At 45.6% G+C, this 134,289-nt stretch overlaps 6 protein-coding genes across 9 annotated transcripts; 3 read left to right on the top strand and 3 right to left on the bottom strand.

Annotated features, from left to right (window-relative positions):
• The first annotated feature begins 1,365 nt into the window (after positions 1 to 1,365).
• Positions 1,366 to 25,794, top strand: MFSD2B (MFSD2 lysolipid transporter B, sphingolipid). 2 transcript variants are annotated; one of them, XR_010751663.1, is made up of 16 exons: positions 1,366 to 1,452; positions 6,419 to 6,544; positions 11,231 to 11,355; positions 11,899 to 12,022; positions 12,247 to 12,325; positions 12,420 to 12,550; positions 14,699 to 14,789; positions 14,904 to 15,025; positions 15,489 to 15,572; positions 15,879 to 15,959; positions 16,172 to 16,281; positions 16,642 to 16,785; positions 17,186 to 17,362; positions 18,487 to 19,451; positions 20,709 to 25,281; positions 25,672 to 25,794. XR_010751663.1 is itself a non-coding variant. In XM_066386314.1 (14 exons), the coding sequence occupies exons 1-14, from the start codon at positions 1,366 to 1,368 to the stop codon at positions 18,509 to 18,511; spliced, it is 1,506 nt and encodes a 501-aa protein (XP_066242411.1). In that variant the 3' UTR covers positions 18,512 to 19,808. The 2 variants fall into 2 exon arrangements, 1 of the variants encoding a protein (XP_066242411.1); XM_066386314.1 differs by lacking the exons at positions 20,709 to 25,281; positions 25,672 to 25,794 and having other exon boundaries at positions 18,487 to 19,808.
• Positions 25,673 to 42,645, bottom strand: WDCP (WD repeat and coiled coil containing). 2 transcript variants are annotated; one of them, XM_066386312.1, is made up of 4 exons: positions 42,575 to 42,645; positions 33,484 to 35,344; positions 29,175 to 29,292; positions 25,673 to 27,295 (listed from the first exon to the last, which is right to left on the bottom strand). In XM_066386312.1, the coding sequence occupies exons 2-4, from the start codon at positions 35,323 to 35,325 to the stop codon at positions 27,168 to 27,170; spliced, it is 2,088 nt and encodes a 695-aa protein (XP_066242409.1). In that variant the 5' UTR covers positions 35,326 to 35,344; positions 42,575 to 42,645; the 3' UTR covers positions 25,673 to 27,167. The 2 variants fall into 2 exon arrangements, with proteins under 2 accessions (XP_066242409.1, XP_066242410.1); XM_066386313.1 differs by lacking the exon at positions 29,175 to 29,292 and having other exon boundaries at positions 27,169 to 27,295.
• A 1,845-nt stretch (positions 42,646 to 44,490) lies between these two features.
• On the top strand, positions 44,491 to 58,027 carry FKBP1B (FKBP prolyl isomerase 1B). 2 transcript variants are annotated; one of them, XM_066386318.1, is made up of 4 exons: positions 44,491 to 44,652; positions 48,482 to 48,529; positions 52,754 to 52,866; positions 54,015 to 58,027. In XM_066386318.1, the coding sequence occupies exons 1-4, from the start codon at positions 44,616 to 44,618 to the stop codon at positions 54,057 to 54,059; spliced, it is 243 nt and encodes an 80-aa protein (XP_066242415.1). In that variant the 5' UTR covers positions 44,491 to 44,615; the 3' UTR covers positions 54,060 to 58,027. The 2 variants fall into 2 exon arrangements, with proteins under 2 accessions (XP_066242415.1, XP_066242414.1); XM_066386317.1 differs by having other exon boundaries at positions 44,496 to 44,652; positions 54,060 to 58,027.
• A 144-nt stretch (positions 58,028 to 58,171) lies between these two features.
• Positions 58,172 to 65,578, bottom strand: SF3B6 (splicing factor 3b subunit 6). Its single transcript, XM_066386316.1, has 4 exons — positions 65,407 to 65,578; positions 62,816 to 62,934; positions 58,614 to 58,752; positions 58,172 to 58,437 (listed from the first exon to the last, which is right to left on the bottom strand). Exons 1-4 carry the CDS (start codon positions 65,434 to 65,436, stop codon positions 58,348 to 58,350), a joined length of 378 nt encoding a protein of 125 aa, XP_066242413.1. The 5' UTR covers positions 65,437 to 65,578; the 3' UTR covers positions 58,172 to 58,347.
• A 514-nt stretch (positions 65,579 to 66,092) lies between these two features.
• Positions 66,093 to 73,816, bottom strand: TP53I3 (tumor protein p53 inducible protein 3). The gene is made up of 6 exons (XM_066386315.1): positions 73,671 to 73,816; positions 71,371 to 71,596; positions 70,055 to 70,322; positions 68,261 to 68,473; positions 67,177 to 67,373; positions 66,093 to 66,463 (listed from the first exon to the last, which is right to left on the bottom strand). The coding sequence occupies exons 2-6, from the start codon at positions 71,506 to 71,508 to the stop codon at positions 66,281 to 66,283; spliced, it is 999 nt and encodes a 332-aa protein (XP_066242412.1). The 5' UTR covers positions 71,509 to 71,596; positions 73,671 to 73,816; the 3' UTR covers positions 66,093 to 66,280.
• Positions 73,817 to 79,835: 6,019 nt separating this feature from the next.
• On the top strand, positions 79,836 to 133,946 carry FAM228B (family with sequence similarity 228 member B). The gene is made up of 10 exons (XM_066386575.1): positions 79,836 to 80,444; positions 80,666 to 81,168; positions 87,586 to 87,654; positions 90,699 to 90,890; positions 92,130 to 92,210; positions 94,006 to 94,093; positions 94,188 to 94,344; positions 96,904 to 97,011; positions 99,565 to 99,694; positions 133,743 to 133,946. The coding sequence occupies exons 2-10, from the start codon at positions 81,073 to 81,075 to the stop codon at positions 133,944 to 133,946; spliced, it is 1,125 nt and encodes a 374-aa protein (XP_066242672.1). The 5' UTR covers positions 79,836 to 80,444; positions 80,666 to 81,072.
• Positions 133,947 to 134,289: the final 343 nt, after the last annotated feature.

Below are 134,289 nucleotides of genomic sequence, written 5' to 3' on the forward strand. Positions count from 1 at the left end.
CAGTTCTAGGCAACCACAAATCTACCTATTTCTAGATCTTTTCTGGACATTTCACAGGAATAGTACAGCATGTCGTATTCTATGACCAGCATCTTTTCAGTTAATGTTTTCAAGCTTTATCCATATTCTTTTTATTGTTGAATAATAGTCCATAGTATGGAAATACCTACCACATTTACTTATCCATCAACTGATGGACCTTTGGGTTATTTCCACTTTTTTGGCTCTGATAAATAATGTTGCTATGAATTTTCTTGCTCAAGTTTTTGTGTGAACATGTTTCCATGTCTCTAGGGTGTATACTTAGTGGAATTGCTGGGTCATGTGTAAATTCCATGTTTAATTTTTTGAAGAACTGCCAGCTTTCCAAAGTGCCTGCCCTACTTCACACGCCCACCAGCAGCAGTGTGTGACTTCTCCACATCCTCCTAACACTTGTTACTGTCTATCTTTTTAAGTATGGCCATCTACCTGAGTGGTAGCTTGAAGTTTTGTATTTCCCCAGTGACATAAGAATCTTTTCATGTCTACCTTTGGAGAAATAGCTATTGAAATCCTTGCCCATTTCTAGATTGGGTTACTTGTTATTGAGTTGTAAGAGCTCTTTATAGTATATTCCAATACAAGCCCTTATGATTTGCAAATATTCTCTTCTGTGGGTTCTCCTTTCACTTACTTGCTGAATGGCTTGCAGCAGAAAGTTTATTTAGATAGAATCCACTTTGTGAGGTGTCCTATCTATGAAACAGTTGTGTAACCCACACTTGTGAAGATTTGCTTCTATTTTCCCCCAAGAGTTTCTAGTTTTAGCCTTTACACTTTGATCAGTGTGGCATTTTCACTTAATTTTTGTATATGACGTGACCCCTTCCTCTTTATCATCTTTCTGGGAAATCGCACACACCAGCCTGCTCTCAATTCACCCTCCAGAACTTAGGGGCCCACATTCCATATGAGGCTGGAAAATGGACATTGCAGACATCAGGTATCAAATGTAGCAGCTTGTAAGCCTCTTCAGCCATGATCTTAATCTAAGCAAGTCAATTCTATTGCTTCCTCTTCAAATTCACTTATTTGCTGACTTTTAGCGGGAGGGTTTAGTGTGAACCGCCTCTGGTTCTCATGCCATTGCAGACCTGCCTCAGGGAAAACGGTCCCCAGGGACTTGCCAGCCTTTTCCCCAGCGATTTTGAGCTGTAGGTATTTTCCCCTTTGGGGAAAGGAAACTTTCACAGCTTCCCGTTTTCTCCCGTGTCCCCGGGCCGGCTCGCCCCTCCCCGCGCCTAGCCCACTCCGCCCAAAGCCATCTTCTCAGCGGACGTTAACGCCCGAGGGCCGCAGTCAAAGGAGCAGCAGCCCTGCGCGATGGCGGCATCCCCCGGAAGGACTCTGGCCCCTGCAGTGGAGGCGCCTGTGCCCCAGCCAGAAGTGCACATCCCAGATCCTGGCTCCGTGAGCGCAAAGCGAGGGGGAGCCAGAGGGGAGGTGGGGGGAGGTGGGGTGGAGAGCGGGGGCAGAGGAGCTCCAGGGACTTTGAGGGTGTCTGATCGTGCCCTCCATGCAGCTAGGGACAGACCTGCTGAGCGGGGTCCTCTGCCTGAGCCTTCTGACTTTTAAACTGCCTCTAGTAGGGTTTGACAGTTCAGGGCGCAGAGGCTGAGGATATGGGAGCCCCGGAGAGAACAGCATGCAAAACCGAGTCCTAGATAAGTAACTTGCTGGATTGGTCCATCTAGTCAGGCAGGACCGGAGCTGGCCTCTGGTCTCCCCGTTCCCAGTCCAGGGCACTCACTGGTCCACAGCACTCCAGGCCTCCCCAAGACCTCCTAACCCTGGGCTGCCTGATGAAGCATCCTTTCTTCCCCAGTCCAAGCCAGGTGGTGTGCACTTAGCCACCTTCTCAAACCCCGCCCTTGTCCAGGCATCAGAATCTCTGTTGGGAGAATGCGCGGAGCAGTGTCCTTCCTGGCTTCCCGGCCCCAGGGTGATTGTAGAGGGCAGGTGGGAACCCAGAGCATGAGGCCGGGCCTCATGGTGCAGTGGTGGGTGTGCTGGACTTAGTGTCTGCCGAATGCAAAATCCCTTCCGGCTCCAAGTGAGCACGTTCACTGTCTGTGGCTTCACTTCGCCACCACCTCAATTTCCTGCATCTCTTCTCGGGCACCTCAGAGCAAAGCACTGTGGCCCCCAGAAAGAAAGTTCAGGAAGGAGGCTCTTTGATGACTGTCATTTTGCAGTGAAATTTAGAAATTCAGGGAGAGATTAATAGCAAGAGGGAAAACTAACATTGCCAGCGAAGTGCCAGCGTTTACTTCTCGTAACAACCCAATGGGATGGAATTATCTTCACTTAACATGTGAGGAAGCTGAAACAGCATGTGAGCTAACCTGCCCCGGGTCACACAGCTAGCACTAGCAGGTGCAGAATTGGAGTCCAAGTGTCTGTTAATGCTAAAAGTTGTGCTCAGCCAACTGTGCAAGGCTTATGATTTAAGTATATAAAATTGTCATGATTCCAAGATTGTATCATATACCCGGTTTCAGCTGGAATCCCCCCCCCCTATTTTTCAAGTTCCTTCTATGTGCCAGAAACTATGTGCTAGGCACATTTATGGGGAGAAATAAGAATCCCATTAGAGGTGAGGCAGGAGGCCTATCGTGGTGGACTCTGCCTATTGTTAAGGTTTTTCTGGAAGTTGAAATAATTACTGTTCACATGATGTCAGAAAAGGAGACCACATCCTGCTTCGTGTATGGTTTTCTTCTGTGCGTAGGAAGAGTGTGCAAAGGATATGATAAACTCTTATCTGGGAAGACCTTGCCTTCAAAAAAGCCCAGCTGGGTGTCCCACTAGATACCAAAGTGGGTGAAGCCATAGTCCTCTCCACTCCTCCGCCAACCCCCAAGCAAAGGCTGAGAAAGAATTCCCAGCATCTTTCAGAGAAATGGTGCTTTACACAGTATATTCATGGCATTTATTCCTTCAGCAGATATATACCGAGCATCTACTACGTGTCAAGCGTTGTTCTAGGTAGTGGGGCATGGGGGTGAGCAGGTCACACTCTCAGAGAACTTGTATTCTGATGAAGAGAGGCAGGAAATAAGAGTACTGTATATCAGACCTGACCAGGTGGTGGCGTAGTGGATAGAGCTTTGGCTTGGGACTCTGAGGACCCAGGTTCGAAACCCCAAGTTTGCCAGCTTGAGCATGGGATCTTAGACATGACCCCATGGTCACTGGCTTGAGCCCAAAGGTCACTGGCTTGAAGCCCAAGGTTGCTGGCTTGAACCCAAAGTCACTGGTTTGAGCAAGGGGTCACTGGCTCAGCTAGAGTCCCCTGGTCAAGGCACATATGAGAAGCAATCAATGAACAACTAAAGTGGCACAACTATGAGTTGATGCTTCTCATCTTCATCCCTTCCTGCCTATCTCTCTGCCCCTTTCACTAAAAAATAAATAAATAAATAAATAAATAAATAAAGAGTATATCAGGTAGTAAGTACAATTGAAAAAGAGACTTGAGTGGCCAGGAAAGGCATCTCTTAGATAACATTTAGGTTTATTTGAATGACAAGGAGTCAGATCTACAAGAACCTGGAGGAAGAGCCTTCCAGATAGAAGGAACAGTAAGTGCAAAGGCCCTGAGGCAGCAATAAGCATGGTCATTTTGAGGAATAAAGAAGGAGCCTCCCATGGTTGAGGAAAGCTATCTGAAGTGAGGGGAAAGGGGGCAGATTGGGTGGGCTCTTGTACACTGTGGTGAGGACTTGGGAGTTTTATTCAAAGTATACTGGCAAGCTGTTGGAGGATGTATATGTATGTATATGTACACACATATTTGAGGTCATAAACATTACTTTATTTCAGTGGTGGGCTGATGTAAAGCCAGTAGGCACGGCCACCATCACAGCCGTCTGAACCATGCAGGTTCACATTAGATTCAGACAGACAATGAAACAACAGAGCCAATAACTGGTGGGCCATTACCTTTAATCCTAGCTTGCACCCAGCGGGCAAGTAAAAACACACACTGGGCTCCAAAACCCACTCATTCAGTGCTTACAAAGCTACTGACTTATTCGAGTTTCCTAGAATCAAAGGTTTCTAGCGCACCAGACTTATTCACCTCTGTTTCCCATCTCTGTCCTCCTGCACAAACTCTGCACTAACTGGCTTCTCCCTCAGCACTCCACCATCTTGGCTGCCTCTCCTCTCCTCCACGTGGCCTCTCTCTGCTCTCTTTTCTCTGCTGTCCTCTCTAATGCTAATCTCAGGAAAAGAGAGAGCAAGCTCTCGGTCTGCCCCACTTTATAGTATAGAAATCAAAACCTTTAATCCAATATACAAACAAGGAAGTCTCTGATACAAAGTCACTTATCTGAGTGAGGCATGATGGGATTCCTCATGAGAGTGTACCACCCCACATCAAAAAGGGTGGGAAAGACTTAGTCTTAAAACTAAGCCTTAGGCCAGTGATAGTCAACCTGGTCCCTACCACCCACTAGTGGGGGTCCCAGCTTTCATGGTGGGTGGTAGTGGAGCAACCAAAGTATAAAAAAAAAGATTTAACTGTAGTAAGTTGTTTTATATAGATTTATTCTGCCAAACTTAGCGAAAATCTGACATAAACTACTTGGTAATTATTATTATATGCTTTAACTTGCTGTAACTCTGTTTTATAAATTTTATAAAGTAAAGTTACTTCCCTACTTTATAAATCACCATTACTGTGGAACTGGTGGGCGGTTAGAAAATTTCACTACTAACAGAGATACAAAAGTGGGTGGTAGCCTGACCTGTGGTGGCGCAGTGGATAAAAGCATCAACCTGGAACACTGAGGTCGCTCGCCGGTTCAAAACCCTGGACTTTCTTGGTCAAGGCACATATGGGAGTTGATGCTTTCTGCTCCTCCCTCCCTTCTCTCTCTTTCTCTCTCTCTCTCTCTCTCTCTTCTTTCTAAAATTAATAAATAAAATCTAAAAATAAATAAATAAATAAAATAAATAAAATCCTTTAAAAAAAACAAGTGGGCGGTAGGTATAAAAAGGTTGACTACCCCTGCCTTAGGCTATAACGTTCCCACCTGCTTACAGCCTGTCCCCCACACCCAATGCAAACTATAAGTGAGCAAACATATATATCATATTTACAGACTTATTTGACCAACACTGGGTGACGGGCTTCTATGTGGGCAGCACCATCTTAAACAAAATGAGCATGATATATTTTATCTGCCCAATACAGTCTCGCTGAGAAAAACAAAACAACACAAAACTGATTTGCAATGTTTGCTGATTTCAGTGGTGCAAATACTCTCACCGTGGCCGGTTTCAAGCTGCTAGTCATTCAACAACTGGCTGCAAAAGTCCTAAACAGCCTGACCAGGCAGTGGCGCAGTGCATAGAGCGTCAGACTGGGATGCGGAAGACCCAGGTTCAAGACTGATGTTGCCAGTTTGAGCGTGAGCTCATCTGGTTTGAGCAAAAGCTCACCAGCTTGGACCCAAGGTCGCTGGCTCGAGCAAGGGATTACTCTGTCTGCTGAAGGCCCACGGTCAAGGCACATATGAGAAAGCAATCAATGAACAACTAAAGTGTCACAGCGAAAAACTGATGATTAATGCTTCTCATCTCTCTCCATTTCTGTCTGTCCCTATCTATTCCTCTCTCTGATTCTCTGTCTCTGTAGAAAATAAACTTTATGTAAATGGGAAAAAAAAGTCCTAAACATTGTCAGCACCTGGAGTGGTTACCTCATTTGCTCACCAAAATGATCCTGTTAAGTGGACAGGACTTTTCAATTTGACAGATAAGGTTAGAGAGAAAAAGCGGTTTATTCAAGGTCCAACAGGGAGATGGTGGCAAAGTTGGGAGTCTCCTGACCCCCAGTTCACTCAGTCTTGCTGATTCAGAAAATAAAAGACTACAGCAGGAAGCACTGAGGCGGAATACAAGGAAGAACTTCCCCCTGGAAAAGTTTAAAGGTCATGTTTTAGGATTTTTTTTTTAATTTTTTTAAATTTTATTTATTCATTTTTCTTTTAGAAAGGAGAGAGAGAGGGAGAGAGAGAGACAGAGAGGGAGAGAGAGAGACAGAGACAGAGAGAGAGAAGCAGGGAGGAGCTGGAAGCATCAACTCCCATATGTGCCTTGACCAGGCAAGCCCAGGGTTTCGAACCAGCGACCTCAGCATTTCCAGATTGACGCTTTATCCACTGCGCCACCACAGGTCAGGCTAGGATTTATTTATTTATTTTTTTCTCTTTCTGTCTCACTTCCCTTTAAGATGCTTTGAGGCAAATTAGGACTGAAAGGTTGCTGGAAAGGCCCTCCGGACATAGGATGCTCTGGGAAGTCAGGGGGTTGGGGGCTGTTGTGTGTCTTCGAGGCTGGGGCTTAGCCCCTGTTTCGCCCCCAGGACAGCAGAGCTGGTCGCCTCTCATTCTGCACGAAGGTGTGTTATGGCATCGGTGGGGTTCCCAACCAGGTAGCCTCCAGCGCCACAGCCTTTTACCTACAGCTCTTCCTGCTAGATGTGGCACAGGTGAGTTTGGGCAGCAGCCCAGGGTCCCTATTCCCATCTTCCCCGGCCTCTGGTTCTTCCACCCCCCACCGTCCTCGACAGATAGTACTTTTAAATGTACTTCTACAATGTAGAAGCAGTTGGGTAACACCTCATACCACCTCCATATACAGGGGGTCCTCCAGTTACTACACAGTTCCATTCCTACAATGGTGACGTAACCTGAATTTTGGTGTGGGTCGAAACACCCTAGCCTAAGTTATTTACCTATCCTAAAGCAGTTGTAAAATCATAATCTAGAACAGGGGTCTCAAACTCGCGGCCTGAGGGCCGCATGGGCCCGCCGAACAATTTTGTGCGGCCCGCAGATTAATCCACGAAGTTCAAAATATTTTGGATAAAATTAAGTAAGCCTAGGGGCCTACTTGTATTTTTCATTTCTCTAGCATCCTAGCTAGATATTAGCTTAGTTAACAGCAGTTGTGATGCGAACTACAGTTTCTGGTCGTTTTGTGACACTGAGTAAACTGCATGTACGATTGTGCTTGTTGTACTAATTTTTTTTTGTTTTCAACTGCAGTGAGAAAAGTGTTGCGTAACAGTTGCCTTTTGTAGACCTAGTGCAGCCCGCCGAACGGCTGTGATCTTGCTCTGCGGCCCACATGCTGAGTTGAGTTTGAGACTCCTGATCTAGAACATAACGTTATAAAGTATGTTACTTTAATCCGCAGGTTTCATAGAGACGCCAAAGCAGGATACAAAAGAAATTTTAGGAGGAGATTTATTAATAAGCCGGCTACATATGACTTACATGGGGTATAGCTAACCCAAATCGTACAGCCTCGAATATAGCTCTGAGGCTAGTTATATAGACATGATCATATACAGGTTGGGGGGGAAAGGAGGGGGTACATGATACAAAAGTTATTTACTGATAAGTTTGCAACACCTATCTATAGGATATATTAAAAGGAAAAACATTCCTACTACAAAATAACACAGTAGTGATAAATGTCATTTTACATATCAACACAGTAGGGATAAATGTTTTACATATCAAAGACATTCACGGCCCTAACCTGTTGGCTCAGCGGTAGAGCGTCGGCCTGGCGTGCGGGGGACCCGGGTTCGATTCCCAGCCAGGGCACACAGGAGAAGCGCCCATTTGCTTCTCCACCCCCCCTCCTTCCTCTCTGTCTGTCTCTTCCCCTCCCGCAGCCAAGGCTCCATTGGAGCAAAGATGGCCCGGGCGCTGGGGATGGCTCCTTGGCCTCTGCCCCAGGCGCTAGAGTGGCTCTGGTCTCGGCAGAGCAAGGCCCCGGAAGAGCAGAGCATCGCCCCCTGGTGGGCAGAGCGTCGCCCCCTGGTGGGCGTGCCGGGTGGATCCCGGTCGGGCGCATGCGGGAGTCTGTCTGACTGTCTCTCCCCATTTCCAGCTTCAGAAAAAAAATACAAAAAAAAAAAAAAAAAAAAAAAAGACATTCCCAAATCTTCTAGGGTATTCATTTATCCTTGTTGCCACAACAGTGAAAAGTTTTAGCTTAGGATAAGAAATTTACCTTTGTTAAAAGTGTTGGGGTCCCCTGCTTGCTTTAGTTTACAAGTTTTATACATATAAAGAATTTCAAAAGGGATGATTATTAAGAAGCATATAAAATGTTACAGAATGCAGGTTTTTCAAGCAAGGGGAGTGGGCTCGGGATCCCTTTGTCTAGTATCCATCACTCTCAGGACTCCAGGAGGGGAGGAAGAGTTAGAATTAGTGTAGGATATGTAAACATGGTCTCCTAAGGATCTTATTGAAGGGGAAGAGGAAGTTTTAATTATTTATTTATTTTTTAAGGGTTTTTTCGTTATTTTTTGTTTTTGTTTTTACAGAGACAGAGAGTCAGGGAGAGGGATAGACAGGGACAGACAGACAGGAACGGAGAGGTGAGAAGCATCAATCATTAGGTTTTTTTAGTTGCGTGTTGCAACACCTTAGCTGTTTATTGACTGCTTTCTCATATATGCCTTGACCGCGGGCCTTCAGCAGACGGAGTAACCCCCTGCTTGAGCCAGCGACTTGGGCTCAAGCCAGTGAGCTTTTGCTCCAACCAGATGAGTCTGCGCTCAAGTTGGAGACCTAGGGGTCTCGAACCTGGGTCCTCCGCATCCCAGTCTGACGCTCTATCCACTGTGCCACCGCCTAGTCAAGCTAGAGGAAGTTTTTAGATACTAACTTTTGCCCCTTTAATCTCTTTCTTTGAGTTTTTTTCTTTTCAGAAAGGAGGGGTAAGGGGGCCTGACTCTTCCTTTTAAAATACTATTGTTAACAATTTTTTGCAATTCTTCGGCACCTCATCACAATAAAAACACAACTAAGCCACAGAAAAAGGAAAAGGACATAAATATATTGTAGTGTACACTGTACTGTAGTAAACAAACAAAAAAAATAGTGTAAAAAAAAAAGTACAGTGCTGCCTGACCAGGTGGTGGCTCAGTGGATAGAGTGTCAGACTGGGATGTGGAGGACCCAGGTTTGAGACCCCGAGGTCGCCAGCTTGAGTGCGGGCTCATCTGGTTTTAGCAAAAGCTTACCAGCTTGGACCTACAGTAGCTGGCTGGAGCAAGAGGACACTCAGTCTGCTGAAGGTCTGCGGTCAAGGCACATATGAGAAAGCAATCAATGAACAGCTAAGGTGTCGCAACGAAGAATTGATGTTTGTCATCTCTCTTTCTTCCTGTCTGTCTGTCTGTCTATCCCTCTCTCTGACTCTCTGTCTCTGTAAAAAAAAAAAAAAAAAGTATGATGCTAACAGCTTAAGCCAAAACACTCACGTCTTGTCTCAATTTTTTAAAGTTTTTATGGGAGTGAGTGTCATGAACTCAAAACATCATTATGTTGAGACTGTCGTAACCCAAGGACCCCCTGTAATAGACTATTATGTAGCCATTTAAAGAATGGGTTAGATCTATACCAGTTGACTTGGAGGGATTTCCGGGATGCACTGTCAAGTGAGAAAAGTTAGTTTTAGAAAAGACTATATAGAATGATTACATTTTAGCAAAACAAAGACACGCCCCCTACCTGTATTGCATAAATGTGTGTCAGTACATGATCAAAAAGGAGCATGGAGAAAATGTACAGAAAATGACATGAGGCGTTAGTGTTGGCTGGAGGAGGGAGTGGTGGGAGAGAGAGAGGAAGCAAAACAGAAGTTTTCAACAAGGTATTCATGATTTATTTATTTATTTATTTATTTTTTTGCATTTTTCCGAAGCTGGAAATGGGGAGGCAGCCAGACAGACTCCCGCATGCACCCGACTGGGATCCACCCAGCATGCCCACCAGGGAGCGATGCTCTGCCCATCTGGGGTGTCACTCTGTTGCAGCCAGAGCCATTCTAGCGCCTGAGGCAGAGGCCACAGAGCCATCCTCAGTGCCCAGGCCATCTTTGCTCCAATGGAGCCTCAGCTGCGGGAGGGGAAGAGAGAGAGAGGAAGGAGAGGGGGAGGGGTGGGGAAGCAGATGGGAGCTTCTCCTGTGTGCCCTGGCTGGGAATCAAACCCGGGACTCCTGCACGCCAGGATGATGCTCTACCACTGAGCCAACCGGCCAGGGCCGGTATTCATGATTTTTTTTAAATGACTTGAATATTGTTGTGTTTATGTAAGATCATAAATCTCAAATATATATAAATGCAGGAAAGGATGACCATCAAATGCTTCTGGCAGTGTCTCAGGGTTGTGCCATTTCAACTGAGCTTTGCTCAGTATTTTTCTGTACTGTTTGAATGTTTTTACAGTGAGTGTATCATTTGTGTAATCGGAAAAGAAATCAGTAAAACATTTTTATTACGAGACAAAAAGTCTACCTATGACTGTCAGCCTAGGTGCACCTGCTGTGAACCAGCGTGGCTAGTAATTCCAGGTCCTGAGTAGGAACGGTGCAGAATTAAGAAACCAGACCTAAAGAGAAAAAGGATGGGCTCGGGTGGACCGTTTGCAACGCAGAAGATAGCTTGCAAAAGGCCACCCTCCACCCTCGTACCTGCTTTATCTACAGGGCAAAGTGAGGCCATTAGCAAACAGAGAGATCATTAAAACAAAGTCACATTTCCAAGGCAATCCAAGAATTCTCCCAAGTGAGAAAATCCCCACCATACATAACATCTTAACTTCACAAAACAAAGGATTGCCTCCAGTCTTTCTGAGGGACATGGGGGATAGGGCAAATACAAACAATCCAGCACCACAGCTAACATGAAGGTGTGGGGGAAATAGCCTTCAGCAACTTCACAGAACAAGTGAGGTGGGGGGTTGGGCAGACAGTCAGCTTACTGCCAGTTCCCCACACCTCTGTCCCCCCAAAATCTAAACTGCAAAGACCCTGTTGGCTTTCGGTCCCCAACATGCGCCACTCTTGCATGAGGCCACCTCAGCTGAAGGTCTCTCGTGTCTTCTCCAAAAGTGACTCGGCATGAGTGACAATGGACATGTGCCAGTGGGAGTCTGTCAGCGCACTCCCCCACCACTTTCTTCATTAGTGCAGTGTGCCCCGAGAGCTTTCCAGAATAGTGTTCTGGGGAGGAGGCCAAACAGGACTTTACACAGTGCCTCTGGCCCCAGCCTGGTCCCCAGCTCTCCCTCCTGATGGGTGGGCTGGCCTGGACACCCTGTCTGACTCTGCCAGTCCCTGGCTATCTCCTCCCCTGCCCATTTCAGATCCCTGCTGCCCAGGTGTCCCTTGTCCTGTTTGGAGGGAAGGTGTCTGGGGCAGCTGCTGACCCCGTGGCTGGGTACCTCATCAACAGAAGCAGGAGGACAGGGTCTGGAAGACTCATGCACTGGTGAGCAGCCCATGGTCTGTAAGGTCCAGCACCTGCTCATAGCTTGAGGTCATGGTGTTTGTCACAGCTCTACCTGTTAGTAGAAAACCCTGTGGATGGTTAGAGGACAAGACTGGACATGAGGTGACCATACTAGACTGAGTCATGCAGAAGCTCAGAGACAGTTTTAGGGACGTTCCCTCACCAGATGGCCCAGGGATGGACAAAGCCTCCAGGACTCCTGGGCCTGGCCCAGACATCTGAATGTGGCGAGTAGGCTGGAGATCATGGAAGGCCTCATAGAGTGATAACAGCTCTTGTGCTCCAGGGTCCCTGGTATGGGGAATGGCACCACTGAGCACCAGGTGTCCTAGCCAGAGTCCCAGTTCCTACTCCATGTACCATCTGCCCTCCCCCTCCATGGCTCCCACTCTGAGAGCCTCAGCCCAGGACTTGTCCAGGGACAGAGGACTTGTGCCCAGAGGGGTGAGGTTGCTCCAGGCCCACCCTTTGTGGCTCCAGCCTTGGTGCTGTGGGCATTCTACCTCCCCCATGTTCCCACAGGGTGTTGGGCTGCACACCCTTCATCGCCTTGGCTTACTTCTTCCTGTGGTTCCTGCCCTCCTTCACCAGCCTTCGGGGCCTCTGGTACACAACCTTCTACTGCCTATTCCAGGCCCTGGCCACGGTAAGCAGGTGCCCCCTTCCTGGGCCTGGATCTCTGGAACCCCACTGCTTAGCAGTGCCTAGCCATCTACCTTTTAGCTCTTCTGCCCACTGGGCTCGGGGCTAGGTGCCCCCTCCTGCCCCTCAGCCCCTGATTCCCAACTTGAGGGGGTCTGTGAGGACAGGCCAACCTGTCATAGGGGCCATCTGGGCAGAGGGGGCCACATAAGCTCCATGGCGCCCCAGTTCTTCCAGGTGCCCTACACGGCGCTCACCATGCTGCTGACCCCCAGCCCCAAGGAGCGGGATTTGGCCACCGCCTACCGTGAGTGCGCGTGCGGGCGTGGGGGGTGGGGGTGGAAGATGGTGCTGCCCTGGGCCCGAGCGCTCGGTCACCTTGAGCGCTCCCTGTGTCCCAGGGATGACCATGGAGATGGCAGGCACACTAATGGGAGCTGCAGTCCATGGACTCATCGTGTCCGGCGCCCACAGTCCCCACAGATGCGATGACGCGGAGCTCCAGGGGCCTGTCACTGTCTCCCCTGACGCAGTGAGTGCCCACACGCATGACCCACTGTGACGCCCTCCGCAGGGCCGCCTCTTTCCTCTAGGGCTGCTTTGGCCAGGGCCTCTTGGTGGTCGGTTGGGCGCTTCGCTCTGCACACTGCTCCTCACATTCCTTCCCTGCTCCTCCAACTGATCCCTGACCCACGACCCCACCCCGTATCCTCTGGCAACACCTGCTTTTCCTCCGCCTGGGGCCTTATAAACAGCAACACAAACACCCCGGCAGGCCATCTGGAGGGAGGGGGCAGACCCCAGAGAAGGGGCAGGGAAAAGGGCGGCACGGGGGCTGGTGTCCTTGCAGAGCTCTGGGTAAAGCCCCTCCTATGACCCCTCCCCCCAGCCCTGGGCAAGCGGCCCCATGGCCCAGTATGAAAGGAGAGGGGAAGCCCACAACACACAGAGCTTCCCTCCAAGCGGGTCCCTGTGCGGCCACTGGGCATGCATTTATTTCAGCCGTCCAGTTCATCTGCTTTTTCCTTAAGCAAATGCCATCATCACCCCCAGAGCTTAGGTACAACCCTTTACTCCTCCCTTTCTCCCAACCCCCACTCCAACTTATCACCAATCCTCCATGCTCCAGGACAAAACTCCTTTGCATCCACTACTCCCATGTCCTGGCCTGAGCCTCTGCACCCCCTTCCCTTTACTGTCTGGGTGAGTGGGGGACGGAGGGTGGCAGTGGCCTTGAGTTGGAGGACAGGAGACCAGGCAGGGCCTGGGGTGCCAAGAAGTGGGGAACAGAAAGCTGAGGACCCCCCCCCCCCAATGGTGTAAAGTGTTCAGGTGCCTCTTGGTAGCTCCAGCTCTGTTATCCCATCGACTTCACTTACAAAAGACAAATTCATAGAGAAAATCATCTTGAACAAGACAGCTGCAGCAGAGCATTGACCCCCAAGTACAGAGTCCTTCTGAATGTGGGGCCTGTGCCCTTGTGCTGGGCCCACCCCAGTGAAGCCCTGCCTGGCTCCCTCTTTCCTCCCCTCCCCCGAGGCAACTTCTGTCTGGATCAGGTGACTGGTCTCCCGTGTATGCCTTTATATGTACCATATTCCCCCATATATAAGACGCAGCATTTTTCGATAAATTTGAGGTCTAAAAACCGGGTGCGTTTTATACAGTGGTTGTATTTTTTTTACTTGCATTTGACAGTGATGAGGAGTTGTATGAATTTTATGATGAATAAAACTTGAGTTCAGTAATTTTATGTAATACTTTTTTTCAAATTTCGGGCCCCAAAATTAAGGTGTGTCTTATGCATGGAAGCATCTTATACATGGGGAAATCAGGTCTGTATTTTACCACGTGAATGACAGGTAGCAGTGTCTCTTTTTTTGACATTTACCTGGGTCCTTAATGCATGACACTGTAACTTTCTGCTCATGGGTCTGTCTTCCTCCCACACTCCAAGCCCCTCATCGTGGATGCACAGTGGTCACAGGACACACTCATCACTGTAACCTCAGGGTCTAGCCTACAGAAATCAGCAACAATGAATGTTTTAAAAAATGAGAGAGGTGCCTGACTGGGCAGTGGCGCAGTGGATAGAACATCTAACTGGGATGCAGAGGACCCAGGTTCAAGACCCGGAGGTCGCCAGCTTGAGCACGGGCTGATCTGTTTTGAGAAAAGCTCACCAGCTCGGACCCAAGATCGCTGGCTCGAGCAAGGGGTCACTCGGTCTGCTGTAGCCCCATGGTCAAGGTACATATGAGAAAGCAATCAATGAACAACTAAGGTGTCGCAACGAAAAACTGATGATTGATGCTTCTCATCTCTCTTCGTTCCTGTCTGTGTGTCCCTATCTGTCCCTCTCTCTGACTCTGTCTCTGTAAAAAAAAAAAAAAAAAAAGAGGAAGGAGGTGGCGGGGGGGGGGGGGGGGGGGCTCAGCCCCTCAGCCCCCTGGTGGCACGGATGCATGCAGGAGACACAGGGTCAGCAGGACCAGGACCATCCTGGGCCCTTAGCTCTCCCTCTACTGCTGGGCTAATTGGGAGGAGTTCCCAGCATTCTCAGTCTTGGACTGATGGGCCCTCTGCTCCCTTTGGGAGGTACTCTTGCCCTGCCCCTGGGTGTCCTCGCCTCCGTGGGTTGGAGACATCGCCCCCACTCCAGTTCTCTTCCGTCCCACAGACTCGTCTCTACTCCATTGCAGCCGCCGCGGTTGCTGTGACATACCCTGTGTGCAGTGGTTTGCTCTGCCTGGGGGTGAAGGAGCGACCAGGTATGGAGGTACATGCAGAATGTGGGGAGCAGAAGCTGGGGGCAGGGCTCCTCTTGAGTATGGGTATTGGTTTGGAACTCTGCCAAGTTGAGATGTCACCTTCCTGTGTTGCAGACCCCTCTGACCCAGCCTCCAGCCAGGGCATGAGCTTCCTGGCTGGGCTGGGCCTCACTGTCCGGCACCCGCCCTACCTGAATCTGGTGATCTCCTTCCTGTTCATTTCAGCAGCCGTGCAGGTACCGTCTGGCCGGACCGATCCCCCTGGCTTGGCTCCAGCCACGCTGAGCTTACGTAGGTTCAGGTTCAGTCTCGTTCCCATTGCATCCCAGGTAGGCTGGAGATTTAAAGGGAGAGACCACTGGCTGGCACGTGACCCAGAGAGGCAGGTGCTAGGAGGAGAGAGAGCATAAAGAGCTCATGGGGTTGAGGAGGGTCAGGGCCCAGACACCAGGAAAGCAGGGTCAGGGGTGGTAAAGTCTACCTAATCTAAGTTGTGCAAGGGGTGGGTAGATTAGGAATGGTGTTTATATCTGTGTCAGAGATAAGCATCCTTTGTAGGGGGTGGGGACTGCATGATGGTGGCAGCAACCAGAGTTCAAGATCCCAAAAGGGAGGCCAGACATGAGACCTAGGCCTTGTCCTTGACTTCAGAGATCCTGCCATTCCCTGTCTATGACCACTTCCTGTCAACTTCCTTAGGTGGAACAGAGCTACCTGGTCCTGTTCTGTACTCATGCCTCCCGGCTGCATGACCACGTCCAGAGCCTGGTGCTAACCATCCTGGTAAGGGAACCTGGGGTGACAGGGCCAGGGTTACTCAGGAGCCTGAGTTGGGGACATGGGTAGTCCTTGATATGGCATGTGTGACCAGAGTTCTGGTGGTGAACGTTCTGGGCTCAGCTGATGTCTTGGTCATCTGTATTCTAGTGGAGGGTGGCACTAGCGCCAGGGTCATAAAGGATCACGGGCACTGGTTCCAACCAGAGGGCCAGGGTGCAGGCAGGTATTCCACCTAATAGCCAAGAATTTGAGAAACTGGCCAGTGGCGCTGGCAGCTCGCCAGACTGTGACGGTTCTGTCTGCTCACAGATCTCGGCTGTACTGAGCACCCCACTGTGGGAGTGGGTTCTACAGAGATTTGGGAAGAAGACATCGGCCATCGGGATCTGTGTGAGTGAGGCAGGAAGCACAGCTCGGAGTTGGGTCGGGGGAGGTTGACCTTGGAACCTGAGCATCCTGGGGGCCAGCAGGGTAGATCGCTCATGTCCTCAGTGCCCAGCACAGGACCAGGCATGGGGTCGCTAGTAAAGACCAGGGAGTGTGTATAAGAAAGAGCAAGTGGGGGTGGTGGTGGAGGGAGTAGCTAGTGTGTGTCTCCCCAGGTGATGGTGCCTTTTGCAATCCTGTTGGCTGCTGTGCCCATAGCACCTGTGGCTTACGTCGTGGCCCTTGTATCTGGCATGAGCATTGCTGTGTCCTTGCTGCTACCCTGGTAGGCTGGGCGAGGGGAAGGGAGTGGGCGCTTCACCTCATTCCTCTTGGGACTGCCTCCTTCATGTCAACCTGCTGTCCCAGGCCCCTGTGCTTGGCCTGGGCTGGGGAGCCGCTGTTCCACTTGCTGGGGCTGGAGGCTACCAGCTTCATCCTGGAAGCCCTCATGAAAGAGCACCATGCATGGGGGACAGCCAGGGGTGGGGGTGGAATACAGGCACACAGATCGCCTGTCTCCCTGTGGGCCAGTGCCCATCCTGAGTGGACTCAGATGACTGACTTGGTCTCTGTCCCCAGAGTTTGCAGGCGGGTGGCTGTCAAGGGGATGAAAGGGATAACTCTGCAGCCCCTCCACCCCCAGGTCCATGCTTCCGGACGTGGTAGATGACTTCCAGCGGCAGCACCAGCACGGCCCGGGCATGGAGACCATCTTCTACTCATCCTATGTCTTCTTCACTAAGCTTTCGGGTGCAGGTGCCCTGGGCATCTCCACGCTCAGTCTGGAGTGAGTCCCAGAGTTGGGCCGTGCCAGAGGCACATAGGACTAGCGGGGTCATAAAAGGGCAGTCCTCCCCAGCCACCCACCTCGGAGACCAAGCTCTGCTCTTTGGAGGGTGTGGGGGAACCACCTGCCCTGGGTTTCTCTGTGACTTGGGCTGAAAAGGGCCTTTCTTGAGGGCCTGACCCCTCTGAAGCCTCTGCCCCACCCCCACATTCTCAGTTCTCTCTGAACTCCTCCCTGACCAGCCCACTCTGTCAACACTCCCTTCCACCATGGTTAGCTGATCTGGCCAAGAAACATACCCGAGTTGCAGGACAGTGTGGAGGTGGAGGGTCTGGGACTTCTCCTCCAGGGAGCCGGGCTCGCAAGGGTCTGAGCTGGACGCCCGCGGCTGTTTCTTCAGGTTTGCAGGGTATGAGGCAGGAGCCTGTGAGCAGGCAGAGCAGGTGGTGGTGACCCTCAAGGTCCTCATTGGTGCCATGCCCACCTGCATGATCCTCATTGGTCTTTGCATCCTCATGGTTGGCCCTGCTCCAAAAGTGCCAAGCCAGGACACCTCCCGCCGGCTGAGTCTTCGGAGGTAGGCACCCCACGTACACGGCACACACAGCACAGCTACCCACAGACAGGGAGGCACACAGATGTGTGCCGCTGTCAGACCGAACAGTCCACAGGTCCCCCGATGGGGTCTGCAACACTGTACAGTCCAGTGCAGACGCTTCCCTCAGCTTCAGTGAGGCTTCTGGCTTCTCGTCCGCTCTGGCGATCCCTGCTTGGTCCCCTCCCTTCAGTAACCTGTCGGATGCTGGAGTGGGAGGTGTCCTTGTTCACCCCTGCACCCTTCGCTCTCCATCAGCTCCGGCACTTCATCTCCTTGCTTGACCTCGAGCGCCTCTTGTGTTTGGTGACTCCGCTAGCTGTCCCCCTCCCTACACGATCCCCTCTACTTCCTTCAAGCTCCAGGTCTACACTGGCTCTCATTTGGACATCTCCAGCTGATGTCCCACAACCATGGCAGTCGGTCTTAATAAGCCAAAAATAAACTTCATCTTCTTGTCCCAATTGGCTCCCTTCTCCTGTGCGCTGTCCCTGGGAATGGCACCATCCTCTAGCCTGGGACCGATCATCTTCCACTCTTCCCACAACAGGCTGTGCGGAGAGCTCTCGGAGCCGCCCCTCCCGTTTCGGGGCAGTGATTCCACAGCAGGGAGGACCTGCTCACTGTGGGGCTTTCCCAGTAGACTGGGGGGCCCTTAAGGCTAGAGCTGTGTTTATTCGTTTTTGTGTCCTAAGAGCCGTGCACAGAACCCAAGGCCAAGCAGGTGCTGCAGTGTGTGCATGGTCCCACAGACTTGCACAAGCATGGGTCTGAGTTTCAGCAGGTGCTCAAGCACTAACAAATGCGGGCCCATGTACACACGGAGGACCACACAGGGGAGGCAGGAAGCGGCATCATTGTCTGTCCCCCACGGCTTAGTGTGGCTGGGTGACCAGCCAAGTAACATTGATGCTGAGTGACCCATGAGTAAGGAACTGCTTGATGGAACTTGGGGAAACAGGCTTATGGCTTTACTCACAAGGGTGGTGAAGGGGAGGCGTTGCTAGGAAGACAAGGGACAGCCACTGACATGTCCACAGGGGTTTGTGGCAGGACAGAGACCCCACCCCTCTCTCATCCTCTTTGGCCTCTTTCCCTTCCTGCAGGAGGACCAGCTACAGCCTGGCTTGAAGTCCGAGGCTTCTGTGAGCGGAAACAGGAGGAGCCAGCATCTTCTGGGCTCGAAGCCCCGCCTTCTTCTCAGTCCCTATTTTGCAGCTTACACATGACCACTCCCTGGGATGTGGGGTCTTCAGTGACCTCTCCCGAAGGGACTGGCCTGGCTTCCACCTGTCATTTCTTGCCTGTTGATCACACATCATTTCAGATAAACCTGTGCCTCTGACGACCCAGCTCCAGGCAACGTTTGACCAAGCATCCCTATAGCAGCTTGTGCTGGAAAACAAGGAAGCCCTACCAGCCTGGCCTGCAGGCTCCCCAGGGGAACACCTGGCCCAACAAACTGCCGACCTGACAGGACAGACAGACCTCTTGTTCCTCCTGATGCTTCAATGGACATCTGGGGGACTGAGAGACACCACATGAATGGGCGGAGTGGCGACAGATGGGCATGCTGGGGACATTCGGTTAGGAGACACACACAGATGCAGTGAGGCCAGCAGACCCTGAGAGAGCAGATGGGGGCAGCAATGGGATGAAAAGACTGAGCAGTGCACAAGGCGTTTCTCACGCCTTTGCCTTTGTTCACAGGTGGATGACACTATTTCAGAGGTGGAACCAGACTGGTATTGAATCACCAAATCTCACTCATTTTTGTGGAACAATTTTTCTGCTCTTTTATCTTCTAAGAAGTACAGGAACCACAGTTTTCTAGAGGCTATATCTTTGGGGAAGAAAGATCCACTGAGGTTTAATTTTTCCCAAAAAACAAATGAAAAGGTTTACTTTCTATTGAATCTATAAAATGTAATAGTGGCCAGCCCTCTCATCCTACCTCCTGGAAAACTCTCTCCGCAAAGAGCAAAGGGGAGGGTGCCTGATATCATTGAAACTGGCTGTCCCCTCAGCCATATATCCGGGATTCTGCATTTCCTCGGACCAGAGATGCCAGGTAGGAGCGGTTCCCTTTCTTCCTTTAGAAGAGACAACAAGTTGAGGCTCTGGGATAGTCCAGGGCAGCAGGCCACAGTGAATCTTACGGGCTGGGGCTTATAGGGGGGCTGGAACCTTTGGGGACCCCTTACCTCATCAGTAACTCCGCCTCCAAAAGTCCAGACACCTGAAGGGAGACCAGGAGGTAAAGGTGTGCCCCTGAATGTCTTCCCAGCCCCAGCTGTCTCCTCCAGGGGCTCAGTTATCCTAAGCCACTGCCTAGGGCTAGGCTCTATCCCCTTCCTCTTTGGATCTTTGGCCACCTCTAAGGTGTGAGACTCACCTCTAAGACTGCCAGAGCTCTGACTCATGTGCAGACAGGACACGCTCCTGAGAGCTGAACGCCTCTTGCTTCCTCCACAAACACCCCTCTTGCTTCCTCCACAAACACCGTGGCGTGAGAGGGGACTGACCTCCCTGGGAGAGTGCAGAATGTGACCTGGTCTTCCTAATCCCCGAACTCTCAGGCCCTTGTGACACTGACATGGGCATCCGATCCCTGAGGTCACAGGGCACTAGAGAAAGAGTTGGCTCAGCTTCTCTGCATTGCCCTTGATTCAGGAAGGGGCCGGCGGGAGGCTCTGCCCACCGCTGCTGTGCATGGGCACGCACACAACTGTTTCAGAATGTTGGAAAATCACACCAGCCGTGTAGAGACAATGCCTGGTAAGACACCAGGCAGGCCAAGTTTCTACCATGTCATGTTAGGCGTGCTTCAGAAACCTGGCCAATGCAGGTAGGTTCAGAAACTTGCACCAAATTTTATGTCACGTAGATTTCCCAGGGATGTAGTCTCCAATAGCAGGGCTCTCCAGTGCGGGAGCAGCCGGGGCATCTCTGGGGTCCGGGGCTGGGTCTGAGAGACAGGGGTGAGCATGGGCTGGCCAGAAGGCCCCTTACCACTGCTGCCTCACAGCCACCCTGTGAAGCAGGAACTTTCATTTTCAGATGAGGAAATAAGCCTGAGAGCTTAAGCAACTTGCCTAAGGTAGTTCTTGTGGAAAGGGTCTTGAATCTAAGTCTGCCAAACTCCTGAGCTTGTGGTGAAAGCCAGTGCTTGAAGCATTTGTTAAAAAAAACAGCGGGGCCCTGGACTTCAGTATCACCAGGGCTGCTCTTCTGAGACCCATCGCCTGGCTCCCTGTCCCGGACGCTGCTCCGCTTCCATGGTAATCCCCATCACTCTGCTCTGACCTTCATTTCCATTCGCCCACAGGGCCTTCCCACATGTCCACCCCCTCTCTGACAGCCACCCTGAGCCTGTCCTGGTTCAGAGGAAGAGACCTCTCCTTGCCGAGGCCAGGCTTGGGGGCTACCACTGGCCAAGAGCAGATCGCCCCTCGCCTCACCCTCTCTGCTACCTTCTCCACCTGCATTCAGATAGTGCCTTGCTGGAAATACTCAATTGCCAGCAGCATCCCTGCCTCTGATTCAGATCCCATCACCTAAGTCCTCACAATGCTCCCAAGGCTTCACAAGATCAGTGGCTGCTAAAGCACTCCCCTCGGTGAAGTCTTTCCTGCTTTCTGGTCGGCTCACGGCCAACCCTTCCTCCTTCCCAGCACTCAGCTCTGCCCACAGGACCCACTCCACGCACCAGTGTGTTTACTGGTGGTTTATTTATTGCTTGCCATCCCTGTTAAAATGTAAACTTTATTAGGGCATGGACTTTGACTGCTGTATCCTCAGTGCCTAGAAGCAGATGAATTAGTGTTTGCTGAATGGCCCTCATACTAAAACGAAAGTCTTTCCTGTTCCCTAGCTTTCTCCTCTCCAAAGTCTGTATCACTCCCCTGCTCCCCTCCAGGTGGAGGATGGAGACAGGAAGCCTGGTCTCCAGGCACCTCTTTCCTAAGTCTACCATCTGCACAGACTAAGGAGCAGGGGCAGCTCCAGCCTGCGGATTCCGAGCACCACTGCCCACCCTGAGCAGCAAGAGACGGGAACCTGTCGCCAGGAATGGCCACTTTCCCCTCCGGACAGGGTCCAACACCTGGGCCAGGGAGGACCTTGTCTCTCCAGGTGGCAGAGCCCTCTACCCCCCACAGCACTGTCACAGCCGGTAGGAACACCCTTCACAATCTCAGAGCTGCAGTTTGAGGAGTAAGAAGAAACATCAGTGCCCAACATGCTAGTGCTGCCTCAGGGACCAGATGGCCCCCTTTTCTGTTCACAAGGAGTTTCCCCTTCCTCAGCCTCCCCCGCCCCGCCCCATTGCCTGAACTGGACACAAACAGCCACCCCGCACAGAAGCTCCCTCTGGGCTCCTGCCGCACGGGCCCCACCCCTCACACTGCCTTCTCTGTCCTGTCACTGAAAACAAACAAGTTACAAAAAAATGTGAAAGACTAAACTTTTATAAAAGATTGATAAACGTGACTTTATTAACGTTTGTTCAACAAAACATACCATAAAGAAAAAGAAAGGTCACAAACTGGGTGAAGATATTAATCACATATTAACGATGTCTAGATTACATAAAGAATCCTAACAATTCAACAAGAAAACGACAACCCAATAGATATTTGGGCCAAATACACAAACAGTCATTTCCCAAGAAAGAAAACTCAAATGGCCCAGAAAAAAAAAATTACAATTACAGTGAGAAACCATTTAAAACAACTAAAGTGTTCTAAATTAAGAAACCTTGAAAAGGCCCTGGCCGGTTGGCTCAGTGGTAGAGCGTCGGCCTGGCGTGCGGAAGTCCCGGGTTCGATTCCCGGCCAGGGCACACAGGAGAAGCGCCCATCTGCTTCTCCACCCCTCCCCTTCTCCATCCTCTCTGTCTCTCTCTTCCCCTCCCGAAGCCAAGGCTCCATTGGAGCAAAAGATGGCCCGGGCGCTGGGGATGGCTCCTTGGCCTCTGCCCCAGGCGCTAGAGTGGCTCTGGTCGCGACAGAGCGACGCCTTGGATGGGCAGAGCATCGCCCCATGGCGGGCATGCCGGGTGGATCCCGGCCGGGCGCATGCGGGAGTCTGTCAGACTGCCTCCCCGTTTCCAGCTTCAGAAAAATACAAAAAAAAAAAAAAAAGAAACATTGAAAAGACAGAATAAGATCTCTTACCCACTGCTGTTGGGAGTGAAGACTGACATAACCACCTTCGAAAATAATTTAAGTTTACACATACCGGGTGCTCCTGCGATTCCAAATCCTGGTCAAAGACCCTAGAGAGGCTTTCCAAACACTTCTACCAGGGACGTTTACCAAGGAGTCAGGCAATATTGCTTATAATTGCAATATTAAAACCCAGATATGCATGGCAGAAAAATGGATCAACTGTGGTAACTCACAGCGGTGAAAGTAACAGCAATACACATAACAAGTATAAAGCTTAGCAACAACACTGGGTGCCACTGATGACACAGCATGTCACAGAAGACTATATACAATACACATAATACCACTGTATAAAGCTCAAAAACAAGGGAACATAAACATATTCAGGCCAATGTTTACCAGTGGCTTGTTTATTGCTTAAACTCCTTTTTAAAAAAGAAAAAAAGGAAATTATAACAATGAAGGGATTAGTTACCTCTAGGATGGAGTTGCCTCTATGAAGGATTCATGAAGGAAACAGTGAATCTGAACAGTTTCTAGCAATGTTCTAGTTCTTAAGTTAGGTGGTAGGTGGTTCATTTTATAATTAAGCCTTCCTATACTTTATATCTATTGCAAGTATCAAATACTCATACAAAATTCAGAAAAATTTGGGCACAAAATGGCATTTGTAAATAATGGCTTTTCTTATGCAAAATATTCTCAATATAACAATACTTCAAAGAATTGAGCTCTTCTCTGTTTCTAAAACTAGCAAACACTAGATTATCTTTGCTCCAGTGACTAACAGCAGAGGCCAAGGGAACATCATTTGTATGAGTTGTCATGGAATCAGATTTGTCGTAAAGAATTAAGTAATATTCTGGATTGAGGCAGGACAGTAAAAAGCTAGGAAAATTCCTTGGCAAGTGGATTGGGGAAACTGAGACAGCTGAACAAAATGGTCAGGCATTTTACAGCCAGATAATAGAGGGCTTACCTTCCTAACCAAGGACACTGGAGCCGATGGCTTACACATTCCAGACCGCGCTGGGGCAGACCCACCTCAGCCTCGGTACCTATTCGGTGAGTCTGTGAAGGTGAAACTGACCAGAGAATAACCTGGACCTCTCTATTTGCTTACCATATTTTAACAAATCAGCATATTGAAGGACAAATGTAGAAAAATGATGAATATTCTATTGAGACCCTCTCCTGATAAAATAGGAAAGAACTCCTAAGAGGCCAGTATGGCTCTCTCTGGAGCACGCCCACACCTTCCTTCCCTCAGATGTGTACCTTTCCTTTTCTCTCCTAAACTCTAAGGGTCCCCCAAGACTTGCAACCAGGGGAATACTGGGCAGTGACTGCCTGAACCGGACTAACCCCTGGAACCTGTCTCCAAGGCCCCCCTTTCTCTGACCTCTCAGAAGGTTGACAGCAGCTCTGTGTTGGCTCACTTCTGTCACTGTGGCCTTACTTCTCAGTCCACACAGCCCAGTGTGGCCCACAACTTGCCTGTTTTAGGAGCCAAAGCAAAACACCACTGAGACTCTCTCCTGTTGCTTCTTCTGTTCTAGGCCCTTCTTTGTTTCAATGTCCCCAGCTTTAATAAACATTCTCTCAAAATCACCTGGACTCGTATTGTGAAGTCTTTTCTGCATGAAATCAAGAACCCACAGGGCAGACCTTGCTCCAGGCCCAGTCCTTTTCTGGCGACATGTCCACCAGAAGAAATAAGAGATAACACACACACGCATAAAATCAAGAATATTTCTCTATACTGTACCAGCAATCACCACAAAGATAATATCATCAAAACATTCACAATAGCCATATCAACCATGAGTGATTTTACTGAAAAAATCAATCACAAGGTTCTGACCAGCGAAATGCTGATTACAACACACATCTTGAGGCCCCCCACTGCCTTACCACAGGGACTCCCAGCCCCTTGCTAGGCTTTGCAGTAGTGTGCGTGCACCCCACCCGAACACTTCCTTTGTGAATAGAGCCAGGCCGCAGGCTGTCCTCAGCCCCTGCTCTCAGGCAACTGATTCCAGACAAGTGGCCTTCACTTTCATTACCCCAGCAGCTCTCTAATGCACCTGAACCACAAAATGGGCCCTTCCTTCTTTCCTATTCCCGCTCCATCCTTATAAACTCTAACAGACAGCAGTCCCCAAGGGCACAAACTATTTCTTTCCAGAAAATTTTAAATAAAATGGAAAAAATGCCTGCGTGCTAATGGAGCCTCAGTGGCTGAAACACTTCATTTGTAGATGTGCTCTGACTAGCCAAACACTGATGTCATGCTGTGGAAAATGGAGTTCGTGACTGAGTCTGAAGGCAGTGAGAAGTGCTGTCCATTGAAGTTGGGATCAGGGCTCTTTCCACTATACCAAGCTGACCCTTTAGCCCATAATTATAGACATTTAAAAAAAATTATTAATGGATTTGAGAGGGGGAAGCACTCATTTGTTGTTCCACTTATTTATGCATTCACTGGTTGTCTCCTGTATGTGCCCTGATCGGGGATCAAGTCCGCAACCTTGTCGACACTCTAACCAACTGAGCTAAATCAATAGCAAAGCCCTAGTTCATAATAATAACTGGTACTTTTTAGAACTACCTCAGATTCAGTGAAATTTCCAACTTTCTGAAATACTTTCTCTCACAGAATCTATGCTGGTCTCTAAGACTTGAATGTAGGAAAAAGAAAAATACCCAAATTAAAAGTGACAATTTAAGGCCCTGGCTGGTTGGCTCAGTGGTAGAGCGTCGGCCTGGCGTGCAGAAGTCCCAGGTTTGATTCCCGGCCAGGGCACACAGGAGAGGCGCCCATCCGCTTCTCCACCCCCCCCCCCTCCTTCCTCTCTGTCTCTCTTCCCCTCCCGCAGCTGAGGCTCCATTGGAGCAAAGATGGCCCCGGCGCTGGAGATGGCTCTGTGGCCTCTGCCTCAGGCGCTAGAGTGGCTCTGGTCTAAACAGAGCGACGCCCTGGAGGGGCAGAGCATCGCCCCCTGGTGGGCGTGCCCGGTGAATCCCGGTCAGGCGCATGTGGGAGTCTGACTGTCTCTCCCAGTTTCCAGCTTCAGAAAAATACAAAAAAAAAAAAAAAAAAAAAAGTGACAATTTAAGAGTTGATTACAAGGAGAAGAATAGGATATTTTTTAAATCCCCAAACTGGAAAAATTTTTCCAGGGAGAAAGTCAGGAGTGGCAAGAGCACACCGCCAGGCTTGGGCCTGCCTGGGCTTGGCACTGTTCTGAGCTGAGGCACACTCGAGCAGGGCCTACAAGGATCCAGGCGTTTGGAATGCCATCTGAAATTTGCCCAGGGCCAGTTTCTAGGAGTATCTGGACCTTAGCTAGAATTTTCTAAGGAAACGAAGAGGGGTATGCTTCAATTCTGGGAGGTCCAGACAACTAATTCCTGTTCCAGGGAGCCGTGGGGGTAGAAGGCAACGGGCTTGTCTTCCTCAGAGCTCGCGATTCCTGCTGGCTGGGGTAAAGAGGATATACTACGAGGCAGGTTTGCCGACACTCTACCCTCATCTTTTTCTTTTTTTTTAAATTTTTTTAATTTTTATTTTTTTACAGAAACAGAGAGTCAGAGAGAGGGATAGATAGGGACAGACAGACAGGAATGGAGAGAGATGAGAAGCATCAATCATCAGTTTTTCATTGTGACACCTAGTTGTTCATTGATTGCTTTGACCATGTGCCTTGACCATGGACCGGGTGCAGACCGAGTAACCCATTCCTCAAGCCAGTGACCTTGGGTCCCAGCTGGTGAGCTTTTGCTCAAACCAGATGAGCCCGCGCTCAAGTTGGTGACCTCAGGTCTCGAACCTGGGTCCTCTGCATCCCAGTCTGACGCTCTATCCACTGCGCCACCGTCTGGTCAGGCTCTACCCTCATCTTTTAGCCAAGAGAAAGATCTGTAACAATGCTGAGGTGCCTTCTAAGTGCTTCTAAGATAGCATTAACACAGCTTTGGACAAGGGACAGAAAGCCTCAGAGAACCCATAAAATACAATCTGTATGGCACCATTACATTGTCTAGTTCTGGGAAGTCTGCCCTTACACAAAACCACAGGCATGAATACATAAACAAGCACTTTCTAAGCCTCCAGGGAAGACTGCCTCTGCTATAAGCCGAGTCTCAGCCTGGGGGAATGGGGCAAAAGTGGCCGTGATGACCATGGCAAAAGCATCCCCTCTGTGCAGCTGAGCAAATCCCAGCTGGAAGAGTCCACAGGGAAAAACAGAACTTGTCTGTAATGGTCTCATCTCAAAAGCTATGCAGCAAACACTCCATAAACAAATATTACGTTATATGGCCTAAATGGTTAGAATAGCCAGTGGAGCCGAAACTTTGGGCTATAAGTCTCGAAAGACTTCAAGACAAGGACCAGAATCAAGACCCCAAGAAAAAGAGCCTCAGAAAGATATTTGACCTGAGGCCCTAGCCAGTTAGCTCAGTTGGTTATGCTGTCCCAAACAAACAAGATTGCAGGTTCAATCCCCGGTCAGGGCGTATATGGGAAGCAACCAACGAATGCATAACCAAGAGGAACAACAAATAAATGCTTCCCTCTCTCTCTCTCTATCCCTTCTTCTCTGTGCTAAAAATCAATCAATTATCAAACTGCAGCCCTTTGACCCAGAGCTGCCATCTCTTATGACTATTTCCTGTGCAGCCATGAAGGTTAACGGGACGAAGCCTTCACTATCGGCAGTGAGTACGATCCAGCAGGAGCCTGCAAAGCAGAGTAAACACAGGCAATTTAGGACATTTCATCTTATGCTATAAGGAAAAACAACATAGAACTTTTTGAGGGGAAGAATTCAGTAGCTGATAATACTAAACCTGACAATCACAAGACTTTACAGAGAATGGGGAGATGGAAGGACTGAGTGTTATGTAGGGTCTGGTTAAGTGGCAGGGAGGGGATGCTGATGGTGTGGGCACAGCTAAGGAACAGACATTTTCACTCAGGCTAGGCATTTAACATTCAGTGGTATGCACGTGTTAGGGGTTGTATGTGGAGTGTCCTACCCCATCTACATGCTCTTAGTCAGTTTCTCCCGAAAATATGTGAAGTTGGGATTAGCCACTCTTATGGATGGAGCTTCTTTATTCTTCAGATCCATTCCGACCTCTGGACACCCAAGGAGGCTGAGGTGACTAGAGCTAGACTAGAATGGCCCAGATAATCCAGAATGGCTTGTTCCAGGGTAACCAAGGGCCACCAGCATAACACATGCCTGGATCTTCTCTGGTTCTTCAAGGCTGCCTTTTGACCTTGTAATTTCACTTCTGAAAATCTATACATTCCAAACACAACATGTAAAATATGCAGACAGGTTCATTATTTGTATATATAACATTAGTATTATATATACATATAATGAACTACCATTGGAACCTCCCTAAATGTCAATGAAAATATGGCAAAGTAAAATATGGTACAACTTAGAATGGAATATTAACCCCACCCAGTAAAAATGACAATTATGAAGTCATTATCATAAACGTATGTGTCAAAACAGAAAAGTGTTGATGCTACAATGTTATGGGGGAAAATGAAACAAAATTTTGTTTTCAGTGTAGTAGCTACTGTGACAAGAACTAGGCATTAGAAAACAGCCATCTGATGAAACGCAGGCATGACTCAGTCTCTCGCCATCCAGAAGTGTCCTTCATATCCACATGTTTGTTGCACATTAAAACAACTCATTTCAACGCTGGCTGGGTATCTCCATTGGTTAGTGTTGCTCCAATATTCCAAGGTTGTGAGTTCAATGGCCAGTCAGGACATATATAAGAATCAACCAATAAATGCATAAATAAGTGAGGCAACAAAATTGATTTCTCTCTCTCTTCCTTCTTCTCTAAAATCAATCAATAAAAAAATTTTTAAACCTCCTTTTAGAAATATTCTGCAACGTTGCCATGATCATTATGTTCTAGTGTATGTATGAAGTTTTTATGTCATTTCCTTGCAGTTGTTATATTGGCTTTCTGAGGCTTTTCTTGTTTTTCATGTACACATTTAGGTTTTCCAGCTAGGCTGTATGTTCCTTAAGGGCAGAATACATATTTTCCACGTGTTTGGTGTATAATAGGCCTGAGTATACAGCAGAGAATTAATACTTGTTAATTATCTGGTAAATCACTAAATGATTGGTACATGTCCCTTTTATTTTATTTTATTTTATTTTATTTTTTACAGGGACAGAGAGAGAGTCAGATAGAGGGATAGATAGGGACAGACAGACAGGAACAGAGAGAGACGAGAAGCATCAATCATCAGTTTTTTGTTGCGACACCGTAGCTGTTCATTGATTGTCCTCTCATATGTGCCATGACCACGGGCCTTCAGCAGACTGAGTAACCCCCCGTTCGAGCCAGTGACCTTGGGTCCATGCCAGTGAACTTTTTTGCTCAAGCCAGATGAGCCCATGCTCAAGCTGGCTATCCTGGGGTCTCGAACCTGGGTTCTTCCGCATCCCAGTCCGACGCTCTATCCACTGTGCCACCGCCTGGTCAGGCCATGTCCCTTTTATTACCAGTGAAAGTTACAAAGTAGATGGTAGAAGGAGGGTATTGGATAGGGACTCCTGAATTTTACCTACCATGCAGCATTTCAATAAGAGAGAGGCCAAAAATCTGCTGAACTGTACTGAGCCTTAGTTTGCCATTGCAGAGAAGCACATCTCTTTCTGTAACAACGGGATCTACATAATAAGAATCCTTCAAATATAAAAATAAAAGTTGTTAAACCAATTGCAGAAGCACTAGGGTTAACATTTCTTAAACACAGAAAGTGACCTGGCCTGTGGTGACACAGTGTCATCCTGGAACGCTGAAGTTGCTGGTTTGAAACCCCAGTCCTGTCCGATTACGGCACATATGAGAAGCAATCACATGTGAGAAGAAATCAACTACTAGTTGATACTTCTCGCTCCCCCCCCCCCATAAAAAGTGCAAATAGTTTTTTAAACCCCTTATCTATTACCACTATGAATTAGACTTCAGTTTTACATAAAAAGCTTCTTGCTATATTATTTAACACAACTAAAAAGTCAAAACAAAACACAACCCCTACTTTACTTTTCCTTTTGCTCTGTTATTTCCCTAGGGATATGTCCTTATCACTAGGAACTACCTGTCCCAGACTACTAATAAACACTATAGGATGATGGATGGCAGCCTAAAAGGCACAACCTGATGGTGACAAACAGCTGCTTGGCTATTTTAGGTATAACTAAGAAACTTAATGCTTTCTTTACTGGGGAAACCGACCATGGCCAGCTGGCTCAGTGGTAGACCGTCAGCCCAGTGAGTGGATGTCTTGGGTTTGATTCCCAGTCAAGATACACAGGAGAAGCAACCATCTGCTTCTCTACCCTTCTCTCTTCTCCCTCCCTCTCTCTCTCTCTCTCTCTCCTTCCCGCAGCCATGGCTCCACTGGTTCAAGTACACTGGCCCTAGGTGCTAAGGATGGCTCTCTGGAGCCGCTACTTCAGACGCTAAAATAGCTCGGTTATAAGCACGGCCCCAGATGGGCAGAGCATCAGCCCCAGATGGGGGTTGCCAGGTGGATCCTGGTCGGGGTGCATGCGGGAGTCTATCTCTCTATCTCAACCTCCTCTCACTTGGAAAAGAAGGAAATAAAAACGCCAAGAAAGAATGACCTAAATGGTAGAGTAGCAGAGGATTTGTACAAGTAAACAAACTGGTCAAAATTCACTTAACTTAGAAAAAGTAAAAATTAAAAAAAAAATTTAAGTACAAATAAAAATGATTTTAAAAATTTAAAAAGCTTATTAATCTTTTAAAAATGGTTTCAAACATCCCTAGCGAAAGAAAATATAAAATAATTATAGTTCTAATGTAAGATGTACTAAGAGTCTAAAGACGTAATCATAGGACAAAGAATAAAAAATAAAATTTCTAATTAAATATAACTTTATTAGTAAGTTATAACATCATGTTGTTAAAATGCCCACTACTCATTTTCTGACTGCTGAGAAACATAATTTCTTTTATTTTAAATTGATTTTTGGAGAGAGGAGGGGGGGGAGGGAGAGAGAGAGAGAGAAAGGGGAGAGAAACGTTAGTGTTGGATTATGGAGAATTTTTACTTTCATTATTAATTATTCCTATATTGGTTACCTTGCTTTCCTTCAATGAGCACATATTACTTTTGTAATTAAAAAAAAAATTTTGCAGATAAAAAAAGAAAGCTCTGTATGCTGATATGGAGAATCCTTGAGAATATACTACTAAATGGAAAAAAAAGAAGATGCAGAACACTGGATATAATAATGCCTTACTTTTTGTGTACCAAATGGAGAAATAAAAATATATAGTAAGATCTAATAGTATCTGCATAAAATATATATACACACACACACACACACACTTTAGTGAAAGAGAGAGACAGATAAAAGGGAAGGGAGAGGGGAAGGTGAGAACCATCAAATCATCACTTTTTAGTTGTTCACTGGTTGCTTCTCATACATGCCTTGAAGGGGGGGGGGTCAGGAGAGCCAGTGACCCCTTGCTAAAGCCAGCGACCTTGGGGCTCAAGCCAGTGACCTGGGTCCTCAGCCTCCTAGGTCGACAGTCTATCCATTGCGTGACCACCTGGTCAGGCAAGGTAAAACTTTAACCATGACACACAAATAGTTATCAAAGTCTCAGAAAATAGAAGTGACTCATACACAAAAATTTAAAGATTGAAAATATAAATGTAAAAAATAAGATAAAAAATATTGCAAGAAAATCTAGACTATTACAATGTATATAAATTTCTACAATATATAAAAACTTCTTGGGCCCTGGCTGGTTGGCTCAGTGGTAGAGCGTCGGCCTGGCGTGCAGGAGCCCTGGGTTCGATTCCCAGCCAGGGCACACAGAAGCGCCCATCTGCTTCTCCACCCCTTCCCCTCTCCTTCCTCTCTGTCTCTCTCTTCCCCTCCCGCAGCCAAGGCTCCACTGGAGCAAAGTTGGCCCGGGTGCTGAGGATGGCTCCATGGCCTCTGCCTCAGGCGCTAGAATGGCCCTGGCTGCAACAGAGCAACGCCCCAGATGAGCAGAGCATCGCCCCCTGGTGGGCGTGCTGGGTGGATCCCAGTCGGGCGCATGTGGGAGTCTGTCTGACTGCCTCCCCGTTTCCAACTTCAGAAAAATATAAAAAAAACCCACAAAACAACAACAAAAAAACCCAAAACAACTTCTTGTAAACTGGTAACCCAATAGAAAAAAGTAACATGCAATTCACTCACTGGCCCCAAAACATAAAGACATAGGTACTCTAATTCACTAATAGTAAAGGAAAAATAAACTAATAAAAGCGAATTACCACTTTACATTTATCAGATTCATTAGGATGTGAGGAAAAGGTTGCAGTGAGCATGTGATAATATATTGTTAAGTAAAAATCTTTAAAAGGCAATCTGGCAAATCTTTTAGAAGTAGAAACATATATTCAAATTGCACTTCTGCTTCTGGGAACCAACCCAACAGAAATAAAAGTGAATACATACAAATACTACTGTAGCACTGTGGAGTGGCTAGGAACTGAAAACAAAGGGAGTGACCATCAACAAGGGAACCCCGGAATGAACAGCATACTCACAGCACGAAGTAAAGGGGGCACCAAATGACCCTATTTTTGTAAAACAAGAACCACCCTGAGCCTTTATTTTTTTATTATAGAGACAGAGAGTCAGAGAGAGGGATAGACAAGGACAGACAGAAAGGAACGGAGAGATGAGAAGCATCAATCATTAGTTTTTCATTGCACATTGTGACACCTTAGTTGTTCATTGATTGCTTTCTCATATGTGCCTTGACCGTTGGCCTTCAGGAGACCAAGTAACCCCTTGCTTGAGCCAGTGACCTTGGGTCCAAGCTGGTGAGCTTTTGCTCAAACCAGATGAGCCCGTATTCAAGCTGGCGACCTCGGGGTCTCAAACCTGGGTCCTCGGTATCCCAGTCCGATGCTCTATCCACTGTGCCATTGCCTGGTCAGGCACCCCTGAGCCTTTATATATCTTGCACCTGTATGTATCTATGTATACAAATTTCTGTGTAAGATTATATGAGTAAAAAGTACACTATCGTCTGACTGGGAAGTGGCGATAGAGCATCGGACTGGGATGCAGAGGACCCAGGTTCGAGACCCTGAGGTCGCCAGCTTGAGCATGGGCTCATCTGGTTTCAGCAAAAGCTCACCAGCTTGAGCCCAAAGTCACTGGCTCCAGCAAGGGGTTATTTGGTCTGCTGAAGGCCCACGGTCAAGGCACATATGAGAAAGCAATCAATGAACAACTAAAGTGTCGCAACGAAAAACTAATGATTGATGCTTATCTTTCTCCGCTCCTGTCTGTCTGTCCCTATCTCTGACTCTCTTTCTGTCACTGTAAAAAAAAAAAAAAAGTACACTATGGAAGGATACACATTCAGCTGCTAAAGGGAAAGGAATAGAGCTCAGTTCTATGGGGAAGGAAATTGTTCACAATAAAATGACACGATGCCATTTATGTAACTCTATGTTTGCATACACATGCATAGATAAACGCATCAAAGTTTTAAAATAAACTTAACCTTTCTTATAAATGGAAGCTTGCACTGCATAAGAAAAAAGTTTCACAATGAAAAAGCATGACTAAAAATTTTTTTTCTAAATATAAATTTAGGCAGAATAAGTGCAATCATTCATGTTTTCACACCATGAACATGATAAAAATCCATGTATACTAGTATATGTGCCCATGTGGTTTGCAGGCAACCAGGCTATAAAGGTATATAACAATACGCCTGTCATACAACGTACTCAATTAGAACACCATCATTCTCATCAATTAATTTTTCTGGCAGTAAACACTGGCTGCAGGAGCTCTTATGTATCGTGGTAGCTCAAGGAGAAATTACCTGGTGGTAAGAGATGTGGACATAAGGCAGATCCTGAGAAAGTGGATACACTGGAGAGGATTTCTTCCCATTATGTACAAAGTCTGTGAGTTCAGAAAGACATCTCTGTATTTCAATCAATTTCCTAGATAAAATTTCCAGTTCCTTAGACAGCTGATAAGTTTCCTTTTCACCTTGTAAATTCTTTCTGTGAGGAGCATTAAGCAGTTCCGAGGTGCTGGTAGGGTCTGGCGAGCGGCTGGGTCCATGCAGTGCCACTGACCGGTTAACAGGCTGGGCATCTAGGGTTTCCAGGGCTATGGAGCCATCACAGACACTGGATGGAGGGCTTCTGATTTCTGTAATAAGGGTCCTTCCAGCCTTTCTACCTTGACTACTGCTGTTAGCTGTTAACAAGAGCCCTCTGTTTTGGTGACAAATATCTGGGGAGAGACCTTCAATTAGCTTTTTTCTCCTCTCTGCTTTATTTAACAGAGTACTGAAAGTAGAGTAGCCACTGTGGTTTTCACTCAATGTTACTGAAAATTCCTCCTCCAACATTACTTCTTTAACAATCAGGCGAATGATATACTCATCAGACTTTGAAGAAGGAAGAAATGTTGCATCAGTGGACTTCTGTTTTCCTGCCAAAATTAGTAATAATTTATCTGTCAAGAAACATATGCCTTTTGGTCTTTCACTCCGCTCTAACTGAATATGCTGGATGTTTGGCATAAATGATGGAATGACAGAACAGATAAAAATTCTATTATAAGTGTTGGAAGCCACAGCCACGAGCTGTGCTTTAAGATTAAATGCTATTAGATCAGGAACCAGAATGCCTGGTATGGTGACTTTTCGTGTCTGGGTAACCTCTTTCTCAAAGGTCACAAGGGCCAAATGTGAGGAATCCAGACCCGTTCCTGTCAAGTGGTCCTTTTTTCTTAGACAAATAAGGGCATTACCCTCAGACTTAGATCTGTTGAAGCGTACATGCATTAGATCCAGAGGATCTGAAAGGGAAGAAAAAAAGGGAGAAACTGATGCCTCAGAATTTGTTTCAGAAGGGACTGCCCCCTTATTCACAGAGGGCCCTTCTTCAGAAACTGGTGAAGTATACAGACAAGTGTCTTCACTACTAGCTGGAACGTCAAGTGTCTCAGATGCACTTAGGCCACAAATCTTATCTAGTGGTAGTTCAGTGGCTATGGCGACCTGTGAACCCAAAGTGGCTCTGATGGAGCGTACACAGCTGTCCACATCCAATACTGAGCAGAAGGAGCACTTATGAAGAGTCTTCTGAGCACTGTCCCAAATATAAGAATGCAGGCTGCTGCCTATTGCCACCACCAGCCTCTGGCTGTCCTGGGTCCAACATGCACAATGAATAAGGCCCTGGGTGTTGCTGTCCACTTTTACTCGGGAACTATCATAATGAACATTATGGAAAATGGAAACATCCTGGGTAGTCAACACAGTCAGGACAGCACTTTGTGGGTGCCACACGCAGCCTTGGGGAAGGACAGGAAGTGATTCCCTAATTTCACAGGTCTGAGACATCAACCACTTGCTTGTCTCCGTAGCACTGGGACACAGCTGCCACACAGTGACATGCTGCCTGTGTTGGACAGCAAGCAGAGGGGGCATGTCAGCTGCGCCAGATGGGGCCCAGGACACCCCATACACATGTTCAAATTGACCAATGACCCTTGAGTCCCCAAACTTGGCCTCTCCACCCTGAAGCTGCACATCAGTCAGGACTACCTGATTCCCATCGGTCCAGGCAAGGCCGTGAATTGGGTGTATTGCTTGATACAACGCATTCAGCCCAGTCCTGAGAAGTCTTCCTTTTCCCAACTCCATCCTTTTTGACAAAGGTTATCTGAAATAATTAAGAAGAAAAGCTACACCCACATGCTAAGAATACAATCAGACAAATCCAGAATGTGGGACATGTTAGAAGACCGCGGGCTTACACCTTTCACAGGTCAATCTTGTGAGGGGATAACAGGGCAGGAGGAATGTGGCGAGTTCAGAGGCTGCTGAACGACAAGCAAATGCAACATAGAAACTGTGGACCTTCAATGAGGAAATAAAATTTTCTAGAAAAAGTATTTTCAAATGCTGTAGCAAACAATCAAACAAACAAAAAACCAATATATGCAGAGAGCTAAAACAAGTTCAGCAAAATATTTGGAACTGCTGAATTCTGATGATTGAGGCTATGTCAGTATTTACAGGACTTTCAATCTATAAGCTAGAAAAAATTGCAAATTAAAAAGCTGAGAAAAGTCTCCTTCACCATCTAATTTCTATTCCCCTTTCATGCCAAATCAATGAATAACTGATATTCACGACTCTGACTTTATTAGCACTTATTTTTTCAACTCCCTTCAAAATGCCTTTTACCTCTATACTGAAACAACACTCAAAAGTTGCTATTGCTATTTCTACTTCATCATGTTCAATTAGCACTTAATTTTCAGAATATTTTCACATTCCCTATTGCATTTGCTCCTTGCAACAATCCTTCACAATAATGTAAACTAGGGTGGGCAAGCATTACTCTCAATTTCTTCATTCTCAAGTTTTTTTTCTGTAGACATTTAGATGATTAAAGTACATGCTCACTGCAAGGCAATTCAAACAAAACAGAGGTGTCTGAAGTAAAATGAAATGTTTCCTCCCACCCGGGCCAGCTCCTCTCTACCACCACCACCTTGCCGTCCCCTAAATCTTAAGTCCTTAGTAAAAGCACTGTTAACAATTTGATGTATAGCCTTTGAAACTGTTAAAGAAAACTACAAAGTATATACATGATTTTATACATGCTAAATTTTTTCTTTTAGACAAAAACCAAGGTAAACACCAGAGTTCCTAGGGGTTAACAACAGAAACCACTCTGGTTAACTAAAAAAAAGAAAAAAGCTCAAGAACCAGGCTCAGCCTGACCAGGCGGTGGCGCAGTGGATAGAGTGTCAGACTGGGATGCAGAGGACCCAGGTTCAAAACCCCGGGGTCTCCAGCTTGAGTGGGAGCTGATCTGGTTTGAGCACAGCTCACCAGCTTGAACCCAAGGTTACTGGCTTGAGCCTGGGGTCACTCGGTCGCTGTAGCGCTCCCCCCCTCCCCCCCCCCCCCCCCCCCCCCCCCGGTCAAGGCACATATGAGAAGGCAATCAAAGAACTAAGGTGCCACAACAAACAATTGATGCTTCTCATCTCTCTTCATTTCTGTCTGTCCCTATCTGTCCCTCTCTCTGCCTCTGTCACAAAAAATAAAGAAAAAAAGAACCAGGCTCAGAAAACAAGCAGGGACCAAGTGAGGCTAGGCACAATAAAGCAATGCTACCAACCACTCTCTCTGGACAGCTGAGAATCCAACTTCTCAGCAGCCAAGAATGGAACTTCACTGCCCCTTCACCTGATGTTAATTGCTTTTAAGATTCAGATTGGGGAGAAGCCTTCCATTGGCTGAGTTCATACACCCTTTGCTCTAGCAGCCAGCAGAGGGAGAGTTTCCCCCAAAAGACCTCCCTGATAGGGGATGGGCTGTGCCTCCCACCAAGACTCACACAAAGGGTGAGTCTCCCAAATTATGAAGGAGTTCTCAAAAAATAACCTATTACTATGGAGATCATATGTTACATTCTATTCACTAATTTATTTTAAATCATGGGCACCTTTCCAAATCAGTAATATAGATCCGCCTCAATCTTTTAAGTAGCTGCATTAGGAGCAGCAAGGTATACCATACTTGGTACCATAATACAGTGTGTCTGTAAAGTCATGGTGCACTTTTGACCGGTCACAGGAAGCAACAAGACGATAGAAATGTGAAATCTGCACCAAATAGAAGGAAAACCCTCTCAGTTTCTGTAGGATGATGTGGCAGCACGTGCGTGTGCACAGATGATGATGTAACACCGTGTATACAGCGGAGCAGCCCACGGCCATGCCAGTGGAGGGTACAGTGTGTTCTGTGGCTTGCTAAATTTGAATCCGTGACCAAAGTGCAATGTGAATATCGGCGCGTTTATAACGAAGCGCCACCACATAGAAATAACATTACTCCGTGGGATAAGCAGATGAAGGACACCGGCAGTTTGGTGGCCGTTCTGGTAGGCCATCAGTCAGTGACGAGTCTATAGAGGCTATACAGGATAGCTACCTAAGGAGCCCTAAAAAATCTGTGCGAGAGCCCACATCGAACTGCACTGAATAGGTATGAACTGGGAGAGTTTTCCCTTTATTTGGTGCAGATTTCACATTTCTATTGTCTTTTGTTGCTTTCCTGTGACCGGTCAAAGTGCACCATGACTTTACGGACACACTGTATAATCAAGGGTTCCCCTTCAGGTGGGAATTAAGCTTGTCTCCAGTTTTTACTAAATGTGGATAGAGCCAAAAAGTTTAATACTCAGTTCTCATCACCTTTCTCTCTTTTCCTTCCTCCCATGTCACTTACTCTCATGTCTTCAACTACCATCTACATTTATTACCTTCAGATCTGCATCTCCTCTCCTGGCTTCTCTGCTGAGCTATTCAAATATATACAAAGCTTTACATCGTGGCTGACAGTAGCCCTACCCACATTCATTTCAAACTTAATCTACCTCTTTGCTAGCTTTGTCCCTGTTCTTAGAATCTTTTTCTACAAAGAATGGTCTGTTATACTTATACATATGATGTCAGATAAAGTGGTTCTGCAGTGACTTGCTAAATACAGAACTAGGTCCCCAGTCATTGCTGATGAAGAAAACTGCCATTTCTAATCCATTGATCTTAGATAATATGTTTTCTCCTAGTATCAATTTATGTACATTTAAAAGGCTTTCATTGCTAAATAATGCATACTACATTTTCCTGGGCAGAGAAAATTCCTAACTGACCAATTATATCAAAAGCTACTTATAGGATTATGTCTTAAGCCACCCAAGTCAGTTTAATGCCATGGAGGCTATGTATGGTCAAGGGTAGCACAGAGTAAGTATTAGTGAATAAGGGAAAAACAAATACAATAGATACTAAAGCTTTTAGAAGAGTTAATTTTAATATCTTCATCTTTTTTTTTTTTTAAGTTTTTTTTTTATAATTTATTCATTTTTAGAGAGGAGAGAGAGAGGGAGAGAGAGATACAGAGAGAGAGAAGGGGGGAGGAGCTGGAAGCATCAACTCCCATATGTGCCTTGACCAGGCAAGCCCAGGGTTTCGAACCAGCGACCTCAGCATTTCCAGGTCGACGCTTTATCCACTGCGCCACCACAGGTCAGGCTAATATCTTCATCTTTAGTAACAAGAAGAAATTTGGCATATTTTTATCAAAAACCAATTAATAATTACAAAAATATGCTCTAATCATTTCCACTCCATTGCTAGTCCAGGTCCTGACCACCTCTTCCTTTGTAGTAGGGCGGGATGAGGGGAGGTCCTCTGATGCCAGTCTCTTCTTTCCCACAGAGTCTGAATAGTGTGTGTGGCTGGACAGAATTATCTTTGAAAATAAATCACAGTTCTGGTCAATTTGTTCTGCTCACATACCTTTGATGAGTGTCAGAGCCTACATATATAAAATAAATTCTTTCAAAATGTCGTAGGCAAGGCATTTAAGACCTTATATTACCTGATATTAATATGCCTTTCCAACCTTATCTCCTGATCACAAAGAGCCTGCTGAGATAGCAATATGCAGGATGGACTTAAGAAGAAAAGTGATGTTTACTAAGGTGCCTTGAAATAACTTGAATGTTACAGTGAGAAACTGAGCCAAGTTTATAGCTACCTTCATTTAAGAAAGAGGGCCAGATTCAGGAGATTTTTTTTTAATTAAAAAAAAAAAATTTTTTTTAAAGCCTTTATTCATTTTAGAGAAGAGAGAGAGAGAGAGAAGGCGGGCGGGGAGCAGGAAGCATCAACTCCCATATGTGCCTTAACTGGGCAAGTCCAGGGTTTCAAACCAGCAACCTAAGCGTTCCAGGTCAACCCTTTATTCACCGTGCCACCACAGGTCAGGCTAAGAGATATTTCTAAGGTAGATGTAACACACAATGATATTAGGTAGGATACAAGGGGAAAGAAAGAATTAAAGGTAACACCCAAATTTTTTGCTTGAAAAACTGTTAAACCATTAATCAGAGATACAGAGAACAGAGCATGCTTCAAAGGTTGAGAAGGATGTGTAGCCTGGCTGGGTAGCTCAGGTTGCTGTAGCATCATTCTGATATACCAGGGTTGCCAGTTTGATCCCTAGTCAGGGTAGATAAAAAACTTCAATCAATCAGTGAACCCATAAATAAGTGGAACAACAAATGGATGTTTCTCTCTCTCTCCTTTCCTCTCAATATATCAAAAAATTTAAAAAAAGAGGCCCTGGCCAGTTGGCTCAGTGGTAGAGCGTTGGCCTGGCGTGCAAGGGGTCCTGGGTTCGATTCCCGGCCAGGGCACACAGGAGAAGCGCCCATCTGCTTCTCCACCCCTCCCCCTCTCCTTCCTCTCTGTCTCTCTCTTTCCCTCCCGCAGGGAGGCTCCATTGGAGCAATGGCCCGGGAGCTGGGGATGGCTCCTTGGCCACTGCCCCAGGCGCTAGAGTGGCTCTTGTTACAGCTAACAATGACAAATATGGAACCGGACATTGACCATCTCATTAGCCAAAAGCAGGCCCATAGTTCCCATTGAAATACTGGTCAGTTTGTTGATTTAAATTTACTTGTTCTTTATTTTAAATATTGTATTTGTTCCTGTTTTGTTTTTTTACTTTAAAATAAGATATGTGCAGTGTGCATAGGGATTTGTTCATAGTTTTTTTTTTATAGTCCGGCCCTCCAACGGTCTGAGGGACAATGAACTGGCCCCCTGTGTAAAAAGTTTGGGGACCCCTGCCTTAGGCAGTCAGAGGTTAAGGATTTGGATGTTGAAGCCAAGCAGTGATCAGCCTCCCTAGCTGTAAAAGATCAAAGAGCCAAGAGGACAAAGGTTGAAATGACCTTCAGAAGGTTTCCAATTATTTGTTATCTTTTAAAATATTTACACTTTGCCTGAAGCTAACGGTATACCTGTGTGTCTCTCGGCCCCTCAAACTATCAATATAAAATAACTGAAATCAGGAGCCCTGGGTGGTTTGTTTTTTTTAAATTTTATTTATTTATTTATTTTTTACAGAGACAGAGAGTGAGTCAGAGAGAGGGATAGACAGGGACAGACAGGAACGGAGAGATGAGAAGCATCAATCATTAGCTTTTCATTGCACGTTACAACACCTTAGTTGTTCATTGATTGCTTTCTCATATGTGCCTTGACCGTTGGCCTTCAGCAGACCAAGTAACCCTTTGCTGGAGCCAGCGACCTTGGGTTTAAGTTGGTGGGCTTTTACTCAAACCAGATGAGCTCGCGCTCAAGCTGGCGACCTCGGGGTCTCGAACCTGGGTCCTCTGCATCCCAGTCCGATGCTCTATCCACTGCGCCACTACCTGGTCAGGCAGCCCTGGGTGTTTTAAGGAGAGAAACGCCCACTCTATTAATTCAGATGAAAGGTGGTCAGAACCAGGATCTGGTGGCTCAGTCTATGACCATTTATTTTTCTCTTTTTAATCTTCTCTAAAGACAATACATGGTGAGAATAAAGGGTTTAAAGCAGTGGCAGTCAACCTGGTCCCTACTGCCCACTAGTGGGCGTTCCAGCTTTCATGGTGGGCGGTAGTGGAGCAACCAAAGTATAAATAAAAAGATAGATTTAACTATAGTAAGTTGTTTTATAAAGATTTATTTTGCTAAACTTAGCAAAAATCTGACATAAAGTACTTGGTAATTAATTATTATTATATGCTTTAACTTGCTGTAACTCTGCTTTATAAATTTTATAAAGTAAAGTTACTTCCCTACTTTATAAATCACCATTACTGTGAAACCGGTGGGCGGTTAGAAAATTTTACTACTAACAGAGATAAAAAGTGGGCGGTAGGTATAAAAAGGTTGACTACCCCTGGTTTAGATGAACTGGAGCAAACACTTCCAGTAGGTTTAAGATGTATACCCCCAACTTGTTTTCCTAAGTTTATTGTGTTTCCACTTTAAAATAATTTCAAGTTTTTTACATTTATTCTTTTAAAAATCAACACACCTGTCCCTAATGCTTGCCGGCACCTCTCCCACTCTTCTTCCCTCAAGGCGGGCACTTTTGTTCTCTGTCTCTCTCCTAAGGTCCAAGGGCCCTTTTGCTTCTGTAACAGGTCCCCTGAGCCCACAACAGGCTCACTCTATCCCTGTGATTTTCTAAATAAACTGTCACTTGCCTTTGCAAAAAATAATGAACACATAAGAAAGGTAAATTCACACAAAAAAAATTTCCATCCTCCCCCCAAATTATATGATTACATACCTCTAGGCATTTTCTCCATGAAGTTTTTTTTTTTTAAAGGCCTTATTTATTCATTTTAGAGAAGGGGGAGGGGATGGAGGAACAGGAAGCATCAACTCCCATATGTGCCTTGACCAGGCAAGCCCAGGGTTTCGAACCGGCGACCTCAATGTTCCAGTTCGACGCTTTATCCACTGCGCCACCACAGGTCAGGCCCCTCTCCATGAAGTTTTGATTAAACTTTTTCAATCATGCCATACAATTGTGTAACACAATTTTTTCGCTTAACATTATATATTAGCATTTCCCCAAGTTATTTAAAAGTTTTTAAAGTTATTTTTATAGGCCACTTAATATACACTCAGCATGTTTCCTCACTGCTGAGACTTGTATCCCATTATAAATAACTCTGTGACAAAGGTCTTTATGCATAAAGCATTTGCTTCATTTCGATGGCTTCTTTAGGATATATTCCCAGAAATGTCACTCATGAGTCACAGGGAATACATTCACTTGTTTAAACCACCCCGGCTCGTCGGCATCCACTAACAATGGCATACGGCCCCCTCCATCACTCTTCCCATACTGTCCTCACAACTGATTGTCTTCCACCCTCCCCGCCAGTGCGTCCCTCCATCTCCCACCCCGCCCACAGAGACTTCCCACACCCGCCAGGCTGGGCAACAATGCAAACAAAACTCCTCTGGACTCCCTGACTCACAGAAAATAAGTATTTACGGAGCCTCCCCAACTCACCTACCTAGGATCTATCGTCCGGAGCGAGTAACGGAAGCACCGACTCCAAGGCCTCTGATAGGTGAACGGTGGTCGGGGAAAGCTCGATGTCGCTTGTCTATTGGTTTTTGGGAGTGTCACGTTAGGAGAGGGTCCTCCCCAGTGACCAATAAACTCGGCGTTTGCCGCACAGGTCTCTGGGAGTTGTAGTCCCGTTGAAACTACTGTAAGCCACGCACACCCTCTTAAGAGGTTTAGCGCGTTTCCCCACTTCTTCTTTTTATTTTTTACAGAGACAGAGAGGGATAGAGAGAGATGAGAAGCATCAATCATTAGTTTTTTATTGCACATTGTGACACCTTAGTTGTTCATTGATTGCTTTCTCATATGTGCCTTGACTGGAGGCCTTCAGCAGACCAAGTAACCCCTTGCTCGAGCCAATGACCTTGGGTCCAAGCTGGTGAACTTTTGTTCAAACCAAAACCAGATGAGCCCGCGCTCAAGCTGGCGACCTGGAGGTCTCGAACCTGGGTCCTCAGTATCCCAGTCCGACGCTCTATCCACTGCGCCACCACCGGGTCAGGTCTTCCTCCACTTCTTATTGGTTCTCTTCGTCTAAGAAGGAGTCCAGGAGCCCTAGAGTCAACACGATTTCTTGACTCTTTTCAGAGAGATGGGGAATCAGGAATGGGAAGGAGTCGAAGACTTCTTTAAAATACAGAATTCCTCAGAAAATGTTCTTATCTGTGCACAAAATACTGTGCATTTCACTGAAGCCACTCGATTGACCTGTTCCAGTTACACACCCCTGTTCTACACATACCCGAAAAGTACCTGCCCATGGCCATAGCGCATGGACTACTGCGTCACTAAGGCTTCTTTAGAGCAAGCTACTCTCCTGGGAGACTCTGGGCCACACCTTGGAGCAGCTGATGGGGAATTTCAGATCCTGACCCTCGGTACAATTTATCATCATCTTTCTTGAACAAGACAGCCAGTTCTTCACGATGCCGATAACCCGAAGTCTCCTACCTGGTTACCTGGGAGAATGGGGAAGAACATCTTTAGGGCCCACTCCGGACACCTTTTACTCAGGCTTTTTTCGCCATGCCTGTCTTCCAGCGCTACTAGCTAGAATTCTACATTCACACAGTTTTTGGAACAACTCAGGGAAGGGTTAGAAACAAAAATTTAAAGAAGAAATGTCAAGTCCCATTCCTTCTTCAAGCAAATTTAACTTCTTCCAAACGTCTTTATACATTCCTAGGTCTCTTTTTGGGTGAAGGAGGAACACAAGGTCGAACTCATTCATTTATCCCACATTACAAATCACTCCACGCTGTAACTGTGTCCCTACCCGTCCCAGATTTAGTTCCTTAAGGACAACGATTCTGTCTTAATTCAATTGGCTTCCTCAGGACGCAGTTCTTTGTCTTGAAAGGTGGGATCCCACCTGTGCGTGGGGCAGAGCTACCTGGGATGGTGAGTAAGGACTTAGAGTGGGTGGAGAAGGGTCAGCAATAAACCTTTCCTCGATCCCACCCCACCCACCCTCCAGCTTGCTCCTGTAGATCTAGGCAGCCCAGCCTGGGCAAGCACCTTTCCGGTGCTTCCAAACGTTCTAGTTAAAGAGTTGGTTTAATTGCTGGCCTCCTAAAATGTAGAATCGAGTAGATTCCCCAGAGCAGATAAGTATGTGTTGAACCGGTGGATGAAGAGATGGATCGATGGGTGAGTGGGTGGATGCAGGAAAGCCTGCATGCCTCCCTCAGCATCCTCCCCAGTCAGGGGGTCAGTGATCATTAGGCTGGCCATGTTTGGGAGCAGCGGTCAGGGTCCCTTCCCCCGGGCCCCGCCCCGCCGACCCCACCTTTCCGCGCCACGCCGCCCCACCGCCCCCTTCCCGGTGGCCCCTCCCCGCGCAGGTCCCGACTCCCGCCGCACCTCCTCCGGCTCTGCAGTGGAGGCGGGGAGGCGAGTCAGAGCGCCAGCCGGGCCGGGGCCGGAGCTGAGCCGGGGTCGGGGCAGCAGTGGGGACCCTCGAAGGCGGGGCCAGTGGGACCGCGATGGGCGTGGAGATTGAGACCATTTCCCCGGGAGACGGTACTGGGCAGCGGAACCGGGGGAGGTGGACGGGTCCCGGGCGGAGCTGGGCGGGTGGGGGTCTGATTCCGAGGTGGGGCGGAGGGTGCCCGAACCGGGAGAGGGCCTACGATGGGGGCCACCGGAGGAGACCCCAGACGGGATCCTTGGAGGTCTAAGAGACGATCCTTGCTGTCTTCTCGGCGCCGGCTCACCTGGGGGGACGAAGGCGGCGACGGGGAGGCGGGGGTCTGCAGCCCGCCACCGCCCCGGAGGCCGCAGGCTGCCACGGCCGCGGCTGGAACCGCTCGATTATCCGCTACTGCTGATTTCCCAGGGCCAGGTTTTACCTTCGCTTTTTCTGCCCTGCTGGGTGAGCCCTGGAAACAGTCGAAAGGACAGGCTTTGGGGTCTCTTCTGCTGGGCAACCCCCTTCTAACGCGCCGCCCTCAGGGCCTGTGGTCTGGCAGCCCTCTGCAGGCTGGTCGGAGAGACGCTGTGGGGACCCGGCCAGTCTGAGAAGGGAGCTGCCCTCCCCGCCCCACTCAGTTCCTGGCCATCCTGTCCACTCTCATGGCTTTCAGTGTCCTCTGCAAACTGATGGCCTTCAAACTTAAGCCTCTGGCCCAGACCTCCGATGGACCAAGTTTCCGATGGTCCATTTATCCATTTGCAGCTAAACTTCTGCCTGGATGTCCCACTGATACCTCAAAGTCCAAAAGTCCAAAACAGAACTTGCTTTCCTCTGAGTTCCCTGTTCCCTGCCTCTGGGCTTGGCGCCACCCCTGTCCCAAGCCAGACAGCCAGGCCTCATCCTTGTCTTTTGGGTCTGGATGTGCGAGGAATAGCTATCTATCTCTTTATTTCTTCAAACTTAATTCAGACTAGAGCCCCCATTTCCACAGGATTGGACAGGCAAACTTCCTGTCAGACATTACTCACACCCCCAACCTCCAGAAAATTGAAGGGTCTCTTGGTTCTAGGCCACCTCCCTATTGAAAGGCAAAGGAGATTGAGACCATTTAGAAAGTCCGGCTCTACCAGGGGTCACCTGTGGGGTACAGCTTCTTTGCCCACACTGGGACCATGGCTCTGGGTCCCAGGAAGCATTTCCCTGAGTCTTTGTCACCTCCAGGGCACTGTCATACAGCTCTGCCCGGGGGCTGGAAATCTCTTCTCCCTTCCCTGGCTCAAAGAAGCCTTTAGAGTTTTCTCTCCTTATCCTCCCTCTCTAGTCAGGGACAAGGGGCATTTTCTCCTGAGAAGGGTTAGATTTTTAGGGAAATCCTGGAGGAGCTCTGGCCTCTGCTTTCCACCAGATTTAAAACCCCGAGTCAAGAAAGCACCAAAGGGCCAACAACAGTGCTGCAACCCAGAAGGAGAACATACAGATTAATATTGCAACATGCATGCTGTGGTGCCTGGGATGCTCATCTGGTTGAGCCCTCTACCAACTTGTCAGGTCCTCCTGCTGAATATCTCTGGGCTCCACCCCCTGCCTTGATTCAGGCCACCATCTCTCTCACAGGGTTTTCTGCAAAGACTCTAAACTGGTCTTCCCCCTCCAGTCCCACCTCTCTGCCTTCTGCCTGACCTCTTACCTCACACCTTCTCATTTTCTGCACCAGAGCCTGAAAACTTTTTTTTTTTTTTTGTATTTTTCTGAAGTTGGAAACGGGGAGGCAGTCAGACAGACTCCCGCAAGCGGCCGACCGGGATCCACCCGGCATGCCCACCAGGGGGCGATGCTCTGCCCATCTGGGGCGTTGCTCTGCTGCAATCAGAGCCATTCTAGCGCCTGAGGCAGAGGCCACAGAGCCATCCTCAGCGCCCTCCCGGGCAAACTTTGCTCCTTTGGAGCCTCAGCTGCGGGAGGGGAAGAGAGAAACTGAGAGGAAAGAGAGGGGGAGGGGTGGAGAAGCAGATGGGCGCTTCTCCTGTGTGCCCTGGCCAGGAATCGAACCCAGGACTCCTGCACGCCAGGCCGATGCTCTACCACTGAGCCACCAGGCTAGGGCCTAAGAGCCTGAGAACTTTTAAATGCCTTTTGACCAAGTCCCTTGCCATGCATAAAATATTTCAGTGCATCTTCCAGCTCCCCCTCCAGGCGGATGGTCATATAACCTATTCTTACCTCCCACACTAGTCTCATCTCTTGCTATCAGCCCCTAACCTCACTACCAATGTTTTCTCCGCATTTAGCAAGCTGCCTGAAAGTTTTAAAGACATCATCATTCAGCAAATATTTATTGACTATGTACTGTGTGCTTGTCCCTGGGGTTACAGCAGCAAACCAGATAGATCTCCTGCTGTGCTTGACTCTAGGCCTTTGAACATGTGTTCTCTCCTCCCAGATTATCTCCCATTACTTCCTCTAGCAAACCACTCATCTTTTAAGATCCCAGTTTAACCATTACCTGATGGTTAAACTGATGCTTCCCCTGACACCCACAGTCAGCTGCTGCCCGTGTGGGTTCCCATAGAGTCCTCTAAGTGTTAGCTTAGTTGTGAGCCCTCCCAAGGCATTGTTATCCAGTTCCATGGCTTTAAATTCCACCCAAATTAATACCTCCAGTGTAGACTCCCCATCTGTCTACTTCAATGGAAACTCAGATGTCTAATAGGCATCGCAAGACTGCCACCTACATAGATCTGTCCTCCCCAGTCTTCCGCATCACAGGAATTTGTTCCACCATCCATCCAGCTACCCAGACTGAAAGCCCGAGCAAGGTGCCTGCCTTCTCTTTCTCCCTCATCCTGTATCCCACCTCTACTCCATTAGCATACCCTGTCAGCTCTGCTTCTAGCATGTATCTCCAATCTCTTTGGCTGTCTTCTCCTGCTGCCACCATATTAATTCAAGCCTTCATTGATTTCCTGTCTGGATTGCGGCAACAGGCGCCTGACCGTCTGTCCTACGCACAGTAGCCAGAGTGATCTTATAAAATCTTAATTCAGATTATGTCATTCTTGCTTAAAACCCTCCAGTGGCTTCCTGCTGCACTTACAATTAAATTCAGTTCGGCTCTTTCCACTCATCTTCTCCTCCCACCCTTCTTTGCCGTCACCCGGCCTCCTTTCTATTCTGCAATTACACCCATCCTTTCCTGCCTCACGGTTTGTACACTTACTGATCCCTCTTCCTTCAGTGCTTTTCCAACATTTGCTCATCCTTCAAGTCTCACCTCTGAGAGGCCATCCTGGACCACCCTTTCTAAAAGGGTGCCCTCTGTGTCTCTCTTTAATTCATTTTTAGAGACTTTATCACAGTCTATATCTTGTTTATTTGAGGATTGGCAGGCTCCCTCCATTAGCATCTAAATTCCAAAAGAATGGGAATCTTGCCCGTGTGGTTCATTGCTCTCTCCCCCAAATCAGGCCTAGGCTTTGTATGTAGTAGGTATTCAGTAAATATTTGTGAATGATTTGGTGTTTATTCATCTTTGATCATCACAGCTATCACCCTGCTTTAGAATCTTTTACTTGTGTGTTTGTTTCCCTAACTTTATCATGAGTTCATACATTGCTCTGTGTTTCTGGAATCTAGTCCAGGCCTGGCACATAGTAAGCTGTCAGTGAATGTTTGTGGAATGGATGAGGGTAAGTAAAAGGAGCAATCAAAGAGAGAAATAAAACCAGGAGAGAGTGGAGTCGAGGAACCCAAGGAAATGCAATTCAAATCAAGGCCAGAGAGGTGAAGTGACTAATCTGACTTATACAAAACAGAACCAGAATTAGAGCTATGGGCATCTCCATGGTATTGGGGGAATGCGGGCCAGTCACACCTTAACGTCCCAGGTGACTTTTTCTGATACCTTACTGGTTCATCTGCCCTCATGTCTCCTTGCAGGAAGGACATTCCCCAAGAAGGGCCAGATGTGTGTGGTGCACTATACAGGTAGGCTTCACTCCCCTAACCTTCCTCAGACCTGCCCCTCCCAAGGTAGGTCTCTCCTTTAATACCCCTCTCCAGAGACATCGGCTTCCTTGGACCAGGCCCAAAGCCCAAGGCAAACAAGCCTCCTCCTGACCAGTGATCCCCCACTTCTCCCAGCCAGTGTCGTGGGGATGAGAACGGGGATGCAAGGCTGGCTAACCCCTCCCCGTGTGTACCAGCATGTCATCCACGGTGCCAGCCTGAGTCAAGCCCCTCCATTTCTGTTACCTCTCTGTGGGCAGAGTGGAGCCCTGGCCTTCCTGGCTCCGATATTTGGCAGTCCCTTCTCATAGCTCTGAGAGCCCTGGCCATCCCTCTGGGCTACCTCTTCTCTACAGTATTATCAGAGGAGAGGGTGGCTCCTTCAGAACTTCCTCTTTTCAAAAGCAGACTATTCAATCTAGCCTACTGTTATCAAGCACCTACTGTGTGCAAGATGCTGTTAGGCACTGGGGCACAAAGATGAAAAGGAGGAATTCCTGCCTTCTTTGGGGCCGGGGTGGGGGAGGGCAGACAGGCCATCCAGAGGCTCTGGCACAGTGGAGGGGGTGACAGCAGTGCTCTGGGAGCTGGGGTGTGGGTAATATTGCATCTCTGCTAACCCCTCTTAGATGATAGATGTTGAAAGGACAGGTGGGCTGAGGAACATTCTAGATGGAGTTCCTGAGGTGTTTGTTCCAAGGGGGGTGAGTGCTCTGCCTTGTGACCTGCTTCCCAATGTGGCAAACCTGGTGACAGACATGTAACAGACAGACGGCAAGGCCAGTTTAATTCTAGGATGTATTGAGATGGGTCCATTTTTAGCATTTCTCTGGCCCAGCGTGAAGTGCCAGGTTAATTCTAGGCAGATAGTGTAGGAATTTTTCTCAACTGCTGTGTTTTTGGTTGCTGACGTCAGTGGGTTGGATCTGTATTTTATCTCCTGGTAATGTGGCCTTATTACCATGAGTCTCCTGGGGGCTTCTGACCTGTGTAATTGCTTTATTTGTTCTACATGTTGCAGACCGATCTGTACTTATCAAGTTACTGAAACCACAACATTCTTTTGCAAAGACTTTTCACAATACAGAGAGCAGGCAACAGGCATTAAATACATCAGCCATGAGGGGCTCTTGTTTGGGGAGGGGCGGTCTCATCAAATACAACAGGAGATTACATGGGACTTTTGGGCAAACTTTTAAAATTAAATACAGAGAACATAAATTTAAGATGTACAGCTCCATGAAATTTTTCAAAGGGATCACGCTTAGGTAGCTGCCACTTAGATCAGCGTATGTGTTCCCTGCATCCCCATGAGTCTCCTTCCTATCTCCTCCCAGTTATCACACTTCCCTGAAGGTAACCAGCGTTTTTTGTCCCCATGAATTATTTTGCCAGTTTCTGAACACTGTATAAATGGAATAATAGTGTATTCTTTTATGTTTGGCTTATTTCACTGAATATTATATCTGTGAGATTTATCCATAGTTGGTCTTTTTTATTCTTGTACAGTTTTCTTTATGTGAATATACCGTTATTCTTTTTACAGCTGATGACCATTTGACTGATTGTTTTGGGTTATCGTGAACAGCCTTGCTTTGAACAGTCTCGCAGATGTCTTTTGGTGCACATCTGTATCTATTTCGGCTGGGTGTATACCCAGAAGTGGAATTGCTAGGGCACAGGGTTATACCTGCCCAGCTTCACCAGATACTGCAAGTAGCTTTCCAAAGTAGTTGCGCCAATTTCCACTCCCACCTGCAATGTGTGAGCCCAGTCCTTCTACACCCTTAAGACTTGGTTTTGTTTCTGCCCACTCCAGGTATCCAGTGGTGTCTCATTGTGGGTTTGAATCGCATTGTCTTGAAGACTCATGAGGTTGAGTAGCTTTTCATGTGTCTATTGGCCATTTGGATAGCCTCTTGTCTTCTCACATTTTGTCCATTAAAAAAATTAGGTTGTCTTTTTCTTTTGATTTGTAGGAATTCTTTATGTAGTCTAGCTATGAGTCTCTTGTTGGTTATATCTATTTCAAACATCTCCCATGCCATCGCTTGCTTGCCTTTTTACTTTATTGTCATATTTTTAACAGAAGGTCTTAATTTGCATAAAGTCCTCCATATCCTCCTTTTACTTTATAGGTAGTCCTTTTCATGTTCAGAAATCTTTGTCCATTCCTAGGTCATGAAGATCTTCTTTTATTCATTATCTTGTAGCTTTATTATTTCATCTTTCATATTTAGGTTTGATTCATCTGGAATTGATTTTTGTATGAAGGTGAAGTAGGGGTCAATGTTCATCCCCCCCATATGGATTTACATTTGATCCAGCAACATTAATTTAAAAAAAATCCTTTATCCGTTGCATTGGAGGAGCACCTTTGTCAAATCAAGCACCATATATGTGGGCCTGTTTCTGGACTGAATGGTTTTGGCTGAACTTGTAGCAGTAGATAACTGTATATAATCTGAAGTAGATTGTCATATGAACCCTGAAGAAATTGGGGAATGAGAAAGTTGGTCTTTAAATACTGTGAATGTGGGTGCATATCCATGTATGTATTTGTCCACGTATGTGTCTATGTGAATATTTTTTATCTACCTAAATATTTTCTTAGCGTGTTTGGCCATCAGGATTTTTCTTCTGAGGGCATGTGCGCAAGTGCATGTGAGCATGCATGCATATCTCTGTGTATCTGAACATCTTAGCAACCTGTGTATCATGAATTTGTATTTGAGCTTAGTATCCATCTGTGTAGCCATAGGGTTTTCTCCTTTGCTTGACTTAATACCCAGGGCTAGAGTCCAATTTATTCTACCCAGAAAGTAGGTAGTAAGACTGTCCCTGGTGTAGTTATAATAATTAGGAAGAGGAATCATAGATGCTCAGATACCAAGCTGGGCCAGACCTCCTATGTTAAACACGGCAAATCTGGGGCCATGAGAAAGTGATATGCTTAACTTCACACAAGGAGTTAGTGCCAGAGTAAGGTCACAATCTAGTCTCTCTTCTTACAGGGCAGGTCTTTCTTTGATCCTCAGTTGCCTTTTGTGGTTCAGGGGCTGCAGTAAGAAGTCTTACTTAGATCAGCATCATTTGCAGGTCTGATCTAAGAGTCAGTCACAAATGAGAAAATAGAAAAGCAGCTCTTGGGCCTTAGGCAGCTGGACTGAGACCAACGTGTGTATCAGGGATCACAAGGCATGTGCAGCTGGAGGGATGGATGCCCCAAACTGCTAAGGACAACACAAGGTGTTGGGGGTCAAACAGCCCTGTTTGTATGGGCCCTGGAGGCTACCACTGATTGGCTGGGTCACCTTATACTGTGCACTGTGACCTTTGGGTTTTGCATGTTGAGGAAACCTTGGGAAAATCAGGTGAGGACTCAACCTGAGAGGAAATGCCTGGGAAAACATCTTCAGGATGAGAAAGTGGCCCTCCAAAAGTTGTAAAGCACAGAGGTATTTGGAAAAGGCGTGACCTGTATAGGAGATGGGGGGGGGGTTAGAAAGAGGGAGCAGAGAGGGCTGTCAGGCAAGCAGCAGCCAGATCTTGAAGTGCCTCTTATGCTGTGCAGATTTTTGGATTCTGCCACAGGGAGCAACTGAAATGTTTTAAGCAAGGGAGTGATATGATCAGATATGCTTTAAAAAATCATTCAGGGTGCAATGTGGAGAAAGGAATGGAGCAAAGACCATTTAGAGCAGGGGTCTCAAACTCAACTCAGCATGTGGGCCGCAGAGCAAGATCACAGCCGTTCGGCGGGCCGCACTAGGTCTACAAAAGGCAACTGTTATGCAACACTTTTCAGTGTCACAAAACCACCAGAAACTAGTTTGTGGATTAGTCTGCAGGCTGCAAAAAATTGTTCAGCGGGCCGCATGCAGCCCGCAAGTTTGAAACCTCTGATTTAGAGGTTGCTCCCATGCACAAGTGGACATGATGGTGACTTGGTGAGACCCCAGGATGGTGGAAATAGAAATGGAAAAAATAGGTTATCCCAAAGATATGTAAGACTTGACAGGCTGTAGATGGGGAAAAGGCAGAGGGAAGAGTCCATTTTTCTTGTTTGGGCAACAGGTCTGATGGGGAAGATTGGAAGAGGAGGTTTGTGCAGAATAGGAATGCTATTTTAGATACACTGAAACTGAATTGGGAGTTGACTCATGACCACAGCTCTTTCTTACCTTATTCTTGCTCTCACAGGAATGCTCCAAAATGGGAAGAAATTTGATTCATCCAGAGACAGAAACAAACCCTTCAAGTTCAGAATTGGCAAACAGGAAGTCATCAAGGGTTTTGAAGAAGGTGCAGCACAGGTAGGAGGAAGATCCTAGTTGTGGGGGACTTGAGGAGTTGGGGCTCTGGGCTCAATACTCCACTCTGCCCCCGTCCCCCACCCCTTCACAGACCACTACTGCTGACTCCACTGCTAGGATGTGGTCACACCATCCAATTTCAGTCCTGGCTTTGTGCTCCCAACCCTTTTGTTGCCTGCATGACTCCTTTGTGACACTGGGATCTGTCATTCCAAAGTCACCTCCCCCCCACCAAGTTTATTCAGAACTAGCTGGGGAGGCTCGTGAGTTACCAGCTGTCCCTGACTGAGGCAGAAGAATTACACCGTTTCCTCGAAAATAAGACATCCCCCGAAAATAAGACCTAGCGTGTTTTTAGGAGCAAAAATTAATATAAGACACTGTCTTATTTTCTGGGAAACATAGTAGTATATATAAGCCAAGGTGGTTTATTTTTTTAACTTAAAAAAAATAACCAAGCAAATGAATTTCAGACTTGCAACAATATTGCAGAAATAGATGTTCCCTACCCAGCTTCCGGAAATGTTACCATTTTACATAACCACAGTACAATGATAAACACCAGGACATTAACATTGATACAATACTATTAGCCAATGTGTTTAAATTTTGGAGGCAGATATTCAAAATTTAAAAAGAAGTGTATTCAAAAACTTCACTAATAGTCTAACTACGGCCGTTTCTTGATAAGTGCTGTGATGAGCCGTGGTTCAAGCTCAGCTTCCTCAGTCCATCGAGTCACAATGTTCCACTAGAGTAGTTCTTTCAGACCTCTCCACCTTGCTGTGGCTCTAACCTCTCAAGCCCTCAATGAACCGCCTCTGTACCTAATCGTGTATATGTGCTCTTTAGACACCCTTTAGGTTTCCTTGGAAGAGGGTGAGGAACAATTATGAACAAATACTAGTGTTTGGGCCATATACCAATTGAATAACCAGCAATGACTGTCGGATAAATGAATTTGAGACTGCTTTGTGGAAGTTACTGTCCCACAATCAAGTTTCTACTGTTCTGAGGCAGAATCTGCAGGGTTAACTCTTGGGACAACTTTAGTGTGCCATGTATAAAATTCATCTTAGATTTTCAGTTACCATAAGGATGGTTTGGGAAAATGCCATAGTTATCTTACTTTTTTCTTTTAAATCAAGCTGGGTCCTCTTTCTCCTCTCCCCATCTGCCCCCATCCCTGCTAGATGAGCTTGGGGCAGAGGGCGAAGCTGACCTGCACCCCTGATGTGGCGTATGGAGCCACAGGCCACCCTGGTGTCATCCCTCCCAATGCCACCCTCATCTTTGACGTGGAGCTGCTCAACTTAGAGTGAAGGCAGGAAGGAACTTAAGGTGGCTGGAGACGGTTGCTGCGTACCCTCCCAGCCTGCTCTGCCACTGGGACGACTCCTCTCGCTGGGGGCTCTTGACCAGTGTGCTAACCTCACTGCCCTACGACATTATCCATTCTCTACGCCCAAGTTCTGTATGTGTTGGTCATTGTTCACGCACATCTTTGCTTAAGGAAACTTTGGTTGCAGATCGAAACATTTCAGGTTGTGCATTTTGTGTGATGCATGTAGTAGCCATTTCTGATCACAGAACACAGATTTCTTGTTCGCACAATCTACACTGCCTTACCTTCACTTAAGCCAGATACACAGGTGCTCAGACATGAAATGTACATGGTGTACACAGAGGGACTTGAGCCAGTTACCTTTGCTGTCACTTTCTTAGATAATTGTTGGCTGCTGACTTACAAAATGTCCTCTTTGGAAATGACATATAAAATAAAGGCTCTGTGCTTGACAAATCCTGTCCATCCTTATTGTAGGTAGGAAGTACTTTAAGGACCACATAAGCCAGTTGCCCTTGGGAAAAGAGTGGGAAGGAGTCTTCCAAGTAGCCAAGAGAGCAACAATAAATAGAATTGCCATGTGAGTACTGTACATGCTAGGTCTTGTTCTGTATTATTTTAAAATAAAATTACCCACAAATCGTCTGAACAACCCTACAAGGTAGGTATTTGCCATTCATTTCACAGGCTCAAGTCTCTGAATAACTAAAGGGATACACTGTGCTCAAATCCCACAGCCTAGCAATCAGATATGGGGCTTGAGCCCTTTGTGATCTGCAGTCTGTAGCCGTCAGAACTTTGAGGGATGAGCGGCCCTCATCCAGACGGGAAAGGACACTGTGCATTTGAACAGATGATGGTGTGGAAGGCCTGAGAGCCAGTCACTCACAATGGGAAGCTACCTTTGAAAAGAATGGGTGAATCTGAGCTTGTTTTCACATTAACTGCTTAGCTGCATGTAGATTTGCTCTAACTCACGGTGGAGAATAACTTCAGAGAAGAATGTGTAATTCTGTATTGCTTCCACACATACTTAATTTACCAACTCGTGAGAATTCCCAGTTCAGTTTTAAAATCAGCCCACTTATTGGTGTGTTCATCAAAGGAGCCCAGGGCAGTGTGGCCAAGAGATTTTTCTTTTAGTTGGCACAGCTTTTAAACATAGGGTTCTTCTGTCGGTGGTGACCTGAAACTGTTAAGACTGAGGAAGAACTGGTAACAGGTCCTGTTTCCTCCAGAGACTCATGATGTCATTTATATGATATGGGGCCATATCATGGCTGTTTCATCTCCCCCTTTTGCCTCCAGGAAGTTCTGGCTGTACTCCTCAGCTAAGGACTGAGGAATTAGAAAGCAGCGCTTTAGGATAGAGGGAATGAAATGAGGAAGAGGCTGCCTTGCTCTTGATCGCCCAGTCCCTGGGCGAGCCTCTGCTGTGGAGCTAGACCAGCTGGAAGGCGCTGCCCTCAGAATGTCCTAGCTCCCAGCTTCTTCCATAAATAAATGTCTATGATCATTTCTTACAACTTAGCCTGATTCCTCATGTTTTCAGCTGTGACACTAATAGGGTACCAAGAACCGCTGCAGGGGACCATTCTGGAGTATATGAAAGATCAGTCTAGGGTATGTATTCCCTATGTAGTAAAAGGAGACACCCACTAAGAACCAAAATAAACAAATAGAAAATTACAAATACTTACTGGCTAGCACCCGGACAGGATAGGCTAGGAGTGGCAGGCCCTGCCTTCCTGGCACTCTTAAAAGATGGTGCAGAAATTACAGTCCAGTAGTGAACAAGCTGGGACTCTCCTGACGGCCAGAAAGCTGCTAAGCAGGAGAGTGAGGATGAGCTGTTAGCAGTCACTTTCAAACTTCTGCCCAAAACACGCTCCAGTCATATAAAACCTTTCTTAGAAGCTCGAACTGGAACCGAGAAGAAGGTAAAGGAGCTCTGGCACACGAGTATACACATACATGTGAATGGACACAATCACCTCTTGCACTCTTAAAAGCAGTTTGAAAAACTGAGCCTTTGATGCCTGGTGCAAAGGACTGATTGAGTATAACCTCAGCATCTGAGCACACACAGACCTGGCGCTGACCAGGTCCTCAATATCTGTCCACTCAATTAAAGGTCTTCTATCTTAACTGGGACAGGCCACAAAATTGCCAAACAATTTAAGGGAATTTTTAAAACTCTTTAGGTCATGACATTCAGCTAACGGATACTAATCCAAAGAAAAAACTGGCCATAATCTTCAGTACAAATTTCCCTTTGTTATTAATTTGTTTTCCCCTTACAAAAATCTTTTAGAAAATTCTTTTCACATTTGTAAATAACTTAAGGACATAAAATGCATAACAAAAATACAGAATTCACAAAAGCATTTGTAAGAAAATATACAGTTGTGGCCCTTTTGTCATCCGCTTTTCCTTAGAAATGACTCCATTACAGTGCTTTCAAAAAGCACTCAGACATAGTAACGTTTCTTCATTTCCAATAGTAAGCTTTGAAAAGACAGGACAAAAGTATAAAATAGCCTATTTTCTTAAAGTGATGATCGATTTCAAAGATAAGTGCATTTAAAAGTAGAATAGATGTTCTTGGTAGATTAGAATCGTTTTTTAAGCAATTCAGTCCTTACACTCTTCGAGTTGGGAGTTGGGTTATAGTTTTATATTTTTATATATGTATGTATGTGTGTAGATGTATACAGACATATATATATATATACACACACATATACACATCTACATATAACCACACACAGTTGGTAATAACTATATTATTTCCATGCTATGGGAGCTCATGATTATAAGAATAAGCATCACATTTTTTATAGCAAAAATTTACTATGAACTAAGGTCCAAAATATATACAGACACTCATTAATTAAATGAAAAGACTACATTAATACAATCTTACACAAGCAATAACACTACCCAAGCTGAGTGCTCTCATATTTCTAACAAGCTGTCATTTGAATGGCCATTTCTAGAATTGACCTCTGTTCTAAACAATGGTATCCATATTCACAAAGGTAATTAATTGTAAAGCAAGTATTATTCAAACGTACTGGCATGATTAATAACTGGCTGTTTTTATAGCAACATTTTTGAGGGGGTAAGTAAGTGGAGGGGAGACAGAGAGACAGACTCCTTCATGTACCCTGACGGGGATCCACCCAGCGACCCATCTGGGGCTGATGCTCTGCCCATCTGGGGCCATGCTCGTATCCAAGCTATTTTTAGCGCTTGAGGTGGAGGCTCCAGGGAGCCATGCTCAGTGCCCGGGCCAACACGCTCGAAACAATCGAGCCATGGTTACAGCAACTTTTAACGTAAATATTTTATTCATTCAACCAATTCGATGAGCTTTGGTATCCTTACCTGCAAAATGGAGATATCAACTTTCACTGAGTTATTATAAAAATTTCCATTATTTATAGGCAGGCAATAAAGACAGTACTCTAACAAGTTCCCTGATGGCTAAGCACAGGTCTGCACACTGGGGCATTAAAAATACAGAAAGGTCCCTGCTCTTAAGAAGCTCAGTCTCTCGTCTGACCCAGGTTTGAGACCCCGAAGTCACCAGTTTGAGCATGGGCTCATCTGGTTTGAGCAAAGCTCACCAGCTTGGACCCAAGGTTGCTGGCTCAAACAAGGGGTTACTCGGTCTGCTGAAGGCCCACGGTCAAGGCACATATGAGAAAGCAATCAATGAACAACTAAGGTGTTTCAACAAAAAACTGATGATTGATGCTTCTCATCTCTCCCCGTTCCTGTCTGTTTGTCCCTATTTATCCCTCTCTCTGTCTCTGTTAAAAAAAAAAAAAAAAAAAAGCAGCAGCTCTGTCTCTTGGTCCAACTACCACCAAATAATTCTTGGTATTGTTCAACTGCTATTTATCCCCCTGGTGTCAAACAGGAGGGGAAAGTTCAAGAGAAACACTGACATAGTTTTACAAAAACTACAAGTTTACTAATAATATATTCCCACATGTATCAAAGTTTTAAGCAGGTCATTTTGAACCTCAAATAAGAAATCACAATCTTCAGCATTAATTAAAAACTAAAAAGAGGGTAGTGGTGGTGATTCATGGGGTTTCATTCCAAAATGAAAACGGGAAAAACATTTACTTTGGTGGATCTGTGTTGATGCCATATTTCTCTTTGAGAAGCTTCAACTGTTCTTCCTTCTTCTTTGTGTCCATCTTCTGAAATGCCTGAAAATGTGGGAAGCACCAAAATGAACAGTTATCAATCTATTGTCAAATGGATTTCAGTGATAGCACTAGCTAATAAAGAACTCGGGGTACACACGGTGCACTGTGCAGTAATAGTGCAGTTTTGCACTAATTCTTACACAGGCTTCCCACACAAGAACCATGGCAATACTCACCCTGTTGGCGTTATAGTACAAAACCACAAGGTATCTGTTACAAACATTGAATCCTGACAGGTGATCACATGCATTCTTGGCATCAAAGATGTCTTCATAGACCACATAAGCTGTTCCTCTAGTTTCAGGTGTGTTCCCCCTGCAGAGTTGAATCAGACTTAATTACACACACATTTACCTGAAAACCATAAGAGAAAATAAACATTATGGATAGATATGCTGATAAGACTATAATCTCTTGAATTAGATAATTTTTGTTTTAAAGTAAAATAGCTATAGGTTAAACTGTTACATCAAGAATACTAATATAGCTACTAAAGCAAGAACAGCAAAGAACTAGCTTGAAGCTTTGTTACAGTCTTCATGTTCTAGTCTTTCCCATGTCTCATACTAAGAACCAACTTCCAGTCTTACACTGGAAGTACAGTACTGAGGAGTGATGGCTATTAGTCAGCAATGTCTGAACGGGGTTTTCTTACTGTGCATTCATGCAACAGAACCAATGCTTTCTTTATTTACTTTTTTTGTTTTGTTTTTGTCCAAAGTGAGAAGGGGGGTGCGGCAGACAGAATCCCTCATGCGCCTGACCAGGATCCACTTGGCATGCCCACCAGGGGGCGATGCTCTGCCCATCTGGGGTGTTGCTCCACTGCAACCCGAGCCATTCTAGCACCTGAGGAGGTAGCCATGGAGCCGTCCTCAGCACCTGGGCCAATTTGCTCCTATGGAGCCTTCTCTGCAGGAGAAGAGAGTGATAGAGAGAAAGGAGAACGGGAAGGATGGAGAAGCAGATGGGCGCCTCTCCTGTGTGTCTTGGCAGGGAATCCAACCTGAGACTTCCACATGCTGGGCCGACACTCTACTGCTGAACCAACCAGCCAGGGCCCCAATGCTTTATTGGGAATTTATCCCTCGTTTCTAAATATTTAGATTTTCCTCAAACCCTAATTTAATTATAGCTTCAATTCTTAAAGATAAAGCAATCCCCAGCAATTCAAGAAATATGTTTCTGGGCAATATTTTACTAAGATTTATCAAATACATTAAAAAAAAAAAACATTTTGTGAGGGTGGGGTAGGAGGGAAGCCCCTAAACCAAGATGGCAAAATTCTAAACGAGGTATTTACATATCAGAAAACAGTCCAGTCAACCATCATCCCTGATGGCCAGAAAAGGATGTCCTCCAGCGTAGAGAGAGTTCATGTAGTTTCTCGCATTTTTCTTAGAAAAGCCTTGGCCTTTTAAAAATATAATATAGCCAGCCCCTTACTTTCATACATTCATTTTTAATACAATCTCACTGTCATGCATTAAAAACTGCCTTGGAGCTGGACTTCTGTGGAGAGGGGTGGAAGCATGCTGGTGGGTGGGGTTATCTGTGAGCCAGGGCAGAAGGCTGAGGGGCAGCAGGAAGTGGAAGCTGGACCTGGCTCACAGATATGGGGGCTGCTTCTCACATGGGTTTTCCCTCCCCCTCCCCACCAGCTTCTGTTAGGGGATTAGGTATGCAAGTGTCCTGCAAGGAACAGATGGCCATGTGCTTGTTAGTGGGGACAGTGGGCAGAGATCCTACTCAGCTATGCTCGGTGTGATCAAGATGGACCCCTTGCCTCTATCTCTGTTCCAGCCACCCAATGCAACTGTGCATTAAGGTTCAAAACGGTGGTCTGCCATAGTCCCTGCATAGGCTGCGGGCCTGAGGGAAGGGCAGGCTATAGTCTTGGGCCCCAGGCAGGGCTGTGCTTCCTGTAAAGGGGATGGGAAAGGCACAGAGCACTGCAGGGGCTGGAGGGCGCCAGTGTCATTGATGCTCTCACTCTGTCAGGTTGCATGGCTCTGCTGTGGGATTTTATAATACTCTTTCCTCTCTAAGAGGTCTTACCATTTCAGACTTTTGACTTTTAATCAGTTTCAAGAATGTATCAGATATGAAAGCTGGGAACTGCCCCAAAGATTTCCCCAAAAAGTCTACCTAGTTTTCCCTTTGGAATAAAAACATAAAAAACTTATGATATTAAGTTTCTTAGGGCAAGCTTTTTTTTTTTAGCTCCCAAAGTGTTCCCTATTCCACAAGTGCTAGTAAGCATTTGAAAACTCGAGATCTACTTTCTGTTACATCTTTTCTCCAGGAAGCTAACAAAACAAAACAAAAGCATCTCCCATTCTTCCCCTTCTCTCTTCTTAGGAAGAGCAGGGATAGACTAACTGAATTTTAAAGACTCTTCATCTTATGTGTCCCAGTACATTTTTAGAGAGAGAGGAAAAGAGAAAAAAAAACATCAATTTGTTGTTCCACTTATTTATGAATTCATTGGTTGATTCTTTTTCCTTTTTTAATTTTCCATTGATTTGACAGAGGTGGAGGAGAGAGAGGGAGGGGGGAGGGAGAGAAAGAGGGAAGGGAGAGAAAGAAGGGGGAGGGGAGAGAAAAAGGGGGAGGGAGAGAAAGAGAGGGGGAAGGATTGAAAGATGGGGAGGGAGAGAAAGAGAGAAGCCTTAACTCCTTGTTCTACCCAGCCATTCCATTTGGTGTGTATTCATTGGTTGCTTCGTTTATGTGCCCTGACGGGGATCAAAACCACGACCTTGGTGTACCGAGACAATGCTCTAACCAACTGAGCTACTGGCTAGGGCCAGTAGAAATTTAATTTAAAATCAGAAGATTTTGTCACTAAATAATTGTGTGAAGCTAGAAAGTTACTTTTACTCTCTGGGCCTTGACAGTCTCACCTATGAAACAGACACAGTATCACCTCCACACAGGGCTGCGTGACAGTGCTGCAAATAAGAGCACTTATTAAAATAAATAGCATTTAGACGTTCAAGAAATATCATTTGAAGGTATGAACTTTTCAATTTAAATTTGGATTTAATTTAAATTTAAACACGAACATGTATTGCAATTCTTCCCCCATACTTTTTTTTAGTATTGTCTCTGAGTTACAAATATCTGGCTTACATACAACTTACAAACAATTCTACACGGGCCATTGGTAATCAATTCCAGTTGGACATCAATGAAAGTGATACCATAGAGTTACTCAACCCCCATGGCAAAGAACTAACCAGAGAAGACCTTTTGGAACTAGAGCAGCAGATGATAGAATTTAGGAAAGAAAACAGGGACCTAGAAACTCCAGAAGCAAAGATTTCTATAAGACAGTTAGTTGATGCATTTCATCTCATTGAAGCAGAAGTGGCAAAATTAGAGGAGCAAGATCCTACACAGAGAGGTTCACCAGAGTTTACCGTACAGTTACCGAAGGCCTGAGATGCTACAGGGCCACTGATGATGAGAAAAAGAAAAGCTGTGTACACACCTTCCCCGATGCCGTCTTCAAGAAACTGACCCCAGCAGCAGAATCAAACCCTGACTCTCTAACACCAGTCCCATCCTTTCCAACAGGACCATCGCCTTCTGCATCATCCAAGATTGCTTAAGGTTGTATTTGAAAATGGTTAAGTATGTATTTGCACAGAAATAAAATAAATACCATGTGAAGATACATCTGTCTAATTGCATTTAATACGTAAATGTACCTGTTCCAACTTACATACAAATTCAATTTAAGAACAAAACTGCAAAACCTATTTTGTTCATAACCCAGGGACTGCCTGTATTATAAGTAATATGACTTTTTCTTTATTTCTCCAAAATGAGACTATTTTGCTTCAGAAAAATCAGAGGATTACTGAGTAAGCATGATATTTTAAAAAAGCAGATCAGGGAAACAGTCCCCTATACCCTTCAACCTTCCACAGAAAGTTGTAGTTGAAAAAAAAATCATTTTTCTAAGTTACATTTATATTCCTTTACTCAGTGTATTCAGCAATTCTGTAGTCAGTAGATAGTGAAGGTTGTTGAGAAAAATTAGAGTAAATGTGTATAAAAAACATAGCGTAGTAGACTTTACAAATAGTAGGTATGCAATAAATAGTTCCTTTTCTCCCCTTTCAGTCCCCTCAAACCATTCATGCTCTCTGTAATTCCACAACTATTTGGCTCTCATTGAGCTGGATCATGAGGGTCTCAGTAGGTATTTTTCCCTTGCAAAAAAGACAAAAAAATTGTATCTCTCTGACTTCTTCAATCGATTAGCCTCTAGGATCTCAGGTAAGCCCTTGCAGTCAGCCCTCATTCCAGGACCACAGATTACACAATCATTTTATTTAAATGACACTTCAAAAGTCTCAGTACTTACACTCTGATTTGACGAATAGGTCCGTATTTCCCAAATATATCATACATTTCTTCAGCTGTGATTTTGTAAGGCAAATTTCTTATATACAAAATCCTATTTACTTCAGGGGGAAGTCGAATCTAAAATAAGAAACATGTACTCATTATAATCAGGAGAAAGAGTGCTACCATTTAAAAATTTGTCATAATAAAAAATAATTTTAAAAACCTATAATAAGAATTATAATCTGATATTACTAAAAATGGCATGCTCTTCGGAAAAGCAACTGGGCACTGGTTTTAGGGAAGACTATTTGTAGGAACTAATAAGGGGCTGATATCAGGTTTTCAGTCAGTGCTTTATTTAGTTTTGATTGCCAATATGACTAGTTTCTTATATCCCTCAGGTGAGCGGTCTGCTTATGTACTGCCATTGTTACACAAAACAAAATACTTATTTGGTTTCCTTTTCATTCATTCAGCAAGTATTTATTGAGCACCTTCTCTATGTATACACCTGGCTCGGTAGTATTAGGATCACACAGTGAAGGAAAACCCCCCACAAGGTTTCTGCCTTCCCCAAACTTACTAGCTATTGCCCTATCTTGCTCTATTTCTGTTCAGTTAAACATCTGGAAAGAGGAAGTCTATAGTTATTGCCTCATATTCTTTATTTCACGGACACTCATCAACCTATCACAATTTAGCTTCCAACACAAAACTCGGATGAAAGTGCTTTTACACACTAAGACCTTTCACTTGCAGCGTTCAATTCTCATCATACCTAACTTCTCTAAGCCTCTGACTCCATTTCCTTGGCTGTCTCCTAACTCTCTGGCTAGTTACTTCTTCTCAGTCTCCTCTGCCATTAAAATGTGCTCTTCCACAGAATTTTATCTTAAGACTTCTTGTCTTGACCCTTTGTATACACCCCTTAGCTCTTGACCACAAACATGATTTCCACATTGAGTTGATGACTTTCAAGTATGTACTATATCTCCCATCCAGATTCTGTGCTTCTGATTAACATATTTAATGACATTACAGATATTAATTTGCTTATTATTTATTAAACTGGCAACTATTTCAGGCATTAAGCTATGTTGTATAAATGGAAGAGTAATACACTTATTCTCTGCCCTCAAACTAGTAATGGTGACAAATAGTAAACAAGTAAGTATGATAAAGTTTTAGATTTTAAGATTTGAGGATAAGTTGTCAATCACAGTATACTTCTCTAGTAAATCTGCTTTCCCATACAGCAAGACCCTGTATCACACCTTCTCTTCTCTCTTCACGCCTTACCACCACTGCTCCCTCTAATATCTGAATTGGGCTGTATTCTCTTCACTGCCCATACTAGGAATGACTTTGGCTCTTGTTTATTTGAAGGAAAAAAAAAAAAAAAAAAAAAAAGATATGACCAAATGGTAAGTACCTTAGACTCATATTACTAAACCTGCCAATCGACATCCCTCTCAGTACTTTGCCAACTCCCCATCTACTCCAAACCGCTCCTGAACTTACCTTTCTCCTACATTACCTGTTCTTCCCACTTACTGAATCACTCCCATTGGCATCCCATCTTTAAAAATAAAAAAGCTACCCATCCAATCTCTCTTCTCCCTATCTATATGAAAACTTGTAGAAAGAACTGTCTCCACTTTCTCAACTTCCACCCTCTTTTCATTCCACCCCAACTAAGTTTTCATCCGCTGAAATGAAAATCATAAGTCACCAAAAGTCTCCATCTTACCATGTCCAATTATCTGTCTTCATCTTACTATACCTCTCAGAATCTTAACATTGAACACCCTCTTTTGAGACTTTTAAAGGGTTCTATAATGCCCACTCCCTAACATAAGAATGTAAGCAGTAAGCCTTTTGGTTTCATTCAAAGCTGTATTTCCAATATCTCTACTAGTGTTTGGCACAAAGTCGCTGTTCAATAAACATAATTGCTGAAGGCCCCCGGTCAAGGCACATATGAGAAAGCAATCAATGAACAACTACGATGTTGCAACGAAAAACTGATGATTGATGCTTTTCATCTCTCTCCGTTCCTGTCTGTCTATATCTATCCCTGTATCTGACTCTCTCTGTCCCTGTAAAAAAAGCAAAAAACAAACAAACAAACAAAAACTGTAGGGTTAACACTACCACTGACACTAGATAAGAGACCTAAGAAGCTCTTACAAGGGGTGGGGACAGAAATGTTTCTTTTTTTTTTTTTTTTAATTTTTAAATTTTATTTTATTTATTCATTTTTAGAGAGGACAGAGAGAGGGAGAGAGACAGAGAGAGAGAGAGAAGGGGGGAGGAGCTGGAAGCATCAACTCCCATATGTGCCTTGACCAGGCAAGCCCAGGGTTTCGAACCGGCGACCTCAGCATTTCCAGGTCGACGCTTTATCCACTGCACCACCACAGGTCAGGCAGAAATGTTTCTTAATGGTCATATCTCTATGGACCCGGCCAAACTGAAATTCGCTCCGACAGTACGGTAACTTCTCGGCTTTCCAGCCCCGGGAACGGAGGAGGACCACACCAGGCTGCCGAGAATGTGCAGCAGCAAGGTCCTCCCCCGTCTTCAGCAGAAGTCCGCGATACTCACGTTCGCCCTCTTAGCCGCTTGCATCGCCATCTTGGCTGGCCGATGAAGTTACCGAAGCAAATACTGAAATTGCCCTTTACTCCTCCGGAGCTCGCTAGGTTCGAGCTCAACACGGCGTTAGACACAGGAAATCAACATCCAGGCTCTGCCGGAAGCGGCTATAGTAACACGCAGGAATAACCACGCCTCAGTCGAAACGTGCTGACGTATATCCCTTTCTGAAAAGCCTCCGGGTCAAAACGAGCCCGAGTTAACTATGAGACCGGAAGATTGAAAGGTGAGGATCCCAGACACTTCCGGGCAACGGACCGAGAGGGGCGGAGCTGAACTAAAGAATGGATGGTGTTCCGGTCGGGTCGGCCCTGAACAGAAGCTGACTGAAGGGGGCGGGGCCCGAGGAGAGGGACTAAAGGCGGGGCTACTCTCAGGGGAGTTTCGGAAGGGGACGGAGTCCCGAGGTTGCAGGGCGCCTGCGGCGGTGAGGGCCAGGTAGGTAGGTCCCGCTCCCGGAAGTACGCGAAGCAGGATCTACAGGGTTCTGACTCCGTATTCGGGACCGGGCACAGACCCTGAAGGTTGAGTATCTGCTGGCCCGGCTGCCCCTGTAATCCCCGGGTCGATGCTTGTTCCATCTCCTATCTCATCCCCGCCCCGCGCCCGGGTGTCACCCATAGTGCGTAGACCGCTCTTTTTAAGATGCTTTATTTCCTTAGACCAATCTTACACGGAGCAATTGACGAGGCCGTGGAAGGCCCAGGGGTTACAGGTGGGCGTGGAGCAGTAGCGGGTCTCTTGCCTGCATACAGTGAATTTTAAACAGGTTGTCTGCGAAGGCCTGAGGTACGCGTTTTCTGCCCCCCTCCCCGTGCCCACTTCACTGGGGTATCTCCAGGACGATTTTGCCCACGTGCTGATTACTCTCCATGTACTTATGGGCCTCTTGGATTTCAGCCAGGGGAAAGACTTTGTCCAGAACCGGTGATAGACGTTGGGGGCCCTCCATGGAGAAGTGGGGCAGAATTTGTTCAGTAAAAGACTTCACCAGCATTTGCTTGTACTGAGATAAGGAAAAGGAGACCATTAGCTTGGACAGAGGTTTTACCTAATCCCCATTCCTGCTTTATTAGCCTTTCTGCTCCCTGAAACGTGCACAAAAGCACATAGGGGTAACTAATCCCTTCATTACCAGATGGATGTGCATCCCCCCAAATATGTAACCTGTTCTGTTCCAGATAAAGGCTGAGCCTGGAGTAAAATATTAGTGTCACTGAGAGCCCAAGGGCTGCTTTAAAAAAAAAGGCATCAAGCAGGAGGCAGCCACAGACAGGTCTTACATAGGCTCAGTTCAAAGGGTTTAAATTCTGTATCCCCCAGTCGCTGTGAAACCCAGTTGGGAAACATCCCAAAAGCTGGCACACCGAAATTGCAGGTTAAGAGGCTTACTAAGCATACTGAGAAGAGTTCTGCCTTTCAAAACAAACTCGAACTGTTAAAAGTATTTCCTAATATGATCAATGCTTTGTTTATTCTGTCAGAAAGACTCCTCGGGTCTCACATGTGAAGTATTAGTTACCCTTTTTCCAAGATGTGAAAGCTGTTGACCAGTTTTAATTAGTTCTGTGAAATTGGTTTAACTCTATCCACAGACGGGCAGGGCAGGTTTCTACACTAGGCTCCCTAACTTAAGATGTGACATGCCTTCCCTTCCTGGGGTTTTAGACACGAATCACACTTCTCTGGGTACTAGGTTTCTTTTCACTCATCACTCACCTTTTTGTCCCTAGATCTCAGCAGACTGGAAATCAGACTTCCTCGTTTGAAAAGTAGCTTTGAAAACAGAGGCCCACTGACATCAGCTCCTCCCATCAGACCATAGAGAACCCAGCGACCATCAACAGCCAGGCAGTTGACATTTTTCTCCCAGTTGGATCCTCCTATGCAGTCTAGAATAAGGTTGATTCCAGCACCTTCCACATGAAACACAATTTGTGATGCCAGTCACACAGATGCAAAATAAGATTCTATGGCACATTTGTGGATATAGGGGTATAAATAAATATCAGTAAACCTATAGATTGGAACCAGGAACACTGCTTATAGAAACACTTGTAAATGGAGTTGAGGTAGCTGAACTTTATCATACATGCGTGAAATATCAATAGTTCATCTTTTATGATCTCTGGCCACAGCTAGAGGGAAATGGGGCAATTCATGGTCTGGTATCATCCCCAACGCCCATATAAGAGAACCCACTGGCACCTGGGCATGAATGAGAACAGAACAGGGGAGGTCCACCCCAGGCTACAGGGCAGGCTAGTAGTTCACATCTAAGTTATGAAGTGTCTGCACTGGGTTGTTTGGATTGTAGCTTTGCTAGCTTCCGTGTTATCTCTCCCCTTTTCAATTTTTGAAAGCGGGGATGTGCCAAAAACTGTTCAGATTGGGCTTTGGAATACAGAGGCTCATCCATTTAGGAAGCTACCAGCCCAGCCTTACTATGACCACCTCCAAACTGCTCCCTGCCCCATGGCTCTTCTTAACTCATTCTATATTGGCTGCTTGGGAATAAGAGGTTCTGGATAATTCTGGGCCAACTCTATATGATTATTCAGTTTCTAAGACATGTGTGAATCATATCCCAAGAATACACATGGAAACTTGTCTTCATCCTAAATTCTTACTGCCTGTCTGTCTCCAGAGGTCAAACACCAGAGTACTAGAACTTGGCCAGGGCAGCTGTTGTGCATTTAGCAGGGGCAAGACAGATCTAGAGTACCGGCAACCTTGAGGCTGATTAGGATTTTATTTAATCATCTCTGAAATTTCCTGCTGAGCTGCAGAGACTATTGTTTACCTTTGGTGAATTTCATGGCTGCTTCAGAAAAATCCTCTTCTTTGTAGTTGATTCCGGCAGCTGCTCCGAGTTTTTCTGCTATTTGAAGCTTGTCCTGGGAGCTACCTGTGACCAGTGGAATAGCTCCAGCTATCCGGACGAGTTGGGTGGCAGCTGTGCCCACCCCACTTAATCCTGCATGGATTAGCACAGAGTCTCCGGGCTGAACTTTTCCTGTGACAGAAAGTATAGGAACCATTCTCTTTACTTTGCAACTGCTACATATTGTCCACATTAGGCATATTCTGCCATGATCACTAGGCCCTGGGACCACCAAATGCCAGATATCTTGCTTGCTTTTTTTTTTTTTTGTATTTTTCTGAAGTTGGAAACGGGGAGGCAGTCTGACAGACTCCTGCATGCGCCTGACTGGGATCCACCCAGCATGCCCACCAGGGGGCGATGCTCTGCCCATCTGGGGCGTCCCTCTGTTGCAACCAGAGCCATTCTAGCGCCTGAGGCAGAGGCCATAGAGCCATCCTCAGCGCCCGGGCCAACTTTGCTCCAGTGGAGCCCTGGCTGCGGGAGGAGAAGAGAGAGACAGAGAGGAAGGAGAGGGGGAGGGGTGGAGAAGCAGATGGGCGCTTCTCCTGTGTGCCCTGGCTGGGAATCGAACCCGGGACTCCTGCACGCCAGGCCGACGCTCTACCACTGAGCCATCCAGCCAGGGCCATTTCTTACTTTCTTTAGTGATCGTATCGATAGTTATTTTTTGTCTTATTGCGTCTGGTCAAAGTGAGCAACTACTTTTTGAAAGTTATTAGCAGCCACATCTGTAATCTGTTTTACCTATGAAATATGTAATACCAATATGCATACCTTTGACCTATTCCTGAATAAGAAAGAATATTCAGCATTCCCACTGTCATCACCAGTCCTTCCGTCTGAAACTGGCCTCCACTTGATCTCACTAAGCCAGGCACTACACACCTGGCCCTAGGCTTCTCCCTAAAACGGAGCTTTCATTATGTCACTTTCTCCTCAAAAATGTAATGTGGCTCTCGATTGGCTTTTGTATCAAGTCCAGACAGCCTGCAATTCAAGGCCACCACAATCTAGTCCCAGCCTCATTTATCACAAACGATAATTATCATCCTTCACTTGTGAGTGGAGCAGACAATCCTACCTTTCTCACTAGGAAAAAGACGCTGTCTTAGGCCACTGTGGCTGCCTTCTGTCCACAACTCTATCCACCCCTCAAGTCCTTCTCTTCCAGAAAGACTTCTCTGACCACCTTTGCCCACACCAACTTTTCCCATCTTGAGCTACTGTTAGAGACAGGGTCTTCTGAACTCTATGATCATCTCATTCTTGTGCATGCTTTGTCTTCCAGTTACATGAACTTCCTGAAAGACTCTCTTAAGCTCCCTCACATCATCTTTTGGCTGGCCTCAATGGGATTGGGAGGAATGAGAGTTGACGCAACGGCCCCTTCTGCTGTCCTAGGACTCCCAGAGAGAAGCTCAGCATGACTGTGAGAAGCTGGGATGACTATGGGCCACAGTGTGAGGCATGCACAGGCCTTCTGTCTGATAACCATGATTTTCAGCCTCAACATCAAGCCACTGCTAAAATGGTCTAAGGACCTGACACTACTGGTGGTATAGGAGGGTCAGGTGCTAGGGCTGGGTGTGGCTGAGTGGCCGGGACAAAGCTGCTCTGGAAAACTACTAGATTTTGAGGTGGAAGTCGGAAGCAGTTGGGCCACGTGGTATGGACTGAGCATGGAGGGGAGGCTTGGGGAGGGCTCCTCACCTACGAGATGTAATAGCTGGAAGGCGGTGAGCCAGGCCTCGGGGATGGCTGCAGCCTGGGGCAGGGTCAGTCCTACTGGGATGGGCATGAGGAGCCCTTCGGGGACAGTGACATATTGAGCCTGACCCCCACCAGGCAGCAGAGCCATGGCTGGATCCCCCTTCTTCCAGTGCCCCTGGCAGCCAGGTCCCAGCTCTTCCACGTGTCCAGATGCCTCGACTCCCAAAATGCTGCTGGCTCCTGGGGGTGGGGCATACTGGCCTTGTCTCTGCAGAGAAAGGACGGCACTAGTGCTGAGCGTGATCAGAAATCTGCCTGTTACCGTCCCTAGCCCTCTTCCAATGGTCCCTCCGTTTTTCCAACAGAAAATTCAGAATAAAGTCAGGTGTTTTGTTTTGTTTTTGTTTTTTTAGGGCAGGAAAAGAGAGAAGAGAGGTCATTTGTTTTGTGCAAATAAGAGGTGGTAAGTCACATAGTCAATGGATGTCACAACTAGTAACATTAGCTTTTCCCCTCATTTAAACCCCTTGTTTTACAAATGGAGGAACTGAGGCCTGAATAGGGAAATGCCCTGTCCAAGGTCATAAAGTAAATTAGTAGCAGGACTCGTGCTACTAAACTGTGGACTCCTAAATAATAGTTCTCGTATGTGAAGTGCCCAGCTCTGTCTTTATTCACTGGGATACTCAGAAGCCGCTGACCAGGGCGGCAGAGCAGAGGGACTGAACAAGGAGTGCGCATCAGAACCATCTGAGATTCTTCAAAGTGCGCGTGTCTGGGTCCCAGGCATGTTTGTTGTGAAAGAATGCCCCAGGAGACCCTGGTGTGCATTTCTTATTTACCCCAACCACTGTAGCTGGTTCAGTTTAGCTCTTCACATAGCAGACAGAAGAAAATTCTGAGTACTGCTCCATTCCTACTCTGGGACCCTCAGTTTTTTGTTTGTTTAAAAATTAAATTTAATGGGGTGCAATTGATCAATAATAGTACATAGGTTTCAGGTGAACATCTTCATGTAGAATACAAACGGCAAACAGGGTTGTCTACAGAGTTAATGAGGTATGGCCTAACAAACATACCCCCTCACCAAATGATAACTCCCTTCTCTGTATCTGGCAGCCTGAGCAGACTATGGATTAACTCACGGTGGGTTCTACTTTGCAAATACCATATCCCTGTATCTGTAAACAAAGGAGACCCCCAGCCGACACTCTGCACACACCTCAGGATGCATGTTACTGGCAGTGCCTGGTCATTCCTTCACCTGTCTGCATGGTTATTGATGGCCCTGGAGTCCCGCCCTGAACCCTGAGTACCTGGAGTATGTCGGCCCGGTTCAGGGCACTGGCTGCCACCTTCAGGAGGACCTCCCCCTCTCCTGGGCTGGGCTTGGGCACCTCCTTCAGGTAGAGGTTTTCTGGCCCTCCCGGCTGGTCAAAGTGCACGGCTAACATTGCCTGAGGACAAGGAGCAGAGCAAGGCCGGAACGCGAGGGTCTTTGAGCAGTATAGCGCAGAAACCTCCTTTTCTTGAAGTATATATCTTTTTAATTAATTGGTATGAGAGAGAAAGGAAGGGGAAGAGAGAGAGAAGCATCAATTAGTTGGTCCACTTATTTATGCATTCATTGGTTGATTTTTGTATGTGCCCTGACAGGCGATTGAACCTGCAACCTTAGCATATGAGGACGACACTCTAACCAACTGAACTATCCAGCCAGGGCTAAATATTATTTTCTGTAATCTGGCCTTTTATTTATATACTTATGTATTTATGTATGTATTTATTTACTATATTTCCTTTAACTCAAATTGACCTCACCTAGCACTCCGACTCACCCACCAAACTGAATCCTTTGATCAGCAACCAATAATCTTAGGAACAAGGTCCTGGGTCTATTGACTACTGAGACAGAGTTAAACATAATATCTTGGCCTCAGTTGTGTTTTAACTTTGGACACAGGAAAGTGCAGCGATTCCATAGAACAAATCTTTGTGAAACTGGACAGAACAACTCCAAGGCTGACATCAGGACCAGATGCAATGATCAGTTACCCTCTACCCTAACACTGACCAGTCAATAGAGACCAGGATCCAAACTCCATCAGTCACCATGACTAAGCACCTTTTTGCTATATAGGGTGGGGCAAATGTAGGCTTACAGTTGTTCCAATGGACAGTAATATAATAATTAAATAATAATACAAGAATAAACTGTGTTTTGCTTACTCACAACTTTAAGCCTACTTTTGCCCCGTCCTGTATAATCCATCCCCTGGAAGCCATTGGGGAGCCAAGTATTTGAGCATGAACTACCTGTGACTCTTGGCATGGCACAATCTTCTTAATAAATCTTGACTTTCTTAGCTGTAACCTCCTATTTGTGTCTTATTGGGCTATGATGTATGCAGGCAAATGGCCCCCTTCAGACTGATAACAGGAGTGTAACACTCAAGCCCATGCTACAGGGCCCCTGCCGCTGGCCTCCTTTCCTTGGTCTCCTGAAGGTCTGCTCCCCACCTCTCGTTCTCCTTCCTCTAAGGTCCCAGCCAATCCAGATGGAGTCCACAGAGAGGACACAGATTGGGACTGGGTGAATGGAGTCGGGATGGCCTCACCGGGTGGACGCTGCAGAGCAGGGAAACACTGAGGAGCAGGAGGTGAATTCCTCTCCCTGTGAGATGGACTCCCTGCCCGCGCAGGTCACTGGGGTAGCTGCCCTAAAACCTTATTTTCTTTAATCTGGCCTTTTATTTTTTTTCTTTTGACTCAATCTGGCCTCACCCAGCGTCCTGACTTACTCACCAGACTCAATCTGGCCTCACCCAGCGTCCTGACTTACTCACCAGACTCTCCCTTGCTGAATCATTAAGCCCTCGGGACAATGAGGTTTTGGTCTTAGGAACAAGGTCCTGGGACTATTGAATGAGACAGAGTTAAACATATCTTGGCCTCAGTTGTGTTTTATCTTTGGACACAGGAAAGTGGAATGATCCCACAGAACAAGTCCTTGTGAAATTGGACAGAGCTACTGCAAGGCTGACATCAGGACCAGAAGCAACGGTGAATTAATTATCCCCTATCCTAGCACTGACCAAACAGAAGAGACCAGGTCCCAAGCTCTATCAGTCACCATGACTAATGACTTTTCCCCTAATAATCCATGCCCTGGAAATCCTCAGAAGCCAGGTTTGAGCATGAGCCACCTTTGCCTCTGGGCATGGTGCCATCTCCTTAATAAGTCCTTACTTCCTTGGCTGCAAACTCCTGCTTGTATCTTAGTGAGTTTTGATGAGGGCAGGCAAAGGGACCCCTCCAGTCCAGTAATAAGAGCAGGGGGCCCAAGCCCACTCGCTGCAGGGCTCCTGCCCCTAGCAGCCTCATTCTGTCCTTCGTCGGGAGATCTGAGCCCCCCACTCCACCCCGCCCTCCTATGAGGTTCCAGCCAACCCAGACAGCACACAGGACACAGATTGGGACAGTTTGAAAGCAGTAGGGATGGTCTCACCCTTGGATGCTGTGGGGCAGGAAAACTATGAGGAGCAGGAGGCAAATTCCGCTCGCTCTGAGTGGGGCTCCCCGGCCCGCGTGGGTCACTGGCGTCCGTGTGACTTACCTACTCAGGCTGCTTCAGCTGGCACGGCCGTCCCGAGATCCCTGCCGCCCTTGGAGCAGAACTCGGAGCTCTGCCTGCTTCAGCAGCAACTAGCCGACCTGCTGGCTGCAGTCGGGGCAGCGCGAGGGGTGTGGCAGACCAGGACCAACCCCCTCCTTCCCTTCCGTTTCCTCCTTCCCTCTTCAACAAGCAAAGCTGGTGGGGGAATAAAATGAAAAGCTGGTGACGGAAAATAAGATTTCCTTTTCCTTTGAGCTTCTAGACACCAATCTTTCTCTCGGTTTGGCAGGAAAAACTGTTCCCAGCTCCCATGCGAGAAGTGAAAACTTCCCTCTCTCTAGGGAACTAGACCCGAAGTTGGCCCGTTTCCCAGTCCGCCAGGCTTTTACCCCTTTTACACCGGGGATTCTGGCATCCTGCCCTGGCTGTGGCCGGGCATCTCGGGCAGGGTGGGCAGCGTGGCGCTGAGAGGAAAGTGGAGCAATAGGGAACACGGGAGGTAACAGTGGTCCTGGGTCCTTTCCACCTCTGCTCTCCTCACTTTCCTGGGGCACCGGTGAGAAGCGGCCCCAGAGCACGCTGCCCAGTGCTCAGGGATTCTCAGCCTTGGCACTATTGATATTCTGGACCAGGTTATTGTTCTGGAAGACTGCCCTAAAAATATTAAATAATAAAAAAAAAGACTGCCCTGCCTGACCAGGCGGTGGCGAAGTGGATAGAGCGTCGGACTGGGATGCAGAAGGACCCAGGTTCAAGACCCCGAGGTCGCCAGCTTGAGCAGGGGCTCATCTGGTTTGAGCAAAAGCTCACCACCTTGGACCCAAGGTCGCTGGCTTGAGCAAGGGGTTACTTGGTCTGCTGAAGGCCCCCCAGTCAAGGCACATACGAGAAAGCAATCAATGAACAACTAAGGTGTCGCAATGAAAAACTGATTGATGCTTCTCATCTCTCTCCGTTCCTGTCTGTCTGTCCCTATCTATCCCTCTCTCTGACTTTCTCTCTGTCTCTGTAAAAAAAAAAAAAAAGACTGCCCTGTGTATTGTGGGGTGTTAAACAGCGTCCCTGCCCTTCTACTAGATACCAGTAGCACCCTCCTCAAGTAAGGACAATAAGGAATGTCTCCAGACATTGGCAGCTATCCCCTGGGGGGCAACATTGTCCCAGGGTAAGAACCACTGGGTTAGAAGAACCCACATATGTGTGTGCTGGTACACTTCTTGTAGTGCTGTGTAATTTCTTCACATGCATTTCCTTATTTGATCATAATAACACTACTAAAAAGGAGCCCAGATAGATTGATTTCAAGGGGCACATATCTAGTGAGTGTTGGAGCCAGGAATCAAATATTAGGGGACCAGGGAACGTGCAGATACTCCAGTACATTCAGCCTTTTGTCAAGTGCATTTTCACCAATAAAATAAAAGTTGGTTTTGCATCTCATTTGCATAATAGAACTTGCTTTGACTTGTCATTTGCTTTTCTGATGTTCTTGTTTAATAAAGTAAATCAGCCCTGGCCGGTTGGCTCAGTGGTAGAGTGTCGGCCTGGCGTGCAGAAGTCCCGGGTTCAATTCCCGGCCAGGGCACACAGGAGAGGCGCCCATCTGCTTCTCCACCCCTCCCCCTCTCCTTCCTCTCTGTCTCTCTCTTCCCCTCCCGCAGCCAAGGCTCCATTGGAGCAAAGATGGCCCGGGCGCTGGGGATGGCTCTGTGGCCTCTGCCTCAGGCGCTAGAGTGGCTCTGGTCGCAGCATAGCAACGCCCAGGATGGGCAGAGCATCGCCCCCTGGTGGGCAGAGCATCGCCCCTGGTGGGCGTGCCAGGTGGATCCGGGTCGGGCGCATGCGGGAGTCTGTCTGACTGTCTCTCCTCGTTTCCAGCTTCAGAAAAATACAAAAAAAAAAAAAAAAAAATTAAGTAAATCAAATGCTTCTTTTTTTAAATTGCTTCATATTCATTTTGAAATATCCCCTAATTTTTGAGAGCAGTATACATCTCCTGGGTCCTGGTCTGGGGCTCTTTTTACTATACCAGGCTGCCTTGCAAAACACTCTCTCCTATCAATTGCAAACTGTCCTTTTCTCTATTTATATCCCTCTGCTGAGCACATCTCTTGCAAGAAGGTTACCCAATTATATCTTTTTATAAGGCATTCTGTTTTACAAAAATGTCTTTCAGCCTGACCAGGCAGTGGCGCAGTGGATAGAGCATTTGACTGGGATGTCGAGGACCCAGATTCAAGACACGGAGGCCTCCAGCTTGAGTGCGGGCTCATCTGGTTTGAGCAAAGCTCACCAGCTTCTACCCAAGGTCACTGGCTTGAGCAAGGGGTTACTTGGTCTGCTGAAGGCCCAAGGTCAAGGCACATATGAGAAAGCAATCAATGAACAACTAAGGTGTTGCAATGAAAAACTGATAATTGATGCTTCTCATCTCTCTCTCCATTCCTGTCTGTCCCACTCTCTCTCTGTCTCTGTAAAAACAAACAAACAAACAAAAAAACAAAAAAAAATGTCAGCCTTTATCCCTTCTCTTGCATCTATGTCAAAGCCATCATTGCGAGGAAAGGAACAAAGGAAGCCTGTATATTCAGAAAGAAGGTCCATGAGGGGCCTTTTCTGGAACCTGTGTGGTGGGTATTCCTTGCTACTTCTGCGGGTAGACTCTAGTGTCTCAGGGAGGACAGGAAACCTCTACTGCTGGTAACTGAAGAATAAGATCCAAACTCAGTAGCCTGACACCTAACGTCATATTCGCTCTCCTGTCGAGCGAATACTTGGTTATCCTTCAGTGCCCTGCTATGCGTCTCCTTTGAGGATTCTCCAGAATGTGTCTTCTCACCTACTCTCACCCCTTCGATCTAGGTGGGCATCATCTGAAGAGCAATATTAGAGTTTCTGGACAAGGAATGGAAAGCAATGGACCTGGGAAAAAGCTTGACTTGTAGAGACTTATAGGAAGGTAAATATTGTATGGGTTATGCCAGGTTCATAGGTCATAAGAAGCTCAGATGGAGCTTAATGGGTGGGCTGAGCAACCCCCCCACCCCCACCCCAGTCATGAAAATGGGCAAGTATAGAAGAGTCACAAGAGCAGGGAGGGAGTCCTCTTGCTACCTTACATAGCCTCAGCTACTTCCCCTTTCACCATCTGTGGACCTGCTGTAGTTCAACAATCAGAAAATAACCTATCTAATGTGAGCCAGCAGCCAGAGTAAAGTCTGTCAGAATGAGTAGAATAAATACCCAGAAAATAGGGGAACTGGAAGAAACACATTAAAACTTGAATAATAATAATAATAATAATAATAATAATAATAATAATAGAAGCAGTTGAGAAGATTCAGGAATACTACAAAAATTAAAAAGATTTCCAATTAAATAATTCAGTAGCTGCATTAAATGAGATGATTGCTGTTGTGACCTGAATTAGTGGCTAAGGAGATTAAAGTAAGCAGTATCTGGCCCTGGCCAGTTGGCTCAGTGGTAGAGCATCGGCCCAGTGTGTGGATGTTCCGGGTTTGATTCCTGGTCAGGGCACACAGGCATTTGCTTCTCCACCCCTCCCCCTCCCCATTCTCTCTCCTCTCCCCCCCTCCCCAGTCAGTCACTGCTCAATTGGTTCCAGCGGATTGGCCCTGGGCCCTGAGGATGGCTCCATAGAGCCTTCACCTCAGGTACTAAAAATAGCTGGGTTGTAAGCATGGCCCCAGATGGGCAGAGCATCAGCCTCAGACAGGGGGCAGGGATAATGGCCAGGTAGATCCTGGTCAGGGTGCATGTGGCAGTCTGTTTCTCTTTTTCCCCTTCTCTCACTTGGAAAGGAAGGGGGGAAAAGTCTTAGGCAACAGACCAAAACCCTAAGGGTCCCTGCCCAGGTGGTTCAGTTGGTTAGAGGCATTGGTCTGATATGCCAAAGTTGCAAATTTGATTCCCAGGCAGGGCACAATAAATTGACGTTTCTCTCTCTCTTTCAAAAAACAAAAATCCCTAAAGAGATGGGAATTCATAAAAGGATAAGAGACTTGCATAGTAAATTCAGGAGATCCTGCTATGAAAATAATAGGAGTTTTAAATGGAGGGAAAAAAACTGGATAAAGAAAACTCAATAGTTAAATATTTTCTTCCCTGGACTTGCCCAGTCAAGGCACATAGAAGAAGCAACTACTACAAGTTGATGCTTCCCACATCTCCCCCACTTCTCTCTCTCTCTCCAAAAAATCAATAAATACAATTTTAAAAATTGCCTGCATCAATAATAGTTAAATACTTCCTTAAAATATTCTAAGCGTATCAGATTCTATAAATTGAAATGGTTCACTGTGTTAAAAGGTGGGTTGATGAGAAAAAAGCACATCCCTATATTTTGTAAAATTCCTAGTTCTAACAAATTTTCAGGTGGAAACAATAAATTACCTACAAGAGGTTAATATAACTCAAAATAGTATTGTTTCTATCTGCAATCTCAAAGTTAGAAGAGAGTAGACTAGCATCTATCATCTAAAGAAAAGGACTGCAACCCAATTATCTTACACTCAACTAAGATAAATTTCTGAATTGTCAGTGCAAAATATATATATTTGGGGATATGCAAAATTCCAAGACACCTTACACAGACACCCATCTGTCAACACTTGACCTGCTCGGATACAGTCCTTCTCCTCTGGCTTGAAAAAGGCTCTTGGTGAATACATTCACAAGCGTTTGGACATCATTGCACATCTTTTACCTGCAGAGGTAATAGAGACTGGGAGTTAGCAAACTATGGCAGGCTGGCCAAATTTGGCCCACTACCTGTTTTTGCATGCCTGCAAGCTAAGAATCATTTTTGCATTTTTAAGTAGTAGGGGAAAAAATCAAAAGAGTAATAGTTTGTGATGTGTAAAGTAATGTGAAATTAAAGCTTCAGCGTCCATAAGTAAAGTTTTCTTGAATATAGTTGTACCAATTCACCCATGGATTGTCTAGGCTGCTTTCCATTACAACTGCAGAGGAACTGTGTAATTGTGACACAAACCTTGTGGCCTGGAAACTTAAAATGTTTACTATGGTTCTTTACAGAAAAAGTCTGTTTAAAGCTCTTATTCCCAAACTTGTTCTTTTTTATTTAAAACTCTGTGCCCAAACTTACTTTTCTTACATTAAATCCTGGTGATGCTACACACAGGCTCCGCCCCTGGAGTTTGATGAGGAAGGTGCTGTCCACATAAAAATATTTGGTTTCTAGAAGGGAACAAATAGTAAATTCTGCAAATGGTCCATGCTGCCTCAGTTCTGAAAAAGGCTGCGATGAAAGGATCCGCTCTGGCCAGCTCTTAAAAGGCCTGTGAACACAAATCTCCCTCAGGTACTTGGGACAGTTTTAGGATCAGCATGTGTTCTCTGAAAAGATGAAGAGTGAAAGTGGCAGTTCCTCATCTAGTGTCCACTAAAACCCAAAGAAGAAGACAAAATCAGAATCATAGGAAATCACAGTTCACACAGAGCAGGTTGTGCTGTGAATTTGAAAAATTACAGCTCATGGTTTTCTAGCTATGACAGTGGTTTGCTCAGAATCATCTGGGATCAAGAAACAAAAACCAAATCCCGCTGGGCTGGAGACCTACTGAACTAAGGAATCAAGACTAAATGATACCCTGGTCATGAGTCTTCACATTCCCTTCCCGTTGATCAGCACCAGGACACTGATCAACAGCCCAGGAGTCTAGAAACACTTTTTTTTCCCCCTGAAGCTGGAAACGGGGAGAGACAGTCAGACAGACTCCCGCATGCGCTCTACCGGGATCCACCAGGCACGCCCACCAGGGGGCGATGCTCTGCCCCTCCAGGGCGTCACTCTGTTGCGACCAGAGCCACTCTAGCACCTGGGGCAGAGGCCAAGGAGCCATCCCCAGCGCCCGGGCCATCTTTGCTCCAATGGAGCCTCGCTGCGGGAGGGGAAGAGAGAGACAGAGAGGAAGGAGAGGGGGAGGGGTGGAGAAGCAGATGGGCGCCTCTCCTGTGTGCCCTGGCCGGGAATTGAACCCGGGACTTCTGCACGCCAGGCCGACGCTCTACCACTGAGCCAACCGGCCAGGGCCTAGAAACACTTTTAAGGTACTTGAAGCGACATTCTCCCGCACAAACCACCAGGTCTTCCTGGATGGTACTTATCAGGCCAACCTCCACAAACATTCGTTCTTCAAAGGGATCCCGAGGGCAGGCGCCCGTTTCCCGCCTCTCCACGGTGGTTTGGCCCACGGGTCGGGGGTGGGGCGGGTAGGGTTCCCCGGAGTGGGACGGAGGGTGAGGGCTGGAGGGACGCCCAGGGGACACAGGGCACTTGGGGAAGCGCGGCAGCCCGGAAGCCACGGGCCCCTAGGGCAGGAGCCCAGCGCTCGGCCTGGGGCTGGTGCGCGGAGCAACCGCCCGTCCACCACGCGGGGAAGGCGCGGCGGGAACGCGACGTGCCAGCTATTGACCGCGACAGGTGCCTGTCACCGAGAAGCGCTCCGACCCGGTTCGCAAACCAGGACCTGACAACCCGCGTCCGCACTTTCGGCTTCGAGGTTTCCACGCCTGACGGGGCGGGGGAGCCGCGGTTGCTCGGGGCTCAGGGAGGCTGCGGCTCCGCGTGCCGGGAGTCCCTCGTCCGCTTCCGCGCCGTGCGGATTTGTCGCCGTTGCCTGGCGTCCGGAGATACTGGACGCGAAACACTCTCCCACCCCGAGGCGACAGGCGCGCCGGCCCCAGCCGCAGGCCCACGTCCCGACTCCCGCCGCAGCCGACGCCTCCGGGGTGGGGGCGCCGGGCCGGAGCGCGGCGCCCGGGGCGGCCAGCACCTTCCCTGCCAGGCCCGGCGGAGGCCCCGGGAGGAAGGGTCGCAGCCCTGGGGACTGTAGGTTTACAACGTGCAAGCCCAAATGATAGCGTCTTTCTTAGCTACAGTCCTGGGGGATGGGGGTGCGGGCCCTGGGGACAAGCACGTTTGTCTGAAAGCCCCTCCTTTCTCCAAACAGCCTTGCGGGTGTGGGCTTCAGTAGCCAGAAAGTTGCGACTCGCGCCCATCGGTCAGAACACTACTACCAACGCGACTCCTAGAAGCCGGGCTAATAACTGCCACACTGTCTACAAAGATCTGTGCTGTAGGAGGACGGGGAGGCCTGGAACTCACGGGGGCGTGGTCAGCGCAGAGAGAACCTCCCTGCTTAAAGGAAGGTGGTTCTGAAGACATATCAGACGCTATGGTGAAGGTCCTTGTTAAGGAAAATGTGGATGGCTAATGTTCAGAAAACGTTCTATGACCCTTCATGGTTACAAGTACTGACTGTTCACTAAACAGGAGAGAATAAGATGGTGGTGAATCCTCAAAACTAAATAAGCTAATTTTTCAGTTTTTCTAGGGGCTCAGTTATTTAGCACCGCAATGAAAAATTTAGGCGATGACCAGAAAACTGACCTACAACCCAAGAACAAGAGCTCAAAAGAATGGTTGGAACCAAAGCCACTTTCTTTTGTGGAGGTACCATAGTATGACATTTTGAAGTTTTGAGTTAGGTAGTTGCACTGAGAACTGGCTTGTATGATATATTTTCCCTATGTTTTCTGTTTAATTTGCTTGTTATTCCCTTCTTTCTACTAATATTTTTTAAAAAGATTTTATTCATTTTAGAGAGAGTAAGATGGGGGATGGGGGAGAAGCAGGAAGACTGAACTCATAGCTAGTTGCTTCTCACATGTGCCTTGACCCGGCAAGCCCAGAGTTTTGAACAGGCAACCTCAGCGTTCAGGTTGATGTTCTATCCACTGTGCCACCAGAGGCCAGGCTCTTCCTACTAATTTTGTGTTTACACTGCTCGTCATTTTCTAGCTTCTTACAGTGGAATCATAGGTCATTGATTGTATACCTTTTCTAATATAACCAAGTTATAAATTTTCTCTTGAAGTATTTCTTTAGCTGCATCACCCAAATTTAGACTTTCTTTTTAAGATTGTAATTTGTTTCTAAACATCTTTGTTAAGGTATAACTGACAATAAACTGCATATATTTAAAGTGTACAGTTTGATAAATTTTGACATATTCACACATAAAACCATCAACACAATCAAGATAATAAACATAGTGAATATTCCCAAAGTTTCTTTATTGTTTCCTTTGGTAATCCCTCCCTCCCTGCCAGCCATCAAGGCTTTCTGTCAGTATAGTTTATTTTGCCTTTAAAATTTTTATATAAATGTAATTTTACAGTGTTCTTTTCCTGGCATCTTTCACTCAGCATAATTATTTTATAATTCACCCATGCTGTGGCTCGTAAAATACTTAATCCCCGTCCGTCTTTTGGCTGAATGCTATCTACTGCTGTTTGTCCATCCAGCTGATGGACATTTGGGTTGTTTGTAGTTCTTGGCTATTACAAATAAAGCTGGTAGGAACATTCGTGTACATGTCTTCGTATGAATATATGCTTTAATTTCTCAGGTAAATATCTATTTGTGGAATAGATATTTAATTTAACTTTTTTATGAAATTGACAAACTTTTCCAAAGTGATTGTATTATTTTACATTTCCACTAACAGTGTATGAGAATTCTAGTAGTTTCACATCCTAGCCAACAATTTGGTATAGTCTGTGTGTGTATGTAATCTTTTTAACTTGAGACATTCTAAAAGATATATAATGGCATCTTGTAGTTTTAATTTTAATTTTTTTGAGAGACAGAGACAGGAAGGGAGAGAGATGAGAAACATCAACTCGTAGTTGCATCACTTTGGTTGTTCATTGATTGCTTCTCATATATGCCTTGACTAGGGAGCTCCAGCAGAGCCAGTGACCCCCTGCTCAAGCCAGCAACCTTCGGGCTCAAGCCAGCGGCCATGGGATGTCGATTATCCCACACTCAAACCGGTGACCCTGTGCTCAAGCCAGATGAGCCCACGCTCAAACTGGCAACCTTCGGGTTTCAAACCTGGATCCTCAGCATCACAGGTCAACACACTATCCACTGCATAAAAACTGGTCAGGCTAATTTTTATTTTTCTAATGAATATAATTTTGAGCATATTTTACTTGACATTTATATATATATATTAGTGAAGTGTTTGTTCAAGTATTTTGTTGATTTTTAAATTGTTATCTTATTGAGCTTTTATTATTGAAATGTAATTCGCATATCATAAAATTCACTAGTTTTAGGGTACAATTAAGTGGTTTTTAGTATATTCACAGGGTTGTGAATTCACCACTAATTCCAGAACATTTTTATCACCCTAAAAAGAAACCTTGTACCCTTTACCAGTCCCTGTCCATTCCTTTATTCCCATAGCCTCTGGATACCACTAATCTTCCTCTCAGATTTATCTATTCTGGACATTTTATACACACAGAATCATATAGTGTATGTGGGTGATCCTTTGTAACTGGTCTCTTTCACTTAGCATACTGTTTTCAAGGTTCATCCATGTTGTAGCATGTATCAGTACTTTGTTCCCTGTTAGGGTTAAATAATATCCCACTATATGGATATACCACAATTTGTTTTCAGTCATCAGTGAATAGGCACTTGAATTTTTTCTAGTTTGGGGCTATTATGAGTAATGTTGCTATGAACATTTGTAAGGAGAGGGAGGGGATGGGGGGAGGGAAGGGGCACAAAGAAAACCAGATAGAAGGTGACAGAAGACAATTTGACTTTGGGTGAGGGGTATGCAACATAATAAAAAAAAAACCCAAAACATTTGTATACAAGTTTTTATACGAATATAGTTTTCAATTCTCTTGGGTATATAACCTAGGAACAGATTTGCTAGGTGGTAACTCTGTTTAACTTTTTAAAAATTTTTCGATTGATTTTCAAGAGAAAGAAATGGAGACAGAGAAATACTGATTTGTTGTTCCACTCATTCATGCCCTCATTGGTTATTTCCTGTATGTGCTCTTACTGGGGATTGAACCCACAACCTTGGCACATGGACTGACACTCTAAACAGCTGAGCTACCCTGTCAAGGCCTGTGTTTAACTTTTTTGTATTTTTCTGAAGCTGGAAATGGGGAGAGACAGTCAGACAGACTCCCGCATGCGCCCGACCAGGATCCACCCGGCACGCCCACCAGGGGCAGACGCTCTGCCCACCAGGGGGCGATGCTCTGCCCCTCCGGGGCGTCGCTCTGCCAAGACCACAGCCACTCTAGTGCCTGGGGCAGAGGCCAAGGAGCCATCCCCAGCGCCCGGGCCATCTTTTGCTCCAATGGAGCCTTGGCTGCGGGAGGGGAAGAGAGAGACAGAGAGGAGGGAGGGGGGGGTGGAGAAGCAAATGGGCGCTTCTCCTATGTGCCCTGGCTGGGAATCGAACCCGGGTCCCCCGCACGCCAGGCCAATGCTCTACCGCGGAGCCAACCAGCCAGGGCCCTGTGTTTAACTTTTTGAGGAACAGCCTATTTCCAACAGTAGCTGTACTCTTTTACAGTCTCATCAGCAATGTATGAGGCTTCCAATTTCTCCCACTGCTTGGATTCACTGAACCTCTTGCATCTGTGGGTTTTAGTTCCCAATAAATTTGGAAAAAAATTTAATCATTTTTTAAAATATATTTTCTATTCCTTCCCCCCTTTTGGGAAATACAATTATATGTATAATTGCCTGCTTGAAACCATCCATAGCCCACTGACACTGTTAATTTTTGCAGACCTTCCTCCCCTGCATTTCATTTTGGACAGCTTCTATTGCCATGGTTTTAAGTTTACTACTTCTTTAACATCGGATCTGCTGATAAGCCTGTCTGGTGTATTTTTCATCTGAGACATTTTCATTTGAGACATCACTACAAATTTTATTTGGATCTTTTCTTATATCTTCTCTGTCTCAAAACGTCTACTGTTTTCTCTAGCTTTCTGAACTTATGAACTTCAGTATATTACTTATTTTAATGTCCTGATCTAATAAATATGTCATTGGTGTTATTTTGGGGGCAGTTTTGATTGATTATCTTCTTCATTATTGGTCAAATTTTTCTGCTTCTTTGTATGCCTGGTGATTTTTTTTTAATTGGATGCCAGACATAGTGAATTTTACCTTGTTGAGTCCTGGATATTTTTGATTTCCCATAAATATTCTTGAACTTGGTTCTGAAATGCAGTTTAATTACTTGGACATAATCCGATTCCTTCAGGTCTTGCCTCCAAGCTTTGTTAGGCAGGGCCATAGCAGCATCTAGTGTATGGCCGGTTTTGCTCCACTACTTATATAAAATCCCACCAAGTACTCAACTCTAGGTTTTTCAAACCATGAGATTTTTCACTCTGGCTGAAGTTAAGAGGAATAACTCCTGGGACTATGTGGCTTTGGGCTAGAATTTAATTTTCCCTCTGGTTCTCATTTTCTCTGAGAAGTATCCTTACTACCTGAACCCCAGCAGAAGAAGTGGCCAATACAAGGACTGGCGGAAGAACATGCAGCCCATTGGTCAAGTTCTGCCTAATCACAAGGCCTGTTTTCTTGGCATCACAGTTATTTTGTGTTGTTGTTGTTGTTGTTTTTAATTTGAATTTCAGTGTATTTTAAAAGGACACAAGTACTCCTGGTTTCTGCTTCTCCTTATATACACCCTTAATGTGCAACCCCCTTGGCCCATTCGGTGTTGCTAACACCCCTGTGGGCTATTGACCTTTCCACTTTGACGAGTGGAAAAATTTTCCTCAGTTAATAGAGGAGTCAGCTTTAGATGCTGAAGTCTCTTGGGGAATGAAAGAAGGTGGGTCAAAGAGTAAACCAATAGCTTAGTCTCTGAGATATTTAAAAAATCTAGATAAGCGCCTCCCAGGCTTACCTGGCCTCCCAGAACCAGGCCTCTTGGCTCTGCATTTTCCATTGCTTGCCTGCACTTGGTGGGCCTGCTGCAGAGTTCTTAAAGGATAGTGAAATGCTGGATCTTAAATGCTGTGGGTTCTGCTTTGAGTTTATATCAACATAGATTGTGTGTTTTCTCAGCTTGTTTCCATTAAAGCGATGCTTAAGTTGGGCTGATGCTTAAGTCTGGGAAGAGCAAGCATTCTTTTCTAGGATGCCTTTGTTTTCACTCCACCTCTCAAGTTCAAAATGTTCTGGAGAGTCATTGTCTTCCTTTTTCTGCTCCTCACACTTCCTTCTTCCCTATTCTTTGACTCCCAAATCTAAATGATGTATCGTATATAGGAACTTGGTTGGTTGGGGAGGAGAACATTGATCTTGACTTTTTTTCACCTCAAGGTCTACATTAGATCCCATATCTGAGTTTGCTAAACATATAAGGTTCCACTAGCCAGTGGTTGTCGTGTGTGTGTGTGTGTGTGTGTGTGTGTGTGTGTGTGTGTCCAGTAATTCTAGACTATATTTTAGACATTCTACATGATACATTGTAAAGGATCTGAATTCTGTTATATTCCTCAGAAGAATATTGCACTTTCGTTTTAGCAGGCAGTTAACTTGGCTGACCTCAAGCCCTAAACTTTGTCTTTTCTACACTTGACAGAACATGAAAATCACTGTTTAGTCTTTTTTAGCTTTAGATGGTCTGCATGGAGTCTGCCTGGTACATAGTTCAAGGATCTGCCAGATTTGGTCAGACTTTATTTTCATCATTTGTGGCACCCCCTCTAGGGCATTCTTCCTCTTCTCACTTTCTAGCTCCTATAGTTACCCTGAACAGTCTTCTAATTCCTGAAACTGTAAAACTGAACGTGTCTATATGTGTTTGAGCCCTCCTTTACCCCTGACTCAGGCTGGATCTTAGACAGAGTCCATAAAAAACTGAAAACTTATCCAGTGCTGATTCCCCCCCCCCCCCCCCCCAAGTATTGACTACCTCTCTAGTTTCTCCTTGCTTTTGGTCAGTCTCCAGATTGTTGGTTTTTATATTTTTGTGTTGTATATTAATTTAGTAAGCATCTGGTTTTGAGAACAACATATTTTCCAGTAATAGCAACTGTGTGAGGTAGAAAGAAAATGAATTTAGAGTTAGATACATTTGAGTTTAAATTCTGGCTCAGTGCACAATTTTCTAGGCTTCTAATTGTTGCTTAACTCCCATGAGCCTTAATTTTTTTGTGTCAGTGGGGAAGGTTTTAGTGCTTGGATTTTGAGATTGTACTCATCTGTTCTGGAAACAAGAGTAGTGGAAATAAAGACTGCTTTCAATGACAGTGAATTTGAGAATACCTTATTTTTGTCTAATTACAAGAGAATTTCAAAGGCCCATTCCAAATGTCTCCCATTTTGGAAATCTTCTTAAAAAATAATTTCCCATTGTAAAAATAATTTTCCATGGTAAAATATATACACATAGCATAACATTTGCTATTTTAACCATTTTTAAGTGTACAACTCAGTGACATTAATTATACATGTATATTAGCAATCAGACCCTTGTATTTTCTATTATTTAATTATGAAAGATTTGTTATGAAAATGAAAAAATATTAATGTTATAAATTGTTTTCTGAAGATTGCATTGCTTTAAAATCTGAAAATGTTACATGTTCATAAAAATATTTATTATTAATATTTGATAACTATAATGACTAAATGAGTTCAAACAGAATTCACTAATAACTGAATTCAAAGAGTCCTGATTGTATCTAGTCAATTTTAAGTCATAAAGGTAAAAGCATTTTATAGGATGTAAAAAAAGTTGGATTATACTTACTGTGTGACTCTGGGCAAGTCATCTCACCTTGCCAGGACTCAAAATGTCTACTCTGAGTTATTTTTGGCCCTAAAATGAGCTTAGCCTAATGCAGAAAGATTTAAGTACTCTTTAAATAATACTTATGATATGATTTTAGGCATAAAAATTGAGTTTACAGAGAACTTTTCAGAGATGTCTATCACATAAATTACATGTCCAGATAGTATTAATAATTTGATTTTTAAGGTTTGACTTTGAAAATTTCATTGTCATTTTAGGCATTAGTTAAAGAAGATATGAAGGCAACTGTTAAATCAATATTATATAGAGAAAAGTATATAACTAAGGTAAGAGTTGACTATAGAATGTGTCTCAATGCAAACATTTTTTCATTTTACATGTAGCTCATCATCATTGTAAAAAATTTAGAAAACAGAATTAAAAACCCTCATTAGCCCCTAGGATTAACCTTAAGAGGTCTCTGAGATTGTTTTTGTTTGTTTGTTTGTTTGTTTGTTTTGTATTTTTCTGAAGCTGGAAACGGGGAGAGACAGTCAGACAGACTCCCGCATGCGCCCGATCGGGATCCACCCGGCACGCCCACCAGGGGCGACGCTCTGCCGTGACCAGAGCCACCCTAGCGCCCGGGGCAGAGGCCAAGGAGCCATCCCCAGCGCCCGGGCCATCCTTACTCCAATGGAGCCTTGGCTGCGGGAGGGGAAGAGAGAGACAGAGAGGAAGGAGGGGGGGGTGGAGAAGCAAATGGGCGCTTCTCCCATGTGCCCTGGCCGGGAATCTAACCCGGGTCCCCCGCACGCCAGGCCAATACTCCACCGCTGAGCCAACCGGCCAGGGCCTCTGAGATTGTTTTAATTGACGCCCTCTGTCCTCTTTTCCTATTCTTTGTGGAGATTCCTTCATAATTACCTTATAAAAGTTTTTCCCATCTCAGTTGTTCCTTCATTGTAATGGGGCTTTGATGGAGTTACTATGTACTCTTAAGAGCGTTAGGAGCTGTTATTGGAATAGTGATCAATTATTACTTAGGTATACCTAGGTAAGAACAAGGCTTTAACTATGGCAGGGTGGGTTCAATTATAAGACAACATGAATGTCCATGTGAAGTATACTAAACACTGGAGTAGGTAACCTGTTCTTTTTTTTTTTTTAATTTAATTTGTTGATTTTACCGGGTGGGGGGAGTGAGATGTTTCAAGTCATAGCTGCTTCACTTTAGTTTTCATTGCTTGTTTGTTGTATGTGCCTTGACCCGGCAAGCCCAGGGTTTTGAACCAGTGACCTCAGTATTCCAGGTTGATACTTTATCTACTGTGCCACCACAGGCCAGGTGATCTTTTTTTTTTTTTATTTTAGTGAGAGAGAGAGAGCGAGAGAGAGAGAGAGAGAGAGAGAGGACAGACAGGGATAGACAGACAGGAAGGGAGAAAGATGAGAAGCATCAATTGATAGTTGTGGCATCTTAGTTGTTCACTGATTGCTTTCTCATATGTGCTTTGACTGGGGAGGGAGGTGTGCTCCAGCCGAGCGAGTGACTTCTTGGTCATGCCAGCCACCTTGGGTTCAAATAAGTGACCCTGGGCTTCAAGCCAGTGAACATGGGGTCATGTCTATGATTCTACTCTCAAACCAGCGACCCCGTGCTCAAGCTGGTGAGCCTGTACTCAAGCTGATGAGCTCGCACTCAAGCTGGTGACCTCGGGGTTTTGAACTTGGGTCCTCAGCGTCCCAGGCCGATGCTCTATCCAACATGCCACCACTGGGTCAGGCTGTTTTTGTTTTTAATAATTTTCTTTGGAGTTGTTTAAAAAGGAAAGGAACTATGCATTGAGAACTGTGGAAGTGGGCTGTGATCTGAAGTTAGGGAGGGACGGACCTCACAAGGTAGGATGCTCTCAGGGTTCTCTTTTTTTTTTCTTTTCATTTTGAACTGTATGTTGTTGATACTAATAATTTCATTTGTTAGATGAAAGGTTGATGAGAAGTTTTGGTGAGATTGATTTAATTTATAGTCTAAATCAGGCATTTTCTTTGCAGGTCATTTGGACTAGGTTGTGCTATACTTCTGGCTTTTGCTTTTGTCTTTTATATTTCCTCAAAGAATATTCTTCTTCTACATTCTTTGTCATCTCTTCTCTTCCTAGATAAGTCCTCATTCTTTTTTTTTTTTGTATTTTTCTGAAGTTGGAAACGGGGAGGTAGTCAGACAGACTTCTGCATGCGCCCGACCAGAATCCACCTGCACGCCCACCAGGGGGCGATGCTCTGCTCATCTGGGGTGTTGCTCTGTTGCAGCCAGAGCCATTCTAGCGCCTGAGGCAGAGGCCACAGAGCCATTCTCAGCGCCCGGGCCAACTTTGCTCCAATGGAGCCTTGGCTGCCAGAGGGGAAGAGAGAGACAGAGAGGAAGAAGAGGGGGAGGGGTGGAGAAGCAGATGGGCGCTTCTCCTGTGTGCCCTGGCCGGGAATCAAACCTGGGACTCCTGCACACCAGGCCGATGCTCTACCACTAAGCCAACTGGCCAGGGCCAAGTCCTCATTCTTTAAGGCCCATCTGAAATGTCTCTCACTTTGGGAATAGTATATGTTTTTTAAATTTAATTTTTTTCCATTGTGGTAAAATATACATAACATAAAACTTGTTATTTTTAACCATTTGTAAGTGTACAATTCAGTGACATTAATTACAATTACCTGTTGTACAACCATCACCACTATTTCCAGAACTTTTTCATTACCGTAACTGAAACTTTGTACTCATTAAGTAACAACTCCCCTTTTGTCCCTTCTCAAGCCTCTGGTAACTTCTAATTTACTTTCTGTCTCTATGAATTTGCCTATTCTAAGTATTTCATATAAGTGGAATCCTACAATATTGGTCCTTTGATGGCTTATTTCACTTAGCATATTATTTTCAAAGTTTATCCATGTTGTAGCATGTCAGAACTTCAATCTTTTCTTATAGCTGTGTATTACTCCATTGCATGTATATGCCACATTTTGTTTATACATTCATCTGTTCATGGACACTTGGGTTGCTTCCATTCCATCTTTTGGCTATTGTGAATAATGTCACAGTAAACATTGGTGTACAAGAACCTGTTTGAGTCCCTGTTTTTAATTCTATATATTTATTTTGTTATACTATCCCTCCAGTTGTTCTGCGGAGCTGTTTTGTAGCTTGTCTCCCCAGGCAGAGCAGGCAGATTGTCTAATTTATCCAGTGTATGTGTGTCACACAGTAGAAGACAAGTAAATGACGGAATTAATGAGTGACTTTGTGGGCTATTCTTAGGAATATAAATAAAGTTTAAATTTTAGAACAAGAAATATCTCAGATAACATATTTGTCTTTTATATCATTCTTTACTAGGAACTAGATCAGTATTTACAACATCATGACTTCTTAAAATCAAGAAGAAAAGAGATATTATACAAAAAATGGGCTGAACACGTGGCAGATCCTCTCCAGAAGAAAATTATAGAAAAAGTTTGTTTACATAAGAAGATTAAAAAAAAGAGACAAGAGGAATTAGACAGCTTTTTAAAATATGTAAATAAAAAGGTACTAAGAGATCATCTGACCCTTTTTTTCAGCTGGTTGAAAAAAAGGGCCCCCTTTATACAGGGGGTCCTTGGGTTAGGACACAGTTCTGTTTCTACGACAGTGACATAACCAAATTTTGGAGTAAGTCAAAACACACCCTAGCCTAAGTCACTTACCTATCCTAACATGGTGTAAGTCAAAACACACCCTAGCCTAAGTCACTTACCTATCCTAACATGGTGTAAGTCAAAACACACCCTAGCCTAAGTCACTTACCTATCCTAACATGGTATAAGTCAAAACACACCCTAGCCTAAGTCACTTACCTATCCTAAACATAGTTGTAAAATCATATTCTAGAATGTAAAGACACAACTAAGCCACAGAAAAAGAAAAAGGAGATAAATATACTGTACTGTACATTGCACTGGTATTAACAAAAAAAATGACAAAAAGTGAGTGATGCCAACTCCCTCACTCATATGCCACATTATTGCATATATGTCTGCTGTGCGCAACCAAACTAGTATTCCCAAGTTAGTCCATAAGTAGGATGTTAACGGCATAAGCCAAAACACTCACATCCCAATTTTTTTTTTACATCCCAATTTTTTAAGGTTTTTATGGGAGTAAGCATTGTAAACTCGAAATGTTATATGTTGAGGCTGTTGTAACCTGAGGACGCCCTGTAATCGTCCAAACAGCCTGCCCCTCCCTACTCCATATATGTGTAATCTATACTGTTATAGTACATACTACTCTTAAATCCAGCGCATGTGGAACCGATGGAAGAAAGAGACTTAGTACTGGATTTAAATATGTACATTAGAATCATCTTTGTTGTACCCATGTAGTTATTAATTTTATGCACTGATTAAAAAATTTACATTCTAGTTCAGAATTTGTTCTGGAACTCAATTATTTGCAAAGCTATAAAATATATCTGTTCTGTTGGCATTTTTAAAAGAGCTAAGATGTTTGACTAGTAAGCATTTAAAAACAAATTCCCAAAATGTTGGTGTTCGAACATTCTTTAATAAAATCTTGCAAATTTTAAGTAGAGTCCTTCTATCACTATAATATGACTTGGATACATTAAATTTAATTTCAAATTTGGTCTTCCCTTCCCTTTTGCATTTGTTATTGGTGCCATTTAGAAGCATTAGAATGGATCTGTGTGTTTGGCTCAAGTCCTGTTATGCTCAAAATTAATTGTGCACCTCTTGTTCTTATGTGTGGCTTATTGCCTTCCTACAGGGAAATGCATTTATAGAGCATTATGACCCAAAAGAGTATGATCCTTTTATTATGAACAAAGAGGACCTGAATTTTCTGAAGGTAGGATAGGTTTCTTATTTTAACTTTGCTATTATGTATTGATAGTTGGTTTTTTTGAGTAGCCCTAAAATGTGAGTCATTGTCTAGCAATTCCCTAAAAATATAGTAACATCTTTTTAGAAAAAAATTATATACTTTTAATTTAATTTTTAATTGAATTCATTGGGATGACATTGGTTAATAAAATTATACAGGTTTCAGGTGTACAATTCTGTAACACATCATCTGTACACTGCACTGTGTGTTTACTGCCCTAAGGATTGTAGTGACATCTTAAGAATAGTCTTCCATCTCCATGTCTTAGAAAGAAACAAGAAAGCCAAAGTCCAAATTAAATTAAACCTCTGTAAAATTTGAAAATATTGTATAATGACTGGGTAATAGATAATGCTTAAAATTTTCATAGACTTTTTTTTTTTTTTGCCAGGGAGGAAGAGAGATGAGAAGGATCAACTCGTAGTTGTAACACTTTAGTTGTTAGGATTTTTTTTTTCATTTTATTTAATCTTCACTGCTACCATGTTAGGTAATTTGCAGATGAGGCAAGTGAGGCACAGATAGGTTAAGTTATTTGTCCAAGGTCACTTGGCTGCAAATAGCAGAGCACAGATGTGTTTCTATGGTACCTTGCTAAACTATCTTTTTTTTGGTCATATTGCATTTTGAACATCCAGATTGTTTTCGAACTGTTCCTGTTATGTATGACATTGTGATGAACATGCTGTAACTATTTATTTCTTAATTTTTTCAGTAACTTGGTAGAAGTAGAATTGATGAATTAAAGGTTATGTATAATTTTGATTCATATTACCAAATTGTTCTCCAGAATGTATAAATTTGTACCCCCACAAGAGTCCATTTTTCCATACTTTTGCTAGGAGTGGATATTATTATTATTATTATTATTATTTTTATTCTTTTTAGAGAGGAGAGGGGGAGAGAGAGAGAGAGAGAGAGAGAAGGGGAGGAGCTGGAAGCATCAACTCCCATATGTGCCTTGACCAGGCAAGCCAGGGTTTTGAACCGGCAACCTCAGTGTTTCCAGGTTGACGCTTTATCCACTACGCCACCACAGGTCAGGCCAGGAGTGGATATTATTTAACAAAATAAAACAAAAACCCAACATTGAATCATAGACATTTTAAACTGCTGACATTTGCATGCAAAGCAGGTCTTTTTTTTTCTTCTCCCAAACTGAGGTATGTGTATGTATGTATGTGCTATTTTCCCTATTTTTATAGGTGAGAGTTAAACTGAGAGTTTAGAGAAAGAGCCTTAGATATACTAACAATAATATAGTTAGTAAGGCGCGGTATTGAATTTTGAAACCAGATCTTTTTTATACCAAAATTCCATTCTGTTCTTTTACCATGCTGCCTTTCTAAATGAAGCTGATAGCTGACCTCCTTAAGGTAAGCTGAGAACTCTGAGGTTATAACAGCAGTTCTCAAAGTGAAATACATAGACTTTTGACAGCCCTGAAACCTTTTAAGGGGTCCATTAAGCCATACATTTTCTTTAAGAACCTACCACTTATTGAGTTTGGGTATTGTATTTGAATGATCTGAAGAGGCTATTAAAACAAGGGCTAACTATGGTTGGAAGGCTTTGCTAAGAAATACATCGGAGTGCCATGTTCTCTCTGTAATGTGTTAAATACATCTAATGGTTAGACTGCCATTAGTTTGTAGGCACTGTATTCTTGATTCTTCTGACATGAGAGCTGTAAAGAAATGTTTAGCATAGACTGAAAATAACCTGAAACTCAGTCCTCAAAGAAATGCTTTTCTTGTAGGTTACCATCCCACCATTTCATGACCCTTTGAAAAAGGCACAATATGACAGAGACAATGAAAAAAGAACTCTTCTTCAGTGTGAGACTGGTAATTAGTTCCTAACTGTTAAATAATTTCATAACCCAAGAACAAAGGGAGTTGTATTTAACTGTGCTAATTTATATTACTAATCTTCTTGTAGGCAAAATACATACAATGAAAGAATTTAAAGAAATTGAGAAGGCCAAACTGCATTCCAGATTACCAAGAATTTCTAATGCAAGGCACTCTGTGACTCCAAATGATTGGCTTACACTGTCTGCAAGCTACATAGAAAGTGAATTTTGTAAAAGAAGCAGGTAATGTTTAATATTGTAGAAATTATGGAACTCACTGGAATTGGAAAAGTTTTTCCTGGGCTGGTGATATAAATTCTGTCATAGTTATTATTTTTTAAATTTCAGTTTTCAATGAGAAATCTATTGTAATTCTTGTCTTTGTTTCTCTGTGATGTTTCTTTTTTATCGGGTACTTTTCAAGATTTTCTCTTTGTCTTTGGTTTTCATTAACTAGACTATGATGTATCTAAATATTTTGGTAACCTTTTCTTCTGTTTATTCTACTTAGGGCTCGCTGAGGGTCTTATATCATACATGTGATTTGATGTCTTTCATTATTTTGGGGGAAATTCAAGGTCATTATCACTTCAAATATTTCTTATGTCATATTCTTTATTTTTTCTTCTGAGATTCCAATTGTATGTATGTTAGACCATTTGATATTGTCCCATAAATACACAGCTTTTATAGATAACATTCTTTCTTTTCTACTTGTATTTTTTTAATGAGAGAGAGACAGACAGACAGAGAGAGGAACAGGCAGGAAGGGAGAGAGATGAGAAGCATCATTTCTTTGTTGCAGCTCCTTAGTTGTTCATTGATTGCTTTTTCATGTGTGCCATAACCAGGGGGCTCCAGCAGAGCTAGTGACCCCTTGCTCAAGCCAGCGACCTTGGGCTTTTAAGCCAGTGACCTTTGAGCTCAAGCCAGCGACCATGGGGTCACATCTATGATCCCATGCTCAAGCCAGAGACCCTGAGCTTAAGCCAGCAACCCGGTGCTCAAGCCGGTGAGCCTACACTCAAGCCGGATGAATCTGTGCTCAAGCCGGCAACCTTGGGGTTTTGAAACTGGGTCCTCTGCATCCTAGGCCCACTCTATCCTCTGCGCCACCACCTGGTCAGGCTCTACTTGTATTTCAATTGGATAATTTCTACTGGCCTATCTTTAAGTTCACTGAGTCTCCTCAGCTGTCTTATATACCAAAGAGCCTCTTACAGGAATTTTTTCTTTCTGATGTGATGATTTTTATTTCTAGTATTTCTATTTGATTTTTATATATTTTCATTTCTCTTGAAATTCCTCATATGTTCATACATGTTGTTCACCTTTCCATTAGATTAACACATTAGTCATAGTTATTTTAAATTCCCTGATAATTCCAACATTAGGATAAATGCTCAGTCTAGCCTGACCTGTGGTGGCGCAGTGGATAAAGCGTCGACCTGGAAATGCTGAGGTTGCCGGTTCGAAACCCTGGGCTTGCCTGGTCAAGGCACATATGGGAGTTGATGCTTCCAGCTCCTCCCCCCCTTCTCTCTCTCTGTCTCTCCTCTCTCTCTTTCCCTCTGTCTCTCCCTCTCCTCTCTAAAATGAATAATAAAAAAAAAATTCTCAGTCTGGTTCTATTGACTGCTTTATCTCTTGGCAATGAGTTATTTTATCTTGCGTTTTTTTCATATTTTGAAGTTTTTGATTGAATGCCCTTCCCGGACATATCAACAGAGCAAAACCTTTTGTCACTAATTATGCTTTATATACTAATCTAGATATTTTCTATATCCATATATTTTCTTTTGCTCATAACATATTTCAAAATCTACATTTTCTAGGAACACTCATTCTTATTAAGTCAGATCAGACTGATTATTTCCATGACCTTCTTGTGTGACCATTTGCATGACAGGTGTACTGAGTGTGTTAGTGAGAAGAATGGCCAGGACTCCTGGTTTCAGACACTGAACCCATACTAGAAAAGGTTTCATTTGAATCCTTGGGCTTGCCTGGTCAAGGCACATACAGGCAGCAACTACTATGAGTAGATACTTCCTGTTTCTCCCCCCTCTTTCTCACTCTCCTGCTCTCTCTCGCTCTCTCTCTCTCTCTCCAAAAATCAATAAATAAAATTTAAAAAGAAAAGACTTCATGTTTTGAGGCTCTGTAGTGCTCACAGAGTCATTGGAAGGTCTTAAGAAACAGGGCTAAGTTTTAGGAACAACACCCTAAATCACACTGCAGAATCAGCAGGCAGAGGGATGTGTCGTTTCTATGATCAGGACGCTGCAGAATCAGGAAGGTGCTGCTCCAGCTGTTGGTCTCAGAACCACACCAGGTCTGCTCTAATCTGTGCCAGCAAAGTAGATGCCCTTCGGAGGGCCAGTATCACTGTTCCCTTCACCTCCTGCGTGGGGGCAAGACTGGAGGGAGCTAAGGCACCTGTCTGCCACCTATGGCAAGGGAGACTGGGAAATGGAGTGTTGGGGCTCTCTCCTGGAAACACATTTTATCTTTATGCTTGTAAATGACACAATCTTTGCGGCTTCTTTTTACATTAGTGTATACGCTCCCAGTGGACAGGGAGTGCTTTCAACTTTGCCTAGGCGAGCTAGGTTCTTGGTAAACAGTAAACTGATTGCCATCATGGTTTCAGCAACTTTCACATGCTCAAGAATTCACACAAGTCTGAAGTGATGGTATTATAGGCAATATGCATAGTAGTCAAAGTAGAACAGTAATTTCTGAAAGAATATAACCTAATATTGTTCTCTAAACATCCTCACACATGTTATCTTTTTAAAGGTTAAAAGTGAAAATAAATTTTAATGCTAGTAGTTTTGATTTGAAACCCTTGGCAAAAGCTCCCCTTCTTCTGGACTCCCAGGAAAAAGAAAAAGCAGTTATTTGCAAGTAAGCCTCTTATTCTATAGCTTTGCTTTTTTTAAATTTAATATGCTTGGCTGTGTTTCAACCCTTTGCCATCCTTTTGAGTTGATGGAGTTGATGCCAAGACATGTCAGACCTGTGGCATGACACCGGGCATCTCATGTCCCTGTGTCCGGGCGAGGTGGCATCTTTCCTCAGCTCTTTCTGGTTTTGAACAACAGATAGCTCACACATTTGGAAATAACAAGCACAGACATAGAAAAAAGCTGTTAACAACTCACATAAGTTAAAAGTGATTTTAATTGAACTGGTGCAGTAAAAATGTAATGTTAGACTAGTGTTGTGGGATAGTAGCTGTCCTAGTACTGCCCAGAGTGAAGAGGTGTTAAAAGTGGGGAAGTGGTACATATTATGGGATGTGCAATATGGGAAGTCATCTCTAGACACTGGTTATGGAGTTAAAAGAGAGCTCAACACAGTTATATAACCTGTTAACCATCTGATTAAAAGTATGGGATCCCCAGACATTGCTGGAGGGAATGTAAAATAATATAGTAACTTTGGAAAACATTTTGGCAGTTTCTCAAAAGGTTAAATATTAAAATACCTTTTGATCCAGGAATTCCACTCCTGGGTTTCTACCCAGGAGAAAGGAAAACATGACCACATAAAGACTTGTGCATGGGAGAGTGCTCATGGCAGCATTAGCCACAATCTCCCCAAACTAGAAACAACCCAAGTGTTGCCCATCGGCCGGCAAATAGATAAACAAAATATGGTATAGTTATACGTGGAATATTACTTGGAAATCAAAAGGAAAAGAAGTACTACTACATGCTACAACATGGTGGGCTTCAAAACTATTATACTCAGTGAAAGAAGGAGATCACAAAATATTACATATTGTATGGTTCTATTTATATGAAATGTCAGAAGAGGTCAATCTATACAGACAGGGAATAGATCATTCCTGCCTAGGGCTGAGGCTGCGATTGGAGAGTGATTGTGAATGAACATGAGGTTTGGGACTGATAGAAATGTTCTGAAATACGTGGTGGAGATGATCGCACAACTCTGTAAGTATACTAATGTCACTGGTTTATACACTAAAAATGGTGTGTAAATTATATATCAGAAAAGTTGTTAATAAAAAAAAATACAACCTAGCAAGGCAGAAGAAAAATGAGCTTGTGCGCTGTTAAGGCACTGGCCTACATTTTTCTATCCTTAAAAAGTCCCAAAGTAAGCTGCAGTGGTTTCCCTTGCCTTCTGGGCAGGCTCAGAATCTGATGAATAAATACAGTGTGGCAGAGGCCAGAGGGCTTTCAGAGATGCTTGACACTGGCGTGACCAGCAGAGAAGACATTGCCTCATGAGGAACTTAGTGACTTAAAGTAGAAACGGATGACGGTTAGAGATGGAGCAAGCCACTGTGGACTGCAGTGTCCTTGAGGTGTGCTCTAACAACTTGCTGCTTTGAATGGGAGGTAATAGAAGTTTTGGAACCAAGCTCTACTCACTTAGTACCTGAAGCGTAAAAAGATGGAATGATTCAGAATCAGTCTTGTATATTAGGGTTCAAAAGAGTAAGTTCCTGGCCCTGGCCGGTTGGCTCAGTGGTGGAGCGTCGGCCTGGCGTGCAGAGGTCCCGGGTTCAATTCCCGGCCGGGGCACACAAGAGAGGTGCCTATCTGCTTCTCCACCCCTCCCCCTCTCCTTCCTCTCTGTCTCTCTCTTCCCGTCCCGCAGCCGAGGCTCCATTGGAGCAAAGATGGCCCGGGCGCTGGGGATGGCTCCTTGGCCTCTGCCCCAGGCGCTAGAGTGGCTCTGGTCGCGGCAGAGCGATGCCCCGGAGGGGCAGAGCATCGCCCCCTGGTGGGCGTGCCGGGTGGATCCCGGTGGGGCGCATGCGGTAGTCTGTCTGACTGCCTCTCCTCATTTCTATCAATAGCTTCAGAAAAATACAAAAAAAAAAAAAAAAAAAAAAAAGAGTAAGTTCCTCTATTATCCCTAATCTCCATGGCTTTATGCAGACCTGTTTGGTCAGGATTTAGGATAATGAACACCTTCATCCTATTTCACTTCTAAATATGCTACAAAAGGAGGAGGTTTTGTCCTCAAATACCTCGCCTAGCAGAGTGATATCTGGACATGAAGGGAAAAATTGCATTGTTGAAGTACCTAGGGACTTATATTTTAGACTAGAAGTATAAGTCTATGAACTTCCACTGGAAGGAAGATTAGACTCTTTTCCATGAATGAGGGGAGCGCCCCAATTATAGATCAGCGTGGAAAGGCATATTTGTCCTTGGAAGAGCGAGGCCTGCCTGGAAAGGCCATGGACAACACGGTGAGGGTCCTTTGCTCTGACAGGCCCTCACTCAGCAGAGAGAAGCAGCAGAGAGAGTTCAGGTGAAAATATGACCGGAGCAGGGTAATGCTATTTATTTGGATTTCCTTTTCATACAATATTCAGATTCATATAGAACTCAACTTTCAAATTAATATTAAAAAATCAAATGCTAGAATTGAGTTGGTCATTAAGAGAATTTTTTCCTTTCTGGTTCCTCCCTATAGAAACAAAGTCCCATGCTCTCTGGAAAAAGAACCTCTATATTATCAGGAAGGAAAGAATCCAAGTTCCAAGGAGGCCAACCCTCCCTTGAAGCATAGCCAGGAGGCAGAAAGGAATGAGGACCAGGCTGCGGTGAGAGCTGCAAAGTTCCATTTTGCAGTCCACAAGGCAGCAATTGCCGATACCAAAACCCAAGCAGCTGGGAACTTCTCTGTAGGACCGGATTCCAGGAAGAGAGGAGGCAGCGTGCCTACCCCCCTCCTCTCCCCCCCCCCCCCCCCCGCCCCGACACACACAAGGGAAGAGAATAGAAGCCATAGAGGCAGGTTTCCTTTATTCAGAGGGAGTGGAGAGAGGCGCCTCCAGCCCGCGCCATGGAGGCGCCCTGTGGTGGGTGGGCGCAGGGCTTGCCCGGCTCCCTCTCCTTTGTGCCTTTCTCTCTCTTCACCATCTCCACCATCTCTCTACCACTGGCCCAAAATTTTGTTCCCCGAATTCAGGCAAGACAGAAAGTTTTCAAAAGGACCATATACTAAATTAGGCAGTAAAATGTATGAAGTAAAAGCCCCCAAATTTAACATGTAAAATATTTAGAAATATAGGTGCTCAAAGAGCACAGATTCCTCATCCCAAGGTAACTACAGTTGGACTTGGTGCCCATGTGACTGATCTAGCCTAGCCTACTGCTTCCGGGTCTAGGTACCACTTGTCCCCGTTAGTGCTCTCCACACCCTGTGTCCCATGGCTCTGGAGTGTAGCCTCTTTCAGGAGTGGGTTAGAAGTCACAGCTCCCCACTTGCCAGGTAGAAATCAATACAGGGTGAGCTGTTGTTGGTTTGGGTATACAGTCAACCTTTCCAACTTCTTTTCTGTCTCTACACCTCCCCTCTCCCACCCCTAAAGGATAGGGAGCTCCTTTGTAACTCACTTATGGAAAACGGATGAACACTATTTTGTGTTTGAAGTCCTGTTACTGTCACAGCTCAGTATGCTCCCTCCCACATGCTTGCTTCCTCACAATTGTACAAGTGCCTGTTCTGAGCCAGGCAGTGTTCGAAGCGCTGGGAAACAAAGGGGGCCAAACCTTGATCTTGAGGCGCTTACATTCTGATGGGGGAGATGGACAATAAACAACTGAGTAAGTGTCTAATATCCCGCGAGCTAGTAATAAGTGCAACAAGGAAAATAAAATAGGGAGAACAGGACAGGAGAACTGCCCCAATGAAACAGCTTCACATGGACCGTGAGGAGAAAAATTACGTTGCTTTCTCACCACCCTTACAAATTCCCCTTATGTACTGTAATGGTTATGGGTATCTGGAATTTAACCAGCCCACACAGGATCGTTTCTTACTTTTGCACTTCTGCCTCTCTTCCTGCCAGACCTGATTTCCCTCCAAGTTTCCCCTAGCTCCATGAACAGGACCATAACCTGAACCCAGACCCCTCAGGACAAAGCTCTAGGCGTCATCTTAGATTGTTGCTTTCACTCATACGGGTGTCCAACATGTAATGGGCTCTGGCAGTGTTCCCTTGTCGCTCCTCACACTGCCACCAGCTCCAGCCTGTGACCACACCTGGCTCCTCGCTGGTCTTCTAGCTTCTGCTCTCATCCCTGTGTCTAATCAAGCCTCCACGCTGCAGTCCTATTCTTTTCAAAGTGGGAATTAAGATCAGATTTCTCCCCTACTCAAAACCTTTGAATGGCTTCCCCTCATACTTTGAGTTTTATTCTAACTCTTTGTCATGACCTCCAACTCCTTATACTACTGGGCCCTGTCTCTTCTCCAGCCTCTCCTCCTGCCTGTCCATCCTTATTCACTATGTTCCTGCTTCACCAGCTTTTCCTTGTTTTCTGAACACACCAACCTCACCCCCTTTTGGGCTTTTGCCTCTGTCCATGTCTGGAACATCTCTCCTGAGATTCGTCATGTCTCACTCACCCCCTCCGTTTTCTCAGACTTCTGCACAAATATCTCTTCTGAGAAGCCTTCTCTGACTTCTCTACTGAAAAGTGTCCCCTCATCTATTTCCCCCACTCTCCCTGCCCCCTTTCCCTGTGAAGAGGAGGGATTACAGGACTCAAAGGAGGGCAGGACAATGCACTCATTGCAAGAGGAGGCAAGGACAGTACATGGATATCGAGGAAGCTGGCCTGGTGAACTTTGTGAAGAGAGATTGTTCACTTCTGTTTACTTCATTTTCTCAATGAAGGGAGACCCATCAGCTCTCAGTGAAGGTGGAGAATAGAGATTTAGAGGTTTAAAAAGAGAAGGGAAGAAAGGGATCTAGTATTTTCTAAATCACAATAATCCTAGTGTAAATTAGCATTGCAGACATTGACATCAGAAAGCAGGACCACAGGCATCCCTCAAATCCTATCACATGTATAATTGGGTTGGCTGTGTCCCCAAAACTCTGCATGTTTCTGAATCCAGACAGAGTAAGGAGAGGCTGAGGCAGGAGGTTTAGGTGGGGACCCTGCCTGCTGGACGAGCCACTCAGCCTGGTGGAAAGGACTGTGCTTCAGGGGGATCAGCTCAGCTTAGCGCAGGGACTCTCTGCTTTGTCAGCCCCTCCTCACAGCACACTTAACTCTTCTCTTCCCTCCACCTTCAAAAGGTTTCAGCACCCAAGGACACACATCCTGATCCTTGACTGGTAAAAGAGGAAACAAAAGAAGGCTGCTTTGGAGGAAGCCATCTGCTAGCAGGAATCATTCAGGGTGAGGACCAAGAAAGGCACTCAAGAATCATTCTGTACCTAAGAAAAGCATCTGCAATAAACTTCACTTAATTTCTGAGTTCAGTGTCTGTGTGATAATTAAGAAACCAGAGCACCATGTATTGACAGTTATTGAAAATGTATTGTCCCCAGAGGCTAAGAAATAACGCCTGAAAGATACAATAAACATAACAATAGCTACCTTACGAGTGCCCATCTCAATCCACTGGTTTTCCCCTAATATGCAGTGTGCTCCCTTTGTAAGGGTCAGGCACCCTCACAAACCACGCCCACACATTTCCCCAAGCTTTTCCAACAGCCTTTAGAAAGCTTAAATTTCATTTTGAGTACGATTACCAGTTGCTGATTCTGACTGCGCATGGCCTCTGTTGAGTTTGAATAGAGGCACAGGAAGACAGCAGGACCTAGAGATTGGGAGAGCAGAACTTTATTTTTCTTGGGCAAAGGCGACATGAAAAATCATTCCTCACTGCTAGTTGTAGCCCTAGTTTAGACATATAGATGGTAAATTCTCTTTAATGTTAATTTACATGGCCTCAATTTATACAGAGAAAAATAAAATAAAACATAGGGCGGCGCTGGGTTGGGCGGCTGAAGGCCCAGGTGAGGGGCGGTGGAGGGAAGAGAGTTCGGGCTGGCACAGCACTTTCATTTGTGCTAAAAAGACGCTCCCCTCACCGTCTCCGAGTACTCAGCGCCTACCCGCTGGCTTCTGGGAGTTCGCTCGCAGAGCTGCTCCCAGGCTGTTCACACTCTACCGCTCTCGCCCCCAACGCCACCGGGACGCCCCGGAGCCCGAGGTGGGCGTGGCGGTCCAGGGACAGCGGCGGGGCGGGGCCTGGGGTCTGGGGCCGGGCCCGCGGAGCGGGCACCCTCTGCGCCGGGCGGTGACCAGGTCATACTCCGCAGCAGCATCGCTTTCCAAGCCTGATGGCTTTGCTCTTCAGCTGTCGCCTGTACTGTCTTCTCAGTGTACTCTGTTTCCCCAGGGGTTCTGTTACCTATGGTGGCCCCGAAAACGTGGAGTTATGATGAACAAGTCAGGCCAGAAAAATTCAAAGACTAGCCAGAGCCCAAGTCAATGCTTCCATGGAGGTGTATTAACGTGACGTTTGGAGGCATTATTTTGGCGGTGAGACTTAACTCCTTTAGATTAGGAACCATTTGGACTCAATAACTGTTGTATTGCCCAGAACTAGAAGAAGAATTCGTTGAATGGAAATGACCCAGGGTCAAATTTTGCCAAGAGTGTGGTTCTAGTGTTTCTGGTGGCCATCCGTAGGGTCAGGGCCTCCAGGGAGCGGCTGGTGGGTAAAGTGTATGTTCCTAAACCAAATAAATGGATTGATTTATTCTCAATCTGTATTGTAGTATCAGGGAAAAACGTCTGTTTGTTTTTAATGTGATTTTTCAATTGCCTCCTTAGATTTCTAAGAATTCTTTTTTTTTTTTTTTTTTTTTTTTTTACAGAGGCAGAGATAGGGACAGACAGACAGGAACGGAGAGAGATGAGAAGCATCAATCATCAGTTTCTCGTTGCGTGTTGCGACTTCTTAGTTGTTCATTGATTGCTTTCTCACATGTGCCTTGACCGTGGGCCTTTAGCAGACCGAGTAACCCCCTGCTGGAGCCAGCAACCTTGGGTCCAAGCTGGTGAGCTCTTTGGTCAAGCCAGATGAGCCCACGCTCAAGCTGGCGACCTCGGGGTCTCGAACCTGGGTCCTTCCGCATCCCAGTTCGACGCTCCATCCACTGCGTCACCACCTGGTCAGGCTCTAAGAATTCTTTAAAGCAAGATTCTGTTGATATTATCAAGAGAATTTTATTTTGGAGAAGACCCAAGTAGCTATCTGAATATCCTTTTAGATTTCATGTGAAACTTAAATACAGAGGTGGGCAAAAGTAGGTTTACAGTTATGAGCACATGAAACAGTTTATTCTTGTATTATTATTTATTAACATTTTACATATGAACAACTATAAACCTACTTTTGCTACATTTTTTTTTAATTATTTATTTATTTATTTATTTTTTACAGAGATAGTGAGTCAGAGAGAGGGATAGACAGGGACAGACAGGGATGGAGAGAGATGAGAAGCATCAATCAGTTTTTTGTTGCGCATTGCAACACCTTAGTTGTTCATTGATTGCTTTCTCATATGTGCCTTGACCGTGGGCCTTCAGCAGACTGAATAACCCCTTGCTTGAGCCAGCAACCTTGGGTCCAAGCTGGTGAGCTTTTTGCTCAAACCAGATGAGCCCGCGCTCACGCTCGCAACCTCGGGGTCTTGAACCTGGGTCCTCTGCATCCCAGTCTGATGCTCTATCCACTGTGCCACCGCCTGGTCAGGCTGCTACATTTTTATTACCTGTTCAAATTGTATTTTAGAAGTTTACTTCAGGCTATTTTCACTTTTATATTTTGCAGATCAATTTAGTATTCTTTTATCAGTGGAGTAAGCAGCCTGAAACATGTAATTACAAAAGTAATTTAATCACACTATGTGTTACGGGGGGAAAGTACTAGGAGTTAGAAAAGTGTAAACCAGGGCCCTCCAAACCAAAAGTGTTTATTATATGTATGTAGCAAGTGTATAGGTAAATTTAAGGAAACAACACTTTCACAATAAGTCTTTTGTTTAAGACAAAATATCTTTCTGTTGATTTGAGTCTGCTTTTCTGTCAGTAAAGTTTATAGCTTTTCTTTAGACATATATTACATGTTTTTTTGTTAAATGACTTTCCAATAATTTGTTCTTTGTCTTACCCTTATGAATGGGCTCTTTCTCCAGGTTATGTTTGTTACAGTGGATCCTTCTAAAAGGCCAGTCTTGCTCAAAAAGCTCAGAACTCTCCAGGGGCCTGGTGTTGCCTGAGGATGAACACAATCCTAACAGCCTTCGAAGTCCTGTGAGGTGGGATCCAGGTGACTCCCCTGCCCTCCCATTGCTAGGCCCCAGCCTCATTACTCCTTGAGTTCTGAGTTTAAAGGACACCTCCCTGGGGAAAGGGACCCTCAGATGAAGTCAGATAAAGTTGGGGAACCTGTTTTATACTTGCATGTGTGACAATGGAATTAGAATAATTTTTGAGTCTAGAGACATACCACCTTGCACGTGCCTGATCTCAGAACTGTTTTGTGATGAGGCATTTCATGCTGCCTTCCCTCGGGAGGCTCCGGGCTTTGCCTGCCTTTCTCGCTGTGGTGTCCCTAGCCCTTGGACTATAATGTCAATAGGTGGTAGCTGCTGAGTGAAGTCACGGTATTTATATAGAAGTCATGTGCCCTGACTTTTCAGGCCTGGAGCATTCAGACGTCCAGGGTCAAGGACATGGAGACAGTAAAAATTACAGCCATCAGTGGTGATTTTTATGAAGAATATGTGGCAATATAGGTTATGATAAAAGTGAATATATAAAAAAAATTTTAAAAAGTGAATATATAAGGATAAATACAGAGTGATGGCAGCCAGAATGTAAGTGGCACAAACACAGTGAGTTTTATTTGTTTCCTTCACAACCACTAAGCTCCTAGAACAGTGCTTGCAACACGGTAGGCTCTCTGTAAATATGTGGTGGAATCAATGTATTAGGTATAAAATAGGCATAAGACTGAAGGCTCACGTAGTGTCAAGGGTATTCAGGTGATGTGATTCCTCTTTATTCTTTTATGTCTTTCTAGTTATCTACAATGGAGTCAGGCAACCTGTATAATGAAAAAATTTTTTTCCTAAAATTGTTATCTAAGCCAGTGGTCCCCAACCCCCAGGCAGCAGACCGGTATCGGTCTGTGGGCCATTTGGTACCAGTCAGCAGAGAAAGAATAAATAACTTATATTATTTCCATTTTATTTATATTTAAGTCTGAATGATATTTTATTTTTTAAAAATGACCAGATTCCCTCTGTTACATCTGTCTAAGACTCACTCTTGATGCTTGTCTCGTAATTTCGACAATTATATTTAAAAATACCACAGTTTTTACACCAGTTGCATAATTTTATTTTGTGCATTTATCCGTCTCACCCTAAAGGCTGGTCCGTGAAAATATTTTCTGACATTAAACCAGTCGTGGCCCAAAAAAGGTTGGGGACCACTGATAAGCTTTTCCGTGCAGACACTGCACTGAGTGGCCACCAGAGGGCAGGGCTGTGCTATTGTCGGGGATTGTAACCACCAGACTTGCTTCTAAAGCCTTTAAGTAATGCAGAGATTTAGTTCATGCTTGGGACCTTTCTGGTGACAGGAATCAATCCCATTTCCCCCTTCCCTGTATGTCATCTCCCTAGATAGGAGGCAAAAGCATCTCTTGTTTGCTTTTGTGTGAAGACACCAGCATTACTGAGTGCTGAGCCCCTTCCGAGTGCCTTGTCTGGGATCTGCAGGAACAGGACTTGGCTCCTCCCCTCATGGAGCTTGTCCCAGGCTTGCTAACCTTCAGATTCACACAGGGAAACTCAAGGCTGGGAGAGATGCCAAGCCTTGCAAAAAACATCAAGTGCTTAATTTAGGAAGCTATCTTATTTAGTCAGTGTCCATTCAGAAAGCACATGGGACTGACTTGTGTGACTGGGGCTTATGGGAGAATTCATTCATTCTCTCCAAGTATACACCAAGTGCCTCCTCTGCACAGACACTGCTCCAGGCACTGGGGAAGCAGCAGGCCCTACTCTCATGAAGCTCATTCATGGTTTGGTGGCAGCAGGGATGTAGCAAGCAAAGGACACAGTATGGAGGTGACTGTCGAGGACCAGTGACACTAGTAATTTTCCAGGTCTTGAGTGAGACCGGTGCAGAATGAAGAAATAAACTCAGAGAAAAGAAGTATGGATCAGGAGGTGTCCCAGTAGAGCCCGAGCTCTACATCGATCAGGTGTCCCTGATTCGACTTCCCAGTGCAGTGGGACACTCCTGCTTATTAGCAGGGCTGGCAGCCTCTTCGGGACTACTCTTGAGGTGGCTATGAGGATGCTACTGTTAAGTGCCACCGGAGGAAAGACACGACCGACACACAAATTAGTTGCAACAACCACACAGGCAATTTTTTTTTTTGCACTTTTTAAAAATTTTATTTATTCATTTTTAGAGAGAAAGAGAAACAAGAGGGGGAGGGGCAGGAAGCAACTCCTATCTGAACCTTGACCAGGCAAGTCCAAAGTTTTGAACCAGCGACCTCAGCATTCCAGGTCATGCTTTATCCACGGCGCCACCACAGGTCAGGCCAAGCCTGTCTGTTTTATAACATTACTGCTGCTATAGTGAGTTTAGTTGATGTTGGAGTGACACAAGTGAGTCTGCTACCCACTCCATGTCATCATCTAGTTCCTGAGACAGTTTATAATAGAAACGAGCAGGTGTGCTGATACCTCCTATTCTGGTCCCTACCTCGCAGCTATCCCTGTTCCAGAGAATAAGGGGATGCGCGCTGCCCTTTTTCTCCTGACCTGGGAGTCTCTATGTGGGGGTAAGGCCTCTTCTATCTGGGCTTCTGATAAGACCAAGGTCTCTGGGGTTAGGAAGGCCCACACACACAGTCCTGTCCACTTGATATTTAGGCAACTGTATGCAGTGTCTCCGCATACAAAGAATATCCCAGGTGTGTTGCAGAGTCGAATTGTTTCCTACAACCTGGGTGGTACTACAGGCTTTTGAGGATACGTTGCCTACTGGTTCACTCCCGTCTGTGTTGCTGAGACAGGACAAGTTTTGTGTGTGTGCTATCTTTATTCCAAATGCTACCGGCCCGAGAAGTGCAGTTCCATTGTGTGAGGCTTCCCTAGGGTGGCATTATCCATTGTGTGAGGCTTCCCTAGGATGGCATTATCTAGGTCCCGTTCCTTCGGTACTGGTGGAGCCACATAGTCCCCTGGTGGAGGGGAAGACAGAGCCAGCAGGTCTGTGCTACTGAAGGGTTTGTCCTATTCAAGAGCTGATATGTGGCATTAAGGAGGTGGAGGAGTCAGGAGTCAGTTTCAACTGGCTGGGTAAGTTTTCTTAGACCAGAGGGATCTAACTCAAATACGGATCTGGAGTGGTTCTGCTTAGGAACGCTTTTACATTGTCCTGGTGCCACTGCTGGCGGGCCTGGTCCTAAACCCCTCCTCCATCTGACATCCCGAGCTGACCTCAGTAGGTCCAGCAAGGCTTTTCCCATACGCTAATCTGTGGCAATTATTTCTGCCGGTGATTATCCCTGGCCAATACAGTTTACTGTTATACATGCACACCATAGGTTCTTTCTGTTTGTAACATTGCTTATGCATGTACGTGTAGGCAACGAAGGCCGTGCCGCATGTTTGGCCCTGAATTTCCCATTTCTGAAAGCAGTCTTGGGGGCAGGGGGATGTGGAGGTGGCCAGCTGCAAGCCAAGACTTAACATGATGAGCCCAATTATGATTTTGGAAGGATCTGGGCTAACAGGTTTTCCAAACATTTTATAGTAACAGAACTTCCTACTATTAGTATATAAGTGACTATTAATAACAGTCTCTCTAGTATACTCCAGTCCGCTGGGGCACATGCAGCTAGTCCTACGCTCAGAAGTAGAATCAGGATCCTGACAATGATCAGGAACGGCAGCTGGCAGGTCCTTACAGTCCTGGTTGCTCCTTGGGCTCCATTGTCCTTTGCAGCGTATCTGTAAATGCTCTGTGCGGTCACTGTGAGTGGTCCAGGTCTCTGGCAGGTCCTCAGTACTGGCTCTTTCGACTCGGTTTATGGTGAATCCAGGGTGTCGTACCTTGTCCAGATGCGCAGCCCAAAAACGTTAGTCCGTCTCTTTGCTGAGTCCGGTCGGGTTGAGTCACCCGTCCCCGGGGCGTCAGGGCCTCCGGGAAGAAGGTCCCGGGGAATATGTCGGTGGCACCACCTCGTTCACATGGAAGGCCCCAATGTAGCCAGGCCGGTGGGGCAAAGGGCCAGGGCGGTTGGCTTCCTGATCAGGGAACCAAATGTTATGGCAGAATGGAACAGCAAGGGAGCCAACGACGCTGGTTGAGTTGGAAAACCGGTTTGCCGCGTCAGCGGACTCAGGAGGTAGCACTCTGAAGTCTGAGCCCCACACAGGCAATTTATTACTCACAAATCCTTTTGGCGTGCCTGGTACAGCTTAAGGGGGCCCTGTCAGCATGTTTCTCTCAGCTGGCTTTGGTTAGAGCTCAGAGCAGCGTGGAGACAGTCCACATCAACGTTGGAGTCTGGGCGACTACTGCAGCAGGGGCCCCTCAGCTTTAGTACCTTTTCTGGCCAATGCCTTCTAACAGGTATCAATCTACAGGATTATCACCTCAAACCACCTTTTTGGGAGTTCCTTGCAGGGAACCCCCTCTACATCAATCTACTAAAATGTTTACCTCAAACTGTGGGGTGGTCGGCAATGGGGGAAGGTCACATGGGGAACTTTGGTTAGGACCGCCCACACTTGGGCATGCCAAAAGAAACTTCCCAGGAACCCTTTGGAAAAAAGCGACTGTCAGCCAGTGAGATTTCACCATGTCATATTAGCTTGCCCACTCTAGAGGACCCCTTTAAATATCCCTCACGTGGTTTAATCCGTGCGACTCCTCCGGGACCAGAGGACCTCATCGGGTGGGATGCGCTGTACTAAATAAAGCCTTGCTATTCCACACTTCGTGGCTACGGCTCCTTCCTTCCTTCTTGGTGGGGAAAAATACCTTACATTTTGGTGCCGAAAACCCGGAGGAGTTGAAGTCCACAAGGACTGCTTCTCTTCCCTTCTCCTCCGAGAAAGAACCAGGACGTCCGACCTTCCACCCACTTCGGCACATGGTGCGGTAAGTCCCCTGCCTCCAGCCTTCCCCTCAGTTCTTTCTGCAGAGACTCCCTGTTCGAAACCGTAGCTACATCAGGGACCTCTTTCCCTTCTGAGTGCGTGTGTGCCCGTGGAGACGTCCCGAGCACATCCACTTTACCTTATCTATACCGTGGCCAGAGCTTGAGTTTTGGGATGCTGATACTCATCTCTGACCACTCCGAGGACTGAGAGTGGCCGTGGGGGCACAGGAATCTAAACCTAATCCAAAAACACTCCGGGAGTTGCCTTATCTGAAATCTCTCTCTCCCTAAAGAAGAAGAAACTGTTCTTCTTCTCCGCTGTGGTCAGGCCACAGAACCCACTGGATAATTGGACCAGGCAGTCTCCTGAAGGGACTTTCAGTTTTAACACCCTCACCAATTTAACTATTGCCAAAAAAGCTGGGAACTGATTGGAGACCCCTTACATCCAGGGTTTCTAGTTATTTGCTCACCCGTCCTTAATCTCTGTGCTGCCTGTTCTACGCACAGACCTTTTTCCTGGCCAGAGAAACCTCACCTAAAACCTCCATTCCTAATCTTTCCTTCTCTGCGGACTCTCAACTCTCTCCCCCTCCTGCCTGATCGTGGGGGTGCCCCTCTCTCAGGACCCCTCTCTGGTCCCTCTGCGGAACTCTTTCACTGGAGTTTCTTCCCTCCAAGAGACCCCTCCCCTCCCTTCGCAAAATCCTGCTTCTTATTCACCTGCAAATACCATTCTCACTTTCTCCTCCCCTGCTGGCGAGGGGCCCCTCCCTTCTCCACTGTGTTCTTAAGCCCCTCCTCTGTCAGGCCATTCTCAGCCTGTCATTGGCCCTTACACTGGTTTGCAGGACGCCCAACCCCAATTTTCTTGCAGGAAGTTCTGGCCCTGTCCTGCCTCTGGCTCCAGCATTTCTGGCAGGATCTGGGTGCCAGGCTCCCCACCAGCCCCCCTCTTCTTATTCTCAACCCCCAAACCCCTATCCAGGACCTGTGAACATGGCATTTAAAGTTTTTAATGGTCCCAACTAGTAGAAACAGGCCAAGGCTGTTCGCCAGGCCCACATGCAGCAGAAGGTAACACTCCAAGCCCAGGATCTTGTGGCAGCCTTGAGGCCGGCAGAGCAACAGGAGCAAGGTACAGGAAGTGCCCAACCCAAGTCCAAGCCACAAACAGAAATCCCACCAGCAGCTTGCTTTAAGTGTGGCAAGCAGGACCACTGGTCCTGGCAGGGCCCCTGCCTGCGGCTGCCCACTAAGCCCTGCCCTGACTGCAAGCAGTCCAGTCACTGGTGGAGCGATTGTCCCTTTGGGCAACAGGCTTTTCCTCAGCGTCTCTACGTGGAGGACAAGCCGCCCAAATGGGAAGCCAAGCCAGCCAGGCGGGCCCATCATTAGAACTCCTAGACATCATGGACGGCTGACACGGCCTGGATTCAGAGACCCCCCCCCCCCCCCCCCGCATCATCCTCACCAAACCCAGCATAATGCTGCAAACACGGGTAAGTCCGTCTCATTTCTTGTGGACACGGGAGCTGCCTACTCTGTTTTGCCATCACACTCTGGACCTCTAGTTCCCTCACAGATACCTGTTATGGAAATGGATGGGACCCCTTCTTTTCCTCTTTGCATACCACTCCTGACATGCAGTTTTGCCTCAAGCTTGCCCCCATGCAGGACCACTGGTAGTCAGAACCACTGGACTCTACCCATCTCCGGCTCACCAAAAGGCTAGACCCGGCAGATCCCCCTATTACTCCTCTTTTTTTTTTTAATTTTTTTTTTTTTGTATTTTTCTGAAGCTGGAAACGGGGAGAGACAGTCAGACAGACTCCCGCATGCGCCGGACCAGGATCCACCCGGCACGCCCACCAGGGGCGATGCTCTGCCCCTCCGGGGCGTCGCTCTGCCGCAACCAGAGCCACTCTAGCGCCTGGGGCAGAGGCCAAGGAGCCATCCCCAGCGCCCGGGCCATCTTTGCTCCAATGGAGCCTTGGCTGTGGGAGGGGAAGAGAGAGACAGAGAGGAAGGGGGGGTGGAGAAGCAAATGGGCGCTTCTCCTATGTGCCCTGGCCGGGAATCGAACCCGGGTCCCCCGCACGCCAGGCCGACGCTCTACCGCTGAGCCAACCGGCCAGGGCCTACTCCTCTTTTTTTAAATCCTTACAGAACCACATCTGCAAAGTTTCTCCACTCACGGCCAGATGTTCCTCCTGACTCCCCTCAAAACTATCACCTTCAGATCTCCCCCTCTCCACGACGCCCCTAATCAACAGGAAGTAGTCAGACGAATAAGCAGCATCCCTAATTAACACAAAAAGACCAGAATGTGGGGTGGTCGGCAATGGGGGAAGGTCACATGGGGAACTCAGGCCCGGGAACTTTGGTTAGGACCGCCCACACTTGGGCATGCCAAAAGAAACTTCCCAGGAGCCCTTTGGAAAAAGCGACTGTCAGCCAGTGAGATTTCACCATGTCATATTAGCTTGCCCACTCTAGAGGACCCCTTTAAATATCCCTCACGTGGTTTAATCTGTGCCACTCTTCTAGCCTCTGTCCCCCGGGACCAGAGGACCTCATCGGGTGGGATGCGCTGTACTAAATAAAGCCTTGCTATTCCACACTTCGTGGCTAGGGCCCCTTCCTTCCTTCTCGGTGGGGAAAATACCTTATACAAACCACTTTTTAAGATGTTCTTATTTACATTAACTTACAAAATTAATGCAAATAACACCAAGCCACTTCTTATCTAGGTATAACTTCACACACACTAACTGGGCCTTGCTTGTAAGTCAGAGTCTGTTTACCACATCTACACCCACTATATTAATTTCTATCCAAATGGCATAATTTTATTTAATTTTAATAATTATTTTAAATATCATTTTAATTACTTTTATATATCTTCCATATTTTTATATTTCTATATATTTAATTACTATAACATTATATTACTATAACAGGAGGCCTCTGCAAGCTGACGGCAAGCCAGAACAAAGCAAAACCCCGGTCTGCTTTATTACATAGTGCAGAGCTGTATGCAAATAAGGAAGTCTCTGATACAAAGTCACGCATCTGAGGCAAAACAGGAATTCTCAAGGAATGAGCAGGGATCTATTTAAGGTGTAAAAGGAATCCCCCCACCATGCATAACTGAAATCACCCAAAATCTGAACAAAGGGTGAGAGGAAGGGTGTATCAATTGCCTCTAGCAACTTAATCAAACAAGTGCTGATGGGACCAGTAGAAACACTCAGCTTCAGGGCCAACATGTAGGTTGTGGGGAAGAGCTTAGCCTTTAGCAACTTAAGCAAGGAAGTGAGGTGGGGGGATGGGCAGCAAGGACTTTGTCAGTTTAGTGCTAGTCCCTCACACCTCTGTCCCCCAGAAATCTAAACTGCAAGGACTCTGTCAGCTTGCAGTCTCCCACAGGTGATGATGAGTGCTATGAAGGAAAACAAGTAGGGTAAGGGGGTTGAGATTGATGTGCCAGGGGTGGTGTTTGGTGTAAAGAGGTCAGGCCCTGGCAGGATTGCTCAGTTGGTTAGAGCATTGTCCAAAAGTGCAGGGGTTGCTGGTTTGATCCCGTCAGGGCACATACAGGTACTGCTTGATTTCTGACTCTGTCTCCCTCCCTCCCTTCCTCTCTTGCTAAAATCAATTAAGAAAAAAAGAGGTGAGGGAAACTTTCTCAGTTGAAGCTAGTTTTGAGTGGAGCCCTTAATAAAGTGTGGGAGCAGGACCTGTGGCCATCTGGGAGAAGAGAGCAGGAAAAGGATGTGCAAAGGCCCTGAGGTGGGAGTGTGCTTGGGTGGGAATGGGTGTATGTGTAGGGGTGTAGATTCTGTAGGAATGCAAGATCCCACAGATGCCACGGGCTGTTGTTGATTTTGCCTTTTGCTCAGAGTGAGTTGCTGCATTGGGAATAGTCTGTACAGATGTTGTTGTAAGGTATCAAAGGTTACAGAATTAATATTAATATTTTAGGAAGCTTAAAGAACATTTTATTAATTTGAGCAAGGCGTGCAGAAAGATTTTGTAAGTGTGATTTCTATGCTTGTGTGATTAGCATCAAAACTAAGATGACCAGGCCTGACCTGTGGTGGCGCAGTGGATAAAGTGTCGACCTGGAAATGCTGAGGTCGCCGGTTCGAAACCCTGGGCTTGCCTGGTCAAGGCACATATGGGAGTTGATGCTTCTAGCTCCTCCCCCCTTCTCTCTGTCTCTCTCTCCTCTCTCTCCCTCTCTGTCTCTCTCTCTCCCTCTCTCTCTCCTCTCTAAAAAATGAATAAATAAATAAAAAAAAATTAAAAAAAAAAAAAAAACTAAGATGACCAATAACATTGTATTGTAAATGCAGAGGGGAAGGAGATTTGGATTCTCTGACCTCCCCCCCCACACACACACCTGTGAGGAAGCGAGTGAATAGCTAGCCAGGTGCAGGCAAAGAAAGATTAAATTAAACATTTTCTTATATTAATGGGCCATTTATAGGCATTTGTCCCCATGGAAACTACCCCTCTTCTCCTGAAAGCATGTAGTTAATGTATATATCTCTGGACAAAGGAATGGCAGGTGAACACTGGAAAATATAGAAATATCTTTTAATATATAGAGTGACATTTTTACTATTGTGTTACCTTGTAAGTTTTAATGTGTAGAAATGTCTTTTTATGAACCCTATAGAAAAATATTATAAACTTGCTAATGAATTGTGTCCCATCCCGCCCTCATCCTTTTCCCAAACCTGTATAGCAGAAAACAAAAGGTATAAGCTTATGCTGTGATGTCAAGCTTTTTCCCTACCATGTATAATTAAGAGTATATAACCAGCCCCTAGAATATTAATGAGACACACAATTTGGGGCTGCCCCGTATAAGCTATATGCGGCCAGCATATTTAATAAATTTCCTCCTTTAATAAAACTCTTCAAAAACTTATTTGGACTTGGTGTCTGTTGGGCAGATAAAATATATTATGCTCACTTTGTTAAAGATGGCGCTGCCCACATGGAAGCCTGTCACCCAGGTGATATTAATGTGTGTTGGGGGTGGGCTGTGGGCAGGCAGGATCCTTATAGCTTGGGGCTTCATTTTAGGACTAAGCCTTTCCCACCCCTTTTTTATGTGGGGTGGTGCAATCCTATCATGCCTCAGATAAGTGACTTTGTATTAGAGACTTCCCTATTTTGTATATTGGATTAAAGGTTTTGATTTCTGCACTATAAAGTGGGGCAGACCGGGAGCTTGCTCTCTCTCTTCCTGAAATTAGCATTAGAGAGGAGAGCAGAGAAAGGCCATGTGGAGGAGGCCAGGAGAAGCAGCCAAGATGGTGGAGTGTTGAGTGAGAAGCCAGTTTGTGCAGAGTTTGTGCAGGGAGAAGGAAGGAGATGGAGAACAGAGGTGAATAAGTCTGGTGAGCTAGAAACCTTTGATTCTAGGAAACTTGGATAAGTCAGTAGCTTTGTGAGCACTGAATGTGAGTGGGTTTTGGAGCCCAGTGTGTGTTTTACTTGCTCGCCGGATCCAAGCTAGGATTAAAGATGATGGCCCATCAGCTTTTGGCTCTGTTGTTTCATTACTGTCTGTCCAAATCTAATGCGAACCTGCATGGTTCAGGTGGCTGTGATCATGGCCACGGCAACTGGCTTCACAGTGTCTCTACAAAAACCCGTGGAATTGTGGATTGGGAACTTTATAATGTAAGAATGAGATGGCACTCGAACACCAGGTGTGCAGGCTTTATTAGAGGAGAAAGACCTGCTGGGGCACTCCTCCAGGAGAAGTGCACCCAAACGGATTCTGAGGCAAATTTTTTATAGGGTTAAGGGAGAGCTTTGAGCAAGTGTGTGTTGTGTCAGCAATTCTGGTATGCTCCCTTCTGTGGTTTTATGATATCGGCTTCTTGGAATGCTTCTCCTCGGGGTGGCTGACCAGCTTCCTAGAACTTTTCTGTTTCAGGGGCGATAATCCAATAAGGGTGGGATCAGATAGCCAAGCAGAACAGCAAAAGGGCAGTTTGGAAGTTTTGGTAAATTCATGTATCCATCATATAACAGTGTAAGATAGCAGCAGGGAAACTGGTCATACAGGTGAGATAATGGTGGTGGCTTTGCACCTGGGACACTCAGTAAATGTTTTCTGAATTGAACTGGGCTGTTCAGTTAGAGCTTGCTTGAAACCATGACCTCCTGATTCCCTACAGAGAATGGAAAAATCACCACAGGAACAAAACTTCCGGAGGAAATAATGCTCCAATTTTGGCATTTGGGGTTAAAAGAAAGATATATTTTTTATGCTCAAAAAGGAGCCACATAGTTCTAATGGGGAAAGGATTCTAGTCAGTTCTCAAATTTGATGGAGGAGCCCAGAGTGGTGAGGTGACTTATCCAAGTTCACACAGCAGCTTGGTGGCCACCTGAGATTCCATGACAAGAACTCTTGCCCCACACTGTGTATCTCTTGCTGCTTTGTTCCTTTTCCCAGACTCTCAGAAGGGCCCCCCCCTGTTCCCACAGTGGGACTTGCCTCCGCCCTGGACTTCACCGAGGTCTGCTGATTATGCTGGTTCCTTGCTGGCTCGGGCAGGTCATGCCCAGCAACCCAAACCGGGCCTGTTCTCCCGGGACCCTGAGATACTCTGGTTCTCTGTCCACTTGGCAGGCTCCTTGGTTCTCTCCCAGTCCAGAGCAGAAATAGATTTTATCTTTTACCGATGTTTCATGCAATGCCAATTGAATTTGCGGTATTTGTCAAAATTTCAAGTGCCCACACTTTTTGACTTAGAATTTACACCTCTAAAGATTTATCCTCTAGAAAATCACAGATTTAGGAGCAGGAATCACTGCTCAACTCACAGTTTGAAATAGCACGATCTGTAGTGACTGCGGCAGCCTGACTCCACGCAGTCCTCAGTCCCTCCCTCTCTGGTCTCTCCTCCTCTCTTCCCCTGGTGAGCCCTCCTCTGCTGCCCACTAGTGTGTTACTACTACTGTTTCCACGCTCTGGGCGCTACTTCGGCTACTTTGGTGTGGCTCTGCATTCCCTTGGTTTCAAAATCATCTCTATGCCAACTCCCTTGGGTAAGTCCCCAGTCCTGGCCACTCAATGGCTCTAGTCTTGTTCAGCCAAAGGGCTTTCTAGTTTTTTTGAAGTGTAGTTCACATACCATAAAATTCTCCATTTAAACCAGCGGTTCTCAACCTGTGGGACGCGACCCCCACCGGTTGAGAACCGCTGATTTAAAGAGTGTATTTCAGTGGTTTTTAGTACATTCACAAGGTCACTGTAAGGTATTTTCCCAGCCGAGGAAGAAAGAAGGGCATAGCCACCAAGTGTGGAACAGCAAAAGCTTTATTTAGTAGAGCGCTTCCCGGAGGAGATTCTCTGGTCCACCAGATGGGGGCCAGAGAAATTGAGTGGATTCTTTGGCTGAGGGGGTAATTTACAGGGTCAGCAGGGTGATGGCGAGTTGATACGACGTGGCGAAATTTCACTGGCTGACAGACGGTTATTCTTTTTCAAAGGGCTCCAGGCCGTTTCTTTTTGCCGGGCATGGGTGTGGGCAGTTCCAGCCAAAGTTCCCGGGCCTGGTTCTTCACGTGACCTTCCCCCATTGCCAACCGGCCTCACAGTCATCACAGCAGCTATCACCACCGTATAATCCAGAACGTTTTCATCATCCGGAACAGAAGCCTGAGCCATGAGCAGTCACCCCCTGCTCCCAGCCCTAACGCTCTTCTTATTTCTGTTTATGGATTTTTTTCTATTCTGTACCTTTCCTAGAAATGGAATCACACAGCAGACAGCCCTCTGTGTCTGGCTTCCCTCATTAGCATAATATTGCTGCGGTTCATCCATGTTGCAGCATGTCAGCACTTCATTTCTTTGTGTCCAAATGAAATTGTATGGGACCCATAAATATAAACCATATTGTGTTTATCCATCAGTGGGTAGACCTTCAGGTTATTTCTATTTGGGGGGGGCTATATGTTTTCAGTTCTCCTGCATATATACCTCGGAGTGGAATTGCTGGCCATTCGGAGACTCTATGCTCCACTTTGTGAGGAGCTACCAAACTGTTTTCCAAAGCAGCTGCATGTTTCACACGCCCACCAACAACGTACGAGGGTGCCCACTGACGGCCCCTTCACGTTTCCCCCTAGAGGCCTCCAAGGGCTCTAATGTTCAGCGTATCAATAGGTGAACATTCTCCTTCATCTTGGTAATTGGAACACAGTTGTTCAAGTCAGACACTTGGGAGCCATTGTCTAAACCTCTTACAATCTTGACTCCCTCAGTTAGCACTGTTGGAATCCATGGGAGTCCGAAAGACCAGAGTAACAGGCTTTATTGAAAGGAAGAAAGGAACCCTGCCAGGCACTTCTCCTGGAGAGAAGAGCACCAATTACAGACTAGGGGCGAATTATATAGTGTTTGGGAGAGCCTGAGGGGGTACTGAGGCAAAAGTTCTGGTATGTTCCCTTTTGCGGTTTTAGGATTTCAGCTTTCCGGAATGCTCCTTCTTGGGGCAGGTTGATCAGCTTTCTGGAATTCCTCTGTCTCAGAGGCAATAGTCCAGTAAGGGCGAGGTCTGACAGATAAGCGGAACATCAAGAGGGCAGTTTGGAATTCACGTATCTATCAAGCACATCGATAAATCCTCTCAATTCTACTTCCCAAATAAATCTCCGACCTGTCAATCTCTCCACCTCTACTGCCAACACTCTAGCCCAGCACTGCCAACACTCTAGCCCCAGCATTACACACTTGAAGGGCCTCTGTGGTCCCCTGTGGGGGTCCCCTCCCCTTCCAGGCTGGCTTCCTTTCATCTACTCTGTGGCAGAGTTTTTCCTTTAAAATAAGTTCTTGTGAGAGGCACCCCCACCTCCGTCCACCCTCCTTCCTCCCTCCATTCTCAGGTGACCTTCACATCCCATTACCCCAGTCTGGCCATCATTAGTGTCTAAACACACGAGGGGCTACGAGTCACTTGGCTCCGCGGCCTTTGTTCCCATCCACTTCACTTGGAGAGCAGGGCTGGAGGCTGGCACAATGGCAGGCAGAGCCCACCTGCCCGCTGCGCTGCTGAAAGCTTCTCCCCCCACCGCTCCATCTGGGACGGCTGCCTCTTCAACCCCGTGCCCAGCAAACCACCTCCCCTCTCAGCTCCTCAGGCTTTTTAAAAGCAGAGCGAGAAGATGGAGACATGATCATGTCCTTTTGTTTCGACCTCCCTCCCTGTGGGCCTGTGGAATGGAGGCAGCAGTAGACAGAGGCCTTGGCTTCGTTATAGGAAAGGACAGAGCCCAGGACCTCTCCCCTCTGCCTTCCTCTGAAAGGGGGACACAGTGTCCTCTGTGGGACTCTCTCGGGCTGGCCCTGGCAGCCCAGGGTCCTCTCGCACAGATGGAAGGTTGGTGCTGCCTTGGTGACTAGGGGTGTGGCCGGAGCTGCCTTTCTCTGCTGGAGCTGCTGGAAGATTCAGATTCCTTGACTGCAAACAAGCCACCCTTCCCTTCTTTAACATTGGGATATAACTGAATCTCAGAGTGAATTGTACACCTGGTAAATATACCTGTTGTTGGTTTTTGACAAACACATGTGTAAAGCCAGCAGGCACGGCCAGAGCCACCATCAGAGAAGCCCGACCCATGCAGGTTCGCATTGGATTTGGACAGTCGGTAAAGAAACAAAGGAGCCACAAACTGGTGGGCCATTTTCTTTAATCTAGCTTGCACCCGGCGGGCAAGTAAAAATACACACTGGGCTCCAAAACCCAGTCACATTCAGTGCTCACAAAGCCACTGACTTATCCGAGTTTCCTAGAATCAAAGGTTTCTAGCTCACCAGCCTTCTTCTCCTCAGTTCCCCATCTTCTTCCTTATCCCAGATACAAACTCTACACAAACTGGCATCTCACTCAGCACTCCGCCATCTTGGCTGCTTCTCCTGGCCTCCTCCACGTGGCCTCTTCCGCTGCTGGCTCTACTCTCTCCTCTCTCTCATGCTAACCTCAGGAACCAAGAGCCAAGTCCCGTTTTGCCCCCATTTTATAGTGTAGCTTCACAACCTTTAATCCAATATACAAAGTAGGGAAGTCTCCAACCCAAAGTCACCTTCTGAGGCATGATTGGATTGCACCACCCCACATCAGAAAGGGTAGGAAAGGCTTAATCCCAAAACCAAGCCCCAGGCTACAAGGATTCCGCCTGCCTTTAGCCCACCCCAACACACATTAATATCACCTGGGCGACGGCTTCCTCATGTTATCTTTAACAAAGTGAGCATAATACATTTTATCTGCCCAACAACATGATTTAAGAATGAGACAGCACTCGAACACCAGGTGTGCAGGCTTTATTAGAGGAGAAAGACCTGCCGGGGCACTTCTCTGAAAGAAGAGCACCAGTACAAGCTAGGGGGACGAATTTATAGGGTAAAATGAGAGTCCCGAGCAAGTGGGTGTTGAATCAAAAGTCCTGGTATATCCGGAATGCTCCTCCTTGAAATGCCAGCTTCTTGGAATTCCTCTGCCTCAGGGGCGATAGTCCAGTAAGGGTGAAGTCTGACAGATAAGCGGAACATCAAGAGGGCAGTTTGGAATTCACGTATCTATCACATACCCCTGTGTAACCCATACCCCATGGATACAGAACATTTTTCAAACCCCAGAAAGGTCCTCATGTCAACCCCTCACTGCAGTAAGGTACCAAAAAGCTGCAAAATTAATATTGATATTTTAAGAGGAAAGGTTAGGCTTTCCTGTCCCATCCTTAGGGAGAGGAGGGAGAAGAATGCAGAAGTTTCTGGCTTGCAAGGACAATATGTCATTTAGTTTTAACTATAGAATAAAGGTTGTTTGAGTAACTTCTTTTCCTTTACAATAAGAGACAGAATTTACATACCACCCTACATTGATTTTGGCTCTTTCTCCTTTCCTGGAATCCCGAGAGTAACATACCTCTAGGCAAAGGAGGGGAGATAGACACTAAAAGATTTGTAAATGTCTTTGCTTGTGTTACCTTAAAAATTTTAATGTTTCTATGGATTCCCTAAACAAATGTTATAAGCTTGTGCCATGATGTCATGCTCCCCCCAGCCTGTGTGTGATCAAGGGTATATAACCAGCCTCTGAGATGTATTTGGTGCACACGATTTGGGTCTGCAATGCCCCGTGTTAGTCATATGTGGCCAGCATATTTAATAAATCTCCTCCTTTAATAAAACTCTTCAAAATTCATCTGGACTTGGTGTCTCTACGTAAACCCGCGGAATTGAGGTACAGGTGCTTTAACAACACCACCATCCCAGAAGCTACCACTCAGTCGACTTCTCTTACCATGGATGAATTCTGCCCATTCAAGGATTTGATATAAATGGAATCATATGGTATAAACTCCTCTGACTTTTTTCACTCAATAGAATGTTTTGGAGATTTGTCCATGTTGTTGCATGTGGCTGCAATTCATTCCTTTTTATTGCTGAGTAATACTCCATTCTATGAACAGACCACAATCTTATTTATTATTTTTAATGGAATTTATTGGGGTACAGGTTCAGGTGTGCAACTCAAGAAAACATCACCCGCGGGCCCTTGCCCCATCTCCATCTCCCCCCTTTGCCCTCCCCACCCCGCCCTCTCCTCCCCATCCCTCTAGCTATCACATTTGTCTGTGTCTACTGCACAAGTTTCTAAATTAATTTTCCTCCAAAATCACCCCCTCTCTTTTGTAGGTTTCTCTATGCAGCACTAAACTGGATTTTTAAAACCTGTCTAAAAATATTTTTCTTTAAAGATTATTTAAGTCCACTTATACATATAAATATATTTGGTCTTGGTTTGCCATATTACTTTATATTTCATACATTACATAAATACATGTTATACATACCTAATATGTTTTTTGCTAGATGAAGTATTATTTCTCATTCTGTGGTATTTAGGAAGGAGTATATTATCCTTTTAGTGATTATCACTAACAAATACTTTTCTTATGTAATACCTTTAGTTAGCTATTTATTTATTTATTTTTTGTGACAGAGACAGAGTCAGAGAGAGGGACAGATAGGGACAGAGAGACAGGAAGGGAGAGAGATGAGAAACATTAATTCTTTGTTTGGCACCTTAGTTGTTCATTGATTGCTTTCTCATATGTGCCTTGACCGGGGGGCTACAGCAGACAGAGTGACCTCTTGCTCAAGCCAGCAACCTTGGGTTCAAGCTGGTGAGCTTTTTGCTCAAACCAAATGAGCCTGCGCTCAAGCTGGCGACCTTGGGGTCTCGAACCTGGGTCTTCCATATCTCAGTCTGACGCTCTATCCACTGCGCCACTGCCTGGTCAGGCTAGTTAGCTCTTTATTTTAAATATTTAGGTATTATCTCTTGGTTTCCTAATATGAACCATACTCATGTTAGTTGTGAATTACTTCTCTGTTCCCTCTCATTTTACTCCCTAATTTGTTGCTGATGATTTTATCTCTGTAATTGGAAATAAACATCTGTTCCTTGATTTTTCAGTTTTAAATGATAACAGTTTTAGTTTCATCTCATAACCAGATGCAGTCGTAGACTCTGTTCTATTTTATATTTATTGCCTTTCTGATTCTCCCATTTTTTAGTTAGCTGAATTATTTGGATACTATCAGAGCTTATGACAATTATGTATAGTTTCATCTCCCTTTGCCCATCTTTTAGCTTTAGTTCTGCAGTTAGTTACACGTAATATTACCCCCCGCCCCCAGACTTATGCTGAAGCTTCAAAACAGTTTTGTATTTCCTTAAATTCAGTGTGTGGTAGCTCCCTGTGTGATTGTAACTGGATGTGTGTGGCCTTTACACTCGAAGAATAGTTTAACTAAAGATTAAATCCTTGGATCACACTTTCCACGAGAATGTTAATTCAACTCAGAGATTACCCACAAGGTCTTCAAGGAGGCGGTGGAGCAGCCTTCCCAGGAGACACAGAGACGCAAATCTCTGAAGACCCTGACTGGCAAGACCATCACCTTGGGGTGAAGCCCGGTGACACCACTGATAATGTCTAAGCTAAAGCCCCAGACAAGGAGGACGTCCTGCCTGAGAGCGGAGTCTGACTTTTGTGGGCAAGCAGCGGGGGGATGGTTGCACTCTCAGATCCGCTGTTCGGGACTCCACTCTGCACCTGGGGCTCCCTCTGCCGCTGGCGCCACTGAGCCCTCCCCCCACCAGCTGGCCCGAAAGTATGGCTGCGGCTGCGACAAGATGATCTGCTGCAAGTGTTAGGACCGCCTGCATCCCACACTGTCAATGGCTGAAAGAAGCGCGGCCACACCAACAACCTGTACCCCAAGGAGAAAATAAAATAAGGTCCCTTCACCACCCCTTCCACCTGCAGGGCAGCCTCCTTCCTGAACCCTATGACCCTGGGGCCTCAATGAACTTTCCCTGTCTGGAGAAGTTAAAAAAAATTATTGACAAGAAATCTGATGCCAGTGATACTCTTTTGCGTTTATTTTTACTTGAACGGATCTGGACTTTTTGCACTATGCTCAAAGAACATTTTCCTTATAACTAAAGCCCAATGATTGTGTTGGAATATTAGTTGGTATCGAATGCTTTGAGTCAACTTTTCAAGCTATGGAATGCTCTTCCAATGGAAATATTAAAATGCATGTATACCTGCATTCCCAAGTCTTTTATTACAGCAAACTTTCCTTGAATTATAGTTTTTTTTTTTAAGATTTTATTTATTCATTTTAGAGAGGAGACAGAGAGAATAGGGAGGAGCAGGAAGCATCAACTCCCATATGTGCCTTAACCAGGCAAGCCCAGGGTTTCGAAACGGCAACCTCAGCATTTCCAGGTCGACACTTTATCCACTGCGCCACCACAGGTCAGGCGAATTATAGTTTGTTTGTTTTTTTTTTTTTCTGAAGCTGGAAACAGGGAGAGACAGTCAGACAGACTCCCGCATGCACCCGACCGGGATCCACCCGGCATGCCCACCATGGGGCGACGCTCTGCCCACCAGGGGGCGATGCTCTGCCCATCCTGGGCATCGCCATGTTGCGACCAGAGCCACTCTAGCGCCTGAGGCAGAGGCCACAGAGCCATCCCCAGTGCCGGGGCCATCTTTGCTCCAATGGAGCCTTGGCTGCAGGAAGGGAAGAGAGAGACAGAGAGGAAGGGGTGGGGTGGAGAAGCAAATGGGCGCTTCCCCTATGTGCCCTGGCCGGGAATCGAACCCGGGTCCTCCGCACGCTAGGCCGACGCTCTACCGCTGAGCCAACCGGCCAGGGCCCGAATTATAGTTTTAAGTATGTGTTTGTTCCACTGCTTTGGTTTTCTTTTCTAGGGACTCCAATAAGATATGTACTACATCTCCCTGTCTGGCTTGTCATTTTTGCTAGAAGCCTTTTATTTCTTTTTTCTATTGATTTCTTTTACCTATGTCTTTTTACACTTTATTCCTTTTCTATGACCCCCCCCCCTTTTCTTGAGAGAAAGAGAAAGACAGACAGACAGACAGGGACAGACAAATGGGAGAGAGATGAGAAGTATCAACTGTATCAAGAAGTATTATTGTGGCACCTTAGTTGTCCATTGATTGCTTTCTCATATGGTTCCTTGACCGGGGGGCTTTAGCTGAGCCAGTGACCCCTTGCTCAAGCCAGTGACCCCATGCTTAAGCCAGAGGAGCCCATGCTCAAGTCAGTGACCTTGGGGTTTGTTTGTTTTTTTGCAGGTTTAGAAAATAACGTTTGTTACGACCTTGGGGTTTTGATGCTTTTAATTGTTTATTTTCTCTTAGGTTTGTTATTGTATTTTTTCTAATTTAGTCATTATCTCTGACAAGTCATTTTTCTAATACATTTTTTACTTCAATAAGTGTTCTTTCCATGAATAGACACTTCTCCCAGGAAGAGATACAAATGGCCAACAGATATATGAAAAAATGCTCAGCTTCATTAGTTATTAGGGAAATGCAAATCAAAACTACAATGAGATACCACCTCACCCCTGTTAGATTAGCTATGATCAACAAGACGGGTAATAGCAAATGTTGGAGAGGCTGTGGAGAAAAAGGAACCCTCATTCACTGTTGGTGGGACTGTAAAGTAGTACAACCATTATGGAGGAAAGTATGGTGGTTCCTCAAAAAACTGCAAATAGAACTACCTTATGACCCAGCAATCCCTCTACTGGGTATATACCCCAAAACCTCAGAAACATTGATACGTGAAGACACATGTAGCCCCATGTTCATTGCAGCACTGTTCACAGTGGCCAAGACATGGAAACAACCAAAAAGCCCTTCAATAGAAGACTGGATAAAGAAGATGTGGCACATATACACTATGGAATACTACTCAGCCATAAGAAACGATGACATCAGATCATTTACAGCAAAATGGTGGGATCTTGATAACATTATAAGGAGTGAAATAAGTAAATCAGAAAAAAACAAGAACTACATGATTCCATACATTGGTGGAACATAAAAATGAGACTAAGAGACATGGACAAGAGTGTGGTGGTTACCAGGGGTGGGGGGAGGGAGGACAGGGGGAGAGTTAGGGGGAGGGGGAGGGGCACAGAGAACTAGATAGAGGGTGGCGAAGGACAATCTGACTTTGGGCGAGGGGTATGCAACATAATTTAATGACAAAATAACCTAGACATGTTTTCTTTGAATATATGTACCCTGATTTATTAATGTCATCCCATTACCATTAATAAAAATTTATTTAAAAAAAAAAAATAAATAAAATGTAAATCTGCTAAAAAAAAAAAAAAAAAAAAAAATAAGTGTTCTTTCACCTCTTTCTGGCCTTACCCCGCTTGTACTAACTCCTTAAGGTGTCGATCATGTCCCTTTTCTCTGTGGCATGTTTAGATGGGCTGGGTTTTCCTGGCCCACTGTAAAAGGTTCCTATGGAAGGGCATGCGATATAGAAAACACACATTGGTCTCTGCCCCCACTTCCTGGCACTGCTCCTAAGACCCCTGTGATTCCCTAAATGATAAGAGCACTAGGAAGGAACATCTTTTGTTCTTTGAAGGAGACTCTGGGTGGGCTCCTGGATGGCCCTTGGCAGGGGGCTGGTCATCAGAAGGATCATGAGAAGAAGCTTGAAATTCCAGCCCTCCCCACCTCTAGTGAGGGGAGAGGGGCTGGAGATAGAGTTAATAATTGATCAGGAGTACATTAGAAAGCCTCTATCAGACTCCAATTGTATGGAGTTCAGAGAGCTCCCAGGCTAGTGAGCACAACCTCACTAGGTGGGGGACCCACCCCAACTCTACCGGGACAGAAGCAGACCTCATACTTGGGGCCCTCCTAGACCTCGCCCTGTGTGTCTCTTCTGGCTGTTCATCTGTACCTTCTACCATATCCGTCAATGAACCGCAGAGAAAACTGTACTCCCCCCGACATTTGGTGACCAGAAGAGTTGGGTGTGAAGTGTTCTGTGAGAGTAATAAAGGAGACTCACAGGAAAGACACAGGAGGGGAAAACTGGGTGGTTTCTTATGCCGGAGGGTAATAAAGGTCAGGGTGGTTGTCACTGTTTCTTCCTAGAGCATTCTCTCCATGATTATTATGCTGAAAGACTCAATACATGGCTTTCTCTGTCACTACTTCTCTCTCAAAAGTCACCCCTGCCTGCCCAGGCGGTGACGCAGTGAATAAAGAGTCAGACTGGGATACGGAGGACCCAGGTTCGAGACCCTGAGGTCACCAGCTTGAGCACGAGCTCATCTGGTTTGAGCAAAGCTCACCAGCTTGGACCCAAGGTCGCTGGCTCAAGCAAGGGGTCACTCGGTCTGCTGTAGCCCCACAGACAAGGCACATATGAAAAAGCAATCAATGAATAACTAAGGTGTCACAACGAAAAACTAATGATTGATGCTTCTCATCTCTCTTCGTTCCTGTCTGCTGTCCCTGTCTATCCCTCTCTCTGACTCTCTCTCTGTCTCTGTAAAAAAAAAAAAAAGTCACCCCTTTTTGAATAATGGTTTTATTGAGGTATAATTCTCATACCATACAATTCACCCAATTAAAGTCTACAATAAAACGGCTTTTATTATATTCCACAACTTTCGACCATTTCCATTATTCCAAAAAGAAAACCCTATCCTTGTTGGCAATCACTCCTCATTTTTCCTAACACCGCCAGACCCTGGCAGCCACTAATCCACTTCCTGTCTCTGTAGATTTGCCTATTCTGGGCATTTTATATAAATGAAATAATATAGTATGTACCCTTTGGTGTGTGGCTTCTTCTGATTCGTGTAATGTTTTTAAAATTTATTCATGTTGTAGCATTTGTCAGTATTTCACTTCATTGTTAAATAATATTCCATTGGGTAGACATACCACATTTTATTCATCAATTAAGGGACATTTGGGTTGTTTACACTTTTCGGCTATTATGGATAACTCTGCTTTGGATATTCGTGTATAAGTTTTTTTGTTTGTTTGTTTGTTTTTGTATTTTTCTGAAGCTGGAAATGGGGAGAGACAGTCACACAGACTCCCACATGTGCCCGACCGGGATCCACCCGGCACGCCCACCAGGGGCCACGCTCTGCCCACCAGGGGGCAATGCTCTGCCCCTCCAGGGCGTTGCTCTGCCACGACCAGAGCCACTCTAGCGCCTGGGGCAGAGGCCAAGGAGCCATCCCCAGCGCCCGGGCCATCTTTGCTCCAATGGAGCCTTGGCTGCGAGAGGGGAAGAGAGAGACAGAGAGGAAGGCGGGGGTGGAGAAGCAAATGGGCACTTCTCCTATGTGCCCTGGCTGGGAATTGAACCCGGGTCCCCCGCACACCAGGCCGACACTCTACCGCTGAGCCAACCGGCCAGGGCTCGTGTATAAGTTTTGAGGTATAGCCTGACTGGTGGTGGCACAGTGGACAGAATGTCAACCTGGGATGTTGAAGACCCAGGTTCAAAACCCTGAGGACATCAGCTTGAGTGTGGGTTTATCTGGCTTGTGCGCAGGGTTGCCAGCTTGAGTGCAAGATCATCAACTTGATCCTTAGGTCACTGGCTTGAACCCAAAGATCTCTGGCTTGAAGCCCAAGGTTGATGGCTTGAGCCCAAGGTCACCAGCTTGAGCAAGGGGTCACTGGCTTGGCTTGAGCCCAAGGTCAAGGTACGTATGAGTAGCAATCAATGAACAACTTAAATGATGCAACTATAAGTTGATACTTCTCATCTCTCTCCCTTCCTATTTCTCTCTCTCTCTCAAAAGGAAAAAAATGTTTTGAGGTATATACATAGGAATAGAATTGCTAGGTCATATGGTAACTCTATGTTGTTAAAAGATAAACTGAGGCATATTAAAAGTTTAAGAGTTTATCCAAGAAAAAAATTTATTTAAATTGGGCAACATCTAATCTAGCAGATAAAAAGCAGTCTTGAGGACTACACAAAGTGAAAGACTTTTATAGGTAAAAGAAAGCAGAAACAAGGAAATTATACTAGTAAAAAGTGGATTGGTTATTGCAAAGTTACTTTCCTTTAGGGGATGGCAGGGGTCTACCAGGCAGATTACTAGTGCTGAGTAGGAGATTTCTAATTGACTGACTTAAGATTCTATTTCTGAGAGAGCTGAAACTCTAAGTTACATTTCTGTTTTGGTGATGTGAGGTTTAGCATAAGCAACTCCATTTTGGGCCTGCTGTTCTGTTTTTAGCAATGTTTAACTTTTTGAGGAACTGCAAACTATTTTCCAAAGAGGCTGTATCATTTCATAGTCTCACCAGCAGCAAAACTCCTTTTAAATTGCAAATATTCTGTGAAATCTTATTTACTATCTTAAAATGAAATTCATAGATAATATAACCTTCCCATACCCACCATGACTAGAAAAAAAAACTCAATATGAAGACCTGACTATAGTATAAAGGAGAAATAACAAGAACATAATTAGTACACTTTTTAAAAAATGTGATTCTGGAGTCAGGACTGACCTTCTCAGGTGACTTAGAAGGTGGTACTAGAGGCAGCTTCCCAAGAAGGGTCTACCAGAAGCTCGAGCCCTGGCCCCGCCATGGACATCAAAAATAACTGTCCAGGGGATGCTCTGAAGGTTTCTGGCCAGTTTTTAAGTGAGAGGTGGGGAAATAAAGAGACAGACCCGCATGCACCCCGAGATTCACTCAGCAACCCCCATCTTGGGCTGACACTCAGACCAACAGAGCCACTGGCTGGGAGTGGGCAAGAGAGGGGAGAAGAAGGGGAAGAGAAGCAGATGGTTGCTTCTCATGTGTGCCTAGACTGGAGATTGAACCCGGGACGTCTGTACGTCGGGCCAGTGCTCTATTCACTGAATCAACCAGCCAGGACTTTGGCCAGTTTGTTAAAAACCAAATTAAACAATTGTCCGGAAGTCTTTGCGCGCGCTCGCGCGCACACACACACACACACACACACACACACACATGAATGCACATACGCAGAGAAATGGGCTCTTGGAGCTGCCATGGAGCAGGTCACCATGCGCTGGCTCTGCCTGGGCCTGGCGTCACTCGCCCAGGGCAATGGGACTTGAGGGCAGGCATGGGCTCTCTGGGTGTCAGACCAGCTTATTGGATTCACTGTCCTGGCTGCTCCATGCCTTTGAGCAGGGCATGAAAATGGAAGGTGAGTGCCCTGGCCAGATGGCTCTGTTTGGTTAGAGCAGTGATTCTCAACCTTTTTTGAGTCGCGGCACAATTTTTACATTTACAAAATCCTGGGGCACACCACCTACCAAAATGACACAAAATGACACTCTAACACAGTACATATTATACATATAGTTAATAATATAGTTTCTAAATGTATTTATACTCACTTAGTGTGAAACTTGGGCCTGTTTTGATGAACACAAAAGGGATATCCTGGCAGGAATGGAAGAAAGACACACACGAAGCTCTTCCTCAACAGTTCTCAGTCTCTCTCTATTTTTAGTTTTTATCGCAGTCAAGCTTGAGAAGCTCAGCTCACATAGATATGTGGTTGAAAACGGGAGCAATGTCAAAATAGCTTTGTTGGCCAGAATGGGGAACTCCTTGGCAACAGATAACCAAAAACTGTCCAAAGGAAGATCAGCAAACTTTAGCTTTAAACCACGATCTTGTTTCAGTTCAATGAGTTCCTCTTGCTCCTTTAAAGTCCTGTCCTTTCCAGCAACGGATACTGAGCTGTATGGGTCCCTAACCCAGTCAAGGCATTCTGTGAAGGCTGAAGAGAAAGAAAATGACAACATCTTCTCAAGGGTTTTCAAATGTCTGCCAATCACCTCGCACATTGCAGCAGTGTTGCCATCATGCTGTTTCTCAGTGAGCGGGAACATCTCAAGGTTGCCACACTGCACATGTTGTTGCCAGAGCTGCACCTTTAAATGAAATCCATTCATTTTATCAGTGCTTGTAAGCAGGTTTTCATTTCGGCCTTGCATCCTTGTGTTCAGTTCATTCAGATAATGAAATATATCAGCCAGGTATGCCAGCTTTGCACACCACTCATCACTTGCAAGCAGCTTTGAGTAATCGGACATCTCGTTTGTCAGAAATACTTTAAGTTCCTCTCGCAACTCATACACACAGGCCAGCACTTTGCCGCGCAACAGCCACCGGACCTCTGTGTGGAGCAATAAGATTTTATGTTCCGCTCCCATTTCTTTTTTTTTTTTTTTTTTTTTTTTTTCCATTTTTCTGAAGCTGGAAACGGGGAGAGACAGTTAGACAGACTCCCGCATGCGCCCGACCGGGATCCACCCGGCACGCCCACCATGGGGCGACGCTCTGCCCACCAGGGGGCGATGCTCTGCCCATCCTGGGCGTCGCCATATTGCGACCAGAGCCACTCTAGCGCCTGGGGCAGAGGCCACAGAGCCATCCCCAGCGCCCGGGCCATCTTTGCTCCAATGGAGCCTTGGCTGTGGGAGGGGAAGAGAGAGACAGAGAGGAAAGTGCGGCGGAGGGGTAGAGAAGCAAATGGGCGCTTCTCCTGTGTGCCCTGGCCGGGAATCGAACCCGGGTCCTCCGCACGCTAGGCCGACGCTCTACCGCTGAGCCAACCGGCCAGGGCCTCCGCTCCCATTTCTTTACACAAAGAAGCAAATAAGTGACATCTCAAAGGTCGCATCTTCACAGAGTTCACTATGCTCACAACATCATCCAACACAGGAGCTAGATCTGCTGATAAGGTCTTTGCAACGAGGGCCTCACAGTGCAAAAAACAGTGCGTAACAATAACATCTGGGTTTCTTTCTTTGACCCTACTTACAAAGCTTTTGATGCGCCTGACCATGGCTGCAGCTCCATCAGTGCAGACACCTGTGCAGTTTTCCCATGTAAGCCCGCTTTTATCAAGATATTCCGACGTGACCCAAAACATTTCCTTTCCTGTTGATTTTTCTGGCAGTGCCTTGCAAAATAGGAAGTTTTTTCTAATGGCTTCTCCATCCACAAAACGCACGTTGGCCAAGAGCTGACAATGTCCACTAATATCCGTCGATTCATCAAGTTGCAAGGCAAATTTCTTACTGATGTGCACCTTTTCCAAAACAACAGTTTCAATATCCGCAGACATGTCATCAATACGTTTGGCAATTGTGTTATCTGAGAGAGGCATTTTAGCTATCTCTTTGGCTGCGGTAGGGCCAAGCATCTCATTTACAATGGCTTTACAAGCTGGCAGCATTAATGTTTCTGCCACAGTGTGGGACTTTTTTGATTTAGCTATGAGTTCAGCAACAAGGTAGCTAGCTTTGAGGGCTCTCTCGTTTACCTTTGTGGTTTTTCTCAAAAAAGTTGCCCGTTTCTCATTGTTTGTACGTAAGTGTACAAAATAGTCCATCGGCTTGTTTTGAACAGAAGGGTGTTTCGTTTGGAGATGGAGTTTAAGCTTGCTTGGCACCATGGTGCTATTAAGCTTCTCACCACACACCAAGCACAGCGGAGTTGGTGCTGTCTCATCTCCAGTGAAAGTAAATCCAAATGAAAGATAGCTTTCGCTGTATTGCCTCGAGCTCACCATCTTGTCTTTTTTCTTTTGTCGACCACTCATACTAGGGCCTTCATCTGGGTCAGAATTTTGTCCAGGGCCCTGTTCGGCATTTGCATTTTCCCTTCTCAAAAATTTCTCCATCACTGTCACTTGCTCATCTTGCTGAGATCCCAGACTGTCACAAGAGTGAAATATACCTGGAAGAGGTCCTTTAAATAAATTACATTTATTAAAAAAAAGTTAAATAAAAAAGGATAACCCCCTTATATATACAGTCCCATGTAACATCCCTCATATATACAGTCCCATGTAACATCCCTCATATATACAGTCCCACGTAACATCCCCTTATAAATACAGTCCCACGTAACATCCCCTCATATACAGTCCCACATAACATCCCCTCATGTACAATCCCATGTAACCTCATATATAGTCCCATGTAACCTCATATATACAGTCCCATGTAACCTCATATATACAGTCCCATGTAACCCCTCATATATACAGTCCCATGTATTCCCTCATATATACAGTCCCGCTAATAGATACTGGAGCTTTCATCAAGGTTGTGGGTTCAAATCAATTTGGCAAATACTCTCTCTATATAGAGACTGGACAAAATCAATTTTAGAAAATGTTGGGTACTTGTGTAACATCATAAGTCCTTAGAGCATCTCTACTGTCAGATTGAGAAGTTTGCTTTCTAGGTAAGGATTCTGATAAATACTAGAGTTCTCCCTGAGGTTGTGGGTTCAAATCCCATGGTTAGCTGGGTGCAGGGGCCTTGGTTCTGTCTGTTTTGATGGTGTATATAGAAATTTGAGCTCTTTAAGAAGATGACCCTTCAGGAGGCCATATACAATATAGATAATACTGTGATGCATTGTATATCACCCTCTGCGGGGGCCTCTTTTAAAAAGAAAAAGGTCAAATATCTATATACACCATCAGGATAGACATAACCAGCTGAGGCTGAGGCTTCATCTAGTGGTGGCAACATTTAACTCCAGTCCTGACCAGGATTAGAAATCGGGACCATGGGGAGGAGTAGCAGCTTCAACTACTCGCCATGGCCATACAATGACAAGTGTGCGGCAGCTCGGAGCGGGGACCTTCCTGGGTGTGGATGAGAGGCGGCCTACTATTGGTTCATCGCTAGTGGTCGGGATGAATCCTAGAAGGTGATTGGTTAGTGAGCGTTCCCTGTGCCTCCACTCTTCCTGTCGCTGATAGCTGGAGGGATTGTGAGGGGAATGTTTATGTTCGGATGGAGGCAGCTGGCGGCAGGCTTGATAAATAGCTTCTGCGAGCCGTATCCGGCACACAGGCTGTAGTTTGGGGACCCATGTTTAATTTCCCCACGGCACACCTGACCATGTCTCACGGCACACTAGTGTGCCGCGGCACACTGGTTGAAAAACACTGGGTTAGAGCATCACACTAAAGCACAGAGGTTGCCATTTTGATCCCTGGTCAGGGCACATACAGGGGCAGATCAGTGTTCCTGTCCCTCTCTCTCCCTCCCTCTCTTAAAATCAATAAAATAAACATTTTTTAAAAAAAGGAAGATGGGCACCCAATGGATGGGGCTCAGAGATAGGGCCTGAGCTAAGTGCTCAGTAAAAAGGCCACTTCAGGCCCCCCCACTCAGCGATTGGGCCTGGAGGAAGAGGACAATTCCGGGGCATCTGAGTGCCTCTTCTGGGAGGCACTAATGGATGTACATTATCAGTCCTTCCTGCACCACGTCACGCTCCCGTCTCAGCCCTCACTGGAGCACCGGTATTCTTCTGGAAAAGCAGCTGTCATGCTGGAGGCCCTCACAAAAATGTTTCCCCACAAAAGGACATTATGACCACCACTGCATCAGAATGGTGGCTGCTGGTGCCTGAGCTCTGTCTGGAACGAGTGGCTGCAGGGACATAACGCAAGAGAGCTTGTATGTCCTTAATGCCTGTGACGTCTTCAGCAAGACTCTTTACTTCTAGGAAACTCACTCTGACTGCATGGGAACAAGCCTTTGAAGAAGGAAATGAGGATAAGGAAATGGGTTTGAAAGAACACATGTGGTTCCACGTGGCCTCACACCAATGTTTAGAAGGCAGGGGAAAAGAGCCTGACATTTCTAAGGCAGGACAAACTCACAGGCATCTGTGCCAGGGTGTCACTGAAATTGGCCCTGTAGAAAGAAGCAATTG

This window comes from Saccopteryx leptura, chromosome 5, assembly GCF_036850995.1.
Source record: "Saccopteryx leptura isolate mSacLep1 chromosome 5, mSacLep1_pri_phased_curated, whole genome shotgun sequence".
NCBI classification, from domain to species: domain Eukaryota; kingdom Metazoa; phylum Chordata; class Mammalia; order Chiroptera; family Emballonuridae; genus Saccopteryx; species Saccopteryx leptura.

Excerpts from the sequence above, each read along its gene's own strand:
- MFSD2B (XM_066386314.1), top strand. The coding sequence starts at position 1,366 with ATGGCGGCATCCCCCGGAAGGACTCTGGCCCCTGCAGTGGAGGCGCCT. Across the intron at positions 6,545-11,230 it reads TCCTGCTAGATGTGGCACAG|ATCCCTGCTGCCCAGGTGTC; the intron begins GTGAGTTTGGGC and ends TGCCCATTTCAG. Across the intron at positions 16,786-17,185 it reads ATCTCCACGCTCAGTCTGGA|GTTTGCAGGGTATGAGGCAG; the intron begins GTGAGTCCCAGA and ends CTGTTTCTTCAG.
- WDCP (XM_066386312.1), bottom strand. The coding sequence starts at position 35,325 with ATGGAGTTGGGAAAAGGAAGACTTCTCAGGACTGGGCTGAATGCGTTG. Across the intron at positions 29,293-33,483 it reads TCCACATCTCTTACCACCAG|GATTCTTATTATGTAGATCC; the intron begins GTAATTTCTCCT and ends TTATATTTGAAG. Across the intron at positions 27,296-29,174 it reads TCTTATTGAAATGCTGCATG|GCTCCTGCTGGATCGTACTC; the intron begins GTAGGTAAAATT and ends TCTGCTTTGCAG.
- FKBP1B (XM_066386317.1), top strand. The coding sequence starts at position 44,616 with ATGGGCGTGGAGATTGAGACCATTTCCCCGGGAGACG. Across the intron at positions 44,653-48,481 it reads GACCATTTCCCCGGGAGACG|GAAGGACATTCCCCAAGAAG; the intron begins GTACTGGGCAGC and ends GTCTCCTTGCAG. Across the intron at positions 48,530-52,753 it reads GTGTGTGGTGCACTATACAG|GAATGCTCCAAAATGGGAAG; the intron begins GTAGGCTTCACT and ends TTGCTCTCACAG.
- SF3B6 (XM_066386316.1), bottom strand. The coding sequence starts at position 65,436 with ATGGCGATGCAAGCGGCTAAGAGGGCGAAC. Across the intron at positions 62,935-65,406 it reads AAGCGGCTAAGAGGGCGAAC|ATTCGACTTCCCCCTGAAGT; the intron begins GTGAGTATCGCG and ends TTCTTATTTTAG. Across the intron at positions 58,438-58,613 it reads TGTACTATAACGCCAACAGG|GCATTTCAGAAGATGGACAC; the intron begins GTGAGTATTGCC and ends CCACATTTTCAG.
- TP53I3 (XM_066386315.1), bottom strand. The coding sequence starts at position 71,508 with ATGTTAGCCGTGCACTTTGACCAGCCGGGAGGGCCAGAAAACCTCTAC. Across the intron at positions 70,323-71,370 it reads ACCGGGCCGACATACTCCAG|AGACAAGGCCAGTATGCCCC; the intron begins GTACTCAGGGTT and ends CTTTCTCTGCAG. Across the intron at positions 68,474-70,054 it reads CCAGCTATTACATCTCGTAG|GAAAAGTTCAGCCCGGAGAC; the intron begins GTGAGGAGCCCT and ends TTTCTGTCACAG.
- FAM228B (XM_066386575.1), top strand. The coding sequence starts at position 81,073 with ATGAAAAATTTAGGCGATGACCAGAAAACTGACCTACAACCCAAGAAC. Across the intron at positions 90,891-92,129 it reads TAAAATATGTAAATAAAAAG|GGAAATGCATTTATAGAGCA; the intron begins GTACTAAGAGAT and ends GCCTTCCTACAG. Across the intron at positions 99,695-133,742 it reads GGAATGAGGACCAGGCTGCG|CGATTGGGCCTGGAGGAAGA; the intron begins GTGAGAGCTGCA and ends CCCCCCACTCAG.